Source organism: Zosterops lateralis, assembly GCF_965231275.1.
Source record: "Zosterops lateralis genome assembly, chromosome: 14".
NCBI lineage: Eukaryota > Metazoa > Chordata > Aves > Passeriformes > Zosteropidae > Zosterops > Zosterops lateralis.
The window spans coordinates 15,825,492-15,968,403 of record NC_139774.1 but is presented as its reverse complement, the minus strand read 5'-3'; the positions used below and the strand labels follow the sequence as shown (position 1 = coordinate 15,968,403).

The 142,912-nt window shown below is 45.2% G+C and overlaps 2 protein-coding genes across 2 annotated transcripts; both read left to right on the top strand.

The window, feature by feature from the left end:
- Positions 1-39,277: 39,277 nt before the first annotated feature.
- On the top strand, positions 39,278-77,786 carry CPEB4 (cytoplasmic polyadenylation element binding protein 4). Its single transcript, XM_083871649.1, has 8 exons — positions 39,278-42,032; positions 50,858-50,939; positions 67,455-67,628; positions 68,667-68,756; positions 69,227-69,345; positions 70,164-70,278; positions 70,457-70,638; positions 73,753-77,786. The coding sequence occupies exons 1-8, from the start codon at positions 40,911-40,913 to the stop codon at positions 73,978-73,980; spliced, it is 2,112 nt and encodes a 703-aa protein (XP_083727775.1). The 5' UTR covers positions 39,278-40,910; the 3' UTR covers positions 73,981-77,786.
- A 22,981-nt stretch (positions 77,787-100,767) lies between these two features.
- Positions 100,768-132,104, top strand: NSG2 (neuronal vesicle trafficking associated 2). Its single transcript, XM_083872107.1, has 5 exons — positions 100,768-100,863; positions 101,711-101,861; positions 113,723-113,842; positions 128,565-128,675; positions 130,309-132,104. Exons 2-5 carry the CDS (start codon positions 101,733-101,735, stop codon positions 130,498-130,500), a joined length of 552 nt encoding a protein of 183 aa, XP_083728233.1. The 5' UTR covers positions 100,768-100,863; positions 101,711-101,732; the 3' UTR covers positions 130,501-132,104.
- Positions 132,105-142,912: the final 10,808 nt, after the last annotated feature.

Below are 142,912 nucleotides of genomic sequence, written 5' to 3'. Positions count from 1 at the left end.
GTCGGATTTTGCAGGTTTTTTTTTTTTTTTAATTTTTTTATTTTAATTCTTGTTGGAGTTTTTTTTTGTGTGAGGCTGGATCTATTCCCTCAGTGAGACAGAAAGGAGGTTAGGGACCCTTCTTCTTCTTGGTAACCTTTATGACTTTCATATGCTTAAATCTACACTAACAGCCAGGAGTCTCCAGACCACAGACTGGAGAACCATCCTGTGTTTAAGAAAAATAAAAAGGATGCAAACAAAAAAAAAAAAATTAGTCAGGAGCAAATAATTGAAGAGATAAATTAGAATAAATTTATCTTAGAAGAAAAGTCTTCCTCCCAGTCTGAGTGGATTTCTATGGGTACAGTGTTGCTGGCTGAGAATAATTAAAAATATCTTTACGAAGCAACAGCCACTCTTCTGGTAATAAAGTATGTTCTGCTACTCCTAACCCAGATTTTGCTGTCAAATACACTCTAAGGCTTTGCTTGGTTTCATTTTTCCTCTCTAATTCATTGTTGCTTCCTTCAGACAGGTTAATCAATACTCTGAAGGCTATTTTTAGATTCAATGACATCCTGGCTACATCCTCAAGGCAGAAGGAAAAGTTTCCAGGTCCCTCTTAGTCCTTGGTGGGTTTTCAGAATATTTTTGTAGCAGAGGGAAAATGAGACTTTCCAACAGCAGAATTTTTTTAAGCAGAGTTTGCTCCTAACAGGCCCAGCTTTTCAGATATCTCACTAATAGATAAACACAATTGAAGCTGCCATTAAAGTGCAGGGAGCAGTTTTAAACCTTTTTTTGCTGATTTTCAGAGGTCCCGGGGCTGTAGGTGCTGTTCTCCTGCTGTACTTCTCTCTGGGCAGGGCTGAGCATCTCTGACCCCAGTCACATCCCTGCCCTGCATCCCATCCCAGTCTCCAAACCCCACAGGGGTCTGGACTTAGCAGAGTTGTCATCCTGATTTTTCAGCCTTCTGATTGTTCCTCATTTCTACTGCAGTTTTCTCACACATTGTAACAAAACCCAAGAGCGATGTTTTGTAAATACATTCCTTCCAGGGAGAAGGACAAATTGATGGGCTGCTGGTTTGACCAGTGGGGTCTGAGGGGTGTCAACCTCATCCCCCCAGTTGCTGGTCAAAATCCAAACTATATTTAAACCCTGAATCCAAAAATAAACTTCTTTTTCTCGCTCTCAACTCAAGGGGTGAGTGTCCTTCTTTTGGTGTCCTCTTGTGACACAGAGCCTGGGGATCCCTGTGCTGAGCAGCTCTTTGAGCCCACCCAGGCCTGTCCTGCAGCCCCAGCTGCCCATCCTGGTCCCTGTGGGATGTGTCCCATGGATCCAGCTCTGCCCTGCAGCTCCAAACCTCCTGTCTGTGTTTTCCCCCCCTGTGGTATCACATCACAGGACACAGGTCCAAAGTGTGCTGTCCTAAAGGCACTGCCTGTGGGCTCAGCCTCCTCAGCATCAGCAGTTCCTTTTGTCCTTAACTTCTACCTGTTTGCTTAGCTGGGGGTTTGAACAGATCACTGCATCCTCGTGCTAATTACAGTTTAATAATTAGTGCCTATCAAAACACTGCCTCTCAACCGCCATTCATTTTGCTCTCTGCCTGCCAAGTAACCTCACCTTCCCCTCGCTGCAGACACTGTGTGAAGGGTGACAGCACTTCTGAATTTCACATCCAGTTCCTCCTCTGTCCTGTACTTTACCCTCTCAGCGTTCTCAGTTTTACTTCCCAAGCCAGAAGAGACAAATCCCTCCCAAAAGGCGGAAAATGCATCGTGAATAACCCAAGATTTCCTGCACAGCTCCAGAGCTGATCCTGCAGCAGAACACAAGCAAAAGGCACAGCAGCCAGGCTTGTCAGGGCCATCTGAGGCTGGGGAGACTCATTCTTGTAGGAATTACACAAGGGATTAAAAGGAGCTGCCTCTCCATTCCCAGGATTTTAGATGCACTGAGATGGAAGAAAGTGGCTGAGGAATTCTAAAGTCAGAGGAAAATGACTCCCTGACCTTTTAGCCCAGTGATCAAACTGGCTGGCAAAACCAAGGAGTGTTTGGAGGCTGTGCTGGTGCCCTGGTGGCTTTGAAGCCTGGATATCTGTCCATTCCCATCCCTTAGGGTGTCAAGATCCAGGATTGGACGTCGCTGCCTCTGCAGCAAAATGCAGTTGCTGCTGAACGCCTGGGAGTGTGTTGTGGAGGCACTGAGTGGGCACCACCAGCAGCTGGAGAGAAAATGGATTTTGCTTGCAGTGGAAATCATGGATCAGAAAGGAGCTGAAAGTTGATTTGAGCAGTTTTCAAGGGTTTCAGTGCTACGTCTCATTAGTGTTAATTGCAAGCTTATGGCAGTGATTAATCAAACATTAGAAATGCTGCAGACCAGAATCTCCATTGTGTGGGCTTCGAGCCCTTTCATCACTTTTTGCTGGGGGATATTTGATCAGTTCCTCTTCGTTTTGCTTTGTTTTAATCAGCACAATCAGCCTGCCACTGGCTGCAATGCTGCAGAAGTCCCTTTATACTTCCAGTGGTGGATCAATAAATGTTCTCTCCCTGCTGTCTGCCCATTCACACTTTTGTCCTCCAGAACTGGAGGTGGCAGGACCTCACCCTGGGGCTGCTCAAGCTGCAGCAGCCCAGAGCTGTTTCAGTGATAAACACTCTGAGGTAGTTACTGCACTGTCACTTTCTGTACAGTTCTGAGGTCAAAAAAAAAAAAAGAAAAAAAAAAAAAAATCAGAAAGGTGTTCCAGCAGTGATTAAAAACAGAAACTCAAAGAAGTTAAAAAAACCCAACAAAAACTCGTTTCAAGGTGTTGTGGCAGTAAAGTGGCTGTTAGAAAGCCAAACACTGAGTGGGGACAGGTTGGCCATGCTGGGCTCTGCCCTCACTCCTCTGACCCTGTGGGGAATTGGGGTTTGATCCTTCAGCTCTGGCAGCAGCACTTGGAGTTACAGAGCTCACCCAGTGTGGTGTCACCCACAGCAGGCAGGGAGAGGCTGGAAACCAGCCCTGGATGGACCAGCCTGTCTTGGGTCTGTGAGGCAGCACTGGGATAGGTGTGGAAGGGGCTGGTGATGGAGCCAGGCTTTGACACATCTGCAGAAATTACTGCCAGACCCACCCCTGGGGTTTTGTTCCCACTTTCCTCCAGTAGTCAAATAAGATTTCCCACTGAAATGGGCCCAGTTTGGGTTAAAAATGCAGTGCCTCCTCAGAAGATTCATACCTCTGAAATCCACACACTTATCTGCCCCCTCTACTCTTTTCAACCACCGTTATGAACACAAGAAACTTAAAAAAAAAAAAACAACAAAATGAAGATATATTCAGATCTTGGTTGGGGATGGGACATGAACTGTTCATTGCTGCTCTTATCACCAAGGGACTGCCCAGCTCCTGCTGTCCTGAGCACAGAGCTGGACAGAGAGAGGGAAGACCTGACAAAATCCAGATGTGAATGATCACACCCGTTAATGCTGAGGTGCCAGAGTGAGAATTTCCCTGCTTCCTGGAGATACTGGGCTGCATTAACGGGGCAGGACAGATAAGAGCTGCCCAGGGCAGCAGGATGTGGCCTGCACCCCACACCAGCTCAGCAGCTGATCCCAAATCCTCCTCCTTCCCTCCAGCTCCAGAGCTGGGCTCTGTCTGTCCCAGGGACAGGAGGACAGAGGGACAGAGTCCTCAGCAATCCCAGGCTGCTCCTCAGGAGGGAAAAGTCTTGGGGGCAACCCAACATGTACTTTCATAATCCTAATTTCTTCTGCAGTGCTTGTTCTCACATTAGCATCAACAAACAGGCTCTGACCTTGCCTGTTGATGCTTTAAATGCCCTGTTACACAGCAAGCATGGGAATGAGTTAGTCACATGGAAAGTACTTAGTCTCACATGGGCTGTTCATGTGCAGAGAGGAAAAAAAACCAACTCCAGTCTCACAAATACAATAATCTCTGCAGGAATCTCTCTGTCCCCCCCTTTCTAGAATGATGAAATGCAGGCAGGATTTTTGCTTTAAGGCAGAACCATATCACGGTCTCAAGTCATTTTCAAAACACAAGACAAATCAATATTTTATTCTTCCTAACAGCCACGGCATTAACTTTGTCACAAAGGCCACAAACTGCCTTAACAGACACTCAAAAATCCACCTTTCAGCACACAATGCTTCTGCACCTCAGCAGGGCAGGGCAAGAGTCTGAAAACCAAAATCCCAAAAGCCTGAAAGGGCAGAAAACAAGCCCAATGTATTTCCCCTCCTGGCTGGATGTTGCCAGGCCAGAGGTGAGCTGCCAAAACAAGTGGAATTTGTGGAAATGCAAAGAAAAAGGTGGTTTTTCTGGCTGTTTTTTTCCAGAAACACACACTCAGCACAGAGCCAAGCCAAAGGCACTGCAGTGCTTGTTCCCAGACCTTTTCTTTACTCATTTTCACCAAACAGACCTGAATTTTAGCCGTAATTTAACAATAAATCCACTTTAACAACACAAATCTGCAGGAAGCAGCAGGTTTGGGGTAGGTGGCACAGACACTGTTGTTGTTGTGTAGATAAGTCTGTGAAAGTCAGTTGTTTCTCAAGGATTTAATTCCTGTGTGGTGCCTCTGCCAGGTACAGAACTCACTGGTGACACCCAAAAAATGTTTTGTGGAAATGGCAGCAGGTGCACGGACAACATATAACCTTTCCTCAGCTGTAAAACCTTCCTGAACAACTGCAGGGGGCTTTATTTGGGTGGCAAGAGGATACTCTCTTTTGTTCCAGCTCCCAGAATAGCCTCTGGCAGCGGGGCTTGGCAGCTGAGGCTCAGTGTGGTGCTGGCTCTGCAGGATTAGGGTCAGGATTGGGGTCAGGACTGGGATCAGGACTGGGATCAGGACTGGGATCAGGATTGGGATCAGGATTGGGATGTGCTGGGTGGGCAGAGCCAACCACACATCCCTGGGCCCACCTGGGCCTGGCTGCTGCTCTGCTGCTCCCCCTCTGTGTGTGAGAGCAAAGCCACCAAGCTGAATTAAGCCTGGTCTGGGGTGTGGGGTCCATCCCAGCCCATCTCAGTGCTCTGTGTCCAGGAACTTCTGAGTTTCAGGAATTGTTTATTCCTGCAGCTGAGTGGCTGCAGCCCTTGTGCTGGTGGCAGAACACTTGGTTGATCCTCCCTGGCTCCAGCAGCTCTGGGATCTGCGGATGCTCCTGTCTCACATTCAAGAACCAACACCAGTCACCATTTCATGGAAACCTTTGGCTCTTTCTCCAGGCCCCATTGCTCCTGTTTGGGATTCCTGCACACACTTGGGTGCTTTTCCCCCTGCCTTTCCCAAACCTGCACCAGCCCCTTCTGCTGCTCCAGCTGGGGCAGGATGGAGCAGTAAATCCACTCCCTTTGACTGGAGCTTTACCCCGTGGGTGTCCTTGCAATGCCTTTGTGTTTTATACCCCTCAGAGGGTCATTTCCTTGGAAAAAAGTAGTTAGAAAGTGTCTTTACCTGCAGTGCTTGGTGCTGCTTGTTCTTTCTGGAGCAGAAAGCCAGGCTGTGCTCCAGTGGCTGCCACGATTCAGTGCTGCAGTGCATCAGAGAACTGGCAATTGCTCCTGCTTTCCCATCCTGTCTAATGCCAGCTGGCCTGTAATATTGATTTTTTTTTTTCCCTTCTTCTGGTACTAGAATATGATTTTATGTGGGTTCAGAGCTTGCTCCTGCTCCGTGGTGCAGATCCTGATGGCAGGAGTGATGGGATGTGTGCAGGGCTGGGCTCACAGGGGAGGTAGGAGTCTGCAGAGAAGAGAGGTTGTACTTTTTTTGTTTTGGAGGCTGCTGGGCTAAAATGTCAGCTTTGCCCCCACAACTGTTTATTCAGAGATTGTCTCTTTCCACGCCAGCCCCTGGACTGATTATATCAAGCAGCAGAATTGAGGCCTGATCACTTTTGACAGTCCTCTAAAAGTGGCTCTGACTGTAATTTCCCTCAGCAGAGGGTTATCCCCTCCACAGGCTCCTTCAAAGAGGCAGATGGGTTTGAGAAATGAAAAGGGAAAAATGAAAAGGGAAATCTAATCCATTTTTAGTGACGATCCTCAAAAGTGATGTGCAACTCCCCTTCCCCAATGGGTATTTATATAACATAATAGAGCAAAGCTGAAAATACACCTGGGAACCCATGAGGGAAGCATGACAGTACTTGCTCATGGCATTCACTTATTCCCAGTATATTTGCCACTCAAGCAGACAGGATCCAAAGGGTTCTGTCTGCCATTATAAAATAAATAAAATCTGTCATTTTAGAGCAATTGCTGTAAAACCAGACTATGTATTTTGTGTACTGAACTTGGAGGGCACCACAAAATTAGTTCCTGAGCGAGTTCATATAAATGCAAAGCCTTTCCCAGGCACTCAGAGAAGGGAATGCCAACGCCACAGAAACAATATTCTACCAAATAGGAAGAAGCAAAAGGCTTTTCTTACTCTGGGAATGCCAAATACACTGAAAATTTTTAAGTTTTCATAGGAGATGAAGCTGTTTTCTGGTCATACTTTGCACCTGAACCCTTCTGCCAGCTGTAGGGAATGCATGGACAGCATGAAGTCACTCCTGGCCATTTCTCGTGGAGGGCAGGGTGTGCTGTGTGCCATCCCTGAGCAGGAGGTGAAGCTGTCCCTGCTCCCAGGCTGCAGAGGTGGCACAGCCCTGCTCACGTGTGCACTGCTGCAGTGCCTCGCCTGCTCTGAGCCAGGCTTGACATTTAGCGTCGCCTTGGTGATTCTCTGGGTTCTGCAAAGTTAGCCTGAGCTTGTAAAACATTCTCTTGGAAGTGGAAAAATGACTTTTGCGACTACAAGTATGCACCAAATCGACCTTTAGTCCTCCTCAGTGCTCCCTCCCCAGCCAAATCTGCCTTCCAGATTCAGCTGATAGGCAGAGGTTTGCTGAACAGCAGCAAGAACATTTTACCCTCTGAATTGTTTGCAAATTGGGTGCTCTGATGGTCTGTGGTGGTTGTTGGGCTGCCAGAATCTCAATGCTGCTCACAGGAAAAGCAGCTAAAAAAAAAAAAAAAAAAAAAAAAAAAAAAAAAAAAAAAAGGTTTAAACTGGAGAATGTTCTTGGACTTTAGCAGGGACTGGTGCAGAGGGCACTTGTGTCTCACACACTGCAGGAGTATTGGCTTCTGATAGTTATTGGAGTTTTGTTTTGTGCTGCACTGGGTCTCAACAAGCCCAGGGGCTGGACTTTGGCACTGAGTGATGAAGTGGCCAAAGTTAAACCCTGTGCTGCAGAGGGGGAAGTGGATGGAGAATGAAATGCTCCAGGTGGTGCCTCCAACTTGCCACAAAAACTGGCAATGAAGTGTTTGACAGCAAATTATAGAAGCTGTTTTGGAGAAGCAAAACCTTCTCTAAAGCTTTTTTTTAAAAAAAGTTTGACCCAAATCCAGGGAAGCTTTGTCTGGTCACAGGGACAGAAACAATCAGGAGGGAAAAGAGCTTTTGTGGGACCTTTTCCTTTTCTCCTCAGCTCTTTCAATCTGCTTTGCCTGACTCTAAAGACCCCTCCTTGAGTGGATCCTGCACTTGGGCTGGATGACAGAGCCCAGAGGGCCCTGGGCAGAGCCCATGAGCCCCATGAGCTGCAGGGTCAGGTCTTGGGCAAGTCGTGCACGCTGTGGTCACCCCTCAGCCCTGCAGAGCAAAGTCTGGTGACTTGTCACATGGAAAGGAAAATATAGAATATCTCTTTGTCTTTCCAATCATATTAATTAAGGAGCTTTTGCTAATGCAGTCGCCATCCCCATAAACCCAAAGTTCTCTGTGCTTGCAGCCACCAGGCAGAGCTCCCCAACTTGGAGCCCGCTGTCATTTCCCAGGGAACTTTTTGTGCACATCCTTACCACGTGCATCAGTGGAAGAATAAAAACTGCTGTTTTACTGGTATTTCTAAGGAATTCCAATGTATGGCAAACACCTCAATTCATTAAAAATGTGGCCAATTGTTTGAACTGCATAAGCAGGACCATTATCTGGTTTAATTTCTTGAGGTACTCCTAGTGAAGCAAATACTTGCAAAAAATTGCTGCCATGCATGAGGTGCTGTTTCTCCTGTGTGTTCCGATGCAAAAAGGGCACTTGAGGATGTATCCACTGGTAGATTAATATTTTTATATTTCTCAAAAGATGAGGATTTGGTAAGATGTGTTTGGTGAGATCTTTTAGGGGCTGCTGGTGCCCACTGCAGAATGAACAACAATGCAGAGTAACCCTGGTGTGGTTCTCTGGCTGCTTAAGGGAATTCTCTCCTCCACAGGACCCTTCATGTGCTGCCTCCCAGCCCTGTGTGCACTCAGGGACTGTCCCTGCAGCCCCCTCATCCCTCCTCAGAGAATCCTGTTCACTCATCAGGCTTTTCACTCAGAACCATTCAACCTTGCTGCTTTGATTTTGTAACAGGACAAACTCCAAGTCCTAGCAGGATAAACAAGATTGCATGGCTAATGATTTGTGAGCTCAGCCTGAATGCAATTTACTGCAGAAATTCCAGCCTATGAGACTTTGTGACCTGCTAATAAAGCACTTTTGGCAGAGGCTGTACAAATACAAAGGATTCCATAGCCTCTGATTCCGGGTTCATATCACTCTCCCAACTTGCTGAAACGCTGATTTAATGCAGAGTTTAAAAACCAAGTGACAACTGTTGAAATGAGGCAGTGTTTCACCCCAATTTGATTTCACTTAGGAGGTGTAAGGGATGCTCATTTTTAAATTATTTTTTTAAAAAATTTTATTTTACAAATTGTCTGCTTGTAGCAGAGTCCAAAAACGCCTCAGAAGCGCAACGGGATCCTGTCCTTATCAGGCATCAGGCAATAATAACCATCATTACATGGTAATGCCGGGCTAATCGATGTCAGGAACTGTGCCTGGGCTTTATCTCTGGTTCCCTGGGCAGGGACACGGGGCACTGGTGCAGTGTGTCACATGAAGCTGGATCAGGCCTTTCCCCAGGAGCGTGGCTCTGGAACTGTGGCTCTGTCCCTTAGGCTCTGACCTTGGGCACGTCAGTGTGACTGGAGAGAGGAGACATTTCATCCCTCTTTGTGAAGAGAGGAGCCTTGAGAGTCTCACAGTCATTATTTTAAGAGGTGGTCCCTGTCCTGACCTCCTCGTCTGGTGCCGTTCCCAGAGGCGCCAGGAGTGAAAAGCAGACCTAGAGCCAAGCACTGAAAATCATCGGCCTGTCTTCTCTTCTTTACACTGCCGAAAACCTGAGCACTGCCCTGGGATCCCAGCTTTGTTTATTTGCTGGGATTCAGAGGCCAGCTCCATTTTATTGACTGCCCAGAGCCTCTCCCCTCATCCACGGCCGCCGCTCTCCCCCAGATTTCCCGATGGCGCGATGAGGAAATGTCTGGTTATCCATTTCTTTGTCGGAGTCACAAACCTCTTCCAAACACAGCATTAGCTGACACAGGCAGACTGGGGGCTAGACAAACACTGGCCTGCGTGTTGGGTTCGAGTAAATACCTGCATTTGATTCCAAAGGGCTCCATTGATTAAACGGGCTCCCCCCGCCGAGCCGCGGGACAATCGTCACAAAGGCCTGGCTGAGCCACCCCACGCCGCTCCACAAAAATGCTGCTGCACCCTTTCATGTTTGCTGCTTGTCCTTATTATTGGGGAGATCTGGAAAAATTACCCATCAATCACTCCTTAAGCTGCTCGTGGAAAGTTTTGGGTTTTTTTTGCTGAGCGCGGGGTCTGGGGTTTGCCGCTGAATTCGTTAATCCTTTTGCTCCTGAAAAAAAAAAAAAAAAAGAGAAATAAAAGGCACGGGAAGCACATTGCACTTCCATTAGGTTGCCTCAATGGTTGTTATTTCCAGCCTGGCTTGCAAATGCACTGATACTGTCATGTGAGATAAGGCACACGATTTGGGATTATTTATTATAACATTTCCTACAGATGTCTGGGTTTGTTTTTTTTCAGCACTTTGGGTAGATATCCCTGATGTCCACACTGGTTAGTTTTCCAGCTTTTTGTTGCTACTCCAGAAAGCAAAATCCTGAGAACAGAGTGCAGCTTGGATCAGGCCAGGTGTCCATCCAGCCCAGTTTCATCTCCTCAGCAGAGCTTCAAAAGTAGATGTAACATGCAGAGAAAAGTACATGAGCAGGCTGGGCAGGCAGTGAGACCTCCCTGGTATCTTCTTTTAGCCTCCAGAAAATTGTGGCCAAAGTATAAATCCCCTGCAGTTGGTTTTGGTCTATAAAAGTGAAAAAAACAGAGTAAAGTGGAAAGATATCTAACCTTGGAGTAAGAGGCTATTAAATATTTTATTTATCCTGCAGCATGCATGGCTTATAACACATGGAACTCAGCAGGAAAGAAGTCAGGGACCCTATGTGGCAAACAAAATGCCTTTGGGATAAAGTGGATAACTTTGGGGCTGGATCTGAGGCACTGGAGTGATGATTTTTTAGGACTCAGTCTTGCAGTAGGTGGTAGGGAAGGTAATTATTGGGATTTACAAGTAATACCAGAGGAGGCTTCACCTGTTAATTGCAGGATGATGAACTGGGACTGCAGAGCAGAACTCAGGGAAGGTTATCTATTTATTATCTATCTATCTATCTATCTATCTATCTATCTATCTATCTATTTGTCCATCCATCCATCCCTCCGTCCATCCATCCATCCATCCATCCCTCCGTCCATCCATCCATCCATCCATCCATCCATCCATCCATCCATCCATCCCTCCATCCATCCCTCCATCCATCCCTCCATCCATCCATCCCTCCATCCATCCCTCCATCCATCCATCCCTCCATCCATCCCTCCATCCATCCATCCATCCATCCCTCCATCCATCCATCCATCCATCCATCCATCCATCCATCCATCCCTCCATCCATCCATCCATCCATCCCTCCATCCATCCATCCATCCATCCATCCATCCATCCATCCATCCATCCCTCCATCCATCCATCCCTCCACCCATCCCTCCATCCATCCATCCCTCCATCCATCTCCTGTCCCAAAGAGCCAGGGAAGGAGAGTTTGGCCACACAAGGACAGTCTTGCTCAGGAGTGGATAAGGGAAAGCACTCACAGAGATGTCAGAAGCTGGCCTGAAGAAACTGAGAGTGATAAGAGAACAAGGAGAACGGGGCAGGAGAGAGTTTTGTGCACAGGGCTCTTCCACCTGCAGCCCTCTCGGTGAGCTGTGAGTTGGAGAAGGGTGGAACTGGAGATGGAGAAAACCCTTCAGCTGTTGGAGTTGGGGTCAAAGGGAGACATTTCCTGCAGAGTCTTGAGATGTGATTTTCTCACTCCAATCCCAAAGCAGAAGCTGATTATTTCCTTGTCTGGATGTGGCCAAAACCTCACGACAACAGCCACTCCTGCAAATCTGACACACATTTTTGTGGGACTTACAAGAGTGACTGGTGAGATTTCCATCATTTTTTAGAAGGATCTCTCAGATCAACTCTTATGATAATAACAGCACCGAAGATGAACTTGAATTTGAGGCTGGATTTGGTTCCAGATCTTTCAGTCATTCTAAAATTAACTCCCCCCTTCAGCTCACACATACGCACAGGGAGGAAAGAGGGGGAACAAAAAAAACCCTCCTGAAATGTTTGTTAATCAGGGAACGAAGCACCTGTGATCTCCCATGTATTATTTCTATTTTCAAAGGCGAATGCAAAGTCCACTGGGTGGAATTTAAACCGCTGTCACTGAGCTAACTGCAGGAACACGGCGTTACTATGGAAAATTCCTGATTAAAGTCTGCAAAGAATTTCCTATGCAGAGGCTGTTTATTAATAGGTACCTCAGCCTCGCATCTGACATTGACAATTCTGCCCTTTAAACGCATCATTTTGCAAGCAGAGTGATAAAATGCTGCACTCCTTTTTCATTTTTTTTTTTTTTTTAAATAGGAAGAGGGAGCCTGTTCCAGCCCTCCCCCTCAGGCCTCTGACTGCTACAGTTTGCTTTGCTAAGCACAGGAACAAAAACTGCAACCATGAAATTATTTTAACAAGACCATAAAAAAAAAAGAGGAAAAGAAAAAAAAAAAAAAAAAGAAAGAAAAAAGAAAAAAGGACAGCGACGACAACAACAACAATTTGCCCAAGTGATGCTTGAAAAAAAAAAAATAAATTCCTCTCTCTAAACTAATTAAACTGTACTATGTGTCCTTGTGCAGTTCCTGGTGTTTTTCTGGTTCACTCAGTTTCAATAGATGCACAAGGACCGGAGCCAGAGCTCCTGAGTGACTAGTTCAGAACAAAAGCAGCTCTCCTGAGTATTCCTGAGCAGCCAGCAAATTGAGGGAAAGTTATTTTGGGTTAATCAATGTACTTCAGTTGCAATCACATTTAGCTTCTAACAGAGGAGCCTGCAAACAAGGAATTACTGTTCTGGGCTCAGCTATGGATGGCACTGGAAAGTGTTACTGGCTAGACTGTGCTCTTCTCAATGCCCCCCTTTTTTTTTTTTTTTTTCTCCTTTCCCTTCCTCCTTTTTTCTTTTGCGTCCTGAATTTGGTTTGGCAGTTTTACGTGTCCTCTCCATTTGCATTTCCCCCCCTCCCGCCCTGTTTATTTATTTATTTCCTTATTTCTGGCACCGGGAGCCTGGGAAATTATTGGCAGTTGTTTAAAAGTCCCTGCAGGGGAGAATTCTTGCCATGTTCTAGGCAGGCCTGCTGTGGGGAGCTAGAGCAGTTGTGCTCAGCTTCCCAGCAGTGAGTTCTGCAGATGGATGGATGGATGGATGGATGGATGGATGGCACTGGGAATCCCTGAGGGCTGCCGGGGAGGCAGTGGGAAGGTGCCTCCAGCATCCCCAGGGACAGGCAGGGTGGATGAGGCTCCCAGCTGAGTCTAACAGCCCGTGCTGAGGTGTGTGATTGTGAGATGGCTTAAAACTGACAGGGAGCAGGTTTAGATGGGATATTGGGCAGGAATTGTTCCCTGGGAGGGTGGGCAGGCCCTGGCACAGGGTGCCCAGAGGAGCTGTGGCTGCCCCTGGATCCCTGAAAGTGTCCAAGGTTGGAGCAAGCTGGGACAGTGGAAGGTGTCCCTGCCATGGCAGTGGGTGGAATGGGATGATCTTAAAGATCCCTTCCAACCCAAACCATGAAAATTATTTCTTTTGACAATCACTTCTCCTCTGGAGTATCCTGAATATTGGGAAATCCATTTCCCTTCCCTCACAGCCTTTTGCTGATCTGACTATTGAGTGCGAGGTGTAAAGAGCTCACGGGGGTGACCTGGGTGAGGGTCCCCACTGTGGCTCTGGGGTGCTCAGTCTCATGTGCCTCCTGCAGCCCTTTTGGGGCAGCAGAGCTGCTGCAGGGCCTGGCCCAGCCCAACTGAGGCTTTCTGGCCCCGTAACCAGCAGTTTTTACAGGTATTTACAGCCCTGAAAGCCATCGTCTGTTAATGGACTCCTGAATTACTGCTCCTGCTGCAGTGTTTCATTCATGCAGCCACTCCTTGTCACTCAGGGATGTGCTGTTCCACACAAAAACGCCAGCTGTCCGGGCACTCAGGCTGTGCTGGAAGAACCAGTTCAATAGATCTGTATCTGCCAGTTCCTGCTCTCCCTGCAATCCCCAAATCCAGCTCCTCCATCCTTCAGGAATCCAGAATTTCCTCCCCCCAGTGAGGGTCTTGCCTGTTCACACACTGGTGTTTCACCCACCTGTTCAGAACTTGGTTGGTTACAAGGTTGAGATGCTCAGAGCTGACTGAATTCATGCAGGATTTTGGGGGTTTCCAAACCACAGGTCTGCATGTTTCCTAATCTCTTACAATTAAATTTTATGGAAAGATAAAAATCCAGGCAGCTTCCCAGAGAAGTTTGGATGTTTCACATCCCATCTGTCCTCCTGGCGAGATACATAACATGGGTTTATTTCACCTGAAAGTTTTCATTTCATGAGATTGCTCTCCAGATCAACAGAACTTTGTTGATGGGGAGCCCTTTTGAATGAAAAAAAACATGTTTTCTTTCTGCTTTGCACAAGAGCCCCATTATTGTGCAATAGTGTCCAGAGCCTGCCTGTGCCTCTCTCCCAGCCTATGCCTCCCCAAACTGGGCTGCACAGCAATGGTCCAGCTCTCTCTGAATGGAAGATTTAAATGGTTTAAAGTGTGATTTAATGATTTAAAGTGCGATTTCAGCCCCAGATACCAATAAATATTGGATGTAAAGCCCTGCTTTGCAGCTTTGTGTGCCAGGATTGCTGAAGCTCAGCTGGCAGAGTCCTGGGCAGGGTTACTGGTCCTACAGAACACCTTGAGCCCGTCCCCTAGGCAGGTTGAAGTGACACTCTGTGCCACAGGCACAGGCCTGGCAGCACTCAGCCCAGGTGGTTAAAGCTCCACACTGGTGTGCTGAGGCTCTCAGCCTCACCCAGGTGAGAGAACACGAGCACATCCAGATCCACAAACGCCACTTTTGTTGTCGCTCGTACTCCAAGGAAGGGCGGAAACTTCAGTGGGTGAGACCTTCTGTTTCAGAGACTTACAGTCCATCTGCTCTGGAATTACATGTGAACATTTTCTAGTTCAGCTCCTTCTGTTAATTCTTGTTTCGAGGGGCTGTTTAAAAATGTCTTTATCTGGGTTTGCTAGTGCCATGCTTGTAGGATTCTTGGGTGGAAGCCACGTCTTGGAATCCCATAACTTTCTCAGGCATGTTTTTCACTGCTTCCCGTGCTCTGCTGCCATTATTTTCTTGGCTTTGAAATAAGCATTTTTATCCTTTTTCCCATCCTTTTCCTTTAGCATCAAAATGATGAAATGTACAGTTGAACATCCTCCTTTTCTGGAGTTGCAATTGAACCAAGGAGTGCAGACCTAAGTGCTGAGCATCAGGCTGAGACAAAACTCTTTGCTCTGCCTTTGGCACTCACATTTTCTGAGCCTGTTTTGTTGAGACCACATCAAAATGCGAAACAGAGATCTGGACCCGTAAGTGTGAAAACTTGCTTACTTAATTGCAGGTGGTTTTGAAGGGCTGTTTATAAACACTTGAAAACTGAGCGTTACAAGAGTCACTGTGCCAAGGAACAGCTAAAACTTTGAAAAGTCTCAGTGATTGAGAGAAACTAAAGGTTTTGGCATGGAGACCAAGCTTTAGAACCTCTGAGCAATTGTGTGAGACCAAATCAGTTTGGCCTCGAGTTCACCCTCTTGGGTTTGGGGTTTTAGGCACTGAAATACTTGGGCTGCCAGGGCCGTGTCAAGGCTTAAACACTCCAAGCCCTTCACAGGGTGTTAACCACACCTTTAAGGCAGCAGGAAATGTGCACAACCAACCCCAAATACTCCACACACAGAGGTGAAAGCAGGAAAACTTGAGTTTAATTTGCACTGGGAGAGGAGAGGATTTGACTGAGTGCTTGTGCTCCCACGCTGCCTCCAAAAGCCAGCACATCTCAGCTGGAGCAAAGAGGTGCCAGGTCAGGAGGGTTCTGCTCCAAGGGCTCCCTCAGTGACCAAATCACATTTTTGAGCTGCAGCTTTTCCATCCAAACTGTGCTGGCCTGAGCCTCAATCAATGCCTGCAAAGCTCTTGATGGAAAACGCTTCCCAAGCCTGGGGTGTTCCTGCTGCTGTGCATGGCCCCAAGGGCAGGAATGGCCAACAGAGGTGTCTGTCCTGTGACAGAGGTGTCTGTCCTGCCTCTGACCCTGCAGCTTCTCACTCCTGTCTCACATCCCTCTTTCCCTCTCCCTCACTTTACCCTCACACAGCTGCCTGTGAGTCTCACTGCAACCAGCATCCATTTGACTCCAGTGAGCAGCTCTAATTAAATTAAGCTGCTTCTATGACCAGCAGGTCAAATTTCTCAACTACAATTGACATTTCCATTCTTATTGTGTCTTCCTTATTGGATTAAGGCTTGATCAAGGAAGATCATTTACTGGGGCAGCATCCAAAGGGACAGAACCACGTCCTGGAGCCTGGTCCCTGCTCGTGTGGTGTGAGAGGCAAATCAGGCTGGGGGGTCAGACAGGGCTGGTTTCCACAGCCCTTTGCTGGCCAGTGGTCAACTACAATTCTTTTTTGACTGAAAGCTGTTAGCATTCAGGTAGATTTATTTATAGGCTTGTTTGTGCTGGCTGTGTTGTGGATGTTTATGATTTTAGCTCCTCTGCTCTCCCCAGGAATGTCCCATTCCGCTGGCAACATTCACAAAGGCCAAGGGGAGACCATGTCTTGACAATAAATTCTCTGTCAGAAACCCTTGCAAGGTCAGACCCGAAATATCTGTTATGTAGATTGCATTATGTTTATTTTTGTGTGTGACACAGATATTCCGAATGTTGAAACACCAACACTCAGCTCTGCAGCCCCCAGCTTCTCCTACAAAAATGAAAACCTTCTGGTTAAAAAATGTCATGAGCTTTAGCTTCTCTCTTTTATTTTTTTCTTTAATAGGGATGTTTGGGCTGAGTTTAAAAAGGAAATTATTTAACTTCTGATTTATGAGGCTTAAGGGTCATGTTTTTAAGCTTTTCTTTGCAGCCATGATATCTAGGGAAAAAAATGAAAGCTAAGGCTTTCAGTTAATGAGAAGACTCCAGCAGTTTAGACTTCATGAAAAGTACCAAATTCCACGAGGCTTGCAGGAAAATTGCTGGGGCTGTGAACCCCAGCCATCCCCTGGGGAGGGCTCTGAGGAAACACTGCCTGGGCTTCTGCTCCTGTGAAATGAGGATCTTTTAGGGGGACAAAGAGAAAGGCTTTGAACCTCCATGGGGCAGAGGTGCACCCCAAACCTTGGTGTAAAGGAGGCTGAATTATTGATGTAGCCCATCCTAGGGACAGCACAGGTTCCCAGCTGCATCACAGGCTGGAAAATCCTCCAGTAAATCTTCAAGGCCAGGTTGGACAGGGCTTGGAGCAACCTGGGACAGTGGGAGGTGTCCCTGGCCATGGCAGGGGGTGGCACTGGATGAACTTTAAGGTCCCTCTCAACACAAACCATTCTGTGATCCCAATTCATTGCACCACTTCCCCTCCTCCACCTGCAGCAGATGATTCTGTGATACCAAGGGAGGAATTTAAAGCTCCCAGCCCCACTCTGCTCAGGTGTTCAGCTGTTGCTTTCCAGCCTCTTCCATTCCCACCTTGCTGAGGGAAAGCAGCTCCAAACCCCTTTTCCTGCATGGCAGCTGAGCCAGCACTTCTGCTCCCTCCCCAAACTTCCCAGGCCTTTATCAGAGCTCAGTCTCAGCTCTCCCAGGTGCCCCAGGAAGCTGCAGGGAGCAGCTGAAGCCCTGCACACCCAAAGGCTGCCCAGAGCCCCCGTGGCAGGGATGCTGCTGTGACAAACGAGGTCTGTGCAGGCAGCTCCTCATTTCTATGGTAACGCTGTTCCTTCTCCTGCTCGTGTTCCTCCCTGTGCACACACCAGCCTGGGCTGTTTATATCCCCATCCACACTGACTGCACCATCCCAGTCCTTCACCAGCTGGGCCAGGGTTTAGAAAGGTCCCTTCTCCTAAATTCCTGTAACAAAGAGGAAACAGGAACGCTCAGGGTATGGGATTTCTCTGAATTATTAATGAACAAAGGTTTTCTGGCCAGGAGTAAGGCAAGCAGAGCACGGCTTCTCCTTGGGACTTTGCAGGAGGAAAGAAGGTGATGGCTCTGCTACAAATGGACTGGTTTAGCCAGCTTTTGATTGTTTTGGATACACTCAGGGATGCTGCAATGACTCAGACAAAATTGCTGCTTTGTCTGAGAGACACGTTTACTTCTCAGCGTAACGAGTTGATCTCCTCTCTGATTAGATTTCTCTGCAGTGCTCCTTTACCAGTGGGTGTTGGCAGCCACGGGAGTGGTGGAAGGTTTAACTCAGAGGAGAGAGCAGAGAGGAACCTGCTGTGCAAAGGGATATTAAAAAAAATTTAATAAATAAAGAAGTAAAAAAAGAGCATTAATTGCAGCCTAAGCTGATTGTACATAACAGCCACCTCTTCCCACCTTGGCTCAGCTTCTTCAGCTTGGAGCAGCCTGATCTGTGTCAGCTCTGGAGATCAGCAGGAAGCAGAGGTGATTTACAGCCCTACCAACACTTCCTTCAGCTGGCAGACTCGTGGATCCTTCCAGGGCACACAGAGGGTGCAGAGAGACTCACCCCTGTGAAGGTGAAGCAGGGAAGGAGCTCAGGAATGGGTCAAACTGAAGCACCTCCAGCCCTGTAAAGCTCATCCCAAGCTCCAGCTGCTGGGGAATGTCACTGCTGCATATTCACCTTAAATATTGTGATTCATTACAGAGCAGGGGAGAACTTTGTTTCAGGCAAACATGACATAAGAGCACAGGCGGCTGAATAATAGCGGTGACATTTTCTACAGCGATTAATTAAAACTGAAATTCCAGTCGGATCTGCCCCTCTTCAAAGGCCTTCTCCAGGCATTCCCACACAGCTACGTAGTCCTTGCACGGGTGGAAATACTGAGCTCACGTAGGCAAAGGGCTTGCAGAGGGAACAAACTTTATTTGGGGAGTTTTTCACCGAGGGAAAAAGTCCCCAGCAGTTTTATTTCTCACTTTACAGAGCAGGAATGACTTTCCAGCCAATACCTGAATATCAAATAATAATAATTAGAGGGTGAAAAGTAAATAACTTGTGAAATTATTTTGAATAATAGACAAAAGCAAGAGTTGTTTCAAATGGAGAAAGAAAAAGGCTTCTCTTGCCCAGGTCTCTCACAGCCCGTGTGTGACAGGCCAGCAGGGTGATGGTACTTTCAAAGCTTCCCTCTCCCTTTCCACATTCTTCCTCAAAATCCTCCTCAGCCCAGCAGTGCTCTGAGAACCTCAGCAGTGGTTTGGCAGCTGCCATGTCATCTAGATAGCAAGGCTTGTTTCCATGTGATCTTTGCAGGGAGTGGGATAAGATGCTTTGCCTCCAGCCCAGTTGTTCCTTCTTGCAAGAAAATAAAATTTGGAAGGACAAGATTTTCCAAAACACCATTTTGACTTAATTTTGAAAAAGGCACAGAAATGTCCAGACTGTTTCATTTGACATTTCAAACACATCTTTAGGGTTTGTTTTTTTTTGTGTTTGTTTTTTAATCCTTATTTTGATTCAGGCTGACTCTTCACTTAAAAATGTTCTGGAGTTTGGTTATTACCAAGTCCAGCGGGAAACATTTTTTTGCCCAGTGCCAAGCTGCCTCTTCATAACTTCTAAAATCTCAAACAAAAATTACTCACTGGTGTTTACAGAATTGTCAGCCATCTGAGAACTCCCATGCTGTCCTGCCTGATCTGTCTGTACCCACTTTCTCCTCCCATCCATCCCTGCCATATTTTGGTTGGGGAGTGCTGATGCTCAATGGAGCCTCCTTCATTCCCAAGGCTCCCTGGGCTCTGTTTGTAACAATAATAATATTCAGTGATTTGATCCACTTCCCTGGGAAGCCAGGAGTTGTCCAGTATTGTGTATCGTCCCATTTCAAGCCACGCCAATAAAAGTCAGGAATTCTCATTTTCCTGCAGCTTTTCCCCACCTGAGTTGCCCCAGAGCTGAGTCCTGGCTGGGCAGAGGCTGAGTGCCAGCCTGTCAGATGGAAATGGGTTCAAATAATTCTCCAGAGGGTTTTTCTGTGAGCAGGCAGTGGTGGTGTGCTCATTTCAGTCTCTCTAGTACATTACAATCCCAAATCCTATAACTGGCTCCTCTGCACCAGCAGAATTCACCTCTTCAGCATTTCAGAACACACCTGGTGAGTTCTAGCTCTGAAAAAGAAAACATGAGGTTTTATCAGGGTTTTGTTTTTATTTTATTTGTCAGAGGTGATCCCTTCCTCTCACAAAATGAATCCAAGTCAGGATGTTCCCCCATGGTCATCCTGTGTGAGCCCAGGATGGGAGAACTGTGCCTTCAGCTGAGGGAATGTTCCTGGTGGCAGGAAAAACATTTTCCTCCCTCTCCCCCTCTCTCTGCACGTCCTCCCTGTGCCCTGACAAACCCAACACCAGCGAGCTGTGTGTGAGCACAGGGGATGTGTTTGTTCTCCTGCAGGGGAACAAATCAGAGATTAATCAGCCTTCTGCTCCTTTCATTGCCCAAGGAAACCTGCAAACCTTAAATAGCATTTGTGGTCTTGTTCTTTACATTCTGGAGGGGATTTTTACAAATTGCTGAGCGCTGTGCTTTGGTGGGCAGGTTAGTTCATGTTGCAGCATTACTGGCTAGTGCTGGGAGGGCAAAGGATCAATAGCATTTTCCACTGGGAATGTGCCTCCCCTCCTTCTTCTCCAGCCCCCTCCAGCTTTTCTGACTTTGTGGATTCTGGCTCCAAGGCAAGCAGTTCCCTTTGCTTTGGGAAGCAACATCTCCTCCTACATTAAAAAATCAGTTTAGCTTGGGATTTCAGTGCAGCCTAAGATGTGTAGGTGCCCAAACCCCTGAATTAGATTAATCTAAATCCCAAAGCAGCTCTGGAACATCTCTGTCAAGGTTCCTTTTATCACTTAGGGACTTACTTAAAAGCAGAATAAGTTGATGATGACTTCAAGTGCCTGATTTAATGCTAGTTCCTTGGTTTTTTATGGATTTTGGTGGAATGGATGGATGCCTCAGTAGCAAGTGGGTTCACCCCTTAGTCTGCCAAGACAGCAGGGCTCAGACCTACTCTGGTGTTCAGGCAAGAGTGGGAGAATTTGGGGGCACTGAAGTTGACGTGAAAAAACAACAAAGATGGTGCAGAGCAGGCCTAGTGGAACTGCTTCTCCTTAACATTGCCACATCCATAGATCACACAGAGGTGTCAGATGTGGACACAGAAGTGTCAGATGTGGACACAGAGGTGTCAGAACTGCACACAGGCCCGAGTGGGTCAGACCTTGCCAGGCTGGGGCAGAGCAGGGCAGGATGCAGAGGTGTCAAGCAGCAGGAGAGGTTTCAGACAAGGACTAAGGCATGGAGGCTGTGTGGGCAGGGCCAGAGGCAACTGGGGGAGAGTGCTGCTTTCCCTGGCAGAAGTGTTTTGACAGCTGTGGGAGCTGGGAACTGGCAGAGCAGGTAGAGCTCAGGGCTGTGCAGGAGCTCGGGGCAGGAGCAGTGCTGCCTTGGCAGGGCTGAGCCAGCCCCTGCTGCCAGCAGGTCTGTGTTTCACTGCCCAAAGCTTCCTCTGCAACCCCCTCTCCTCACTGCTCATCTTCCACCTGCTTTTCCATCAGCACTGCATGCAAAATGCATGGATGTGAGGGCGGCAGCTGTGGGAGGCTATGGAGCAACAGCAGCAGCGCTGGGGGTGGCTTTGAACAGGTAATTCTGGTGGTGTTGGGGCAGCAAGGAGGGGATTGCTACAGGCAAGGCACGAGGCAGTTTGTGTTTGGGTGACTCCTGGCAGTGTGGGAATGGAGGAAAGGCTGAAATTGAACATATGGCAGGAGGAATGATGTGGATTCAGTGTAATGGTGAGTCAAAGGCTGAGATGAGGAGGAAGGTGAGGCTTGGGATGGTGGAGAAGGGACATTGGTGCCTTCTGCAAAATAAAAACACACAGGGAGAGAATGTTCGGGGGAAAGGACTGAGCACACCCTTGGATTCTTGGCCTCTGAGGACAGCTGTGACTGTTATTACCCAGTAAAGTGAGCCCTGGCCTGTCTGAGGGTGGGAGTTACCTGTATTGAGGTGGGTAAAACCCAGCGCTGTCCTAATAAAAGACAGAGACAAACCCAGAACCTCCCCCCTGAGCACCTCCTAACGCAGTCACTCACAAAACACTGTGTGAAGAGCTCAGAAAGTTATCCCCAGAGGCAATATTCCTCAGGGGACTGTCACAACACACTCACTCATGAATTCACTACACGTAATACCAGGTGAGGAATGCACAGAATAAAGCCTTTTCTAAAGACAGCTGAGAAAAAGCTGAGTTGTTTCAACGTGGATCTGCAGCTTTTTTCACTCAAATCAGCAAAGCCAACGACAGGGCCTGAATCAGGACCATCCTGTTTGGAAATCTGGGCCCTGGGAATGGGAACAGGAGCAGGTACATAACCAAAGTGGAAATCATTACACTACAGCCTTGCATGTGCATGGTTTAAAGAAGGCATTCAGGTCAGTCTCCACCCAGCAGGGATCCAAGCACACTCTGTACTGGGAAGGGAAAAGTCTGAGCCAACTATGTAATCATTCTCCACCTTATCATTGCCCCAACATGACTAATGAGCCAGGGACAGACTGCAGGGAATGAGGAACATGGAAGCAGCAGGGAAAACAAAGTAGGTGTTTGCAACACCTCTTGTTCTGAACAAGTGCATTGAAATCGTTGCCATGCAGCAAATCCTTCTTGCAAAGCAGGGGAAACGACCTTAAATCAGGTGTTTGGGTGATTTTTTTAACTTGTCCCCCCAGATTAGCAGTTGGGTTTTTTCCCCATTGTGAGGGGTGTGAGGTGAGAATGGAGGAGTCATAATTTTAAACTTCCACTTTTATTTTATACTTCCACTTTTATCTGATCCTCCTGTCTCGAGCCTTCATTTCAAACCCTTGCAGAAGTGGAAATGAGATCAGTTTGACAACAGGAGCTGCTGGTTCTGTGCATCAGGTGCTCCCCACATCCCTGGTGCTCAGTGCTTTGAAGGCAGGTCTGAGGCAGGCAGGGCTGGGAGACCCTGCAGGGCAGGGCTGTGCTGTGCCTGCCAGGGCTGCTCATCCTTCTTTTCAAGTGCTGGATCCCACAGGTCAGGGGGGAAGATCCTCATCTCCAGTTATTTATAAATGTCTTTTGACAAGAGCTGTGAGTGAGGGAGGACTTGGCTGTACTGTCAGTGACCAGAGGTATAAAAAAAGCCCTGGCTTTCAGGAACACTAAATTAACTGCGAAATAAATAAATAAAATGAAGAGCTCGCTCTCGTTATTGTGCTGCAGGCATCATTTATTAGATGCTGCTGTGCTGTGGAGTCCTTATCTCTCCCTCCAGATTGTGTAAATCAGAACTCCTGTTGCTGACACCCCGAGAGCATTCTCATCTGTCAGAGATTTAGCTGCCCTTTCCTCGTGTGTTTTCCCGGAGAGTGATTTTTTATTTTTACTTTAACCCTCGGTGCTCTCATCATTCATGGCTTACACTCTCAGCAAATAAAGGGCTGGGGAGGGATGCTCCAAGGTCTTTTGTTGCTGTTGATGAACGTTTCTCTCTGTCCTCAGTGAGAGCATCTCTGTCACAGGCAGATGCTTCAGCCACACTAAAAATGTGCTGCTTTATGCAGAGTAACCCACAAGGTTTCTCCCTCTCTTCCCAGCCCAGCTGCAGCCATCGAGTTTCCCTCCTCCCTGCACTGTGCCTTTCAATATCATTCCTTTAATGGGCTTAATGATTTTTCCACTCCTGAAACATGAATCAAATATACAAATGACTCTTGAAGGTACTCGGAAAAAGCTGTGGTTTCATTGAGCTCTCAGTGAGAATCAGCAGCATCTCAGCCAGAGGCAGGAGGAGCAGATCCCATGTGAGGAGTGATCCATCTCACCCAGGCAGCAGGTTTGGTGATTCATCACTGTTTACCACGTTTAAACACATTTTCCATTCATCTTGATGATTTACCGTGCCAATGGAGCTAAAAAAAATCTGCTTTAAATGAGTGGCCCTCAGACTAGCTGGACTCTAGGAAAGATGTCAACTTCTCTTCACAGTGCTGAGGGACTTTGTGCAAAGTTATAGACCATGGGCTTTATGTGATAACTCTGCTTTTTGGTGATATTATTTAAATACTTCTGTGTGTACATATTTTTATGGCCTTTCTCATGTCTCTTGCCAGTGGGTATCTTGGCTTTATTAAAATTTCTTTCTCCAAAATCAATCCAATCTTCCCTCCTTTTGCCATCATGCTCATACCATTCATAACTCAGCTGAAAAAGCTGTCAATAAGGAAACAATTGAGTTTAAACAGAAAAAAAGGGCAGGGCCTTCTTTCCCATAAGACTGTATAGAAACTAGTTGGGTAAAAGCTCCCAGATTTGGACTGCAGCAAAGAAATTTGGGGTTTCCTTTCAGCAAAAGTCCTGAGCAAACCAGTTTGCTGGATTTATTTCCACCCATTTTTAACTTGTGTGTGAAACAGAGATGTCCTCAGGTTTTCCTGTCCAAGAAGAAGGACAGAAAGGGGCTTTCTGAGGAACTCAAATGAGAAATTAGGGTAATGTGTTGACAAATAATCTGAGTTGTGATTGAGACATTCAAAAGTGTACACTGATGGAATGTTTTTGGTGAGCAGGAACTATGGTGGATTAGGTTGTGCCTGGCTCTCTCAGGAGTGTTCTGACAGCTAAACCACACACCTGAATGTAAAAACAGATTTGTTTGTCTACTCTGTAAACACATTTATATACACCCGTGGCTTTAATGATGATAGAAATGTACTTTGTGTGTGTGTGCTCCATACGTTCTGGACTGAGATACTCAGCTCCAAAATCAGTACAAATAAATAGTGTCAAACCCCCTGGTTTTCATGCTTGAATCTTTCAGAGACAGATTCAAATAGTTGTTTTGTGCCCAGAAAATACCACTCTCAGGAAATGGAGGGTCACTAAATCCAATTCCCTTTTATGGTGATTTTGATCCAGCTCTATTTAGCTCCCAAAATCGCTCAAAAATCCAAACAAAGCAACCCATAATCGGAGGAGAACTTCAGAAAGCAGCTCTGAAGCCTCCCAGCAATGACTCCGCAGGTTGGTGTTCTTGTTTTCAGCATGGGGAACACAACCCATCACCAATCCCAACACCCAGAGCTGCAATTCCCAGCCCAGTTGCTGGGGCTCGGCAGGGTTTGGCTGTTGCGACACATTTTGCACAAAGAGCAAGAGTTTGGCTCGAAGATCTGCAGAGCCTTGGATGAATTTCAGCCCACAGCCTACAGCAGTAGGACAAGCCTCAGGAAAGCTGCCAGAATTCAGTCAAGGTTGCACAAGAAGTGGGGTTTTTGCTGGCCCAGCAGGTCAAGTGCAACACCTCTACTGTCCTGGAGAACCATTTATTGGGATCCCAAACCCTCAGTTTGTTACTTTGGGTGCCAGCAGATGACCTGGGGATACCTGAATTACTTTGCTACACATTTATTGGGTGAACTGTGTCCAAGTCAATTGGGTCAAGGTAGTAAAAGATGTTTAGAGGCTTGAATACAGTTGATACCAAGACAGATTAAATTCCCAGTTCCTGTTTAAGGTGCTCACCTAATCTCCCCCCACTCCAGCTTGTCAGATGTGTCCTGCTTCATTTCCTCGCTCGTTTTTCATTGGGTGCCAGGGATAAAAGCCTGAGAGGCACCTGCTGCAGGGGTAAACAGCCATTTAGAAGATGTGTGTACAAAAGCAGGTCTGATAGGTTGAAATTGATACAGCAGGAGATGATAAAACCACAGGGCAAATTGGGCTGGCCTGTAACAGATTGGGATGTGGCTACTTTTCCTTACTAGTGTTGTAATGTAGAATATGTTTAGGTTTTTTCTTTTTTTCTTTTTTTCTTTTTTCTTTTTTTTTTTTTTAATTTCTTTTAAGCTGATGCTTTTAATGCTGTGATTAAAAGATTATTGTCAGAATGAGAATTAATTACACGCAGCACACTTGGCCCAGGTATGGTGAGAACTTGGAAAACAGCTGAGAGACATGCCTGTGGAATAGAGAGAGCTCAAAAAGCACCAGGACACCAACCCCAAGGATGATGCAAGTGCCCTTCAAGAAAGGACCTGCCTCTAAAATATAAAATTGTGTTGACACTGAAGCTTAGCAAAGATATTTGCAAACCTGTCAGCATGGTCTGGCTCATAGCATTAACTGCCAGTCAGGGCCTCCTGCTGCCACCTCGTTAAATTTACTGATAATTATTGATTTCCATATGTTTTAATATTAGCTGTATTCTGAAAAAGTGGATAAAAGTGAGGAATGAATCAGATGCAAGAAGTCAGCAGAGTCAGCTGTTGGTATCATAACCTGGAAACACAATAGAGCTCAGAAATGGCCCCAAGGATAAAGATAGCAGCTTTTATCTCCCTCAGATATAGGCCAGAGCAGCAAAGTTCAGATCTAGTTTTGGATCAGTGAACTAGTTCAATGACATCCAGCAGGAACTTGGCCCCAGCAAATTCTGTGTCTGTCCTGGGAGCTTTTTGGATCTGCTTCCCTTGCACCTCTGTCAGACCATGTTTCACCCACAGCAAGTGCAAAAACTGGGTCCAGACCTCCCATCCACAGAACAGGAAAACCACAGAGAACATCTTCTGCCTTTTTAGGAGGTGGAGTTTAGTCTGCAGCAACGGGAAACTCAGTTCTGCTGCTGAGACATTTAATTATTGCATTTCTGCTTATTGCTGGAGGCTTTGGGGACATCAATATGCTGTGGGTTATGTACAAACACAGGGGAAGGAACGGTCTGGAGAAAGCAGAGAGGAGAGAATGAGGGGTTAGAATGAGCTGAAAGGTCCTCCAAGGTAGAGAAGCCACCATGGTGTGTAGGATGATTTGTGTAAGGCAGCAATGCATGAAGCTGTGGCAGGGGACACTTGAAATTCCAAACTAGGACTGCAAATATTGGACATTTCATATTCCTGATGATTGGGGTTTTTTCATCCTCTCCCTTTGCATGGCACACCTTCCATTAATTTTTCAGAATTTCAATAGTAAGCTTCTCATTTTCCCCCTCGCCCTGCCTTTCTCTTATTTACATCCCAGAGATTCTGTGCCTCTCTGAGGGCTGACATGCCCTGGCTTAAACTGGAGCTGCCCTGAGGATGATTTTATATTTAGTAGCTCCTTATGAGCTGCTCTCATTTGAAGCAGCCCAGACTGCCTGATACAATATTTTCTACAGAAATCTCACTTGCCTCTCCTGATTGCAGGAGAGACAATGATAATGATAAGGCTGAGCTTGAGAAGGGACCAGGGCCTTACCCAAAGTGTGGCAGGGTAGCAAACCTTGCAGGGCACAGTTCCTACCCCCTTTGTGCCTTCCGATTAACCCACAATATTCATGATAAGAGATTAAATTCTGTCCCACAAAAACTGCTGCCAGGAGAGCACAGCTCTCCCCTTCTATCATTCAGATTGTACACATAGGAGAGGCCTAACCAAGTGCAACCTCTGATATTTTCCTCTCAGATGCTGATATTTTTCTGCATTTATCACAGGTTGGCCTTTTTTAGAGTGGTGTATTGATTTAAAGGGTTTAAAAGAAAGATGTCTTGTGCAGCAGTGGTACAAACACAAAGTCACCTGGCTTCTCCCATTCTTGGGGAGCCAGTTTTAAACAGGGAGCTTGCAGGAATCTGTGTCTCAGTTTTATACGAAGCTCCTGGTTGAAGTATCCAGGTGCTCTGATCTGACTCTTGCCAAATCCTGGTGATAATGATGGGGTGAAGCTCCGACCTGCAGCTTTCCCCTTTCCAATGGAAAAGTCAGCACAGGGGGTTCACAGGACTGTGCAAAACCCTCAGCTCTCCCTCCAAAGATCCCCCTGGGCTCCAGGCTGCTGCAGACAGCCCAGTCCCTTCTAAAACAGTCCCAATTTTGAGCCTGAGATGCTTTTGAGCCTGTGAGTGTGTGAGGGGGAGGCGATGCATCACACAGAGCACTGCCTCAGCTCTGACATGCCCAGCCTCTGGAATAAAGGAACAGCACAGCATTGCCTCTGTGGAGAGCTCCCTTCCTGGAAGAGCTGACTGGAGCAGCGAGGTGCTAGCACAGCCTGCTCCCTCCTGATTGTGTTCCTGGAAAAGCTGCTCCATTATCCATAAAGTTTGCACCGACAGCACCAAAAGCCAACGAGGCTTTTGCTGGCCTTTAATAATTTCTCACTCGGCAGATCTTTCACTTCCAGCTCAGCAGAGTGGGCACTGCAGGCACAGCAGCTGAAATACAATCTCCATGCTGGAAGGACAGACTGCCAGGCTGTTTCATTTGCAGACGAGGAAGGAATAGAGAGCTGGCAGCCCGGGCACTCTGCTCTGCCATCGTGCTCTTGGCACTGCCAGCTCCTCTTTCCTGCTGAGAACGTTTGGTCCTTGTTCATTGTTCACAGCTGCTCTTGGCCTCCTCCTCCCCCACTTTCCACATCTGCTGGAAAGGAGGATTTCCCCATAAAGGTGAAGAGAAGGGACTGGTACTCATGTTCCAGACCTAAATCAGTTTAACCAGCACTGCTCCAGCTAGGAAATCTGCTGCTGTTTTATCCATGGAATAGTGCTGGCAGACAATGCAGGGAGGAGCATTAACCCCCTCTGTCCCTTGCAGGAGGTTTAGTATTCCAAAAGACCTTTTTTCATTAAAGAGAAAGCTTTAAGCCGAAAAGTCTCTTGAGATCCCAACCTGTCTTGGGTTTGTCCCTGTGAATGTGCTCTACAGAATCAGCACCGAGTGGGAAGCAGAGTGAAGTTCTGGAGGACACTCGAGTTTGGGCCAGAAGTTGAACTGTCCCCTGAAATAAATACATATGAAGAGTTCCCTTTTTAACCTGCATTGTTCATAGACATTTCTGAGTGTCCTGGTGGCTGCCATTCACCTAATTAATGGGATCACAGCCTGCCTGTGACTTGAGGAGGCTAATGACTGAGACTCAGAGGATGGGAGAGACTCTTGTATCAGCAGATCTGAATGTCAGGCAAGGCTTCCCATCACTTTCAAAACGTGAGACCTGAAACTTCCCAGAAGTTCCAGGTGGTGCTGCAAAACCCTAACAGCATGGCAGGGTCACGCCTGGGGAAAGATACGTGGGCTTTCACTTCAGCATTTCCATTTTGTCTGAGGTCTCTGCAGCCTCAGGAGCTGCAGGCACTCAAACCCCTGTGTGGTGGTGGCTGGTTTCCCACTTCCCCTGGGGTCTGACAGCCAGGGGTCCCTGGGTGTTTCAGGACCCTGTTTGGGGTGCACAGGTGAAGGGGCAGGTCCCAGTTCCGCAGTTGCTGCTCTGTTGGAGGTCGATGCAAACATTGGGTTGCCAGCGCTGCTGCGTCACTGATACAAACAATTTTCATCAGGGCAAAAGCCCGGATGAAACCACCATGGCAACCAATTTTAAATAGAAACAATAGCCCAGCTCCTGAGCTGAAATAAAGGCACAGGACCTGGGGATCTGGTTCCATATTCCTACAGCACACAACGCCATTTTTTGAGCACTCGTATTTTCTGGGTTTTTATTGCATCTTTTCAGAGCATCTCAACGAGCTGTTTGCAAATGATATGCAATAAATGCTGATGGAATGAAGCCATCTCTGTGGGGCCAGCAGCAGTCAGAGAGCAGCATGGTGGATAAAGCAAGTTCTTGCCAACTCCTTTATCTTTCCCATTCCAGGATCTCTAAGTCCCACGCAGAGAAGTCAGTCCAGTTTTTCCCTTGAAGATCTGCAACAAATAAACAACAAATCATTAATACTGAAAAGATGAAATGCTGAATCATGCCTTCCACTCCTTAGAACCTGTGTTCTGCTGAGTCTAATTATTTCACACTCGCTACCTAAAACTTTGAGCAGTCTCTCCCAAGAATATTCATGATGAGGGTTGGAAAAGAAAAAGTTCCGATGAACAGTCTAACATGGAGACAACAGTTCTGGTCAAACTCCCTGGAAATTAATGTTGTCTTATCTAATAAGAATGGGATTTTATTTGGCCCAAACAACCTCAAGCAAACTTGAGATTGCAGTGAGGGCAGTACAGTCAATGTGCAGCTCAATGAGCAAAGAGAAACTGCCAGGAAATGTTGAACATATTTTTAAGCATTTAAACCAATGTCTTTTGAGTATCTGAAATGAGGTGAAAATACATTAAAATCCAACCAGATCCCTCTCTCTCTCTCGTTGCAGCCAAAACACCCTGAAGAAAGTCAGTGGGTGTAGAAATAGGAAACTACATTTTACTTTTGCTTAAGTAGTGAGGGGTAGTAAATTTTTACTATTTAAAAAAATCAAAATAAAAAATGCCTGACCTACAGCACATTCTGGAAGGGCACATATCGAGTATCCTCAGCTCTTAATCTAAGGAGGAACTTCAGTGCTCTGGCATTGTTCTCCCCTGTGCCATTCTTATCTGACATGTAGTATCAGTTGCCAGAAACGCTGTGGGTTTATTCTGTACTTTGTATTCCAATATAAATGGAGCTGAATAGTTGTCATAGTCCTCTGGGCAGGGCTCCTTGCTGCTGCAGAGTTTAATATTGAGGTTGGCAGCACGAGGGTGGCTGATGTAATCCGTTCCATTACCGATATTTACGGCACACCACGTTACAATACAAAGGTTTGGAGACTGGGAAGATGTGACAAGCCAAAAGAGCCAAGCCATTCAAAACTGAGGTTGGCTCTGCAGGGGTTGATTCCCCTCACTGGACGTTCACTGAAATGTCTTTCAATGCCTTCAGGAGCATTTGTGATGCAAAATTCAGTCATAAAGCTCTGGTAGCAAAGTCCCCATTGCACACCCCACATCTGACTGCAGGTCTGACTTTGGCATGAGCCAGTGACTCAGGATCACCAGCAAGTGGTGTCCAAAGTCACTCCTGGGTTTCACCACTCCTTGGCCAAACATCACAAGCCTTGGTGTATTGTAACACAGGAGGAAGGGGCAGCACAGAGGAGGGTTTGTTCCTCTTTCCAGCAAACTCCTTCTACTCCTGCAGCAGCTCAGGAGTTGATACAGTGATCTGTGAGTTATTGTGAGTCAGAAAACGACATGCTGCTTATTTGTGCTTTCAAAGTCCAGGATATTTCCTTCAATTTCTTATCTACCTCCAAGTTTCATCAAACCTCCAACTTCTTCCTTAGGGGTCAGAGCAGGGGCAGCTCCAATCTCTGCTCCCTGTGACAGGGACAGAACCCAGGGCAGGGCTGGAGCTGTGTCAGGGGAGGTTTGGATTGGATTTTGGGAAAAGTTCTTCCCCCAAATGGTGCTGGCACTGCCCAGGCTCCCCAGGGAATGGGCACAGCCCCGAGGCTGCCAGAGCTCCAGGAGAGCTTGGACAGAGCTCCAGGGATGCCCAGGGTGGGATTTTGGGGGTCTGAGCAGGGCCAGGAGATGGACTGGATGATCCCTGTGAATCCCTTCCAGCTCAGGATATTCTGTGCTTCCACAAAACCTCCTCAAGCAGCTTTTTCAGGTTTGAGGGTGGGAGCTGAGTGACTCTCTGCATGTTTAAGAGCCCATTTCTGTCCTACAGCTCTCCTGGAGGATCTGCAGCATCTCTTTTGCAGAATCAGCACTTTTGTTGGCCTTAATGGAGCTGCTTCTTGTGGAAGACACTGGAAAGGCTTCACATGGAACTGAGTAATTTCTATTCCAGGCCATGAAGGAGAGAATACAGCCCACCCTGCCTGGTGCTTGTGATCTGATGTGAAAATAACTCTGCTGCTGTGCTGTGAATGCAGTGTGGTGTTTCCCACACAGATGGGCCCAACCCAAGGCCTTTTTTTCCCCAAATTTCTTCAAGTTCAAAGGAGGTTGGAACCAAAATGCTTCCCTGAACAGTCTAATGTCATGTTTTAGTTGCCATGGAAGTGGCAAAATTGACTTTATCAAACAAATGCTCTTTGCCACACCATTCAATCAGTTTCTTGCCTTTTGCAATGGCTTCCTTGTGCTGTTGGTAAAAATAATGTTGCTTTTCCAGTATGAAAGTGATTTCAGCTGTGTTTTTTCCACTCCTGACCTCTGCAATGCTTGCATTTCAGACAGTTTTATACATTTATTGATTACATGAGGTACTGTTCTAATTTCTAGGAAGTAAGAACATAGCCCTTAAATCATCCAGACTCTGAAATGTTTTAATTTCCTCAAGTAAATAGAGCATATTTTGCCAGGAATCTTAAATGTATGATACATGGATTTGATTCCACTTTCACACAGGTCTTGTATAACTCCCTTCACTTCAGTGAAATTACTCCTGATTAGCATTGAGAAACAGGTCCAGAATATGGGGAGGGGAGTGGGTTAATGCCATTTTTTCTGACACTGAGTGCTCTAAAAGCACTCTGAGACTGTAAACCATTACCATTTCTCAGTAAGTGTCCTCTGAGAGGACTGGGGAGGATTGAGGAGTTTTTAACCAGTAAGTCACCTCAGTTCTTTCACAAAAGAGTCGAGATTTAGCCTTTTCCACCTCATGGCTGTCTGGTGATTACATGAAGTCGGAAAACTGATGGTCTCAGTGTCATCTGCTGAGACCACAACTGCTGCCATTAGGTTAATTCCCTTCCTGGCAGCCTGGAAGGACAGGTCTGGTCCTCTTCCCAGGCTTTGCAAGTTTTCCTGTCAACCGGGAAGGGAAGAGTTTTAGCAAAGTGCTCTACAGAGATGTATGATTTGCCTCCCGCAGGTTTGTCGTGCCTCGGCGCCTCAACACGAAGGTTGTTATTCTCCAACAACGCCGTCAAACTCCCACACCTCGACGACTGCTCAAAGTTATGAGCGCTCCCAAAATAGGGCTGGATTTTCACAGTGATAATTGAGAGCCATAACTTTCCATCAGAGAGGCTCTGTAGGTGGGAGCAGCAGCAGCACAGACAGCAGTATCAACAGAGTCGAGGCTTTTCATCAGGATGGTATCTAATTTTATTGCAGTATTTATCCCATAATCCTGTCAAGGTTTAGGGTGCCTTTCTTTGCGGGATGTCTCCTGTGCACAGTTCTGGACCCTTCTTTGGCCTATGTGAGAAAAACTCTATAGGGAGCTAAAAAAATGACTTTATGATGGCCCTAAGCCTTGGTTCAGGAAAATGTTCATATTCAGGGAGGGGTTTAAGCTTTATGAACGTTGTTGAATAGTGCTGGCTTCAGTGAACTGATGACTAGAAAAAAATGTTCATGCAGGGTTTTGTTTTCCTTCAAAAGAACTTCCACTGCTCAGGAAATCCACTCATTAGCTCACTTCTGATGCAAATATCAGAATATTTAAATGCAAGTTAATAGCAGAGAGATATTCTGAGTCACTGGAAAAAAATAATTGTTCTTCTTTTGGGGCTTGGTGGCCAGAAAGGCTGAATCAAAGAACATTTATGGGTCACACTCTTAGCTGGTGCTCTGCCACCTCCATCAAATAACACCAGAGTAGCTCTGCAGCAGTTGCTGCTGAGATCAGAATCTGCATATAGATATTGTGTCTCTCAAGTTCTAAAAGTACTGTTGCATTTGAAGTCAAAGAGGAAAGAGAGAACAAATAACACAATTTACTGCTGCAGATTATTTTTATGCCTGTGTGCTCCACTTAAGAGAATACTCTGTAAATGACTTATTATCAAGAAAAGTTATTTGTTTGCACTAATCAAGCCTTAAACTTGGAGGCATAATACGGAACTAATTATTTTTAACTAACTAATCAACATGTTTCATTCATAAGTTGGGATTTATCAATATAGCACATGAAAGGAGAGAACATATTATTATTTCAATTTAGATAATATGCAAAAAGCAGTGTGTTTGTAATGACCTGCTTTCACTGAATATAATCAAGCTCCAAAGCTCTATTACAGGCTGGAAATAGCAGCAGCTTACTTTAATGAGATTTCTGGCTCTGGGCCCCAGCTGTTCTACGCAAGGCTCTCCCTTTGCTCTATGACCTACCAATATGTGCTGTCACCAGTAATGAGACAGGACCTATTTCCTAACATGGGGAAAAATTGGAAAGCACGAGTTCATTCTATTCTGAGGAAACACACCCTGTTCCCCCTGCAAGGCATGAGGAGGGGAACACCGAATATACAACATCCCCTCCGTTCCCTCACCAGCAGAAATGTGACATGGAACCCACCAGGTAAGGAACTCCTAGGGAAAACTGCAAGTCTCTCCTGAACTGGTTCCCTCAGCACACAGAAACCCAGTATTCATTAAACTCATCCAGAATATCTTTGTCCCCTTCAAGGACCCCAGCAAAGGACTTCCCATTACCTGCCAGGCACGGGAAGGGGGAACAGTGGCAGTCGTGGGCTCTGAATCTTATGGATTTTGTGGAATTATGCTCATCTCAGGGCCGCGTTGGGAATGTGCCAGGAGCCAAAGAGCTGCACTTAATTTGCCTAAAATGGAGCAGATTACCGCTGCTCTCCTGTTTAATAATGGAGATGCAGCCTAGAGACTACAGATTCCAGCAAGCAATGCTCCAAAAGGAGCCAGGAGATCCAGGGGCTGCAGGTACTGTGGCTCCCAGGTGGAAAACAAGGCCACCCTCATTTCGATATCTCTGAATTGGACTCCTAATATTGTTCTTTTTGCTTTATTTTTATTATGATATCCCAGACTAGTCAGAAATTCTGTTCTAGAAAATGTTTGATTAGCTACTGTTTGGGGGGGAAGGGAGGGTTATGCTATTTTTATTCTTAAGCTGTCACTTGGGTTCATTAACACTTTGCACGTGAATCTGGGGTTTTTAGGACAAGAAGCCTGTGGTTTTTTTCCCTGAATAACATTGTTAAGTATTTCAGGAATTTAAAATCCACAAACTATTTCTGTGCCCTGAATATAAACCTCTTTGGAAAAAGCCAACGAACATTTTAGTCAGAAAATTGGAAGGCGTGCGCTTAATGCACTTTGAAATTAAATGATTTGATGCTTTTCAATTTGTCTTTTTGCCCTTCCCAAATACCCAAAGGCACTAGCCCACTTTGTAAATGAGCAGGCTATGAAATCTTACTTTGAGAAATGAAGGTGTCACCGAGTTGCAGTAAAAATTATACTCAGCACCAGCGTGCTTTGCAAGCCCTGACTAATCGGCCCCCGACACAGCCCCGCATTCCTCCTTTATTAACAGGAATTAAATAAGCAGTTATTTATTTGAGAAGTGAGGGGAAAAAAAACTTCCAAACCCCAAGAGATTGAGCAGCTTAGTCTCCACGGGATAAATAGCTTCTTTCCCATGGAATTCACTGGATGGCCATCACTTTCCAGGTGCCTCTGGTGGTGTCCATGGACACGCTGTCCTGGCTCATCCCCTGGCTGCTTCTTTCCTTCTACAATTTCAGAAATAAGATTACAAAGTGAGTTTTCACATTTAAAACTCTGTGCCTGTGTGGATTTTTTTTTTTGTCCAGCTCAAGGAAGCGTTACTCTTAAATGAAAGAAGAAAAGTGCATTTGCAAAGGTCACATCGACAGATTTTGAAGTGCAGTGGTAAGAACACCACAGCCTTTGCAACACTACCTATTTCCTCTTCTCAATTATTTATGTATTTATTGTATTTTACATGAGCCATGGAAGCTAGAGGCATTTTTGCAGTGTCAGGTCATTCTAAAGTACGTGCCATACAAAGAATAGGGCTAGAAAATAGTTGTATGTAATAATGTTCATTAATATTACATAATTACTGCACACAAAATAGTTCTCTGGGCAGTGATAAGGATTTTTTTCATAAAGACTAAAGACTCCAAGGCAATGTGTTCCATTAAAGGGTTGCTTAACATATGAGGATATATCAATATATAGTACCTTCACCCAGCTGCAGCAAAATGACGAAGCCAGCTTAGTCAAATGAAGCCATTAGCATGTATAATGTGCTTTACACAAGAGTTAAAAGGTTTATAAAATCATACGTTGATATTGCAATGACCAAGCTGAGATAGGATCTAGCAAACAGCAGTTGCAGCTGCATCAGCATAAAAAAAAAATGAACTGTTGGGTTTCTCTGCAGTCTAGAGAACATTTTCTGCAGTCTTTGGAAATTGCTCTGGAATGAAAAAAATTTTTGTATGTGTAGGCTAATATTAGCTACTGACAGCTTGCCTGGGGTTTTTAGCTCAGCCTTCCTGGAGCAATTGTTTAGGATAAAATGTTGATGCAGCTTTTCAGGTCTGTTGGCTGTTTTTATTACCATTGAATGTGAGCAAGTCCTGTGTCTTCTATGATACACCAGACCTAAAGGAATGTGGAGGAACATCTGAGTGACTAACAACCCCATAAACGATCCCTTTGAATTTTAATATATCCCACTGCACCCTTCCTAAAATCCCTGTGCTGTAAGTATAGCGTTCATTTTGACTTTAAATTTGATTTACTAAACTGTCTTAATATGCTGTTGTGTGGACAAGACACAGCAACAATGTTTAGTATAAAACTGGAGATCTGAACATCCTAATAGATCTTTCGACATTCAAAAAAACATCAGTTACAGTTTTTGAGACATAAGAAACAGCTGAGAATTTTGCCCTTTAAAAAGAGACTCTCATCCTCTTTCTGCTCCTTTTCTTCCAAGGCAGGAGATGACTTAAATGAGACTTGAATTCTCTGTTTCCCCACCAACAGTGTGAAATAGATGCAGCAATCTGATGTTTCTGCAGCGTGAGCAGTGTCAGTGTCTGACGTTCGGGTGTTGAGTCACCGAGGGCTCACCTTTCCCTCCGGATGACACCGTGACAGCTGCAACCAGCAGATGCCTGAGAGCTGGCAGTGCTTTGATTTAAAAAACAGAGGGTTGCTGGCAAGGCATTTTCACAAGGAGTTCCTTCTCAGCTCTGCAAGTCCTTTCACTTCTTTGCTCAATGGGACCTTGATTTGATAAGGCTGGGAGCGTATCACAAATGGCACATCTGCTCTGCCAGGATGAGCCGTGTGACTGAGCTGGAGAGCTGCTTCCCGGGGATCCCACTTGCTTTCAGGTTCAGTTTATCTGTCAGCTTATCCTACTAAATTATCATTAGAAATTCCACCTCTTGCGAGGCACCACAGCCTTTTGAGCACACCTGACAAAACTGAAGATGTTCCCCTTTGCTGTGTTAAACTGGATTGTGGGGCACTGAAAGGCTGAGCAAACCACAGACCTCAGGGCTGTTTCTAACTGAGCAAAAGCAAGCACATGGATTTCTCTACACCAGTTCAGCCACGCTCAGCTTTTCCTGTGACCTGAGTCACGGTCAAGCACTTATTATGTGACATTCACAGTGAGACTGGCAGAATAAAAGCGGGCTAAGAAATCTAATCCTCAGAGGAGAGCAATGTGTTCCCACTTGTGGTTTAGTCTCGCAGTGAAGAGGTTGTTAAGGGGTTTGTGATCCTGGGGATTGATGCTGGAGGGAGCCTGGGTAGAGCACAGAGCCACTGGCAGTTGTCAGCTAAAGCTGCCTAATGATGGCAGCTGGAGTGGCCCGAGGAATCCTCTCCTCCAAGGAACCCAGAAGAGTTAAAGTGCTTCCAGAAATGAATCCATTAGATGCTGATGGTGATTAGCAAAAGGTACCGTGATGACTTAAAGTACTTCAAGTGTCATTCAGACCAAAAACCTCTTTCAGGTGAAAAGTGTTGGATACATCAGGACTGAGCTGCAGGGACGAACTTGGTGGATGTGGCAGCAAATCTGGGCATAAATCTCACCAGTGTGTGTGAGCAAATGCTGCTGAGAGAACTCTCCCCTTTCCTTCCCATTTCAAAAGTCTTGAGTATTTACTGTTATGGTGAAGGTTTTCTAATTATTTGAATCTTCTGTTTCAAATTTTGTCCAAAAGTTAGGTCATGGCATAAACTACAGCAAAATCAGTGTGCTAAAGGGGTTAATTGGACTCTACAGGGATTTGAGCTTGTGGCTTGAGTGATTTAAAGAACTGGAGCAACCTGGAGCAGTGGAAAGTGTCCCTGCCATGGCAGGGGTTGGAACTGGATGATCTTTAAGGTCTCTTCCAACACAAACCACCTGTGATTCTGTGACACTGTCGTCCTTTGTATTCTTTGAGACTCTCTTTACATCATCCAGCCACTGGAGCGAGAATTTCCTCACAGGTGGTTCAATCCACTTATTTATAGACAATCCTGACTTTCTTCAGTAATTTATTCTTCTTGGTAACTAAACCCTGCATATTGGTCAGGCATTTTTTCTCAAAGAGGTTGAGTAAATAGCCACGAATCCTGCTGGGCAGCTGAACCACCCCAGCACCGGCCATTGAGGATCCTCCCATGGTTTCAGCAAACAACGTTTGTCAGGAAAAGTCAGATTTTAGAAATTCTGCTCCTATCACTCCAATCCATCTGCATCTACCCTAATGCAAGGGTGTGCCTGAAATTAAATTGAGGCCATCTACTCAGTCTTTCCCAAACTATTCATGCAACAGCAATCTGCTGCTGGAGCCAGGTCCGTGGCGTCCGGACAGAAATGTCTGTTAACCCTGAACCATATAATGATAATAACATTATGACTAGAAAAATACAGAGGAAAATAATGCTCAGTATCAGACGGGCTCATAGAAGTTGCAAACAGTAAAAAAAAAGGGGGAATTATAACCCAGGAATTACATTTTCACCATGTTGTTTTCACCGTATGTAAACTAGGCTGTTTTCACACATAGAAACAAGGTGTCTGTGATTGCGAAGAGAAAAAAATTTGTTTATTTTACAAAACTGTTGGGAAATACCTAGTTTGGTAAAAGTGTCATCCAAACTACATTCATGTGTCCAAGAAGGAGTCTTGGGCCAAGTAGAGGACAGCCCTCTAGTAAGAGAAAACCTTTGAGGAAATGTCTCTACATGTTTCCTTTTAAACTTGATTTTTCTAATGGTGTACCTACATATAGTTATTTTACTGTCACTATATCTTGATATTAATTTTTTAAACTGTATTTTCAATTGCGTGTTGTAATGTCAGTGTGCAAAAAACAGCATCCATCCCCAAAATAACGTAGTGTATAAACCAGATCTGTAATAGACGGACTTTTCGACGCTTGCCCTTGGACTGCTTAGGTTGAATGTACGGAAGGAATTCTTTGCTGTGAGGGCGCTGAGGCCCTGGCACAGTCTGCCCAGAGCAGCTGCGGCTGCCCCATCCCTGGAGGCGTCCAAGGCCAGGTTGGACAGGGCTTGGAGCAAGCTGAGATAGTGAAAGGTGTCCCTGCCCATGTCAGAGGCGGAATGAGAAGCTCTTTAACGCCGCTGCGGAGCGCGGCCGCCGCCTGTGACACCGGGCACTGACACTGACAGGTGACGCCCTGCCCTGCACAAACATGGCGGCCGCCGCTCTCCTCACTCCAAGATGGCGGCGCCGGCGGCATCCGCCTGACCTCCCGCCCACACCTAAGATGGCGGCGGCGCCGCGGGCGGTGCGCGCCCAGCCCCGGGGTGGCGGCCCCGGCCGGGGAGTCCCTGCCCGCACCAAAGATGGCGGAGCGGCGCCGGGCGGAGCCGCAGCCGGTGCCGGGGGCGGGCCGGGGGCGCGGCCGCCACCGCCCCGGAAGCGCCGCGCGGCCCCCGCCAGCTGGTTGTCATTTGGTGCGGCCGCTCGGTCCGGGCGGCACGGGCTGGGCAGCGGCCGCGCGGGGACCAGCGAGGCACCGGCTGCGGCGGCCGCCGGGGGGGTGGGGGGCGGGGAAGGCGGCGGAAAAAAACACACGGAAAAAAGACGCAAAACGAGGCGGCAGCAGCAGCATCAGCGGCGGGGGCTGCGCGCCGGGAGACACGTCGCCGGCTACTACCGAAAGCTGTCGATCGCCTCGTCCTTCCAGCTCCCCGCAGCATCGAGCCGGCGGAGAAATCCCCCCCACACAAGGTGCGGCCGGTACATGAGGGGCACGGCCCGGCCGCAGCCCCGCCGAGCCGCCGCAGGGCAGGGAGCGCCCCGAGCCGCCGCCGCCGGAGCCCCGAGCGCTGCGCCCCGACACAGAGCCTGCCCCGAGCCCGCCGGGAGAGCCGCTTAAACACCTTCCATGGGGGAGAGAGGAGCCCGGCCGGCCGCGCCTTCCCCTCCCTGCCGGAGGCTGCTGCGCTGCTGAGGTAAAACCCCTCCTGCCTTGCCCGGCTCGAGCGAGGGCGGGGGACGCGCGGGGCACCCACGGCCCGGCCCCGCTGGACGCCCGGTGCCTGAGGAGGGAGCGCCTTCCCGGGGCTCGCTGGGCTGCGGGAGCCGCGATTCCCGGGGAAAGGAGGCGAGCCCCGCACCACAAAACACCCTCTCGGCAGCGGAGAGAGCGAGGAAAAAAAAAAAAAACAACCTCCTTCTTCCCCTTCCTCCTGCACAACTCGCTGTCCCCTCCCTTCCCTTTTTCCCGAACGGTGAACGCTGATTTTTCTGAGATGAAAACCTTCCTCCTCGGACAGCCAGGACTCGTATGAAGGACACGCAAATATTGGATCATAAATAAGCGAGTCTGGCGAGCTCAGAAAACCCAGCCCAGAAGGAGCAGCATCAAGAATCCACCCTTCTCCTGCACAACTCACTCCCCACCCAACACACAGAGAATACTGATTTCCTGAGATAAGATCTTACCCCTTTAAACAACCACACACGCGCACACACACACACGGTGTATATTATTGCTAAATATAATAGGTTAAACCCAGCAGCACGGGATAAAGCCTCTTCTGCAACTCACTCCCCCACTTCACCCTTCTGAATGCTGAGATCCTGAGGTAAATTTTTTCCCTTGTCCACAGCAAAGACTCTTTTTGAACAGGACACAAATATATATTAGATTATAGAGATGTATTAAATTATTCCAGATTTAAATCTATTTTTTGCTGCCAAGGGGTTGAGGGACCAGACGTCATTGTATTATTTTTTTTTTCCTTCCCTCTTAACTCATTTATGGGCGAGTCAAGGCTGCTGAGGAGGAAAAAAACAGGATAGTTAGAATCTCTTTATCCTTATTTCCCAGAAGCTTATTCTCTCATTGCTGTGCATTTCCTTTAAAAAAAGGAAACCTCTTATTTTGTGAACCAAAGATTTATTTTTCCCTTCCTCCTGGCCAAAGGAAGGAAACGGACACAAATTGACACAGTGAAATAGTTGAAGAGATCTATCTTTTGCAAAAACAAACAAAAAAAGAGCAAACATCTTTATCCAAATCTGAAGTAAATAGCGTGGAGGGAGACACTGGAAAATCTAGCGAAAATCAGGATACTTGCTAATCTTGCCTCACCAGAGGACAAGCTAAACACTAAACATCAACTTGTTCTTACAGGGAGGATTCAAACCCTAAATATAATAAATGGGGGATTACGGGTTTGGAGTGTTAGTGCAAAACAACACTGGAAATAAGTCAGCTTTTCCAGTCAGATTTCATCCACATCTGCAGCCTCCACACCATCATCAAAATGCAACCCCCAGCCCTGCTGCTTTTATAAATAATAACACAGCTGCCAATGGCAGTAGTGCTGGGTCAGCTTGGCTCTTTCCTGCTCCAGCTGCCCATAATATTCAGGATGAGATTCTGGGGTCAGAAAAATCTAAAGCTCAGCAACAGGAAAAGCAAGAGTCCCTAGAAAAACAGCAGCTTTCCCCTGGTCAAAGTCAGGAAGCAGGCATGCTCTCTGAACCCGAGAAAGCTAAAACTGAAGAAAACCAGGGCGATAATTCTTCAGAGAACGGCAATGGAAAGGAGAAAATAAGAATAGAATCGCCGGTTTTAACAGGATTTGATTACCAAGAGGCTTCGGGGCTCGGTACTTCGACACAGCCCTTGACATCCACCGCATCTTCTCTGACTGGTTTTAGTAACTGGTCCGCAGCCATCGCTCCTTCTTCTTCTACAATAATCAACGAAGATGCAAGTTTTTTCCACCAGGGAGGGGTCCCTACTGCCTCAGCTAATAATGGTGCTCTGCTGTTCCAGAATTTCCCACACCACGTCAGCCCCGGCTTTGGCGGTAGCTTTTCCCCCCAGATCGGACCCCTCTCTCAGCACCACCCTCATCACCCCCATTTCCAGCATCATCACAATCAGCATCAGCAACAGAGGAGGTCTCCTGCGAGCCCTCACCCTCCTCCCTTCACACACAGAAACGCTGCTTTCAATCAGTTGCCTCATTTGGCCAACAACCTGAACAAGCCACCCTCTCCATGGAGCAGCTACCAAAGCCCGTCGCCCACCCCGTCCTCCTGGAGCCCCGGCGGCGGCGGCTACGGAGGCTGGGGGGGCTCCCAGGGCCGAGACCACCGCCGGGGGCTCAACGGAGGCATCACCCCCTTGAACTCCATCTCGCCCTTAAAGAAGAATTTTGCAAGTAATCATATCCAGCTGCAGAAGTATGCACGACCCAGCTCGGCCTTCGCTCCCAAGTCCTGGATGGACGACAGCTTGAACAGAGCTGACAACATTTTTCCTTTCCAGGTGAGCGCGCTCTGTTGTATCCCATAAGAAAAAAACAAAACACACACACAAAACCTCCCCAAAAAGCATTAAAATGTCCTGGTTTCGGGATTTCTGTGCTTGCAACTGAAAAAAAACCATATGGCTGGCTCGAAATGTCATAGTGGGAATGATACTCCAAGCTGTGATTCATGGGTTGGTTTTTTTTTAACAGTGATGGTCATAAATATCTATTGCCCACCAGCCCTCTGTATTGGCCACTTTGCTTCAGCTTAGTACTTACACACAGACAGAAATAGCCTATGAAGAAATTCACTGACGAGTATTTCAACAAAGAGGAAAAAGGAAAGAAAAAAAAAAAAGGTGCCTGGTGGATTATGAGAGATCTGAGGCCTTTTAAAGTATTCAGCAATGTACCACATCAGAGAAAAAGTATGGAGTGATTGTATTTGGTTTTACAGTATCACGTGGGCTTGCAGTGCAACCTAATTTTTTGTAGCATTTTTGGGGGAAAGTTTGCTTTTGACAAATAATGGTAATCAGTGCAGTTTGCTCTCCTCAGGAATGGCAGCAACTTTTGGTTACAGGCCATTAAATCAGCACTAAAAATAGATGTGGATGAGATCAGTTGGTGGTCTCCTATATTTTGCTGTGGCCTTCTCCTGGCAGGAGGCAGGTTGTCTGGCAGCTCAGCTTCTCCTTCTGGGCTGACTTGTTATGAATTTGAAAAGAGCTGTATAATGTTGAACCTAATTTGCAGTAGGAACTAAACCAGAAGTCCCCTTCTTTTCATCTGACCACCAGTTCAACCCAGCTTTTATGTGTGTGTGTTTGTGTGTGCCTTTTGTAAACTCCTTTAGGGTGAATTAAAAGACCCAAGAGTTCTTTTACATTTCCAGGGTTGTTTTTCAAGCTCTTCAAATGAGGGCAAAAGTAAAATTCTCAACGTGATTGCAGTATTTCTTGCCATGCTGCAAGAACCGGGGTGACCTACTTAAACACAATTTCAAAGGTACAAACTGTGCCGTGTGTCTCATGATGTAAAGAACCAGAAATACATTTAACAGGGGCTTTGTGGGTTTGGGGATAGTCGGGTTCTTTGCAAACTGCAGGTATTTTGGTGGTGTGCAGGCCCTGCTGACAGCACAGCAGCTGCTGGCAATAACTTTCCTTCAGAGCCCTTTTCCTCCACTGCAGTGCTACCAACTGGTTCAGTATCAGGTAGAGCCCTTCCAGATTTAGACTGCAGGGTAATAATTGATTTTAATGTCAGGATTTGCGATGAATATAATGAAGCTGTGTCCAGCATACCCAATTTATCCAGTGAAACCATTAGGAAAAGGGACCCAGCTGGAGCTGGTCTTTTTTCAGCCTCACTGCAGCGAGCCTTGGCTCACGGTTTGATTCACTCTGTACCCTGACACGTAGCTGATGTTGAGAGTGACAGAATGAGATCAAGTGTGTCCTTGCTGCTGTGTGTAAGCCCCAAATATACACACAGGCAGAGCAATGTGCTTTGGATTGGCATCAAGGAAATTTCAGGAAACTGGCAAAGTCAACCTTGACTTCTGGATGGTGTTCCAGACAGGGAATAGCAGACACACGTAGTTTGATCATGGTAAAGAAATCATTTTGGTGTAGCATGTTGGTGTCTGTTTACATAAACACTGTGATGAAGCTGTACATGTCAAGACCAAGTCTGACACTCTTTCATGCCAAGAAAAGGAAAGTGTGGAGTGAAGTGCTTTCCAGCCTGCTGCTATCACTTCTGTGAGGAAAAGGGCAGGGCAGCAAAGCAGGACTTCAGCACTGCAGCCCTAGAAAGATGCTGATTAATTTTGAAGCCATCTTGGACAACCACTTATTACAACTTTTTTTTTTTTTTTTTTTCTTTTGTATAAAACCTTTAGCTCCTTTGGTCACTTTAGCTGAGTGTTGAAAGCACTGTGAATTTTTGAATCACTGGAAACAAATGATGTAAAATTTTACCTTTGATGTCTTTTTATTTTTTTTTCTTGACTCTGCTGATTCTATTCCTGACTCAAAGCAGAATTTTGCTTATTACATATTTGTGTTCATGCATCTCTCTCTCTTTCTCTCTCTGTTTGCCCCTGAAGTATCCTTGCTGATGCAATCATGTACTGGACAAAGCTATTTTGTTACTGGAATCTTCTTAAATTCCTGTTTAGGAAATAATTGAAAGCTGTCTTTGCTGGAGCAACATAATGGAGTAATTTGATACAACAATCCCTTTCATTTAATATTTATGTTTTGCTGCTTGAATCATTAACAAGTGGTGCTGCAATCTAGTGAAAATGAGTTTCTTTAGAAGGCAAAATGTAAACCAGCAATCGCAAATATTTGGGGATCACTTTTTTTCTTTTCCTCAAAGGTTGTGTCTATTCCAGAGCTTGGTGACACACAGGATTCTGCCTGTGTTTTGATGGAAATCTTGGGGTGACCAGGAGTAAGAGCTCTTTTCCTCTTTGGAGAGGATGGCGTTGCATAATTTCCCTATTCACTGACATGAACTCCTGCTCCCTTCAAACCTCCCTGCCCTTGGGATGAAATGGGTGCTCCAAATGGTGCAGATGAAAGGAAAATACTGTGGTGATCAGTTTGATAACCTTGCAATTTGATGATGCCTTGCCTTGGCACTGAGAGCTGCCTGCAAAGCCCGTGCTCTCTGCTCTGAGTGTTTTCCATTTGGAATCCTGTCTCCTGCAATTCCCAAGTGACAGTGTCTGGAGGAACCTCTTGCAGGGATGGAACTGGCAGCAAGGTCAGAGAAGACTTAACCAGATCTGTTAATGAAATTAAGTTTTGATGTTGTGCTTTAGTCACTGGGCAGGCTCCCCCCTTCAAAGATCTTTTGAAAAGAGAAAAGCCATTGTTCTTTGTGTGTTCGTTTGAAAAGGAAATGGTCTCCAAATGAAAAAATGGTTCCTGAATTAAAATTAAAAAGCAAAAAGAACGGAGTCTTTTGGCTCTCAGAGCCTTCCCTGAGAATTAATAGATAAAAATGCTTTGACTGTGACTGTGGCACCTTACCAAGTTAGTGATTTTTAAGAATAATTCCTTGTCCTTCTCTCCCAGCAGCCCTGACAAACTCGGTGCTCAGTAATTGCGTTTCACGGCAGCGCTGCCTTCAAGATTGTTTTGGCTTTCCTTTGGCTGTGTACTTGCACTTCCTCATGAGTGGAACATCCTGCCTGTTATGCAATGCATAAATCTTGCTTTGATAGGCATTTCCAGCTTTCCAGATCTCATCTTCAGTGCCTGGTGATGTTGTTGTTTTTTTTTTAAATGGCTCTCTGAAGGCACAAGCAAGTGAAGCAATAGCGCTCAGCTTTCTGTAAAAATGCTTAAAAAGAATTTGTGTTTCTTCCTGGAATCGGGCTCAAAAATAACTGCCCATTTCAAAGAATTTCGTACATGAGAGCGGCTCATTGTATCCACTTGTTCAAAATGTTTTTTCCTTTCTTCCCCAGTGGCTGGTTTCCAGGTATATAACCCCTTCCAAATCCAGCCAGGGCCTGTGCCAGGGAGACTTGCTCTTCCCCCAGGCAGATATGGAATGTTTGAGAAAACACATTCGTGATTACAAAACGTGTTTGAATTCCGACCTCGACGTCAGCATTTGTTTGCCCATAGGAATGGCCTGATCTAATAAGTGCATTAAACAAATTCACAGGGAACTGGAATTAAAAAAAAAAATAACCTCTTGAATGTGTTTGCCAAACTTTCCTCTTGAAGGGATCTTGCAAATAAATTTTCTTTCCCGTTCCTCTTTATTTTAATACTTGGGTTTGAGGAACCTTTTCATAACTCACGATGGCTGGCTGCACAAAAAGAGCTGATTTGTTTTGCAGAATTTAATTTTTTATTTTTTTTTTTATTCTAGCACCAGCAATTATTCCCAATCATTTCAAGGTATCATGTGAAAACAGAGCAAATCCTTGAAGTTGGATTTTTAAAGCCGTTTCCCCCATTTTTCTGTAACTCCATCAGCTGTGCAGTAATTAGTGTTTTGTGTGCTGTTCCCCACAGCTACTGATCTGTGGGATTAGCAGCACTCTAATGTGGTATGACATGCACAAGTTAAGTGCTGTGGAAGTTAACACTGTTCTTGTTTTATAAACTTACTACTGACGTTAATACTTGGGCTCTGGCCCTCCTGTGTGTTTTTGACCTCAGGGTTTCTGTTTAAAGAGAGAGCTTTTGTTAAGAAGCTATTTGAATTATGTTTGTCTTTTTTTTCCCTAAGATTAAAAGGAGTACTCTTTATTAAGCATTTTCCTTTGAAAGTCGTATACTTAGCAGCCCAGCAAAGAGTGAGAACTCAAGATATTGTGGAAAATCGTTTCTGGAAGATACATGATAAACTTAATGTGCAGTTAAAATAAAATCACACGTGTTACAAACCTTTCCAGTAAAGGTTTGTCATTTCTAACACTAAAAAAAGTTCAAGTTGGACTAAACTTTGTGTTTTGTGGCACTTCACTTTTCCAGCTCTTTCTTGTTGTTCCCTGGTGAAGCTGTAAAAGATGATCTGGGCAGAATACAGCAACATCCTTTCAGGAAAAACCTGTTTATTCAAAGCCTTTAATTCACTGGGAGCTGGAATACAGCATTTTCAGGGTGCTGGGAAGGAGGAGAAGCTTCCCCAGAAGCATAATCCAGTCCAAAATTGTGTTGCAATTAAAAGAGGAGTGTGGAACTTTTATTTATGATTATAAATATGGTGATATTGCCTCTCCTGTGCCTGTGACAGGCAACTCTGGAATTGTGGGGAATGGGAACAAGGTTTCAGAAAGTTTCAGGCTTCTCCTGCTCTAATTAAGGCACAAGTGTAACTGTGAGATTTTTGATTTGCACAAATGTTCTGCTTTGACAAAGATTTAAATGTCTAAAACAAGCCCCACTTTTATAACTGCACCTACTCCATAAATACTGAGCAATAAATTACTTAATGCAATGACATCTTTTGCATTATTATTGATGCCTTGGACTTCAAATCAATCTAATTTTAAGAGGTCAGGCCCAGCCTTAGCTACCAGCAAGTGTTCATACTTTGATTTTTATTTTGTTTTTGGTGCAATTTGGGACTTATCACTGGGAGGCCCATCCTGGGAAGTGCTCTCAGGTTCTGGCATCTTCATTATTCAGGTGATGGGAATGCTGGGGGTACAGATTAAATAGAATGAATTAACAGTTGAATTAAATGTGCATTTTTCTGATGTACAGGAGAATTTATATGGGGGATTTTTAAATTCAAAGTATGATCTTCCTGTGCAGGAAAAATTAATGTAGAATTTCTTTTGCATGGGAGGATGGCCCAGTGTCCATCATACATCTTATGCAGCAAGTGACTTTCTTTTTGGCATGAAATGTCTTTGGACTTTGAAAAATAAAGTTGGAATAGGGATTAGAATCTAATTTTTCTTAGGTAGAGGTGGCCAGGATAGAGTCCAGAAGTGGTTTGTTGATTCTTGTAGGACATTTACAGACTCAATAACTCATTTTTCAGCAGATCTGCACATTGTTCAAACAGCACTGCTTATTCCAAATTATGTTTAATGAATGTTTTCTGAAATGTTGGCTGAAATTTTAAACATAGTCATAGATTGACTGCAGGTTGATTTCTTTCTTGTTGGTTATTTTGTGGCTTTAGTTTGTTTAATTTGGTTTATGTTTCATTTGTTTGGGTTTTCTTTTTTTTTTTTTTTTTTTTTTTTCATTTTTTTATTGTGGCCTGGTGTTTACCTGATGTCTTTCTGTTTCTCAAGGATAAAATTGTGTAGCCTTTGAGCCAAATGATAAAACAACATTTTAGGTGGTCCCTAAACAAACTTGTGTAAAGCCAAGTTCTTTTGGAACCCAGGTAAATAATATCAGGCTGTGGTTGCCACATTTTGTTACTGGATTGTCCATACTCTGCTTTAGTCCAGGGTAGTCATTACCCCTGTATATTTTCTTTTTAAATAAATAAGTGTACAGTAGCAATGCAGCTCCAACAGCACTGTAACTTTGTGATTTGCTTCATTAAAACCATCACCATATAGTTATTAATTCTCTCTACATAAAATCTTTTAAAGAAAACTTTTTTTTTTCCTAAGTTCAGCATGGTTTATATGCTTTATAAGTAATGTGAGAAAAGCTCACAATGAGTGACTGGTTTGTGATCAATATCTTGATTATTAGAGCTATTTTTGATGTGCTGGGATGAAATGAAGTTATGCATTTCTTGAGAGGTTTAGCCACTCCCAGTAACCTTCACCAGCCTTTATTTTTTCTTTAGGTGCACAAAAAATGGATATATTTCAGATGTGGTTAAATGTCTTGGAAGATAAGACTGATGAAATCTCTGCTCAAAGGAGTTTCACTATAAAAAGGACTTTAATTTGTATAAAAATTCTGAAATTTCAAATTCTCAACTGGTGACTTTCTTTAGTAGTTTTCTACTGTCAGGGCTTATGATCAACTAAACTAATGGAATTTTTTTATAATAATCAGTGTGCAAAGCTGTGATTCAGCTGAGCTTGGCACCTTGGCTGGTGTTTATTTAGGACTGACATCTTTTCAGTGGGTGGGTGTACAGAGTCTTCCTTATATATCCCAAATTTTAGCCATTCCTCCTTTTTCTGCGATTGCTGATAGCTGCAGGTGGGAATATCACCAGTTATTATTTTGGATTATTTTGGAATATCACCAGTTATTCTTTTGGATCACTCTGCAGGGTTGTGTTTTAAAGTATTTTCAGTGTGATTTGCAGGGTTGTGTTTTAAAGTATTTTCAGTGGGATTTGCAGCTTATGGACCTCACCCTAAAAAAGGGAACAGCCTGTGGTTCACTTGAAAAGCAAAATAAATTCCTCAGCACCAAAAGCTTCCATTGGAGAATGCACTTCCCTGTGAGCCAACCAATTCAATTCCATTTTTTCCCCTTCAAATGTTTAAATTCTCTGTTCTGAATATTAAAAATTAGCACTGCAGCAAACCCTTTGTCTCTACAGCTCAAGCCAACAGAACACAGATATTTTAGAGAGAAAAGACTTGCTTCAGGCTCAGGTGCTCAGCACAATAAACTGAGAATTGCTTGGCCTGGGTCACTTCCTTTGTGTCTCTCAGACAACTGAAATGTGAAGTGCCACAATCCCACAAAGATTTGGAATGACTGAGGTTCTGCACTTTGTGAAATTAGAGTTTTGTAGCTGTTCATGGGGTGGGCTCAAGGTTAACACAAGAATTCAGGAAGGAGAAGCTGCTGAGGGACATCAGGTTTCCAGTAAATGCTCCCACCTGTGTTTTAGGCTATTTTTGTCATTTTGTGAGCACTGGTTGTTTTTTAATGTCCATTCCTGAGTTACTCAGCTGTTGGATCCTGATGGATCCAAAACCTGAGGGCTTGTACTCTCTCCTGCTAAGGGATTCTAATGTATCCACAGTTTGAAATAGGTAACAAGTAGCAATGTTTAAACCAAACCAATAAATTAAATCTGCTAGGAAAAGCAGAAAACTCCGGGAAATATGTCAAACAAAAGCACAAAATTGAAGAATTTAAGTAGCTCTTGCTATTTTCTCTAAGGTGCCTCAATTATCTTGTAATAGAAATGACCACGGAAATCAATCCTGTGGGGAGATAGGGCAGTGCTGTGCTTTTTATAGCAAATTTGATATTTGCTAGACTTAATAAAGGAACTGGTTCCAAACTCTGGCCTTTTTAATGCTATTTGAGACACGGCACATCCGGGTTGGAATATGTGGCCTGTTCTGTCTCAGTAATAAACTGTTCTGAGGAGAGGAAAAAAATACCAGGAAATTCGATTGAAAAAATGGTATTTTTTAGTGATCAGAATGTAATTTACAACTTGGAAATGGATCAGGGGCTGGTGAGTTCCTGCTCTTGGAATAGTCTGAGGTATTTCAAATCCAGAGTGAGGGATCAGAGAAATCAGGAACGGCCCTTGCAACACACAATCACTGCTGCTTCAGCACTGAAATAAAGCACTTTATAACTCACCACTGCCTTTAAAAAATATTCCAAGCTGGATCTCTGTGTGCTTTGGAGAAATTTCAGCTTCACAGCCAGTGTTAGGGACAAAAAACACACTCAGTGCTGCAATAACAAGAGTTGTGGAGAAGGAGTCAAGAGCAAAAATGTCCTGAATTGCTCACGTTTCTCTTTCTTGTTTGCACAGAGACTTCTCAGTGCTTGGGCTCAGTTCAGAGGGGATTCCTTAGAACAGGAGTGAAATAAAATCTTTGTGTTATGGAGCTTCTTGGACAGAAATCAGTCAAAATCAGGGTGGATTAATGTAATTGTATAAAATTCAATCCAAGTCCAAATGTATAAATATACAGAAAACATGGATATGTGATTAACATTGAGAATTACAGTGATTTTTTTACCTCCCTTTGGGACCTTTCATGATACTTTAAAGATTTTAGAGATGACAAGAAATTTCAGTTATTCTGAATTTGCCAATTAAATTAAAGCAGTGCCAGGGTATTTTACATTGTGTTTTGCTTCTATAAGATCAGATTTATATAATGTGGACTTTATTGTTTGGTTGAGAAAGTCTGACCTGTGCATGTGTTAAATGATGACTTTGGTTGATAGGAAGGAGAAATAGTTGGTATTACACTTCATTAGATTATTATAGATCAGATTCATATTTAATAATATTGTAATTTTTAATATTTCCTCTGTCAGAGGAAATTTTTAATATTCCTTTGTCCTTTGGTATATTATTTTTGCTTAATTCTGCTGTGGTTATGTAGAAGAAAATGGGAGTTTTTGCGTTTCAGGTGTTTAACCCTGGCTCTGTTTGTGTTTCCTTGCAGGATCGCACGAGGACTTTTGACATGCACTCACTGGAGAACTCCCTAATTGACATAATGAGGGCTGAAAATGACTCACTGAAAGGTAAATTTAGACAGAGACTATTTCCTGAAGTAAATAATTGGGGAGAGGGGCTCACTGAAAAGAAGTTTTGGATAGGAAAAGTGAATTTACCTCGTGCACCTGATGGCTTTTTTCAGTTGTGTGAATGGAGCTGTTCCAGCACAGGAGCACTTGAGGGTGTCTGTCCCTGTCCACAAACACAGGCTGACCTGTTGTGTTATTTCCCTGGGGTTTTGATCAACTTCAGGAATCTTGTGCAGCTCAGCAAGAAGTAACTTTTTGCTTAACATGGTTTTCTTGATGAAGTCATAGGTTTTTTTCTATCATGGGAAAGAATAAGATTTATCCATGTCCTTTCGGGAAAAACAGAGTATTTTGTCTTTTTTTTTACCTTTTGGTAAAGGTAAAATACCTTTTTTTACCTTTGGGAAAGGAAAAGAGAAGTTGAAGTGACTTGCATTTGGGATTTATCTTTTTTTTTTTTTTTTTTTCTTTTGTTTTTCTGGCAAAGGTAATCTTGCTTTGGAAATACCTCAGCTTACAAAGCATTCAAAGTATTGTCTGCACATAATTTTGCCTGAATAGAAACTGCTTATGGTCAACAATTCAGAGCTGTAGTTTCATGTCCTGTAGGATGAGTAATCCATTTCAGTTCAGTGGTTACACGTATGAGTGGAGTAGTCAAATTTTCACACACACTCCTTATCTAACCACTCACTTTTGTTACCAGTCATGAGACCACTAAAAAAAAAACAAACCTGCACTTGTGGTTTCTGCAAGTAAATTCCTTTTGATATCAAGGCTTGTGGTGGTAATGAAATCTGACTTGTTTTAATAGTGATTCTTGCTCAGAAGACCAACCCTTGATAAACTGGCAAGAACTCGTGTTTGTTGCCTCCTCTGTGGTCTGGAAATGCAGCTCAAGTTTCCTGTTCCCCAGTGCTGTGCAGAAATTCAGTGTGGTGAGAAACACCATGAAATACTTCCCTATTGAAATGGCAGGGAGAGCCTGATGTGGATGGAAGTGATGCCAAATGAATTCAAACCCCAAAATACCTTCCCTACTTATGCAGTGGGGACCAGGCTTTTATTAAGGACAGTATTAACAGTTTTTATTTGGTTTATGTTCTGTCTGGCATCATCCCACACCCCCAGAATTGCATATAAAACTAAGAATGAGGTGCTCTTCTTGACTGAGCACCTGGGATTTGCCCCAAAACCTATCCCAACTGCCAGACACTCCCAAACCAGGTTACAGCTCTGAAATCTGGCCCAAGGTGACATGGACAAGGGACAAATAAAATTTCCTTTTAAATCTGAATTTAAAAAAGTCAGCTTCATACGTATTTATGGTCAGCTGCTAGGCAAGGGTACTTCTGAAAGTAGCTTGATGTTTAGTTTAAATGCTTTGAAAAGGTTCTTTGCAGTTGAAATATTTCTTTTTGAGTGCTTAGCATGTTTTAAGAGTGATGGAATAAGTATGTCAGCAAAGAATACAAATAGTTCTGACACGCGTTAATTCCTGCTTTTAGCCTGAGTGTTAATCCCCTCTGCAGAGTCATCTGTGGCTTCTCTAAAGTTCTGTGTGCCTTGTCTCACACTGATTGAAACACAGGGATATATCAGTCAGGTCCTGGCCTGGGAATTATTGCTTAGATTCTTTGTGAATTATTCTGTTTCACAATTAACAGTTATATAACTGTACAAGAAAAAAAAAAAAAAACCAAAACCCTCAAAGCCCAGACGAGACATTTAAGCGACTCTACGTGAAATACTTTGTTGTGAAGCCTCATTTTTCAAGGATCCCCTCAGCAGGAACATGAACTTTGCTCCCAGTGAAGTGTGCAGTGCCTGAATTTGGCTGTGCCTCAGTTCCTGTGGTGTATTTAAGGAGTGGATCTTTATTCAGCCCAGTATCCGCCGTGCCGTGCTAACCCTGCCGAGATCATCCCTGGGCAGGGTGGGGTCTGCAAGGAGAGGAAATACCTTCGGTTAAACCAACTGATACAGCTGGAAAAAAACTGTAAACTGCTGGGACAAAACATTCCCCATCAGGCCTGGAGTGGGGCTGCTGATCACGAGCCCTTTTGTGTTTATTTTCCATCTGCTAACACAGATCCTGTCTCGTGTTTTCTCTTTTCTTGCCCCGTCTTTATTTAAACCTCGGATATAGAAATCTTTAAATAGGACAAATTATGGCTGTCAGCTCAAATCTTGTTTGCTGTTTCAAACACCTGCATTTAAATCAGCAGCTCCATAAGAAGTTTTTTTTTTTCGGTTTGCATTTTAAATGGGTTAATCAGTGCATGCAGTGCTTTGAACTAAAGTTGGATACTCTCAGAAAGGAAAAGCTTCTGGGTTTGAGACTTTAAAAATAGCCTGGGCAAGACAGTAATAAAACATACTGTGGAGAGCAAGCTCAGAATGGCATGGAAATAATTCAGATGATCTAATAGGTCTCATTGCTATCTTGTGAGAGGTTTAATCCTGCCTCAGCATGAGTTTAGTGTGTAACATTAACAGCACCCCCTTCATATTGTCATGGACTGCCAGAGAAAGAGGTACAGTGTAAAATACCCCTTCAAACAGCTGAGAGGATAGGCATGAGAATAGACATCAGTCCCAGTTTGGAACCTGCTGTCTCTGGGACATCATTTCCCATTTTTAAATTATATTTTCAGAGCAGCAGGCTGGGAATTCTGTAATAAAATCAGAAGGAATGTAACAAAGTCCATTCACAGTGTGTTCTTCGTGTCTGAGGTGATTAAGCTGTGCCAGCCTTGGATTTGTTTAGGTCAGTAATAATTATGTTCTTAGGTTGTCCTGCTATATGAAATAAATAATATTTTCTGCCTGAGGTTAAAAGGTGAACCTTACAGTGATTCAGTACACTCAGTATTACCTTTTAATGCTTTGAGTAGGCATTTTACCATTTTCTCCTCTTCTTTTAAGGTATATTTTTATCCCTGCTCAAATCCTCTTCCTTTGCTGAGCAGCTGCCATTTCAATATGTTATTTTTATCCAGCCCAGTGAGTGTGCTGCGTGCTGCACAGCCCCTGTCAGCCTGCAGAAGCCTTTCCCTGGAGACTTAATTGCATCTTCTTTACAATGTACTCGGCCTCCCTGAGCTGAGCCTGGGATCCAGAGCCTGATTTTTAAATCTGGGTCTTCCAGATGGCAATTGGAGCATTACTGTAATAGTAGTAGATTGACTAAATATTTCCTTGTTAAGTGACACTGAAATGTCTTTTAAATGCTTTATGACCGGTTTGCTACTGAAACATCCAGTATTTCAGTTCAGAATATCAGGTTATTGCCTGGAAATGATGCAAGGTGGGATGGATGAAAGCAGCTTGGGAGGAAATCTGCTTCCAGCACTGCAAAGCACTGCTGGAAAATCTGAGTGTGAACAGCTCAGTGTCTGCAGGAATCCTGTGACTGTGGCACAGTCTGAAAAACTAAACACATTTCTGCACAAAAGGGGAGACTTTAGGAGTGGAGTAAGGTCACACACACTGGGAGGGTTGAACAGCAGCCCCTGAATTTGAATTTTGAAAAGCCAGAATGCTGAAATGTTGCACCAGTCAGGATTTCTCTGAGCAAGCAGAGACCAAGCTGTGTTTTTAAAGCAATCATCCATCAGCCCCTTAATATTAACCTGAAAAACCATGGCAAAATTGAAGAAAATATTTAAACCTTATAAAATATTCTTTGATGAAAGGGATCCAAAGAGTTCTGAGAGCTTTTTTGAATATTGGATATGAATCTGGACTGGTGGTTTATTTTTGAGCCATGTGGATTATGCAGAATTTTCATATTAATGGAGTAGAATGGGACATTTGGGGTTCTGTGTGATCCAGAATATTAATGGGAACCTGCTGAAAATCAGTCCCAATTCTCTTTAGAGAAGTTTAGGGTCCTTTATATATGCACAGGACAAAACCTGACCTCTTTTAAAATGTAAAATAATAATTTTTCAGGTTTTTCACAGCTACTGTGGTGGTCGAACCTCAGACTTTGGGGTCGATCTCCTTGGCCAGAATTTAAGGGTTAATCATTTGCAGTTTTTTTAATGTATCCAGCTTCAAATAAAATGAACAAACCTTTCCTTTCAGGCTGCAGACAGCTCAGGTTTGCCTTCATTTTCTTTGGAAACTGTTGATGAGTTACTGTGTGAATGTTTCATTCTCAGCATCTTCCTGAATTTCACCTCCTATGCCAGGAAAGTCTAATGGGATTTGCAGACCTGAGTGCTTATTAATTAAGGGGAAAATCAATTGTTTTACTGTGTCAAAATATTGCAGAACTGGGTCTAATAGCACTAAACTACAGCCAATGCTGAGGGAGCTGGGATGGGGGAAATTCTCTGGGAATTTTATTTGAAATCAGATGTTCCCATTCCTGTTGCAATCCACTGATTTCTGGTGGGTTAAAGTAGAAATATTACAACTTTTGCTATTCAATATTCTAAAATATTAACAAGCAAGGGCCCACTTTCTTTCCAAATGCAGCTAATCTTCAAAATTTGGGGGCAGTACTCAATATTTTAATTTTTTAATTGAAATGTGTGTTGAGTTATCTTTGCCTTTCCAATATTTGGGATTTATTTTAAGCTTTTGTTTAGAAACAGCCAACAATCTTGTAAGAGAATGAAATCACCTGGGCAACAGGAAGGGACTAAAATCTTCTATTAATAAACACTGAGATCAGATTCACAGATTGCATTTGAACCTGCCACAGAAGTAATGGACACAAACCATACATAATGTATGATTTTACACTCATTAGTTATTACCTCATAAACTTCCAGTCATTTAAATGGACATTTGGGTTTGTGGCTTCAAGGAAATTGTTCAGAAGAGATGCTGGATTTGGTGAGGATTAGAAAGGTGAAAGTGGATCGGGAAGAAATAAATCATGTCTGAAACTTGCAAAAAAACCCCAAACAAAACAACAAAACCAAAAATAATAATAAAAAAAAAAGGCAGAAAGGAGAATTGGCCTTAGGTAATACACAGGGAGGAAAGATCTCCAGTGAGGAGAGACTCCAGGAGAAGGGAAGACAGAGAGGGGATCTCATCAAACCCTATAAAAATCTCCAGGGAATGTCAGAGGATGGGGCCAGACAAGAATTACTGAGCAGTTGAACCTTTCTGATAACTCCTGTGTGTTATAGAAATGCTGGTTTTGGCAAGGCGCATCTCAAACCATCATCAAACAACTCTGGTTTTCCTTCACCCCTGCAGGATTTTGAGGTGGGGAACCTTGATTTGTGCTCTGTCCAAAACAGAGCCAATTCATCACTGAGCCACAGAGTATTGATATAACCACCCTTTGAGACCAGGAAATTCCTTTTTCTGCCACCTCTGAGCAGTACAAAAATCCCAGGGTTTCCTGATCTTAATCCAATTTGGGAATCAGTGTCAGGATTCCTGTGAAATTCACTGGAGCAGCAGACCCGTGTTTTTCTGTCCAGTCATTTCTCCCAGGCCCCTTGCCATGCAGTCCCATCTCCAGAGCCTGCGTGGAAAATTAAATGCCTCTCATACTTCTCAGACAAGATATTTCCTCGGAATGTCCGTGCTGGAAATGATGTGGCAGGCAGAGAGCTCTTTAAAACACAGCAAAACATTGAAATAGTGCTGAATATTTTCACATCTAACTCGGTGATTTGATCTTCAGAAATGGTACAGCCAACAAAATCGTTCTGAACGCCGTGACAGCAGCCTTGCTAATCTGATTAAAACCTTTCTAAGGTTTCCTTGCTTGCTTTTTTTTTTATATTTGTGGCTTCGTGAAATTAATTCCATCCCTTTTTTTTTTTTTTTTGAGACGTGTTTAATCTTCTGCTTTGTTTAATGTCACTGTCCACCACGTGGATTTGGGTTTAGTTTTTTTTTTTTTCTTTTTTTCTTTTTTTTTTTTTTTTCTTTTTTTTTTTTTCTTTTTTTTTTTTTTTTTCTTTTCTGAATTCTTGCTTTGATAATCTCTGACCATTCTGGATCATCTTCAAAGCTGCCTTTAATTTGGAGCTGTATTTCATGAGTGGTGTCTGTTCCTTGTTTCAGAAGACACTGAACTCTCCTGTCTCCCTCCCCAAACTGCTCAAACTACCTGTCTTTTTGCTTTTTTTTGCTCACTTTGTTCACTTTTTGCCTTGATGTTGAATCGTTTGAGTCTTTTGTTAACCACGTTTTGCATGATCTCTGCCTTCGTGTTTGTGAGGCTTGAAATGGCATGAAAGAAAAGCAGAAAGAAAAGCCTGAAGTGCTTTTCTTAAAACTGGAGTTAAAGAAGAAATGGGTGTAATGAGAAAAGGGGATGAGTTTTGAGAAAAGATAAGGAGGTGTGAGTGTAAAAGGGAAAAATTTGGTCCTAAGGAAATCATAACTTCTTTAGTCGTGGGCAGTCATTGCTTATTCCCAAGAATGTCTAAAATCTGAATTTTGCATTAATTATTTAAAATAGTCCAAGAAATAATCACGATGCATACAGAATTTGTGTATTGATTATCCACTGATTTTAATCCTGCATTAGCTAGAATGAGAACAACTATCGCTGAGGCGGATTTGAAAACACATTTTAGAGTAGATTTATCCATCCTTGCCTTAAACGCTTTGTGTGTTGGAATGCAGCTTGGTGAGGGCAGGTTTTTTTCCACTCCAGTGTTGATGGTTGGGCTGCCAGGTGAGTGGAGCAGTGACGTGCTGCCTCCAGAGACAGCCACATGTCAGATGAGGTGCAGGGAGTGGGATTTCAGCTTTGCTCAGAAATCCCATTAGCAGGAATCCCAGCTCAGCACTCAGGTTGGGTGTGAGAAAAGGATAAATGTTGTACATGGAATGTGGGGATACTTATATAAATATGTACTTATATAAATACTGCTGGTGCCTGGTTCTGTGCAGCGATTTTGAATCCAGGCAGGGGAAGTGGTGATTATTTTACAATAATGATTTCATTTTCTCTTCCCATTTGGATTGGGTGTGGGGAAGTGTGTGGTGCAGTTTGATCACATTGCTGGGAAAATGAGTGACTTACCTGTGCTCTTCACTGGACAAATGGGGAAATGTTTCACTGCAGAGCCTTGAGTGTTCTTCACCACAGAACCACGGAATGGTTTGGGTTGGGAGGGACCTTAAGCCCCATCCAGTGCCACCCCTGCCATGGTGACACCTCCCACTGTCCCAGGCTGCTCCAAGCCCTTTCCAGCCTGGCCTTGGACACTTCCAGGGGCAGCCACAGCTTCTCTGGGCACGCTGTGCCAGGGCCTGCCCACCCTCACAGGGAGGAATTTCTTCCCAAAATCCCATCTGACCCTGCCCTCTGGCAGTGGGAAGCCATTCCCCCTTGTCCTGGCACTCCATCCCTTGGAAATTGTCCCTCTCCCTGTTTCTTGTTGGCTCCTTCAGGCACAGTTGGGTCACCCCAAATCCTTCCCTTCTCCAGGCTGAACAATCCCACTCTCCTCAGCCTTTCCTCATGGGTTGCTGTTGACTTTCTTGTGTTGCTGTTCCCTTCTTGTTTGGGAGTGAACTAAGAGGATGGTTAAAAAAGGAACCAAGGCCTCGTGTTGCATTCCAGGCTGTCTTGTGATCATTCCTTCCACAGACAAAAATAAGTTGCTTTGAACCTATTATTGTACTTAAGGAACTGCAGGTTTAGATCTTGCAGTGCAAATCCAGCTCATGCAGGTGCAAGATCACAGGCAGGTGATCCAGGAAAAAGCCTGGAAAGAATTCCTGGTGCAGGGAGTGGTGATGGGGTGGACAGATACCAGAGCTGCAGATAAAGAGCCAGTGATACAAACCATGACAGCAAGTATTTGGGAAGGTTTTACATCTTTTCATAAGTTGTTCAATAAATTCTCTACCAGGTTCAATAAATTGTTCTTGTCACTTACAAAATAAATTTTATCTTGTAGTTTTTAGTGACATCCCATTCCTCCCTTTCCTCCTGTCAGAAAGTCTGTCATTAATGAAGTTACCACGTTTGAAGCAGTTTTGTGGCTGAGAAGCTGATTCCTGTAATGCTTTTCCTTCTCCCAGCTGCAAACTCTGCCTTTCATTCCTTACTTTTCAAGTGAATACAGTAATACTTGAAGTGTTCAAAAGATAAATGCTGCCAATTATTCCATATCATAAACTGGAAGATGTATTGAGGCAAAAGATGAGATGTTTTTATAACTTGGTGTCTATTCTCCAGCAGTCATACATGAATATAAAATAAAGCTCAGTGCCATGAGCAGCAGGGTGCCTGCTTTCCTGAAATACAGGATAATTCCAGCTAACATCCAGTCTCCAGCTGATGGTTGTGCTCCATGATTTGCTCTTCTGCTTTTGGTTTCTTATCTCACACCCTGTGGGGGATCCTGGAGAAGAGTTGTAATCAAATATATACAATATATAAAGCTCCCACTTAAATTGATTTGCAGTATCCCACTGGAATATAATTGGAATTAAGGAACAAATATTGATCCCTGGTAGACAAAGCTGTAGCTGTGTCTAGCATTTGTAGCAGGTTGGTTTAGGAGAAGATTTCTCTGTGTTCTGCTGTTTGATAGCAAAGAAACTTCAAAGTTACCTTTGAAGCTTCTGTATTTTTGAGATGAAGGAGACTGAATTGGGTTTGTCACATTTCAGGAGTAGTTAAGTGGTTGTGGAAATGCAGGAAAATCCTGTCTGGAGGTTCCTTCAGTCCAGTTCGTCTGACAGAACATCAGCAGCAAAGCAGTGACACTTCTGCTGGGTTTTAAAACCCTCCCACAAAGTGAACTCAGGGTTTCCAGAATTAACATTTCTTATCCCATTTCCCCTTCACACTTAGGCTGAACTGTGGAGTGTGGAGTGCCCATCCCTGGAGGTGTCCAAGGAAGGCCTGGCCGTGGCACTCAGTGCTCTGGGCTGGGTGACAAAACTGGCATCAGTGACAGCTTGGACTCAATTGGAGGGTTTTTCCAACCTAAATGATTGTGGGATTCAGTAATTTCTGGAGGCATGTCCAGGGCTTTTTGGCTCAGTTGCCCAGTCCAGGAGTTACCTGGAGCTCCTGACAGAAGTGGATTTGAAGCTGGGCTGGAGAGGCAGAGTTGGAAGCAGGAGGTTCCTTCCTGTCCCTGCCTGCCTGGGAATCAGGGAATCCCAGAGGAGCTGGGCTTGAAAGGGATCTCTGGACATCATCCAGTCCCAGCAGTGCCAAGGCAGGGTCCAGGTGACACAAGGACACATCCAGGTGGGTTTGGAAAGTCTCCAGAGAGTGTGAGGGGCTTCTTCCCAAGGATAATTCATTGCTGGCTGTGACTTCCCCATCTCTGCAGTGAAGCAGATTTTCTTTAGTCAGATTAAAGCCCTAAAAACCTGCAGCTCATTGCACAAACCTTGGAAACAGTTCCTTTCCCTCTCAGTGTTCTCAGCCTCTCCTCCAGCCCTGGTTATTTGATGTCTAAAGTTGTCAACACTCCCTGTTTGCAGTTATTGTGCTGAGATTCTGCTTTCTGCCACTCACTCAGGTTCTACCTTTCTACCGTGTGAACCCAATTAATCCAAGATAATCACAGGTAAAACAGTGTCACTTACCAAAGGATTTTGCAGGATGATTCTCCACAGGGTTCTTGAAGGAAAGAAACCTGTTTACTTTCTGTCTGTCAGTTGTTTTGTGACAGTGACCTGGAATTGAAAATTAAAGATTCTAGTCAGACCTGGACTTGAGTGCTGTGGAATAACAGAAACTTCATTTTGTTCCTGTTCTTGACAGAAGGAATGGTAAATACTTGTCTTCAGGCATCTGGCTTTACTTGAAATAAAGCATAATATTTGCATCTACAATAATACTCCTGTTTTTCAGCATTTGTTTGGACATTTTGGACATAAGGTAGAGCTGTATTTCTTAACAACATGGGAGTTTTTTTAAAAATTACTTTTTACATTGTGTTTCTTTAAAAGTAAATTGAGAGGAAAAATACAAGTTTTGGCAACTCTGCTGCTTAATTTTGCAGAATCAGTAATTCCGAAGGTGCTAATCCTTGGTTTTACTGTGCAGCGAAATTTAGGCTGCTTTGCTGGTTTCATGCTGACTTTGACACTGCTGAAAGTGTGTCAAATATACATTCTTCAGATGTACATTTAGAGCTGCTTAATTTTTGTAAGGCTGTTTTACGATTAATAAAATATTATTGGAACAGTTTTTACTCTTTGAAGTTTGAAATCCACAAAATAGGGAATCTCTCACATTCCCTTTTAGTGGCTTGGTTTGGAAAACAATTTTTAGGACAGGAATCTCATCTGACAGTATCAGAGATGGCTGGGACTGTAAAATTCAAAGTTCTGATGTGGAATACATTCACTGTCAGTGCAGATTTGTTATCACTTTGTTCAGTTTATTCTGCCTTGACAGAATTTCTCCAGGCTCAGGTGTCCTGGGCTGGTGCCACCCTGCCATGTATGGGCTGTTGTTCCACACTCAGTGTGGAGGAATAATTCCACATCATGTGCTTGGAATAATTTGCCTGGAATGAGATTTAAGTGCCTGAACCGGGCAACGTTTCTGCACACACACAAATGTCTCATGCCACCACTCATGGAACTGCTGACTGGTCCTTTTGTGTTTTTAGAGCTGAAATCCAGGAATGCTTTAAAAAAGCACTTTTTTTTTTTGCCTGCTTTAGAACCACAGAGTCACAGAGTGGTTTGGGTTGGAAGAAATTTTAAAGATAATTTAGTTTAATCCCTCTGGTCTATGCAGGGACACCTTCCACTATCTCAGGTGGCTCCAAGCCCTGTCCAAGCCTGGCCTTGGACACTTCCAGGGATCCAGGAGCAGCCACAGCTTCTCTGTGCCAGGGTCTCCCCACCCTCACAGGGAAGAATTTCGTCCCAAAATCAAATCTAAACCTTCTCTCTGTCAGTTTAAAGCCATTTCCCCTTGTCCCATCACTCCAGTTAAGGACACACACAAATGTCATCTAAGAGTTAAATTGTAAGGCTCTGTTAAATAGAAAGAAATACTTATGTGTGTAATACATGCAGGTAAATAAGATTTTCTCTGTTCTAATTTAACAAAGTATATATAGCTCTCTGCACAATCCCTGCTTGGGTCTCTAAATTTAATAATTTAACCAAATATGCATTAAATAGAGATGTTCTTTAGAATTTTCACTTTTCTTCCCTTGGTTTGGTTAAGGAGATGTTGAATTTGTTCCCTGGTGAAACAAGGCTCGAGGTGACCTTACAGAACCTCTTGTGAAATGTCCTTTTACCTGTGGCAGAACCGTGTGATCCATACCTGACATGTGAGAAGCCTTGTGAAATACCAAGCGATGATAAAATCTCACTCTGGGGTTAGAACCAGCCCTGCCTGCCCTCAGGGATTAATGGGGGGGAAAGGTAGTAAAATATCAGAGTTCAAGTTTTTAATGGCCTCGTGCACAGCGTTGTCAGCCTTGATACAATTGCAAAGTACAGTTGAGTGTAAAAAAATGTAGGAATAAAGCTCTGCTGGTATAATGGCTAAAGCAGATTGTGCTTCAGTTATTTTTCTATCATTTAAAAATAAAATTCAGGCAAGTAGAAATGTTTTCTCTGGTAGATTCAAGGATATCCAGCTCACTTTTAGAAATAATCCTGTGGAACTTTGGTGCTTCTGTTTCTGTACAAGTCCTAAGGGAAACAAAAGACAAGCTGGCCCCAAATCACCTTCCCAGTTTCAGTGAAAGCCTGAAACTCTCTGATGTTGGTCATATTTACTTTCCAACATAAACAACTGCTCACCAGTGTTAGTAACAATGGAGAAATCCTTATAATACCCCTTAAAAAAAAAAAAAAAAAAAAAAAAAAAAAAAAAAAAAATCTGCCCTCTCACACTTTTCTCCATTTATATAATATTTAACAAACAGCTGCTGATGGTATAAATACCAAATACACCTGGAACCAGCAAGAACCAGGTGCTCAACCTGGGCACACTTTGTGCACCATAAACTTGGAGCAGGTTTTGGGTTGAAGTGATTTAGGATCCCTAAATTTTTCAGGGTTTTTCAGCAGATTGTATTTGTGGGGTTATATTCAACATGCTGAGAGCCTTGGTGGTGCCTGCTATAGAAGGAAGAGAGTTCAGCACATTTTATTGGAGATGAAGACACAAAATATGTGAATTTTGAAATGGAAAGGAGAAATGGAAGGGGCTAGGAGCCCATTAAGTGTCTCAAATGAGGAGAAGACAAAAAAAATTACACCTGATGTTCTTTAAAATGAAAGTAAAAGCAGCAGATTTTTGCAAAAGATCATTGATTTTCTCTATGGCTTTATTTCAGACACAGAAATAACAGGAGGGCTGAGGGGACAGAATAATTGAAGCAGCTGCTAATAGCATTTTAAATTTCAGGCTGATTTTATTGGAAGAACATCTCTGCATTGGCTATTGATGAGCAGTTGAACCAGTTGCATGAACACTTGGTGGTTTTTAGATTTTGTAGGAAAATTCTTGCTCAGATATGAGCATGAGATAAATGAGATAAATAATTCTTAGGCCCTTCATGCAATTATCTGAACCACTGAAGGAATGGGGAAGGGAAAAAACAGCTTTGAGGAATCCAGACCAAGGCTGCAGTTGTCTCATTTCTCAGCAAAGGACGGGCAAGTGCTGTGATCTCCAAATTAAACCTTTTCCTGTGGCTGGTGGCAGTTTAAGGCTTCATTTGTGCAGCAGCTTAGCTGGGTGCTCCTGTAGCAAAGCCTTTCTCTTAATCTGAAATTCTGAAAACCAAAGGGAGGACTCAGCTGCCTTCCTGGCCTGCCAAGAGAGCATTCCTTGCCTCAATGCTGTTTGTATTTCACAGAGTTTCACATTGTGTGAAATTAATGGCGTGTGATGAACTCTGCATTCAGGGAGCAGAGAAAGTTTTGTATCTGTGCCGTGCTGGGTCAGTTTATAAACTGTGGCTCCCCAGAAATGTTTTGAAATGTCAGATGTTGGTATTTTGCGGCTTAGATGTGAAGCAAAGGCTGAAAACAAGAGGCAAATTAAGAAGAGGAAGAGGGAAGAATCATAGTCTTTGGTTCTCCAAACCTATATTTGGCACTGGAAATAATTCCTAGCTGGTGGGTGATCCTTTTTGGGGTGTTTTTTACGTGCTGGTAAAGGAGAAAAGTCCTCTTGTGTTGAGTGCCTCAGGTGGGGAAGCTGTGAGGAGTCCCCTGGCCTGAGCTGTGGTCTCACATCCACGGTGGAATCGTGTCTGTGTGTTGTTGCCAGCAGTGAGTGTACAGAGAGAAGGAGGCTGTGTGGTTTTGTCAGTAATTCAGAAACCACAAGCAGGATTTTTATGGCTTTAGAGGCAGGGCTGGCTTTGAGAGTGCTTGATGTGCTCCAGAAAACGTGCAAAGGCTGCTGGGCTCAGTCAGGGACACTACAAGATTGCTGATGCTTTGTGATTTCCTTCATTCCTCCTTTGAGGACTGTATCAGCCTCCTGCATTTCTAAATTCAAAATGACCATGGAAAAACTATAATTGGAAAAGCTCTCAGCCCTTAAGATTCTCCCATAAAACCTCAAGAATAAGCTCCAGTCTGAAGTCCAGGGTTTTGTTATTTTGTGTTCTTGGTCTTAATTGTGAGTCTCTACCAGAGGAGTGAAATGATCTTATGGATGTTAAATAATCATGAAGTAAATTGGATTGATACAGTTTTTATTTGGAAAGAGGAAATGACTCCTGTATTGTTGTGGTTTACAAATATTTAAATGCTCAAACTAATTGCCGGCCTCAATTTTGAATGGGGAAGCAAAATCAAACACATGATGTGCTCAGAGTTTCTCACAGCACTTGCCAGGAAGAATCCAAGTTTTGAAAGCAGTTGGCCTGCTTTCAGAAAGAGATTTTAATGAGATTAAAAGAGAAAGAATGTGCAAGTTTGATTAGAAAGTTTGGCCGTGCTCTGACAATGGGTTCTTGCAAGCCAGCCCAGAAAATGCTGTTGTTTTTAGGGGTAGGAACTGATTTGTTCTGAAACATGAAAATCAGGAATGAGTGAGTAACTTGAATTATTCCAGCACAGTTTCCTGGGTGAGTGTGAGAGAATCCATCCTGTTGGACACCAGGGCTGAGTCTAGAAGGCAACTTTTAGTGGCCCAATTTTCTCTCCTGGACTTTTCAGTTTTTCAGCCAGTCAGAACTGAACCAAGGATTTTGTGGGTTGTGCAGAGCAACTTGATTTCAAAACAGAAAGTGTCACACCAATCTTGCACTTTCCTTGTGTCAGGGCTTCTCCTCCAGCTGGGGTGGAGAGCAGTGTTGGAATATTCTGGAGCTTGGTGAGGCAAGGAGATCCTGGTGCATGAGGAAAGATCCATTTGCTTATAGGCACACCCCCAGGAAGAGCTCAAATAAATAAATAAATGTGCAAATTCGGGGCTAAAATTGCTTCCAAAAGTCTCTTGGATTATCCATATCCACTTGGTCACTGTGGTTTATCAGTAAGTAACAGAGCTGGGCTGAGCAGGCCACTGGAGGGTGGGGAGGGGCAGCTGGTGAACACTTCTTTTAAATGACCTGGATCTGCAAAGGCTTGAGAATCACTGAGTCAGTTATAAAGGCAATAAAACGAGGTCTTTTTGGTCCTTATAACAATCATTGAAAGGCTGTTTTCTTTCTCATTTAACATGCAGCAAGGACATATGGGAGAAGGCGAGGTAACAATATTCCTCTTTAATTTTCTAATGTTGACAATGTCTCATGGGAGAAATAACATGAAGTTTTTTTACTAGAGGGCAAAGTCCAAACTTTTAAGCTTATTAAGGGAGCAGTTTCACATACGTTTACATAGTCTGCATGCCATAAATCAGCATTTTAACTGGATCAGGGAGTACCTGAGGCTGAAATGATCACAGCAGACATCACCTGGATGGTTTGTGGGGAGCTGTGTTTGTGTGTGTGTGTGTGTTATGAATGCCAGTGCTGGAGGAGTTTATTTGGGGAATTTTGGGTGCTGGTGGACATAAATACAGTGAGTGTCTGACCTGCTGAGTTCCATGTGTGTGTGTGGAGTTCTCCAAGAGCAGCTGAGGACCTGGAAAAGGGGGGTTTGCTTTGCGAATTGCTCCCTCCCGACAATACCTGCAGGATTGGGATCTTAACAAATGAAACAAATCAGATTGTGCACCAGTTCCTTAGGGAAAAACAAGGTTGAAGTCAATATTACAATATTTTTATCATAGTAGGAATGAGGTTTGCCCAGCTACAGAAAGAGGCCTGATTAGACTTGACTGTTATTTTTATTAAAGGTGTGTAGAAGATTCTTGAAATTTCAAGTAAGGCAACCTGACTGAGCCTTCCATTTTTTATTCATATAAATTCTATGGACTGTGGATTTTTATTACTTTTTTTTTCTTTTCAACTTCTTAGCTGTTTGATTTTTTTTTTCACAGAAAATGTCTGTATCTTGGTCAGATTTTCTGTTTTCAAGACGTTTTATGTTTTGAAATCAATTTCTTTTAAGGGGAGGAAGCAAAACCAGGATAAATTAACCTCACCAGGACATTTCTGTGGTAGATTGGGATGAATCCTGAAAAAGCAGACAAAGTGTATCATATCATAGACAAAAGGAAATGTATCCTAAAGCTTCTAGCATGCCTCATTACTTACTCTCCCTATATATATATATTTATTCCTTAAATGAGTAGAAGTCTCAGTTTGTTGTGTAGCTGTTGAATACTGGAATTAGAGAGGGAATTCATGGCAGAGAACAGCTCCTGTGCTCTATTTATGATATTATACAGTGGCATTTAGAACAAAGAACCTTATTTAAAAGAAATATTATTAAGGAACTCCATGATCAAGGATTATCACAGAAAGTTGCTGGACTTTGAGGGGAATATTTCTCATTTTACAACATTTTCTCTTAGAGTGAGGCCATTAACTGAAGTAAAGTTGTAGGGGGGACAAAATTTTCAGTCTTTGCAGTAAAGGACAGTGGGTTTTCCTGTTTTCCTCAGGTTATTTTTTGTTATATACTAGTGGGTGGTTTATGATATGCTTTGGTATCAGGTAATTTAAATGTGTGATATATTTAACTGGTAGAATTCCTGTTTTCCCATTTTCACCTTGAAATTGTATCTATTCCCTGGAAGAAGCTGTTCACTGGAAAATTGAATATATGGCTTGATACTGTGGAAGCCCCAGAAACCAAATTGGCTGTTCCCTTCCCTTTTTGATACTTTTTAAAAGAACCCTCATTGGAAACACCAAATATTATGGAAAGCAGTCAGCTCGAGCATCCCTTAGAAACCCTGGTTTGTTACCAGGAGGGACCTTCCCTCTGAAATGAGGCATTTGAGCTGCTGCACGATACAGCAAACTAAAAGTGTGCAATGAAATCGAGAACATAACTCCTCATTCAGAGGGCAAATCACTCCCCGTTCTGCTGATGCAGCAACTGGTGCATTTCCCCCCCAATTATTCCAACAGTGCGCGCTTTGTTCTGTTAGTATGTTTTTTTTTCCCCTGTTTTTTCTTTTTTTTTTTTTTTTTTATCCCCCAACTCCCTCTTCAGGTCAGTCCTCGCTGTTCCCGATGGAGGACGGGTTCCTGGATGATGGACGTGGGGATCAGAGCCTGCACAGCGGCCTGGGGTCTCCCCACTGCTTCTCCCACCAGAACGGGGAGCGCGTGGAGCGCTATTCCCGCAAGGTCTTCGTGGGGGGGCTTCCTCCCGACATCGATGAAGGTACAAAAAATCCTCACCCAGGGCAGCTGCAAGGGCTGGGGGAAATTGTCTTGCCAGCTCAGGGATGGGTGTTTTCCAAGCTTTGATATGGAAATGGGAGTTTTTTCCACTGCGTCAGATAATTCGCTGTGATGTAAGAACAAAATGACGCATTAAACTGACTTCAGCAGGATAAAAAGTACAAAAGTGCAAAATTAAACAAGCCAACATCGCCTGTGGAAACTCATAAATCCATTGCAATCGTTTTGCAGGCCCCAGAAGTCAGTAGCTGGAAAAGCTCCTTGTAGTTTTATAAGGTCTGTGTGGGGTACCAAGTCCTAACTCTTATGTTTTGTTGCTCCTGTGTAGTTGAGGTTGTTTCCAGCAATGATTTTTGTCCTGTGGTAGCTTCTGACCTGTGCTTGGTGAGAACCCAGAGAGGAATGAATCTGTACAGGGCATCATGAGGCACCAGGGGTTTGTGGTGGTCCATCACACAAACACAGGTGGCAGAATACTGCAGTTGTTATTAAAATAAAATTAATAAGTCAGGTACAGGTGTTGTGAAGCTTCATTTCACCAGAGCTCCATGTCTATGACCCTGCTGGGATAGTGGTTAGAAGAAATGGAACAATACAGCTGAAAAGTTTTTTTTCTTAATCACAGAATTGTTTTAATCCCCACTTTTTTTCTGTGTCAGAGCTTGTAATGCTGTGATATGGCAACCTGAACCTCATGTCACCCATGAGAATAGTTGAAGCTGGATTATTAGGACTGCATAGATGCAGTGGCTCAGTTCCTGAGAAATAGTGGGTTATGAGCTTTTATTTATAATTATCAGTAGAAAGAAAGTTTGAGTTTTGATTTGTCTTGTTTTATAAAAGTGTTCTGCCTCACAAAAGTTCCTCATCAGCTGCTGAGCACTGCTGTGAGCTGCTGAACCTGGAGGGTCACAGAATGTTTGTTTATAGGATGAAACTACCTGAAATCAGTGTCTTTCAAATGCCTGAAGCTCAGTTTATTTTAAGTTCATGCCTTTTGCCTTCTCTCCTGTTCCAGATGAGATCACTGCAAGTTTTCGGCGCTTTGGACCTTTGATTGTAGACTGGCCACACAAGGCAGAGAGCAAATCTTATTTTCCTCCTAAAGGTAAATACCTGCAAACCAATAAGATGAGCATTTTAGAATAATTTTTTGTGTTAAAACACAAGATTGGTCTGAGAGTGACACAATGTTTTAGAGGGAAAAAAAGGATTTAATCCTTGGGATTGTTCTAAACTGGTGAAGTTAGGAATGTGGCTTTGCAGTTATTATTCACTAAAAGAATTCTTCCTTTATTTCCTGTTTTTTACTTTATTCCATTTTCCCTCTTTCCCCCTGTTGTTGTACATATAATAACAACTTTTTAAAGGCACTAAATGCCTTCCACAGCAGCTGGGAAGGATTTATCCCTTAAATGAACAACCAGAGCACTTGTGGGTTGGAAATGTGTGCTGAGAGCACCTTAAATCTTCTCCTTTCCTGTGTGGCAGCATGATGTCAAACCTAATTCTGAGTTAAATTGTGATCCTAGAGACAAACAGACAGCAGCAGTGATGTTTGTGTTTTCCCTTGGCCAGGATATGCATTTTTGCTGTTCCAAGATGAAAGCTCTGTGCAGGCACTGATTGATGCATGCATTGAAGAAGATGGAAAGCTCTATCTCTGTGTTTCCAGCCCCACTATCAAAGACAAACCGGTAGGTGGAATTGTCAGGGCCTGCACAATTCCTGGGTGATAATCACAAACTGGGCTCTTCACTTGCATTTCTTCTGTCTTCGGAACATTAATGTTAAAATTCCTTTACGGTGTCAAATTAAGAAGAGAAAAGAACAACTTACTACTTTTGAACTAGACATAAGAAAGTATTTTAGTCTAGTTACCATGCTTATTTTTATTAGAAAAAGATGTATTTCAAGACAGGTATTTTATGCTTGCTAATGATGAACATGTAGAATTCATATTGTCTGAATGTTGTCTGTAACAGATAAACCCTAAAAAACATATCATGGCATTGAACTGTAAATTATTAATATACAGATGGTTGGGGGGCTGATTCAAGTCTGTCCATAGTTGGGAAGAATTCTGCTCTAGTCCTGTGCTTCAAATTTTGGCCAGCTGTAACTAAATACAAAGCAGCACAGTAACTAAAGAGGCAACTCTGGAGCCTGCTGCACTGAGATAAGGCTGGGACAAGAGGAGCAGTGCAGATCTCTGTGACCAGGGGCGTTGTACAGCGCGGCTCAGGCATGATTAACTAAATGTGTCAGCACAGGGGGAGGGTTTTTTCCCCAGAAATTTGGGTAACAAGGAAGTGGTGAAATTTAGCATCCTTGATAGGTCTATCTTCAGAGAGCTCGTTACCATTTCATTTGGAGAAATGATTGCTGAACAAGCAGAGTTTAGCAAGCACAGCTGTTAAGAAGTTTTCTTCTCTGTAGGACACTGTTGTAATTTATATTATTGAGACACCTTGAATTGTGAATGGTTAAAAAAACCCAGGCTTTTTGTCCGTAGGTTCAGATCCGGCCTTGGAACCTTAGTGATAGTGATTTTGTTATGGATGGTTCCCAGCCTCTTGACCCAAGAAAAACCATTTTTGTTGGTGGTGTTCCTCGGCCTTTACGAGCAGGTACACACTGCAGCACCGGGCGCGTCGGCTGCGCAGCCTGGTTTGGGGAGCACTGGGGGAAAAGCCAGCCTGGCAGCGAGGGAATCTCGAGTGTGGGGGACACGAGCTGTCCCCAGGTGGTGCTCAGAGAGAAAAGGAGCCAGCCCAGGGCTCAGTTTGGTTTTGCTTTGTGCCGCAGTGGAGCTGGCGATGATCATGGACCGGCTCTACGGAGGGGTTTGCTACGCCGGCATCGACACCGACCCCGAGCTCAAGTACCCCAAGGGGGCCGGGCGGGTGGCCTTCTCCAACCAACAGAGCTACATTGCTGCTATCAGCGCCCGCTTCGTGCAGCTGCAGCACGGGGAGATTGATAAACGGGTAAGGCCGGGCCCCTCTGCTCCTCTGCACACGCCCTCCGTGCCTCAAAGGTCTCCTTATTAGTGGTACATTGGGTTAATCTCAGTTTTAGTGTCTCTGAAATGCAGCACGGGGAGATTGATAAATGGGTAAGGCCCCTCTGCTCCTCTGCAAACACCCTCTCTGCCTCACAGGTCTCCTTGGCAATGGGTAGTCCCATTTTTAGTGTCTTTGAGATGCAGCACAAAGTAAAGGTACACTGGGTTAATCCCGTTTTTAGTGCCTCTTAGATGCAGCATGGAGAGACTGATAAACCGGTAAAGGCCTCTCTGCTCCTCTGCAAACCCCCTCTCTGCCTCACAGGTGTCTCTGGCAATGGTACATCAGGTTAATCTCATTTTTAGTGTCTCTGAAATGCAGCATGGAGTAAAGGTACACTGATTAATCCCTGTTTTTAGTGTCTCTGAGATGCAGCCCAGAGAGATGGATAAATGGTAAGGAAGGGCCCCTCTGCTCCTCTGCAAACTCCCCTCTCTGCCTCACAGGTGTCCTTGGCAGTGGTACACAGGGTTAATCCCAGTTTTAGTGTCTCTGAGATGCAGCACGGAGTAAATGTGGAGTGGTGGGGAGGAGCTGGTGGTGCTGGCACGTGGGAGGTGGCTGTGAAAAAGGCTTTCTCGAGTTGCTGGGTGTAGTGGGAAGTGTGGCAGCTGCCTTGGCCTTTTCCAAGAATACTGAGCTCCTCAGATGCTCCCACTGCAAGGATTTGTAGGGTTTGTGAGATGCAGGGAGGGAGGTGCCTGCAGCTCTTACTCCTGCTCTGCATCCTTTGGGAGAACAGGCAGAACCACCCCAAAGTGTGCTGGATGTGCAAGAGCATCCTGGTAATGCCTTGTTAAACTTGTTACTGTGCCCTGCAGCCTCACAGTCACCCTGCACAGCCTGTGCTTGGTTATTTCATTCCTTTATTATTGTATTCCTTATTATTTTAAATTAGAGGAATATGCCAAATGGATCAGCACTTTGCTTTCTGCCCTCTTCATCTCTCTAAAATGTAACTGCCAGTTACAGTGATCTTCAGACCACAGTTTTGGGAAACTCAGATGCTCACATCTCCTCTCGTAATTCATCCTTTGTCTCTGGATTTTTCCTACATGACTGTCACTGCTGATCTTAATTTTATAGTTAATACAGTGGAAAACCTCCAAACTTGCCTGATTAGCCCATTATCATTTCACTTCTGCTTTGGCTATAAAGCAGAAGAATTGTAACAACAATCTGACTGTGGGCCTGTGAATTGGAATGTCTTTGTTCTAATCTTGGCTCTGAAATAAGTTCTGTACAGCTTTGAACAAATAATTTGGGCTGCCCTTGTGCAACTTGTGCTTGCATAAGCAGACACTTGGGTGAATAGGTCCATTGAAGCTGGTGGGACTACAAATTTAAGTAAGTACTTGTAAACGCTGAAAAAAAATATTTTGTAATCTATTTCCCCTTCCTTCTTCCCTCCCACTCCTTATTTCCTCATTTTTTTGTGTAGTTTTTGTGTGGGGAGATAATGCTCAGAGAGGATTTGTTACAGGAGAGGTTGAGTGCATGAGGGAGGTAAAAATACACCATCTCCAGTTTTTTATTGAGATTCTATTTATTTACAGTCTTCCAATACTGTTTTTCTGTAAAAAGAAAAATAAAATTAGTTTTTTAAAAGTTACCAGAAAGGATTTCCTGTAAAATTAGGCAAGGAGGTGCTGCTGAAGGGTGTGCCCTGAGATAATGCACAGGAAGGGTTCAGTGGCTGAGGCTCCCACTCTGAGTGAGCCTGATGGAGCTGCTGTAACTGAGGCTTCCTCTGGAGCTGGGAAATCCTCTGTGCCCAGCTCAGGGAGCAGTTACAGCCGTGCCACACTCAGAATAAATGTGACAAGGACACCTGAGCTGCAGTTTGGCTTCTGAAGGTGGCTGAGCAGAGGGAACAGAGCAGAATCACCACTTGAAGGAGGACTGTGTGGTATCTTCGTCCTTTTAGCACTTGGAGAAGGCTGCAGTCCTCAAAAAACCCCCAACCTCCCACTGCACAGCAGATGAAGGGATGGGGAATGTGGTGTTAGGAATATTTGCCTGCCTCTGCTCTTCTGCAAATCGACTGAGTTGGCAGGGCGGGGTTTTGGGAAATGCAACTTGAGCACTGAAAGAGGAGAAAAAACAGGTCATTAAAAAAGGCTGCTGTGCTGTGTCTGAGCAGTTCATGTGTCCTGTAAGCAAAAATGACATCAAACTACTGCAGTGCCATCTGGGCTGTGATAAAATTGGGTGGGTTTAAAAACCCAGGAACTTGTCAATGTCCTCTTTTGTCTGAGGTGTGTCCCAGGCCTGTGAGGTGCAGAGAGGAGCAGTCCCAGGCCAGATGCAGAGGGAACAGCAGAGATACCAGTCACAGCCTGGATGTTTGAAAATGCTGGTGAAAACATCACATTAAATGAGCTCCAGAGAAGGTTCACCAACCCTTCTAGAGCAGGAACTTGTACCTATATTTATTTCTGCTGGTCTGAATTCCTGCCCATCACCTGGCCCTAATGCCAGCAGCGTAGGAGGGCATCAGTCCCGTGTTAAGCCTCTCATTTGATCCCAACAAGATCAGGTGGATTTCCTTTTGCTGAGAGGACTAAGCCATGGAAAAAGTACAGAAATGAAGTGTTTATTTAGAGAATAAGTGAATTGTCTTAACGCTGGGAATTCAGACAGTGAAATTTGCAGGCCATGTGCATATTTAATCAGCAGTTACAGTGTTGTATAAACAGCTTCCATTCCTGCCTGAAAGGGACGGAGCTTAATTGGGCATCAAAAATAACTCCCATAATTATCCAAGGTTTTGGTGTCAGTCAATCGGTTGGTTGAGCCTTTCTGTAAATCAGTGACAGCAGGTGTGAGACTGATGGTCAGCACTGTTTTCTGAGGGTTTTTCTTAAGGATCAAGGAAGGGATGAAAGTGTTGAAGTGCCTGGAATTTTGGGTGTTCAAGGGGGAAATCAGGGGGAATCCTGTGTGCATAACTGCTGGCTGCCCTGCTAAAACACAGGTGTGGAATTCAGACTTTGCCCTGGAGAATGACCAGTTTATGTTGTTTTGTGGCCGCAGGTGGAAGTTAAGCCATATGTCCTGGACGATCAGCTGTGTGACGAGTGTCAGGGCGCCCGCTGCGGCGGCAAGTTCGCCCCGTTCTTCTGTGCTAACGTGACGTGTCTGCAGTATTACTGTGAATATTGCTGGGCTGCTATCCATTCCCGGGCCGGCAGGGAATTCCACAAGCCCCTGGTGAAGGAGGGAGGGGACCGCCCCAGACATATTTCATTCCGCTGGAACTAAAAGGATCGCTGGTTTGCAAGGCCTCCAATTGAAGTGCACTCTTCTGTTCTCCCGACTGCCCTCCCCGCCCTGCCCCTCACTCACAGCATGTCCTTTTGTAGTAGTATGTAATTTAACAATAGTCTAAAGGAAAGAATGACCTATAAATGGGTATTTTATAGAATCTTGTCATTGAAAACTGTATTGGGAACTCCTTTTCGTATCGATAACATGTTGCGAGCGAGTTGCATTCTCTTTGTCTTTACTACCGAGAGAACACTTAATTTCCTGCAACGTTTTCTTAGAGGAGAGAAAAAAAAATTATTAAGAGAAGAGAATTGAAACAATAGAGTATTTTGGTTTTTTAATTAAATTATTGTTAATAAAGAACATAATAATACTTTTATTAAATAACCGTGTAACAATAACACTATCAGTCTGTTCTGACACTTTTCCCCCAGGGAAGCCTGTTTTTGCCTCTCTTTTTTTTTTTTAATTATTTTTTTTTTGTTTGGATTTTTCCAGCAACAGATGAAGTTAGCATTTACCTACCAACAGGAAAGAGCATGTTTAAAGCAACAGAAATGCATGAGCAAAGTTGAAGCAGCACTATAATAATGATTTTTTTTGTTTGTTGGTTTTTGTTTTTTTTAAAAACTCTTTTAAGGGTTTTGAGGCTGAAATTTTAGCTCGGTGTGTATCTGACCATGCCTCTGGCTACCACCCACATCCAAATTACTAACGAGATAGGCAGAGCTTACTATATTTTCATCAAAATGATTACATTTAAAGAATTCCTGAATGTAAAAGTTGAGTAAAGTTACTACTGAGGGGGGAGTGCACTTTTTTTTTTTCTTTAAGAGAACTCAATTGTCTGGTTACAGCCCTAGATATCCTACCAAAGCTAGAGTAATGACAACTAGTGAACTGGCATTTCCTCTCCTGAAGGATAAATATATAGATTTTATTTTTGATGGCTATATATAACTCTATATCCTAATATACTAACATTCATCAGGGGCCAGCCTTTGCTCTCCATTTTGACGTGAAAAAAAAGTTAGAAAACCTAAAGATACCTCAAGGATATCACTGATTTTTACTGGAGTTTTGATACTCCATTGTGGCACACAAACTCAAATTGGCTGCTTATTGGTTTCCCCATTTTGGCTGTAAAAATCAGTTTCCAGTGCCCTCAAATTTAGCTGTAACAGAGCCCGAGGAGTTTCCAAATCCTGCTTTGCACCAGATTTTGTGCAGGTGTGCCGATGCCTTCCTCACTCTTCCTGTAGAAAAGAATCCCAGCTCAGAGCCCAGCTCTTCAGAACTAATTGTGGGGAGATAAAGACAAGCAGGTGGAAGTGCCAACAGCGCTAATTAACGCCGGCTTGATTGGAACTCAGTCCTACCTTGAGAAGCATCAGCCCGGGACGCGCGAACCGAACGCTGACGAGTGGGTGCAGAGGGTTTAGTTTGAAACCGATGAAGGAAGGAGTAGTTCTGAAAATTTATTTTTTAGTACTTTTGAACTAAATGCCCTGGCCAACTTCTCCACCAAGGATGTAGCAGTGTGCAAAACAAAGTGATTCTGTGGCAATCTCTGCCCAGCCCCAGGGGCCTGGGACCACCCGAGAGTCTCCCAAACCAAAGATTTGCCCTGGCACTGCTTGGAAAAACATCTGCTCCCTTCAAAGCCCCCCTCATCCCTTTCCCCCAGCCCCCATTTATCTTTATGAGAAGCAGTTTTTCTGTTCAATACAGGCTTTAATGAACTGATACCTTACCAAGTTCCAAAGGTCAAAATGGAGACATTTGCTGTCTATTAGTCAAGTATAGCAAGGGAGCTGCTTTTACTGAAATCCCTGAAAATATTGACAACAGTAATGCAAATGCAGAGTGCTCTTGTGTAGATTGTCAGGGACTTTTTTTTCTCTGAAGTACATAATTCTAGTTGGAATGTTCCTTTCATTTTTTTAATGCTTGTAGGTGGCTTTTGGGGTGTGCTATTGTGCCGATCCTACCCAGCAAACAGGTGAGGTGGGTTTCCATTACAAGAAAATAACACTGTTTGAGAACTAGCTTTGAATAATAATTTTTTCCCTTTGTACATGACCTGCTGAATTTCGGTACAGTGTTTTTGTAGCTAACTTATTTTGTCATGCACATAATGTATATTTGTTATGCACTACTTTTGTATATCTTGTTTTTCCAACAGTGAGCATTTTTAGGCACACTTTTCACTGACGGGATATCTCTTTATGCAATACCTCAATTTTTCATATTGCAAAGAGTAGCTTTTTGTACTTTTATTACTGAGAGATCTTCATATACTTCATTTTTTAATATAAATAATTTTAATAAATTTTATTTTCTTATATTCTGCTTTTTATACATTTCAGTGCTCTGCATACATTTTGAATTATGGATGTTGTGCACTGGCAATGCTATTTTAGAATCTGCAGAGAAAAGAAAGCATGTTGCTTAAACATCTTAGCCCAGCACCAGGTATTTGGTGTACATATAATTTAAGAAAATAGTATATGTAAAGTTGAGAATTAAAGAAGAAAAAAAAGCATGAAAGTGACAAATGACACTTGTCTTTAGACCCATGAAATTTAAATGCATAAATATAGTGTAGAAATTTAAAAAGTCAAGAACCATCAAAATTGTCTACCGCTTCTTACTGAGTTTTTAAAAATTATACACAAAATGCAGACGTTTTTGGTGAATGTTTAGCCATTTTTATTATTAATAAAGAATCGATGTTAGGTGTTTGATGCAGAACCGTGTCTGCTCTTTTAAATTATATTTAAAGAATAAAAGAGAGCCTGCTAGGTGGGCAGGCATGTAATGTTAGTATGCATGACTAATGTAAGAAATCGTTATTCTACTAATATTCACTTGTGATTGTGTGACAAGCGTGTTTACAGATCCTTTGGTTACACTTGGATTTACAGGGCATAAAACAATTCTCTCCATTACTCTGTGCTGGCCCAGGCTCCTGATTGCACCGCGGGCTCGCCGGGGTTACCGTGTAGCCCCAGGCTCATTAACGTGCAATTAGCAACCGCTGGGGGGGTGTCATTAATGAGGGGAGGGGGGAGTGACAGAGTAATTCCATGGTTATTTTTGCAATGTAAAATAAAGTGTTTCTGATTATTTTATATGTAAAGGAACCCCACTGCCCCGTGCTTTTTTGGTATAGTCTCTACTTCTCCATACACAGACCTCTGCAGAATGCAAATTTTCAACCTTGCAGTGACTGAATTTAGCGTTTTATAAAGGATGCTGTTGGAAAGACTTGATAATTCACCCCCTTGTGTTTTTTTTTGAAGAGTTCAAACCTTCTGTTCAAAGGTGATTTAAAACTTGAATGTGATGAATTGTGGCAAGTTAACTTCAAGTTATGTGCAATACCTATTTCAGACTTCTGGAAGATCTTTGCAGTGTAATTCTTTGTTTTTAATTGCAGACATTTAAAAATGTCATTTTCTACTGTTCTAGTAAATCCTCTTTCTTGCTGGTGTTTCTAAAGAAAAGAATCAGAAATCAATCTTTCTACTAATGTAAATTTGAGATTATTTTTAAAAAAAAATGGAATAAAACGTTTTGGTCATTTGCTTTATTTTATTATCTTATTTTAAAGCTACTGTGATAGCATTGTAAGAATTGGGACAATATTGTATTCAGCTGTTTTATTTTTTATATTTTTAAATTTTAAAGTATAATTAGTTTTTATAATTTTCATCAGATTTTTTTGTTATATTTTTTGGAAGTGAAACTTTTAGCAAGTGGGTGTCTAGTTTTTACTAATCCCTAATATGTTTTTCCCCCAATGTATTGCTCATATTATCAGAAGGAAAAGTTATTTAAGTATGTCAGTTAATTGTACTACTTGGCTGAATTTCCATATAGTTTTTACTGTGTATGGGGAGGTTGTAGTATTTATTATAGCATTTTAAATAAGGGTAATTCATTTTTTATTAAAGTCATTTTCACGTTTAAGTTCATATTTTTGTATGTTCTACTCTAAGTTATATAACACAAGTTACTTTTTTTAAAGAGTTCATTTGTTGAAGTGCTAGTGAAAATTAATGTTATTAAATAGTTTGCAAATGACTATTTATACCAGTATGCATATAATTTTTAAATATTTGTAATGTGAGATGTTGAATGAATAAAACTTTTAACTCAATGTTGCTCCTTAACCTTTTTATTTTGAGCTTCCTGCAGGAAACTCCTTCCTCTGTGGCCGCAGCTCGTGGGACTTGGGGAGGGGATTTTGTTGGGCTTTGTGGGGTGAAAAGGTTTTTAGGGGAAGTTCTGCTGCCCTGGGAATTAGCCACAGTTCTTGACATTGTTTTCAAGTGCAAATGGTCTTTTAGACAACATGTGTTTACTTACATGTTCATGTTTTTTCAAAGTGTGACACACTTCAAATCTGGTCCTGGAGTGTGGGAAGTTTAAGGCTTTGGATGGTGGAATCAGCAACGTCCTTCACAAACGGGGCACTCCCTGCCTGACTCCAAAGCCCTGCAGACTTAGAGAGTTTCTCAGGATCCAACATCTGATTTACAGTGTCTAATCATTCTAGAATTCTCCTATTCTGAAGATTGCAGAGTCTTAAAAAACATAGAAATCAATAAGGGGAAAGGTCTGGATCATTCAAAACTCCAAATAATCACTGTTGAGAGTGATGGGCTGATTCTGAATTGCTGAGAAGTTTCTTGGGCGGGTGACACAACAAATCCATTTTGGGTTTCACTTGCACTGAAGCTGTAAGGAAATGCTACAGGCAGATACAGAAGATGGAGGTAAGCCCTGCTGGGTGGAATTCCATCATTCCCACCCTGTGTGAATCCCAACTTTTCCCTTCCAGCAGGAGCTGCCCCATCACAGTCCCCAGGAGCTCTCTCGGGTGGCACTTGCCCTGGACGAGCTGCCACATTCCAGGCCGGGGCAGGAGGTGGATGGGACCAATCTCCCCCTGATTTAAAGGCTGAGCTGATCTCCAGGACGGGCTCTGAGCTGTCAGGTTGTTGTGGGACATTTTCTGCTCAGCCCTGACTTTCCCAAAACGCTCAGTGCTGCTCCAGGGAATGTGGGACGAGTCACAGCCTCGGAAAGGGGAGATGAGGAGAAACGCTGCCATCCCTTCCTGTGTGTGAAATAAGCTGATTCAGTTTGTCAGAGTGAAAAACAGCCTGTGGGATAAGAATATCCTCACAGCTGTCTGTGCACTCAGGGGAACTGAAGGGGGTGAATCAGTGCTCTGAATACATCACTGAAAGTCTTCCTGCATCCCCGTGCTCTGATTGATGCCATCAGATATCACCTGTTTTCATGGCACAGGAACTATAATTTCCTGGCTTCTTGTAGGGCTTGTCAGAGAGACAATTTGATACTAAATGCTGATTTATTTGAATGCTTCTCTCCCTAAGGGAAGCTGCCTCAGTCACTTTGTTCATGAAGCGTGGGAGACCGTGTTCTGTTAAGGTTCCTCCACGAAATTGCTGGTCCAAAGTTCTGAGTCCTCCTGGTGTACATAAAATAAAAAGATGAATTAAGTCAGTGTTTGATTGCATTTTTCTTCCTGAAATTTAGTTTTGGTGAGTCATGAAAGCTGAGACTAAATCCTCTGAGCACAGCACAGGTCAAGGATGACAGTGAGGACACAGTTTGGGGTTTGTATTATTCTTCATGTTTAAAATGGACAGTTTTATTGCTCTCAGCTGTGGGGTATTTTTTAATCCCAAAACTATGAGTTGCTTTGCTTTTCATGGTAGTGAAGAACACTGGTTTTAAATGGCAGAGTGATGAGGTAGATGCAGTGGACACACTCTGTGTCCTCAGTAACTCAGACCAGATCTGAAATCCGTAAAAGGAGAGCAATGTATTAAAAAATAATATATATATATCTCTGCCAGCCTTCTCCAGCCCAAGGCTTGAAAAATATGTTTGCTCAGTGTAAATCACCATCTGACATCGCTGCTGACTCACAGAGCAGGATCAGTTTGCTCAGGGATTGTTCAGGCCTTGCTGTGCATTAAGTTGTCACTTTGGCCAAGTGTCACTTTGCAAGGCAGCGCTTGTGGCTTTAAACTGATGCCCAGTGCTGGGCTGGGTTGGGAGCACGTCCATGCCAAGTGTTTCTGAGTTTAAATGGGATTCCTTAGATTTCTGAGGCTTCTCCTGGAAGCAGCAGCAGCCCCAGCTCTGCTGCAGTGTGCCAGCTGTGCACGGACAGATGTTGCTCTGTACCCACTGGCAAAATCAGCCCAGCTCTTCACTGGGTGGAAAGGGAATTTGCTCAAGCGTTGCTTTTACAGGGGGTGTCTGTGGAGGAATGAGAGGGCAGAACAAAGCAGAGACTGCTTCCATTTTCTCTGCAGAGGGAACAATCCATGGAGACAGAGCCCTGCTCTGCTCCTCTCCTGATGTCTCTGGGGGAAGGAGGGAGGGAGGAGGGGATGCTCAGTGCCATTATAGGATGGCCTTGCTGCTGAGAATCCCACAGCCTTTGGGGTTGGAAAAGACTTCAGAATCCATTGAGTCCATTCTGTGCCCCATCCCCACCTTGTCCCCAGCCCAGAGCTCTGAGTGCCACCTCCAGGGATGGGCACTGCTGCAGCCAGGTGTGTTGGTGGTCACACTTTTGGCCTGGGATCCTGTTGCATCTCAGACAAGAAAGAAATTGTGAGTTTTCTGTGCCAGGTCTTGGGATATCTACATGAATGCTGAATCTGGGGATGATTTAGTGGTTTTTGCATTTTACATCCTGCATGAGCCAGGATTCTTTCAGCACCTGGAGGGTTATGGCAGGCAGGGCTGAACTTCCTCAGCTGTGAGTTCTCTCAGGATCTAATTGCACATCCCCCTGAACAGAAGACTTAATCTTTAATATCATAGTCTCTGCAGCCTAAAACCTGGGGAAGTTTCCCTGCCTCTGATTTGGAAACAAATACCAATAACTTGCACTTTTAGTTAATTTTTCATTTGGAAAATGAAATCAGAGCAAGTGAAGTCCTCACTTGCCTTCTGCTTCATCCACTTGACTACCAGCCTTTCCTGGAAATCAGGCTGTGTCATTCTGCTGTAATCTCAGGGCTCATTTTGTCTCCTTGAATTTTCCCCATAGTTTTATTTCCAATTGGCAATCTGTTGAAAAGCTGTAACACAAAGTTCTGCTAAGCCAGGGGGTTTGATCTCCTTGACGTGGGTTTTGTTGTAAAGCCCATGGATCTTCCAGGTGATTTGGAATCTCTCCAGGGGAGGGCTCAGGCTTTTATGTAACACAGTTTATAGTCTGCTAAATATTTTTATGCACAGCATGAAGAGATGGGAGAACTGGCTTCTCCTTCTGAGTGGTGTGGAGGGCAGGATTCCCTTGTATGTGGGAGCTGTGCAGGTTCACTGCTGTGAAATGCAGGTGCTGTTCCATTTTCCCTCTCTGCTGCCCCATTACTGCTCACACAATTAGAGCCAGGCTAAATGAGGAAATTTTACAAGTAAGAAGAAGCTGAAGGCAAATTCATTGCTTTGACTTAGCAGAAGTCGTGACTTTTGTTTTTATAATGATTCCTGGTTACATTAATAAATGGTCCCCAGCGTCTTTTGTGCTGTAACCACATACTAATGAACTCCCTCATTCCAGTGACTTATTAAATATTCTGTGAAAATGAAGGTGATAGAATAATTGTTTGTGCTACTGCTGAGGGTATAATTAACAAGGTTTGAGTGTAGCTGTTGTCACAATGAGCACGTTTTTCCTGTTCAGTGTCAGAGCTCTACTTCAGATGTATTCACCCTTTGCAGTTGATCAAGACAATGTTACAGTTAATGAGCAACAGCCTTGCCTGAGTTATGCTGAATTTAGGGTAACTTTAGGTGAGATGTATGGAAGAAATTTCTCCCTGTGAGGGTGGGCAGGCCCTGCACAGGGTGCCCAGAAAAGCTGTGGCTGCCCCTGGATCCCTGGAATTGTCCAAGGCCAGACTGGACAGGGCTTGGAGCCACTTGGGACAGTGGAAGATGTCCCTGCACATGGTAGGAGGTGGCACTGGATGATCTTTAAAGGTCCCGCCCAACCCATTCTGTAATTCTGATTAATTCTGTGGAACCACATGAGTACTTTCCACTGCAAAGAATGCTCAGAGAACCCCAAATCTCCACCAGCAGCAGAAGGGTGGGATTTTCAGGGAACCACTGACCATGTGTACAGCCCAATGGCTCCTTTCCTTCCTTCTCCTTGGCACCAGCTGTAGGCACCAAAAACTGCCTGATTTTAAAAGGGCTGCCAGGGCTCATGGATGATGGCACATCCTTGGCCAAAGCAAAACTGAAACAATGGAATTCAGGAACCGACACAAATGGTGAGATGGAGGAGCTGCCCCTGGAGCACAAAGCAAAGGAACGATGAGGTGCAGGCTGAAAACTGGAATCTGGGCTATTTTTAACCAGACAGTTGCAGCTCTGGTGAAAAGCTGAGATGTTTGCTCGGGGTGATTAATACAGAGATAGTGGCCAGCTGGTAGTCAGCTCACACATGTGGAAAGGTGGGTGAAGAGCAGCGTGCAGCTAAAACAGCTGAACTTGACAGATCTGCAGAGAGATTTTAGGTGGCATTGATTTTTCTCTGAGCAGCAGCAGATCCTAAAAAGGATCTGAGCTGAATTTGCATTTGAGATCAAAGCGCTGGCAATGCGCTGTTGGGGAAAGTGGACAAAATGTGCCCCACGAGGTCTGTGTGTTTGCATTAGCAGGGTGGAAGCATTTCTGTGAGTACAGGTGCTGAGAAACCACTGCCTTGGCAGCCGTGGTGCCCTGAGGAGGCCGGAGGAAGGAAGCAGCTGCCAGCTGGCACAGGCAGCTCCTGCCCTGGCAGATACAGCAGCAAGTGTTCCTGCACAATGCAGAGACAGTCATGGAATGAACACGGGGCTCTTTAGGGTTGTGTGTGAGGAGGATTCACTGGGGGGTTGTGGTGTGGGAGACACTGCAGCTAAAGAAGGGATTTCTTTACCAGGGCTTTGGGATGGATGGACCTGGGGAAGTTTGTAGGCCAGGACCAGTTTTTAATGAAGCTTTTGGGTTTAATATCCCAAACTCAACTCAGTGGCCGCTGCCTCACTGGTGCAGTTGGTTAGTGCAGGTTTTGACAGAGGAAGAGGGAGTTTGGGTTTGGGGAAGAGTGGAATTGAGAATTGTAGAATCACAGAATATCCTGAGTGGAAGGGACCCACCAGGGTCATTGATCCAGCCCCTGGTCCTGCACAGATCCCCAAAATCCCGCCCTGGGCATCCCTGGAGCGCTGTCCAAGCTCTCCTGGAGCTCTGGCAGCCTTGGGGCCGTGCCCGTTCCCTGGGGAGCCTGGGCAGTGCCTGAACCCTCTGGGGGAAGAACCTTTCCCTGATACAGGAGGTCACATTTGGTATTTGAGGTCGCAGTTGATCTCAAGGCTTCTGACTCAGTAGTTGTCACACCTACAACCTCCTTTTCAGTCCGCACCCTTTGGAGCCTGCAGGAGATGCCCTTTTATAACTGGCAAACAACAAACTCCTCTGGCGAACCGTCAGGCTGTGCCTCTGCGAGTTGTTTTTCCTCGTTTGCAGCTGCACACGGGACGTGCCTTTAGCCGGCAGCGGGTACAGTCCCGGGGATCCAGGGATGATGCTCGGCGGGCCCCGAGCGGCGGCGCCGGTTGTTGGGAGCGGCCGCCACCTGGCGGGGCCCGCCCGCACTGCACCGGCCCGGGAACCGCTGGCGGGGAAAGAGCTCCGGGATCGCCGAGAGCAGCCGGTGCTCCATCGCCGCCTTGTCCCCACCCCAGAGCCACCTCCAGCCCTTCCTGGGACACTCCAGGGATGGGGATCCAAACCTCCCTGGGCACTCCCAAGGCCTGAGCTCCCTTTCCATGGAGAAATTCCTGCTGCTGTCCACCCTGAGCCTCCCCTGGCCCAGCCTGAGGCCGTTCCCTCTCCTCCTGTCCCTGTTCCCTGGGAGCAGAGCCCGACCCCCCCGGCTGTCCCCTCCTGGCAGGGACTTGTGCAGAGCCACAAGGTCCCCCCTGAGCCTCCTTTTCTCCAGGCTCAGCCCCTTCCCAGCTCCCTCAGCTGCTCCAGACCCTTCCCAGCTCCATTCCCTTCCCTGGACACAAACAGGGACCCTCAGTCACTTCAAAGCCTGGGGAATGACCACGGTTTGCTTTGTGGTCTCTTTGGATCCATTCCTGAGGGCAACACAATTCATGCTGCTAGTGCTGCTGAAACAATTAGGGAAAATAGGTATCTTCGTAGAATTTATTATTTCTAATTTGCAACCCTGTGCAAAGTGAACTGTGGGAAGTAATTTGGAGCAGTATTTTAGTGACAAAGAAAACTTCAGTGGGACCTGACAAAAATTCTTCCCTGTGAGGGTGGGCAGAGCAGCTGTGGCTGCCCCTGGATCCCTGGAATTGTCCAAGGCCAGACTGGACAGGGCTCGGAGCCACCTGGGATAGTGGGAGGTGTCCCTGCCCATGGCAGGGGGTGGCACTGGATGATCTTTAAAGGTCCCACCCAACCCATTCTGTGATTCCATGAATTCTGTGGAATCATATGAGTAGCTTCCACTGCAAAGAATGCTCAGAGAACCCCAAATCTCCACCAGATGTATTCAGATGTATTCACCCTTTGCAGTTGATCAAGATATTACAGTTAATGAGCAACGACCTTGCCTGAGTTATGCTGAATTTAGGATAACTTTAGGTGAGATGTATGGAGGAAATTTTTCCCTGTGAGGGTTCTGAGGCCCTGGCACAGGGTGCCCAGAGCAGCTGTGGCTGCCCCTGGATCCCTGGCAGTGCCCAAGGCCAGGCTGCACAGGGTTTGGAGCCACCTGGGGTAGTGGAAGGTGTCACTGCCCATGGCAGGGAATGGAACTGGATGGTGTTTAAGGTCCCTTCCAACCCAAACTATTCCATGACTCCATGACTTGAGCTCTTCAGTGGTTTGAGAACGCCAGTTGTCCCTGTCCGTATCCAACAAAGCCATGGCTGCAATGGGACACGTCTCTGCCGAGCATGAGCTGGACTAAACCCCCCAGGCATCCTGTCAGTGTCACACATCTGTTGCTGCTTGAAGGACAAAACAATTATTTGGTGTTTCATTATTGTTCAGCACGAGTCTGGAGTGGGTGCACTTTTTGGAGAGGAAATCCTTGTGCAGCAGCACCCGCACCAAAGGGATGCCAGCGGTTCCCCTGCTGTAGAGACAAACAAGACATCAACCAACCTTCAGCCTGGAGTCTCTTAATTACTGGTACAAATAGATCATTAACGTGCATGAAATGTATCGATACGTGGTTTCAGGCAGCAGCAATATGGACTAAACTCTAGCGCTGGCCCAGGGACAGGGCGACATCCAGCCCCTCAGTCCTCTCACAAACCCGGGCTCCCCTCAGTCCCCGGCTCCTCTCACCAAACCCTCGCTGCCCTTTCAGTCCCTCACAACCCTGGGTTCCTTTCACTGAGCTATCGCCCGGTTCCCGTCACAGACACCCAGCCCGGCTCCTCTCAGTCCCCGGTTCCCTTCACCGACCCCCGATTCCCCTCACCGACCCCCGATTCCCCTCATCGCCCCTCAGCCCCGATTCCCCTCACCGACCCCCGATTCCCCTCATCGCCCCTTAGCCCCGATTCCCCTCACCGACCCCCGATTCCCCTCACGGCCCCTCAGCCCCGGCTCCCCTCACCGACCCCTGGTTCCCTTCACCGACCCCCGATTCCCCTCATCGCCCCTCAGCCCCGATTCCCCTCACCGACCCCCGATTCCCCTCATCGCCCCTTAGCCCCGATTCCCCTCACCGACCCCCGATTCCCCTCACGGCCCCTCAGCCCCGGCTCCCCTCACCGACCCCTGGTTCCCTTCACCGACCCCCGATTCCCCTCATCGCCCCTCAGCCCCGATTCCCCTCACCGACCCCCGATTCCCCTCATCGCCCCTTAGCCCCGATTCCCCTCACCGACCCCCGATTCCCCTCACGGCCCCTCAGCCCCGGCTCCCCTCGCCGCCTCCTCAGCTGCGGCTCCCCTCAGCCCCCTGTTTCCCTCTCTTAGCCTCATCCCCCGATTCCCCTCAGCCCTCGTTCCCCTCCCCTCCCCTGTTTTCTCCTCCCTAAGCCTCAATCCCCGGCAGGCTCTCAGCCCCCAGCCCCGGTTCCCCCCATGCCCCCGGCCCCGCCGCACACGGAGCGCGGCCGCCGCGCCCGCCCGCCGGTGCCGCTGGTCTACGTGAACAGCTTCGGCTCGCACCGCTGCGGCACCGTGATCCGCCTGGGCCGGGGCTGCCGGCAGAGCCCCCCGGGCCGGGCTGGGGCCCCGAGGGCCTCCCCGGAGCTGCGGGCCGGGCCCAGCCCCAGCCCCAACCCCGGGCCGGGCGGCAGCGGGAGGCGGGCGGGGAGCGGCGGCCCGGGGAGAACCAGCAGCCGCGGTGTGTAAAACCCCGGGACAGACCCTTTCTATCGGGTTCTCTGAGGGCTGCAGGTGGCTCAAGTGTTGTCTTGTCTCTACCAGGAATAGCGGGGCCGGCAAAACCCGCCGGGGGGTGATTGTTCCCCTGTTCTGGGCGCTGGTGAGGTCACACCTCGATTGCTGTGTCCAGTTGTGGGAAAGAGAGGGAATTAAAGCTCCCAGAAGCTTGTTGTCTAACGTGTGGATGCTGTGTAGTTTTGAAATCTGTTTCCTGGCATTTGGGAGACACTCACTTGCTCCCTGGTTGTAATGGAGTAAAGAAGAAGGGGACAAGCTGCAGGATATGAGGATTGATAACCCTGTAAGGTGGCCAGAAATAAGGATCCCTCTGGAATCATGGAGTGGTTTGGGTTGGGAGGGACCTTAAAGATCATCCAGTTCCAGGTCCTTCCCAGGGACGCCTTCTACTGGACCAGGCTGCAGCTCCATCCAAGCTGTCTTGGACATTTCCAGGGATGGGGAGCCACAGCTTCTCTGGACAACCTGTGCCAGTGATCAACCTCTTCCTTAGGAATGTATTGTAAATACTCAAAAAATGCTTTCTAAACTCTTTCTAGGTGACCCTCGAGAGGCTAAGGCTGACACCTTTGACTTTCCCATCCCTTCAAGAAACGTTGATAAAGTCATTAAACGAAAGAAGAAAAAGGTATCAAGTGTGGCAGCTCAATTAGCTGCCTTGGCATTTGAGAAAGCGGCTTGTTCTCTGTGTGTGAGAGCATGAGGGAGATTAAAAGATGGAATTGGTAGCCTGTTACTGAAAACCTTACTTACAGAAAAGAAAAAATGGTATTATCTTCCCTCTCTGGAGGCTTTAAAATTCTGGCTCTCATTCAATAAAGCACTTAAGTGTGTGCCTACCTTGAAAAATGAGAATATGCTGTTGACTTAAAGCCTGTACTGAAATGCTTTGCTGGATTGGGGCCAGGGTGCAGCACACCTTGGGGGTGAAACCCAGCAGGAAAAAGCTCTGCAGCTCCTCTTCCTCTCATATTTTAAACAAAGAAATCCCACGGGTTACAAATAAGCGAAGGCAGGAACCCGAGCTATTAACGCCATCCTTGGAGCAATGCAGAATTACTTTCTGCTCCACAAATGTTTTTCTGTTCCTGTTCAGCAGTTTGACAAATGCTTGAAATTTTAAGAGGGACATTTGTTAAGCAGTAACTCGTTATGAGATTCTGTAATGTGTGAAGTACAAGTAATCAGCTGGACTAGAAAAGAGTCGTGTTATAGAGACTTGATTTAAAAACAGCAAAATGCTACCAACTGCAGAGGAGCAGCTAATAACATCCGGGAGTATGGCTCTCCTGGTGCATTGAACAGTCTTCAGAAACAATGAGGAATATATAGAATGTTTTAGCAATAAATGTCCTCCAGAAAGGAATTATCTTCAGATTTAAACAAGTCTCTCAGACAAGGTCCAGCAAAATTCCAACCATCAGCATGTCAACAGCCATTTCTATTTGTTGCCTGAATGCTTTTGTCCACAATTCCAATTTAATCTTTTGAATGCACAAATTTGAAACGTTCCCACTACTGGCAGAGCTTTATACCTCTAAAGTAAAGGTTTTCAACATCTATAAAACAAATTAATATGGATTTGATATGAAATAGGCAAGAGTGTTGCTGTTCAAGAATCTGAGTTTGAGGTCTCAGTTCTGCTGCTGCTGAAGGACCCCATGGCAAACTTTTTGGTCCTGGAAAACTGCACAATATTTTTTTTTTTTTTTTTTTTGTCCCCCATTTTGGATGACTTTGAAAAGAACTTAACAGCTCTACACACATTTTCATGAGCTTTGCTTATCTAGAAGGGCACTTCTCGAGTCTTGGATAAACAGGAGAGTTCTAGGCAAGAAAGGAGGTGGAGATCTCATGTGAAAAAACATGGAGGAATTTATGTTTCTGACTTTTAAACAGAAGTGGTTCTTCCATATATCCCACATTTATATCCCTTCTTCCCTTCTTTCCCAGTCCTGAACAAAAAAAAAAAAAAAAAAACAGCTGGACTTCATAGTCATTGTGGGAAATTCAAAGTTCTGCCCTATAGATGTTTTAATGCAAATTTTTTTGTATGCTTCACATTTTATCTTTCAGTCCAAAGTCTGGCACAAGGTCTGGAAAGTGATTTCAAAAATGCTTGAGGAAAATGAAAGGCTCAGAAGTCGACTGTTGACCTGCAGCCAGTTTGATGGAGAAGGTGGGAAATGAACTGATAATGTTTTATTTTACTAGAGAAAACAAATTATTAATACAAGTGAAGATCCCAAAGTTTAAGGTTCATTCAGCTGTTTGTTTTTGGGTAGTAGGTTTTACAGCTCCCAAATGGAATTCATTCCATGCTTTAGGCACTCCCAGCTTTTTTGGAAAAATCCCTTTTGTTTCATGGAGGGTTTTGTACGTGCTAATTTAGAGGAAGGATGGTGGAAGTGTTTGCTGCAGCCTGACATTAAAGACACGCACATAAAACATCTGCAGGTTTTTCTGAACATGTGAAATACATAATTAAACTTATTCACAGATGGGTCCAAGGCAGTGGTTGTATGAATAATAATTTATTTTTCCACGTAGGAAAATAGTGGTTGATTTCATACATACAATAAATAAATTAGATGCTCCCCAAAGGTTGCTGTAACACAATTTAACAAAACCATCGAACATGTTCTCACTCTGTGCCCTGAATGCAGCTCTTTCATTACTGGAAAATGACTTGGGAATTAAAACTGGTGCTCTGCATTCAGCCAATTTCAATTAGAGGCATTGTAGCTGCTGCACAATTTAAGATAATACAGTGTATGCTTACAAATGGAATTGGAATTTCTGGCCTCACAGTTGGAGGAATTATTAGGAAAAAGAATATACTAATCCATGAAGAGCTACCAGGCAAGTCAAAAAATGCCACTTGTCACCCACAGCACTTTTTCTTCCCTTGCATTGGTGCTGATGGAAGTTTTCCACATGGGGGCATGTTGGGGTGTATCCCAAAATGTGGGACCATTCCTGCCAGTGTCTTATTTTGTAAAGTATTGGAATAGATTTCCACACAAGAAAATACTCCCTTAAAAATCTTATTCATGAGAACAAAAGAAGTGCAATTCTGGTTCAGAACAGAAATCTCTACCCCAGTGGATGCTATTGAATAGGAGAAGAAATTCCACTGAAATATGCTTCAAACAACTTCTTCTGCAATTATTGTGCAAATATTCTGCATTGTGTGCAAAAACACTTCTTCTGTTGGCTTTAAACCCAATTCCTGATTAATTCTGGAGTTATGACATTAATTATTCATTATGTGCTATTCATATTCAAGGTTCCACTGGCCTCTTGTCATATTTCTGTGCTAAGAAGTTCCAATCTAATAAATCTCTCCTCCCATGGAAACTGTTCCATGTGAGCTGAGATCATTGCAGAAGTGCTTGTGCAAAGCTATTAATGTATATGTGGGACATATATCCATGTTTAAGATCCATGGATGTGTAGAACAGTGAATTTAAAAAAAAAAATCTTCCTGGATTTATGTTTGCTTGATTTCAAGAAAAAGAAGTACAAGGTCAAGAAAAAAGGAGAAGAAATCTTTAACAGATTATTAGATTTCAAGTTATTGTAAGAAATAAAGCCTAAAATCTTGCTTATATATGATTTCCTGGGTGGATTTGCCATCTTTCCATAATGGCTGCTTTTCTGTTTGTTATGGATCACCATGAGCTGTTTCACCTTGGATTTATGGACAAGGCCTGTCCCCTTTTCAGCCACTCATTTCTTTTAGAGAAAGAGCATTTTCTTTATATATCATTTCCAGTGACTTGAAAAAACCTCACCAACCAACCAATCCCTTCTCCTCCCCTCTTACTTATCCTTAATTGTAATTTCCACCCCTTTCTCAGGAGCTTTAACTGAGGATCTCCTATTAAGTCCTATTTCAGTGAAAACCATCAATTCCAATACCTTCTTTTCTAATTAGCAGATTTTGCACAACATCAAATCTAGGAGATGAGTCTCCTATTGATCTGAAATTTTCATTAATCAAGAAGCAAATGGAATAATTGTAGAAGATATTTAGATAGGGATCAACAAGTCTGAATAAACTGGGTTCATTTTGATCTTTTCTTTTTCCCAAGATTAATAAATCTAGAAAATTAATGCTGCATTTTCTTGCCTCTATAAATAGGGGTTTTTTGAGAGAACAAAAGTCTACTTGAATTTTAATGTTACCCATTTACTCCTTGGAATGCTGCAATTAAGATTAAATTCCATTCTGTGACTGCAAATGATGATTTTCCTCCACCTGATGTTCTCCTGCAGGCTCTGACAGGACCCAGAGGTCACAGAATGGGGCATACCTGGACAGGGTATGTACACAGTCCATTACAGGCCAAAAAATCCCTAAAATAAGCAAATTAATAATGTTAAAAACATGCAGTGATCTTGCTTAGTGTTATTATAATAAATACCAGTTACATTCTGAAGTATTACTGACACTGAGCTCAATTTTTTTTCAATATTTCAGTGATTTGGGGACCAGTGCAGCTCCATCCTCACAGGGAGGGCTTTGTGCTTTGCCAAGGCAGAGGGAGGTGGATTTTGCCTTCTTCTTAAGTTAAATCCTTCCCTGATGGTCTAAAGTACAATCTGAAGAATCTGAACAGTCTTTATTTGTCCCACTTGATATAGAGACTTCTTTTTTTAATATTAATGGGAGTGTACCAATTCACTTCTATCACTTTTTTTTTTCTCTAGGATGAGTCCATCTTTGGCTGGGTGTAGCAAGAAAAAAAAGGAAGATTCAGCCCCAAAGGAAATATAAACAAAGTGAAAGCTTTTATTTTGATCTAATTCTTCCTGGAGTCAGTGCAAGTCTGCAAAGTGACTTCAGGGAACACAGGTTCTCTGTTGTTTGCTTGGTGTTTGTGCTTCTGCTGTTTAAGAGGTTTGTTTTTACAGTGGCTTAAACAGCTCTGTTGCAAGATATTTATCTCAAGCCATTAAGTCTGGTGTTTCACTGAGCTATTAGTTTCAGAAAGCTTTTTAATGAGCATAATATTGTGACAGTTTGCTTGCAAAAGAAGAGATACACATTTACTGTTGTCTCTGTATTTATATATTTTATTTTTGTAGCTTGTCAGAATAATAAACACAAATTCGGTAAGGCAGAACTCAACACAAGACATAAACCCCACTTTCCTTTTTTCCTGGTTTGAATAAATCTGACTTTATGATATTAAAATATTACACAATAACCCTCTCTGTTCTTTCATCCATTTATACATAAATCTCAGCCAATATTTGGAATATGAAACCAGGTGAATGTTTTCTCTCTCCTCTTCATCCTGAGGCACATAATGGCACCATCACAATCAGGAGGTGTTGTTTATCTACCTGACTTCAATAACACAATATAATTTTCTCCTGTTCTGCAGCTTAATACTTGAACCCTTGATTGACTGTTAAAGCCTTTTAAGCCAGCAAATTGTGTAAATGGAACATGAAAACTGCATAAAAATAGTTATGTATATGGGGTTCATCTCGGGAGTAAAACATTCACCTGTCACAGTGAGACGTCCTTGCTTTCAATAAAAGGATTGTTTCCTCCTGCCATAATGTCTTGGTGTTTGCAGATATAATGACTGCAGTGTCAGGGTGTTGAGCTTTGATAACATGCTGGTGATTGTGTCATTAGGCAGCAAAGCACTTGGAAAGGCTTCATCTCTGTTTTCTTCCTGGTAAAACTGCAAGTGTGGAACTGGAATGTGCCTTTTCAGGGACAGCTGCACAGCATACAAGGTTCTCTTCTGGTTTGTGGTGGGGTAATATTCGGATTTTACCTAAAATAGTTGACATTTCAGCTTGGAAAAAGAAATGAGAAGGCAAAGTATTCAGTCAAGATGTGATCATTTTTCTGGCAGAGCAAAAATGTCACAGTTCTTTGGTATTTTCAAAACACATGTTTAGAGTCACACGTGGGATTTTGGGGGGGTTGTGAGGTTTTTTTGACTAAATGAGATGGTCTCTCTGTCCCCACAGCTCTATCAATGAAATGTTTGCATTGGGAATATTTAGTTTACAATCCTGGTTTGCCAATTGTAGAGTTGTTGCTCTAACTTAACTTTTCTTGTAAACTGAAGCTGCAGTTGGCACTTTACTGGCACAGACTTCAGGGGCCCTGGAAACACTTTTCTTCCAGATGCATAATTGCTACTTTAACAGGATAGATGAGGTGCATTAACCTAAATCTCTGCATGAAGTTTAGCCAAGACATTAAGATTCTTTGGGTAAATACAGACCTCTGTCTGTGAGACTGTTTTAAAAGAAATTATAGAAGGTAAGTATGGCCCTAAATCATCCCTATGTACCTCCTTCAATCTAAAAGGTCTGTGTGGTGGTGATGAGATAATTAATTGGTTGGGATCTACTAATCAAGAACTTTCATTTGGCAGTACTTTGAAAGGCTCTTACATTTTTCAAATCACTTTGGGCCAGAACAGCTGTTGCAGTGGGGAAAAAATTGCTGATTTGGGTTCAATTTTGAACCTGCTGTAGTGACCAGATTTCAAAGGTACAGTTGGGAACAAGGGACATCAGAGCAGTTAAACTGCTGAAAAAAGGGCCTGGAGAAGAACCCAGCTCAAGCTCTGCAAACCATCTCCATCCACTCAGACCTCTGTGCATTCTTATTTAAATTTGTGTGATCATTTAAGTGTAAAACGCAAAAGAAATGTAATTGCAGTGTTGCATTAAAATATCTCACAGGTTCCAAGTAAGTAACGTGCTCAGCAAGGGGAAAAAGGGTTGGATAAACATGAAAAACTTCACTGAAAGGAGAGAGAAGTAAATAAGGGACCCTCAGGGCACTGGATCACAGAGTGGAGATACAGAAAAGAGCTGGTTCTTCTCTGAAGACCTTAATCTTCACTGCAGAACCAAGAGCAGGTGTCACACTGTCCTGCTGTGGCACCTGGGCAGTGCTGCTTTTCCTTCACATTCTTCAAAATGCAGATCAGTTACCTGAAGTTTTTAATAACAAATCTCCCTTGGAGTGTGAACTGAAGCAGATGTGCAAATACAGAGGTCACACTTTGCCTTTGCTTTGCCTTGCTCTCAGTGCATAATTTACCTTTCTATACAGAACACAAACTCCAGCTTATTCACAAAGTTTGACATTTCTTTATCTCTGTGAACTCTTTAACTCTGTGAACAGTTGCCAGGAGATCTGAGGAGGCTCCTTGTGCTACAGAGGTGGAATGGAGCAGCCAGGGCACACAGAGTAGCCAAAGGCATTGCTGCTGAATTTCTGTTATCTGTAAATAATGGTGTCAGACACTTATCTCGTGATCCAAAAGCTGGTCTGGATAAGCTCTTTTCCCTGTGTGTCATAAATACAAATGACTTTGGCTGAAGGTAAGCAATGGAGAGTAAAGCCTTTGGGGTTTGTATCACTGTTCCATGCTAGCTGGAGATTAACTGGTCAAAGTTTAGCTGGAAAAAGCACATCCTGACATGTTCTGGTTGAAGTTTTCCCATTTGAGGAGCTCTTGCCCGGTTCCTGGAGCAGCTCAACTGAGACAATTCTGCCTTGGAGTTCTCTGTCCAGGGTCTGGGGGCTCAAAACTCCAGCTGGTGGCCTTGGGCTACCACTTCCAAAGGCTGTAAAGCTGAAAGCAGGGAAGTGCTGGGAGCCCGAACTCCACAGTGATTTCCATGTCTGGAAGCACTGGGAGCTTGGCTGAGGCAGGGCTGCTGGAGCTCCTGCCCTCCCTGCCATGGAGCTGTGGCTCTGGGCTGCCTTCCCAGGGTGTCCTCAGCATCCCCTGCACAGCAGCCAGGGAGTTTCAGGAGCTCCCCTGTGTGGAGCTGCTGCTGCTGCTGCTGCCAGGGACAATGTTACCCCTCAGCTGCAGCCTTGGGAACTTGGGGATGGTGTTTTGGTGTTTCTGAAGTGACCTTTCTGGGAATTTCCAGTTTGTGGGCATTTTCAAAAGGGTTTGTTTCCTGCCTGATTTGGGCCAAAGCCACCAATTGAGATAAAACCTCATTTCCAGCAGGCTGGAGGCTTGGCTTGCCCAGTAGTTCCTCTGCTCATGCCCCATCTGCTCTGGAGCTGGGACGAATCAGATTCCTGTGTCCCACCAACTGAGGCTCTGCAGCCCCATGGCCTCTGAAGTTATCACAACGTGGCCATTACAGCATAATCAATCACCAAGGTTAATAATATTTCACTGCTGATTCCTTCTATGAAAAGATTTCAGCTCTGAAGCAAAACTTGAGAGCAAGATGTGGAGTTTCCAATATGGTTTGATTTGGGGAAAGTAGAAGGTGACCTTTGTCTTCACTGAACATTTACATCCAGAAAATGTCTTTGTCTTTAGGGCCCTCCCTGGTAGTCAATGTTCATGTTTTAACTTCAAAGCTTCTAATACAATTTTGCATGGACTCTGACTAAGGAATAGCCTTCAGCTGAACTGCAGTTTCCTTTTTCTTTGGGAAGGGGAAGTGACTGAAAGCAAATTTTGGGCATATATGACATTTTGCCTGTGCAGTAGGCCCTTAAATATAAAGCAAAACAGAACTTTGATTTATAGCTCTTGTAAATAACTCTCAGTGACATGGGCAGGTTTGTGTATTATGTCTCTTTTCATTGCATAAGCACTTATATAACTCTGATGGTTGGAATTTGCATAAAAACCAAAGCAGCCATGGATGGGTTTAACATCATGGGCTTTCCAGCAAACTGGAGTAGCAGGAGAACCTGTGGTTTAAGAGGAATTTTACTTTAGGATGAAAAGAGCAAGTTTTATTGAAGTATATTAAGCCACAGTGGATTTTTAATAAATATTCACAGGATGTTTCTCACTCATTAGTGATGGCATCAGGACCCTCTGATCTGAGGCAGAAAAATTCACATGTGAAAGCTTCAGCCCAGGGAAAATGAATGTGGGTAGCTGCACTTTCATTTTGTTGGGAGAAAAGTTGTAGAGTCTCCTAAGGAAAAAAGGAATATGCCTTGATCCAGGGAGGGTGATCACCCTCTGGAAGATGCTGAGTGCTTTGACCTCCCAGTGGTGTGGCACCTCTTTTATTGTGTCTCTTGTGCTGAATATGTGGAGCAGATTAAGAGAGGATCTCTTAGTTTTTCTCTAAATTTGGGCTCCATATTTGTGTCTCACCCGAGGGACTCAGCTGAGCTGTGGATGTTGCTGGGCTGGGCTGTGAACAAATCTGATTTGTGTCATCTCCCAGAGGTCATGACAGGATCCCTCTATACTGGGAATGTGTGAGATTTATTGCACTGTTTGAGGAGGAACAGAGGCAGATTGAGAGAGCTGTGCAGGAAGGCTCAGGATGGCACTGACAAATGTCCCCTCTCTTCCATAATCTTTGTAATCTCCTGCATTTTGAAATTAATTATAAACTAACATGGCTTTTAGTTTTTTTCCCCTGTTCTGCTGTATGATTGTTTTCTGGTTCCTGCTGTGTGTGACAGGGAGTCAGTGGTGCTGGTGGAACTCTGTGGAATGGAGGAACTCCTCACAGCAGTGACTGTGAGTAGTTAAACCCAGCTTCAAACATCATGGTCACTTTTTACACCTCCTTGTATTTAAATTCCTTCAGCTACAGAAAGGGTAAAAAATTTTGAGTATGGTGCTAAGTTGTCTGCGATCTCCCAAGGGAAAGAACATTGTACTGGTTTTCAGTGCTGTATTGGACTAATTTTCACATGAACTCAGGTGAATGTTTGAGAAACAAACACAATCCTTTGGTAGAACAGTCTGAGGTGGATGATGTTACTCCTAGCATTGCCCTATCATGAATTCCTCAAACTTTGTCCTCACTCAGTGCCTTTAAGTTCTGTAGTTTCTCTTCTTAGTAACCCCTACTTCCCGTTCACACATTTTTCAGTGCTTTCATTGAAAGCCTGATCCCAGATTTTCAATATACAAAACCAGATAAAATATTGTTCCTCGTACTAATGAGCAGGAACGTTATAGAGAAAAGTGCTTAGTGTGCAGGAAATGTATTTTATGAAGTGAGACAATAAGTGTTTCATACATCAAGGAGCAAGTGAGTAGAATAATATTCATTAACATTGAAGAGAAGTTGATTTATGTGTTCAGGCTTGAAGTGGGGAGAGGGTGAACTGTGCTGTGACTGAAGTTTTGTTTACAAGCTGCAGAATTTGCAATACAGTGAAGTGTTTATACCCAAGCCATGTTACTCTCCTTTCTTCCTGGGCTCAGCTTCACTTGGGCTTCACCTTGAGCTTTAGGAGAATCTCATCTCTGGCACCTGGAGCATCTCCTTCCCCTCCTTCTCCCCCATCCTGGGTGTCTGCAGAGCTGTTCCTCTCACATATTCTCACTCCTCTCTCCTGCCTGCAGCTGGGCAGTTTTACCCTACCCCGCTTAAATCTGTTTTCCAGAGGTGTTACCCCCTTGGAGCTGCTCTGTGGGACATGGGGGAAGCTTCCAGCAGCTTCTCACAGAAGCCACCCCTGCAGCCCCTTTGCCACACAAACCCAGGGCATTAACAATTGTGGGAGACTTATGAAAGGAATAAAGTGGGGCATATATTTTTTGTTGACAGAAGAAATATATTGTTTATTCCTCTGGAGTCTCATGTTGCTCATATTGCTGCCGTGTCTTATTGCCTGTCACCGAGCTGTGCTGTGTGGGCGGAAATGTCAGGCTCTGAATTGGCTCTGTAAGAAAATCTGTGTGTTACTCTGATTTCTCATACTCACTTGGGCTTGCTTTAATGTTGTCCCTACAGAATGTTCACTTTTTGGAATCTTGCTGGCAACTTCAGACATCTATTTTTGCCCTGAAGCATCCTGCTAAGGAAATTTACTCCTGGTAGTCTGTTTGTTTGTTTGTTTGTTTGTTTGTTTGTTTGTTTGTTTGTTTGTGAGAGGGATTTTGCAAAGAAATATTTTCAAACTGAAATGGGCCACACTGATCTTAAGTAGTCACAGGGCTGGTTCAGCCTCGTGGAGGAAATGGAAGTTACTGGATGTAATTCCAAGGGAAGCTTTGGATATCTCTCTGCTCATCTCCCTCCACCAACACTGCCAAAATTCTCAGATGGTGCCACTGCAAAACATTGCTTAAAATGTGCTTCCACCCTGAAAAGTCAAAAGGTAAAAGCAGCATCTGCTCATTTTTCACAGGTTCTTGCAGAGCTAGAAGGCTTTTGGGGGAAAAGTGGTTCCTGGTGCTAGTGCTGACCCGGGTTCTCTGGGTCCCATGGAATATCTCCAGCAAAGTCAGCTCTGGTTGGTTATCAGGAGATTTGCAGCCACAGGAAAGGTGTTTTACAGTGGGAGCAATGCACAAGAAGGAAAGGGATTCCCCTCATTGCCCCTTAGGTTTGTCACCATGAAAAATATCCAGGCCTAACCAAAAAAAAGTTAATATATCAAGCTCTGTGAGTTCAGAGGCGTGGAACAAGCAGGTAACTTTATTTGCAACCTTATTTTTTCATGATGCAACCCCAGTTTCCATGGGTTTGCACAGGTGACTCTGGAGATTTCACATCACTGTGTTTGTGAAGTGTTGCTCAAGAGCTCTCTGAAGTCAGAGCATCAGCTTAGGTGTCATTAATGTAATATTTTGGCTAAGCAGGATATTCATTGCCAGTGTTGACGTGGATGAAAATTATTTGGTTTTTAAATCACAGGATGCATTTGAAAGCCATGAAAGACATCACTTTGCTTTTCAACAGAGCCCTCAAGTTGGTAATTACTAGATAAAGGTGGAAAACCCCAATGCCATTTTCATGGAGTTGCAGTGTAACACTCCTCAGATGGATCAGATCTAAGGGGATCCCTGCTTAAGAAATCTTTCTTGAATTTCCTGAATGTGAACTCCCCAAACCTTCTGATGTGATTGATTTTTCCCCCCCAGATATTCTGAGAACATAAAAAAAACAAACAAACAACAAAAAAAAAAACAACCTGCCAAAAATTTGTAACACTTCAGGCAAAAGTTGTTCAAGGTTAAGTTGTATCTGTGGCACAACTTTATTCTTAAACCCAGAAAAAAACAAACAAACAAACAAACAAACACACACCTCTTGGGTGAAATTTACTGTAGAAGTTTGGCCTGATCCAGAAATGTGATAGAGAAAATTCCAACCCAAGCATGAAAAACTGGTGAAACTGTTGGAAAGAGGATCTTTAATGGGCCGTGTAAGGTGATGTTTAGTAGCAGGTAGTTTTAGCTGCCCTTCTCTACCCCCTTCCTCTCAGCTCTTCCCACTGTACTGTGAACAAGCTCTACCACTGCAGTCAGCACTTCCCCTCACTCTGCCAAAACACAGCTTTAAATGAGTTTTCACAAGTCAATTCTCAAAGGCTTTATTATGGAAACAGTTCACGCCTTCAAGGAGTATATTTAGGTCTCCTGAAAAATGCCAAGTTGCCAGCTCTGGAGGCAAATTCTAAATTTATAAACAAATCAGGATGAAGTCATCCCAAAGTATCCTGTGTCTCCAAGAGGAGTGCTCAGCCTCCTGCTGCAGGAGGTGGTGACTGTGGTCCCGTCCTGCCATCCAGAACTTGGGAATCACAGAATCCCTAAGGCTGGAAAAGACCTCCAAGATCACTGAGTCCAACCATTATCTCAGCACTGCCAGGTCCACTATTAAACTGTCAATGCCACATCTACATGATTTTCGAACACTTCCAGGGATGGTGATTCCACTGCTGCCTTGAGCAGCCTCTGCCTCATCCTTTCAGTGAAGAAATTCTTCCTAAAATCCATTCTAAACCTGTCTGGGTGCAACCTGGGGCTGTTTCCTCTTGTCCTGTTGTTAACTGAGATCAGTGACTGACCCTCAGCTGGCTCCAACCTCCTGCCAGGAATTTGGGTGGGCACAGGGGGGAGTGCCTGAGGGCCAGGAAGCTGAAAAAAGGGATTGGGAAACCTTCTCTGTGAGGACAGGCTGAGAAAATTAGGGATGTTCAGCCTGGAGAAGGTTGTGTGGAAACCCCACAGCACCTTCCAGTGTCTGAAGGGGCTGCAAGGAAGCAGAGAAGGAAAGATGGAGAGAAAAGATTTACAAGGGATGGAGTGACAGGACAAGGGGGATGGATTCATACTGAAAGAGGGGAGATTTAGGTTCAGACATTGGGAAGAAATCCTTCCCTGTGAGGGTGGGCAGGCCCTGGCACAGGGTGCCCAGAGGAGCTGTGGCTGCCCCTGGATCCCTGGAGTGTTGAAGGCCAGGTTGGACAGGGCTTGGAGCCACCTGGGTTAGTGGAAGGTGTCCCTGCTTGTGGCACAGGGAGAACCAGATGATCTTTAAGGTACCTTCCATCCTAAACCATTCCACAATCCCACCTCACTGTGTGCCACCCCTGTGAGGGACACAGCGCTCAGCCCTCACCGAGGGCCGGAGGGTGATGACAGCACTCCTGTCCCCACGCAGCCGCACAGAAAGGATTACCTTGGCCGGGGTGCTGTGTGTGTGTGTGCCCTGGCGGTGCCGTGGCAATGTCGTGTGTCCCCTGCTTCCCTCTCTCCCTCCCCAGCCTTGGAGACACAGCCTTGGGGACACAGCCATGGGGACACAGCCTTGGGGACACAGCCATGGGGACATGGCCTTGAGGACACAGCCTTGGGGACACGGCCTTGGGGACACAGCCATGGGGACACAGCCTTGGGGACACAGCCATGGGGACATGGCCTTGAGGACACAGCCTTGGGGACACGGCCTTGGGGACACGGCCTTGGGGACACGGCCATGAGGGCACGGCCATGAGGACACAACCATGGGGATACCACCACGGGGACATGGCCACGGGGACACGACCACGGGGACACGGCTATGGGGACACAGCCATGGGGACACAACCATGAGGACACAGCTTGAGGACACGGCCATGAGGACATGGCTATGGCAACAAGGCCATGGGGACAAGGCCATGAGGATACCACCATGGGGACACCGCCATGAGGACACAACCACGGGGACACCGCCGTGAGGACACGGCCATGTGGACACGGCCATGAGGACACGGCCTTGGGGACACTGCCACAGGGACACAGCCTTGGGGACACGGCCTTGGGGACACGGGGACACTGCCATGGGGACACTGCCATGAGGACACAACCATGAGGACACAGCCATGAGCACACGCCATGAGCACACGGCCGCTCCCTCAGCCGTGCGGCCTGCAGGGGGCGCGGTGCCCGCGGCGCGGGGCGGGGCGCTGCCGGCAGGGGGCGCGCGGGGCCTTGGCGCGCTGAGGGCGGGAGGGGAGCGCTGGAAGGAGCCGCCGCCCCGCCCGCCTCAGTCGCCGGCGGAGCCGCAGCGAGCGCAGCGCTGTCCCTTCAGCACCGCTCCCCCCGCGGACACCGCGGGCTCCACACCGGCCCCGCCGCCGCCTCTCGCCGCCTGCTTGGCAGTAAGTGCCCGCTGAACCCCCCGCCCTGAGCGCCGGCGCTCACGGGGAGATGGGAAAAGGGGGACGCGCCGAGCGCTCCGGGATGCGCAGGGGTGGGGGGTCCAAACCCTCAAAGGGGCTGCAAAAATGGGTGAGGGGTATCAAAAACCCTCCTGGGGTCGGTGGGAGACGCGCCGTGTCCCTGTGTCCTGCTGCGTGTCCGGGGTGGTGGCAACGCTGGTGCCATTCCCGGTGGTGCTGGTGACACTCCCGGTGGTGCTGGGGACATTCCCGGTGGTCCTGGTGACATTCTTGATGGTCCTGGTGACATTCCCGGTGGTGCTGGTGACATTCCCGGTGGTGCTGGTGGCTTTCCTGCCACCATTGGTGACATTCCCGGTGGTGCTGGTGGCATTCCCGGTGGTGCTGGTGACATTCCTACCAGGGCTGGTGGCTCTCCCGGCGCTTTGGGATCCGCCGTGTTTGGGCTGACAGCGAGGGGTTTAAATGCTGTTTGTGAGGTTTAAAGGCTGCTTGTGGGGTTTGAAGGCTGTTCGTGGGGTTTAAGGGCTGTTTGTGGGGTTTAAAGGCTGTTTGTGGGGTTTAAAGGCTGTTCGTGGGGTTTAAGGGCTGTTTGTGGGGTTTAAAGGCTGCTTGTGGGGTTTAAAGGCTGTTTGTGGGATTTGAAGGCTGTTTGTGGGGTTCAGAGGGGGTTTGGGTGGGTGTCTGTGTAAGGCAAACGCTTTGGTGAAATGAAGCGACATTCCCCGAAACCCAGGGACCGACAGCTGAAGCCAAAGCCAGCGGGGCAAGGCAGGATTGTCCCCTCCCCGGCCCCGGTGACATTGCTCGTCTCCCCCGCTCTCAGGTCTGGAAAGCCGGGTGCAAGGATGGTGAAGCTGGGGAGTAATTTGAACGACAAGAACAACAAGCAGCCATCCAACGAAGATGGTTTTCAGACAGTTCCTTTGATCACGCCTTTGGAAGTAAATCACCTGCAGTTCCCGGCTCCGGAAAAGGTAAAAAAAAGAAATTAGAATGTGCTCCTGCATGGTTGCGCACTCGTACGTGCCCCTCGGTTGTCTCTGGTGATGGGAATTTTGTTTATTCAATAAATAAAAAGGGGTTATCTTTCACTGTGTGCTTATCTGTTTTAACACGGCAAATAAGCACACAGAGGACCCCCAGCGCCCTCCTTCCTCAAAAAAAAAAAAAAAACAACACCCAAATATTCATAAATGCAACTGAAAAAAAAAAAAAAAAAAAAAAAAAAAAAAAAAAAAAAAGGCTTGGTGTGTTTCTCTTGCAAGCGCTGGAGAAACTGAGGAGCAGAGTGCAATATGTTATTATCAGTGAGATTAATGGCCTGCTTTGAGAGGAGGTAATGTGATAACTGTAGCGAAATAAGCAGCTGTTTTAATTATCTCAGTTAAGCTCCAGTTTTTCCTCTCTCTGTGGCTTTGCAGAGCCGATTTGGGCACTGAGGATGCTGATTTCTCTGGGGAGAGTGGCTGAGTCCCTGGGGGACAGCCCCGGGCAGGGGACATTGTTCTGCCCTGCCCTCTCAACTCTTCACACACCTGAATGCAGCACTAAAACGCCCCGGGAATGTGCCATTGGCCGCGGGCTGTGTTGGGATTTTTTTGGCTGCAGTTTGAACTAGGAAATCTTTTGTCTACATCCCTGTGGGGATGATGCATATCAGTGTAACCTGGTGAGGACATGATGAGACTGTAAAAATCCGTATTCCCCCAGCAGCCCTCGCCAAAACAAAGCCTGTCTGCAATGTAGTTCCCAGATACCACAGAGGTGGAGCCAGCCCACCCCAAAGTACAGACGGAATGATTAGATCTCGCAGGATAATGGAATAACAGCAAAATTAACACTGATGGTTGTTGAACGTATATCCTGCTTTTACCGTGGTACAAAATGAATTTTCCCAAAATACATCGTGGAGAACGTGGTGATGGATGTGCTAAACCTGTCTAGGTAGACAAACCGTGTTTATTTTAGGATAGAGCTGAGTCAACTGCCTTGACATCCTGGGAACCAGAGCCGTGCCAGACAAAGGAACTGGTTCCTTTCTCCGCCTGCCTCATGGCAACCAGGAGCTGCATTCAGGACAGTTGGAATTCTGTGCATTGTTGTGAATCAGACGCTAAGCCAGCCCTTACCTGCGACTCTGATAAATAAGATTAAGCCAAATAATTCGGGCAAAGCCGTATGATTTGTCATAAATGTCTGAAAAGCTCAGAGGAAGCTGTAGGTGTGTCAGAGTGGCTCCTTTGATGCCGGTACAAAGGGCTCGCTGAGATCACCCAGTGTCTCACCACAATGTGGCATTTCAATGACTCGTGGAGCAGGTGAGGCACGGATTACCCAACAAAGATCTTTTTCAAGCTGATCAAGTGCTAACGAGTGTTCTCAGCGCTGCCACAGCTCCAGCTGCCTGTTGGTGGAACAAACACTGGCGTGGAATCGGTGTGGTGTGATTCCTTGCTGATTTTTCTCTTTAAACATGCCCACATCAATAATTCAGGTGTTGTTAGGTTACATTACCTTCATTAGCATATATTACTGCCAGTGTAGCTACCAACATCCATAATTTGCTTCGCTGGAAGTGTGGGATGTATCTCCGGGCGTGCTGAGCGTGATTCAGAACTCATTAGAGTCAGAGCTATTGATTTCTGCAGGCTGTGGTTCATCTCCTCCGTGCAGCAGGCCCGGAGTTAACGGGCTGGAAATCCCTTCACCGGGAGGAGAGGTTATTTATGATAAAAGCAAAATAATTCACGACCTGTTTCCGTTGCTCTCTATAAGAAGGGGCTCTGGTGGGGTGAGTTCACCCTGGGGCTGCTGAAAGAGCTGCTGGTAAAGAGCTGAGCCTCAGGTGGAAAGCTTTGGGCAGAGGTTGGGTGAGAGGGGCAAATTGCAGCTTTGTTCTTGAGAAAGCAAAGCTGCTGCTGAATTCAGGCCAGGCTGTCCCCCCTGAGGAGGAGTGGGCATGGATTTCAAGTCTTTCAGGGTATATTTCTTGTTTGGACTCTCCTTGCTCTCAGGAGACTGGGTTAAGAAAACCCCTAAAATCGACTTATTTTCCCGTCTCTTCCTAAAACCTGCGAGCAGTTGATTTTTAGCCTGGGAGGATGAGATGATGAGGTGAGGTGCTTCCTGTGGCTGATGGGCTGCTGCAGGAGTGGGGTGTGAGGGACAGCTCCAGCTCTGCAGCCTCGGGGCTTTCCTGCCATCCTTTTTCCAGCACTCACAGGGAGGGAGCAGTGCTGCCAGCCAGCTCCTCCACAGACAGCCTGCATTGTCCTGGCAGCCCACTGTAAGTGAGACCTTAAAAAAAAACCCCGACCCTGCTAAGTGTTCTCCTTTCTGGGCTTCTCCTCGCTGTCACAAAAGGATCTTCATTGAGGAAATGCTGAGCTTTTGACCTGGATTTAACCTTGAGGTCAGAGTGCATCAAAACCAGGGCAGGGATGTTTGGGTGCAGCTCAGGGCTCTGTCCTAGAGGAGGAGTAGTAACAGCTTTGGATGGTGATCCAAGAGTGTACAAGGCTTGTGCTGGGCTGCCCACCTGCTGTCCCTACAATAATGCCTTCATCTGGTGTGTATTTGTGAATTCTGTTCCTTTATAGGCTTTTTTTGTTTCAGTTGAGTCTTAGATACCTGCATGCATGCAGAACATCAAACCTGTTGTTTGTTTTGTCCTTAAAAACACCCCACAAAGCCTGTGGAATCTACAGACTGAAAGGACCTTGAATTCCTGTTTTTTTTCTTCATTTTAAGGACATTTTTGTAGCTGACTCACTTTGAGAGTCACTCAAAGTGACTCTCAGCATTCACCTGTTTCACCTGTTTCACCAGAGCTTCCGTCATCTCTTGCCAAGTGTTTTTTGTGTCTGGCTCCTTTGTCAGAGAAAGGACACAGAGAGAATATAAAAACGAGGCTTTTGCTGATGTGATGTAACCCCTGAAGTCCAGCTCTTTTCAGACAGTTCCTTGAAAAAAATCATATAGGAGGTGAGAAGGGAAAACTCTTAAAGGTGTGCTTAAAATTTCCTGTCTGTCCTTTTGGGGGTGCCTTCCCAACAGGCTTGTTCTCCACAGCAGCTCCCTCTGACTTCCACCTCGCTGCTGTTGGTAAAATGCAGGCAGGATTTCAGGAGGCTTTAACGTGGCAACATTTCTTTTTTAAAATTGCAGGCCACTGGAATGTCTTAATTCCTTCTCCCACCAAAGGAGGATGTCCCTTCCCCGTGCTGCTCCTGCAGCATCAGCATTCTCATCCTGCTGTCAGCACTTGTGTAGCTGCAGGGAGACAAATAGACCCAGGACAGGGATTGTACCCCTAAGGTGCTAAGCCTGCTGTGCATTTAAATTTATTGACAATCTTCAAGCATTTCCCTTGTCCCCTGTTCTCTTGCTGGAGCAAAAGGCAGAGTCAGGTGCTCCTAAATCATTTTTGCATGGCCTTTTTGGTGACATCCATCCATGTAACAGCAGTAATAGCCCCATCAACAATGACAGGCCCTTGACCTGGCTTTTTATGTCTCTGAATTTCATTTCTTCTGATTCAAAAAGAAAAAAGAAAAAAAAAAAAAAGAAAAAAAAAAAAAAAAACAAAAAAAAAAAAAACCACAACCCAACGGAAGTCTTTTATCTTTTAGGACCAAAGGGAAAAAGAGAGGCTGTTGCCTTGTTTTCCAAGGCATAAACAAACAGCTTCAGCTGTGACTGTGTCCCTGCAAATGATAATGCTGAAAGATGTGCAGCTTTTCAGGGACCATTCTGTTCACTGAAATGTTAAATGAGACCAACAACTGGGGACCTCTTGGTCTCTTGGCTCGCTTCAGTATAATTTAGCAGGAAATACCTCTGTTCTGGCAGTAAAATCCTAATTTTACATAGCACAAAAGTGCATGAAAGCTCTTGTCAGGCTGTAAAAAACATCCGGCACCTCTTTTGTGGTGAGGGCTGCAGAAGGCTTATCGTGTGGTCCATTGTTCTTTATTTTGAATGCATCAGGAGGCTCGAGAATTAATTTCTCTAGTGGCAAATTCCTGCCACCAGCGCCGGCAAGCAAAAAAAAAAAAAAAAAAAAAAAAAAAAAAAAAAAAAAAAACCATTAGATGTAACAGCTCTTTTCAAATGCTCTTCCCACCCTGCGCTCTGCCCCCGGCCACATCCCTCTCTGGGTGGCTGAGGCCATGGATTTACACAGAGTTCCTGGAGATCAGGAGGGTCCCTGGTGTTCCCAGCCTGTCCCTGTTGGTTTAACAGAAAATAACGTTTGGTCCTGGCCAGCTGAGCAGGAATAATTAAGAGTAGCTGGCTGAGTGCTCCTGTACCGCGGGGACTGCTTGGAGCCGTGTGCTGGATCTGAGCTCTCAGGGCAGTCTGGGGCTGCTTTTGGGGAGCTGCTGCTCCTGCTGGGGCTGGAGGCAGCTCAGCATTCCCGGCCGAGCATTCCTGGGAAGCCTCGGGCTCTGCAGGAGCCGGGGACAGGCGGCTCCTGCTCCTCTGCTGGGGAGGCTGGGATGGAGCAAATGGCAAAAGGAGGGATGGGACAGGGATAGGGATGAGGCGGGAGGAAGAGGGAGGAGGAGGATGCAAAGGGAAAGAAAACATGGATAAAACAAAGGAAAGGAATAATAAATAAAAATAAACAGGCTGTTCTTGCTTTCCCCCATCCTTTCCTTTCTTCACTTGGGATACTCTGCCTCATCCCCCCCTCAAATAGCAAAGTCTGAGCCTTCTCCTCATCCCCCTCCTACACTGTGCAAATTCCTTTGTCCTCTGGGTGTGCATTAGAGCTGAACACCACCCCTCCTCATTAGGCTCATTAGGCTGTAATAAATCCTTGCAGCATCGGGCAGAGCAGCATTTAGGGTGTTGTTTGCACCTTTTGGACAGCCCTGCTCGTGTCCTTGGCAGCTCCTGCTCCTGTTTGGATGTCCCTCTGTGCTGGCCTTCCCCTCACACACCAACCCCTCCACTAGAGCTGCTCACAGGGACCTGGAGCAGCTTCCAGCAGCCTCCCATCATCCAGAGAATGAGCTGCTGCAGCAAAGCTTCACTCTGAACATCCCAGGATTTGTGTAGCCTGGGCACAAATCTCCCTCCTTAACTGCTCTGCCGTCAGTGCCTGAATTAGGGGCTTTAAAGCTGCCTGGGTTTGTGAGCTCCATTACCTCTCTTAAGCCCAGCTCTGTCTGCACTGCAATTCCTGGAGCTGCATCCTGCAGAAACAGCAGGAATGGGCACAGGGAATGGGTGTTGGGCTGTTGGGCTGAGCCTGTTCTTTTTTCTGCCATGAAATCCCACTGCTGAGGGTGGCGGTGATTTCAGCAAGTGAACCCCACATCCCAGTTCCTCACTGGTCTGGAAAGGAGAACTGGGCAGGAATCTTGGCTGCTGTAAATCAGGGCAGCTGAAGGGAAATCAGTTCATTCACCCCGGCCAATTTGTGATTGATTCTTTTGTCTGCTTTGCTAGACCTGCTCCTGGATGAACGTACTGAAATCAATTTTTCTCACCCCACCTCCTGTGGGTTCCTGGTGGTTATGGGCACCCAGGGGTTTGTAGGGAGACTTTGCTGAATAAATTCCAAGCCCCTTTTGTTCCTGGAGCTGTGCCTTGCCCTTCTCAGCTGCTTTCAGCTCCCAGTGCAGCTTTTGCATTCTGTGCTGCCTTTCACTGGTGATGCCAGGGCTGATTACATTTGCTGTCTTTGTCCTTTTGCCACGTTCCTTATGCCTGGAATATCCTCCTGGCACCGAGTCAAGAGACCACTTTTTTCCTACCACCCTCTGTGAAACTCATTGCCAGCACAACACCCATTAGATGAGCTGATACAGGGTAAAAAAACAGCACAGTACTGACCCTGGCTTTCTCTGGGGACTATGGATTTGATCCTAGGCATCTTTTTCTTTTAAAATTTTCATATTTTTATTTGCTGCTTGATATTTCAGGCACTTTATGCATTCAAATAATGACTGGGATGCCACTACCTCCATCCCAAATGCCAATTTTCGTCTCAGCCTTTGGCAAGTCTGCCTGCTGAGATGTGTCCATCCTGTAGATTTGGAAGCATAGCTACCATTCCTGTAGGATGGGACAGAGCTGTAACTATTTGGGGAAGCTTTAAAGACCTAATTCTCTAAAAATCTGGGAATTTGCAGCATGGGGATGGCCAGGTAATCTGAGATTTGTCCACTTTCTCCAGTTTCTGGCAGTAGCCAGGGCAACAGTCAGGAGGAGGTACAGGAGACACTGCATGGAGCTGCTCATGCCTATAAATGTTTCATCCTAAGCCTGCAAGGCCAGAGATTGTTTTAAACCCTCCAACATGATTTTCCCATCTCTTTTCCTCTATTCTTTTAATGCTGGAGCATTTTAACTTCAGCTGCTGTTGGCAATGTGCACATCTCATTTGCTCCTTGGAGCTGGCTCAGTGTGAGGATTTAACTGGAGAATTGTGTGTGCAGGTGGAGGATCCTGGGCATTGCTTGGCTTGGAGCACACGAGGGGAGAACCTGCCCCAGCCCCAGCAGGTTCAGGGCCAGCTTTAGGCTGGGGACACCTTTTGCTGTCACCTGGTCCCTGCTGCACCCTGAGCTCCTGCTTTGTTGGGTAACAAAGGAAACCACAACATTGGTGCCAGTGAGAAGTTGATATTTTCCCTTCTGTTTCTGCAAGGGATGGAGAAAGATGTGGGTAAAGGAAGGAAGCTGAGTCTCATTTTCATTTAAAAGTGAGCCTGACTAATCCACCTGGAAACAGGTCAGGGTGTTCCAACCATTTTGTGGGACTACAAAGTCCAGCTTTGAACTTGGAGGGAACCTTTCTCCTTGGTAGCAGCAACACATTTTGTTTATCACTTCTGTCAATCTGACAGCCACTCCGACTGAGAGACTCTTCATTATTAATAATCCCAGGAAGTAGTATTTTAAATTTTTATGGTCTGTGCTTTGCAGCACCTGAACCACAATATATTACATGCACCGTGGCAGTGGAGTGGGAATTACAGCAGGGCTGCATGTCCTTTTCCCAATGAATAATTTAAAGTTTTCACAATGCCAGTTATGTTAAATATTATTACTCATTTCTTCAGGGAAAACCATAGAGCTCAAACGCAAATATAAAGTGGCAATAAATGATGTTACATTTAGCCAGTTGGAGACAAGGCTCAGAATTCATATCAGTTCATTTTCTGAAACACTTACTTCATCCCTTTGCTGGAAAATCCTTTTCAAGGTTCCATGCTTAATGGGATATTTTTCAATTTGTCATATTTCACATCTACTCTGCTCCTTCCTCCTCACAGCAAATGCTTTTAATATAGCCCACTTGGTTAGAAGCTTGCTTTCTTTTCCCTTTCAGCAGCCCAAATCCCTGGATTTCCCAGCACTCTCCCACTGTTTACCTTCTCAAGGTTGTCGATGATGGATTTCCTGCTGCTGTAGGCAGACTCTCATCTGTTGTTTCTCACCTCAGCACACCTATAATTTTTCCAAAGCATTACTACAGAGAGGGTGCATGGTCCTGCATCCATTAAAGCTGAGGAAAGATTTCCTATTGATCCCAGCCGTGGCACTGGCATTAAGCCTGGAATAATAAGAGCCTTTCTGTTTGGGGCTCAATAAATGTATTAGCAAACAGCATCATTAGAAACATCTCGTGTGGGGCAGGGTGATGGATGTGGCTCGTTGTGCTGGGGTTTCACCATTTCCTCAGGCCGTTCCCTGCAGGCTGCTCTGAGCTCTTCAGAAGAGTTTGGGGGACTGGAATGGGCAACCAGAAGATCCAAGGAAGAGAACAGAAAGTCAAAACCTTTCCAGACATGGAATGTTACTGCATCTGCTGGCCTGGGATGGCTGAGGGGGACAGTTCTGCAGAGAGCTGCCATTTTCCATAGGTGGTCTGGCTGCCTTCCCACCCTGATATCCTTTGGTAGCCCCTAATCCCAAAAATGTGATATTTATATGGAGAATCTGCTGGAGCTGCCACTCTCTCTCATTAATGAAAGTCTGAGAAAACATTGCATTGTGAGCAGCGAACCAACCAGTGGTGTGAACTCCTGACTCAGCCACCAAGTGGGACTCAGCACATTACTGAGATTCCTTTTTTGTCTTTTTTTCCCTACTCCTCCATGAGTACTATGGGGTCATGCAGTGTGAAAACCCCCGAGCAGCTGATGAAGAATTCCCCAGGATCCCCAAACATCCCTGCTGGAAGTGGCTGTGGGAAGGAGCCTGAAGCCAGCTCCCCATAAATGCACACTTAACTTGAAATATCCGGCTCATCCCCTGATCTTAACAGGACTACTTGCATTAAGGAAAAGCTTAAGTGCTTTGCTGAATCGGTGGTTAATTAGCTTAAATTCTAAACAAACCTGGTTAAGGAGGAAGCTGCAAGGACTTCAGTGTGGGTTCTTGTAATTAGATGTGACTTTTTTGCTGGTCCATGGAAGCCCTTTTCCTTCCTCTCATATTCTCTGGCAAACCCCTTCTAGGAAGCAACTTTTAAAAGAACAGCTTTATTTTGGATGTAAAATGAAAAAAGTCCCTGGGTAATTTAATGGTGTCCCCTTCGCTGCACATGCAATGAACAACTTTAAGGTGCTGTATCTCTGGGAAATGGTGTGAAAAGTTTAAGAACAGATCAGAGGAGCAAGATAATCTGCAGGGAGATTCCCTGAGCTAAATCCATCTGGAAGTTCCCCCTTAGAGCAGCTCTTTTCCAACGTGCCAACATCCCAGAGGAGAGAAGGAGGAGATTGTCACTATAGGACACCAAATGAACAACACACATGCACTCAGTCGTCAGGGCAAAAAGAGGGAAGTTTATTTTTTGACCTCGATTTTTATAGATTTTGTACAATGACCACGGGTTGAACAGTGAGGTTGACACCTCTCCAACCACACTGGTCAAACTAGAAGTCCATTAATTGTCCCTCCTCAAGAGAGGAAGAATAAACAAGAGGAATAGTTTACAATAACATTACTTTTGTTTGCATGAAAATCTGTGAGAAACTCCACTACAAAAATGCAAACATCAGAAGGCTGAAAAAGATCAGGGCGACGGGAGATGGCATTTCTTTCCCTTCATTTTCCTTGGACTTTCAGCCTCCCCAGGACTCCAGTTCCCCCTCCCTTTCCCTGTTTTCAATCCAAAACAATTCCCAAGGCAGCCCCGCTGCAGAACAACCAAGGAGAGGGGACTGGGATCATTCTGTGGCTGTGGGTTGTAATAAACGGCAGCAGCTCTCCCAGGAAAGCTGTCGTGGTGTGTGAGATGGATGTTCCTTGTTTGCATGGGAACACTGGGATCTGGGCTGCCTGTAACTGCTCGGGGGCAGCCGCTGATAAACGAGCTCTGATCATCGCCGAGTCAGGAGGCTTTTATTACTCCGTGTTCAACAGCAATTTGGGTGGAATTTCTGAAAGACTTCACCGCCAGGAATTTTTTTTTAATTTTTTTTTTTTCCTCCCCTTCCTCGCTGACAAAATGGAAAAAAAAGGTGAAAAAGGAGTGATGGCAGAGAACGGGGGAAGGCAAATCTTTCCCACCCAACTCAAATCAGAAGGCTGGAAAATAAAAAAACAGAAAAAGCAAAAGAAAAAGGCTAAAAATGCAGAAAGGTTTCTTTAGAAGATTGATTGTTCCTTTTCTAAATTTGCACTTTTAACTCTGCAAGAGTGGGATCCATGCTTAGGCTGATTTATTTTGCCTGTGGGGGACTGAGCAAAGAAGGAGCTCTGTTCTTCTCAATGTACACCCCATGCCCTCAGCAAAATTGCATTTTTATCCTTGCTGCCACGATATTGAATGGTCCCCCCGACTGCAGCTTTTCAGTTTTCTGTGTGACCTTTGTCATTTGATTTCTGTGCTCCCCTTTAAAAAAGGAGACTTCACTGCCTGCCCTTTCTTCTGCTGAGTAATTCCAGCAGGTACCTGACAAAGACACTTCTGGGGAGAGCAGGTTTTTAACTTTTGCCATGCTAAAAGCCCTTTAGCAAAGGTGCTTCTTCCCTTTTCTACCAAAGCTTTTTGATACCTGTGCAAAACCCTGCCCAGGGTGACTCTGTGCACACTTTCACTGCTGGCACAGTCAGCAAACTGTGTTTCAGGTACCTTCTGATGGGCCTGAGCTTGTTTGTTTATTCCCAGATGAGACAGAATTGCTGCTGCACTTGAATTTGATGATTGGTGAAGGGAAGGGTTCATTTTCAGAGCCTGCAGACAGCATGATTTAAACTTTCCTGCTTATTGCTGCAATGGAACAGTTAAAAAATAACCATAACAAAATTTGTGTTGATGATGAAGAAAATTAAATTATAGCTAGAAACAAGGAAAGTTTTTAATTTGATTTTTTTTTTCTCTTATATTCTGCCTTCATGGTGTTTTATTAAAACCCAGCGTTACTGTTTGTGGAAAAGCTCTCATATAAATTTTAAAAAAATTGTCTGCAGCTAAGATTTATATCAAGCAGGAAGCATGAATTTGGGAGAATTGGATATTGTCTGAAAACAGAAAGAGCAATTTCTAAGCCCTGGCTGGCAGGTGTTGCTGGCTGATGCTCTATAATTTACTGTACTGGCTGTACAAAAGACCAGGGAGAAGACTGAAGGCTGGCCAGCTGCACGAGGCTGGGTGCATTTACCTCCTTCTGAGGGGGAAAAATGAATTTATTGCTTGTTTGGAGCTCAGAGCTGACCTGGGCCACTTTGTCTTGGCTGCAGAGGGAGCTTTGCTTTATTTTGCCCACAGTGTTTTGGACAGGGTGGGCAAAATGGGGTTTGATTGAACAGTGGGTTCAGGATTCACCCCAAACCTGCCCAGTCAAGTTTCCCCTCATGGATGATTTCCCATCTTCTGTGTTGTGTCATCACAAATCCTGAGCTCCCAACTGCCCATAGGAATGTACTTGAGTGGCTTTTTGTCCCTTCTTCTCGCCAAGTATTAATATTGCAAATGCTCCTGTAATAAATACTGTTGAGGGGGATTCGCTGGAGGATGTAAATATTCATCAGCCTTTAATGATTTGCATTTGAATCCAGAAAATTGGCTTATGACTCCTCACTGCTTTTCTCTGGGCTCTGATTTCCACATGCATTAAATGCAGGAGGATTAAATACCTGGGGTTCTCTTTGGTCCAAAGCAGACTTTGCTGTCTTCATTTGGAAATAAGTCCTTGATTAGCTGAGAACTCAACCCTGTGCATCACTTAATCTGTTCCAATCCTTCACCACGGTTTTGTTTCTAACGAAGAGCTTTAGGATCACTCTTGTCACTCTCATCTGGAGCAGCCTCCACTCCTGGAGTTTTTCATTTCCACCAGGGTGCAGCTCAGAATGGGGAGCCAGAAAGTGGAAGGGTCTTCTGCACCTCATTTTATAAGATTAGTAGGACCTGGATTAATCAGACACAGATGTTAGGGGAAAAGCCAAGGTGACAAGACAAATATTGATAATTTGGGGGCTGAATGAATGAGACACCAAATGGCCTAAATTTAAACTGGCTTCAGCAGAACTTGTTTGGACAGAGCTTTTAATTAGTGAGGCTCTTCTTTAGTTTGGGCTGTTCTCCTGCCTGTTGAGCATGATATGAAAATCAAATACTCCTAAACAAAATTGGGTGTCAAACATTTTACTGTCAGCTATTTTAAGGCTCAGTGTGATAAGCTCACTGTCCTAGTTCTGTGTATCTGCTGATTTATCTGCCTCTCTTATTCCTGAGGGAGTGATGAGTTTGTGTTCATTTATGGTGCTTTTGTAGGTCCAGGGGATGGTTTCTATAGAAAAGCTTTGATAACAACCCAAAAATCTCTGCTCTGGGCAGAAGCATTGAAAATGTCATTATTTTCCAGGTAATTGTGAAAACAAGAACAGAATATCAGCCTGACCAGAAGAACAAAGGAAAACTCAGAGTGCCCAAAATTGCTGAATTCACAGTCAGTTTCACTGATGGGGTAACAGAAAGACTAAAGGTAAGAAATGGTTGTTCTGCTGCCTTCTGATTCATTTTAAAATAACTGAATCAAAGTGACAAGAAAGACATAACAAATTTAACACTCCACTCATCACCAGGGTCAAAGAGAGGTTTATCTGCATGAGTGTAAAGGGGTTTTTTTTAGGACAGGCATGAAAATAACTTCTTAGCTACATCTCAAGTAGAAAATGCTTTTCTTTCCCAAGAAAAGGATGAAAATATATTCCACCCCAAATTGAAAATAAACCAAGTTTGAATCCTTTTTCTTCTCAGACACTGGTGTTTAAAAAGAAATTTTAAAAATCGCAGTGAAGATTGATTGAAACATTTTGTTTAGCCTTTTAAAATTCCTTTTGTCTCATAGCCAGACAAGCCTTTTAATATTTAAAATACTTTGTTATAATTATTATATTATTACAGATTAAAAGCTACTTGAAAATGCAGAGGAAAAAAAATATTAGAGAAGTATCCAAGCATATCCTGTCCTGTAAGCAATTTTTCTTCACAGGAATTGGACTTTTCTGATGGAAAATGTTTCCTTGGGAAATTTTCAACAGGCTCTACTCAAACATGGAAAGAAACTCATGAATTATTGAGTGCAGTCGGTTCCTGTTGACTGCAGCACATTAGAATGGCTCAGTTCCTCCTAAAATTAGACTCCAAATGTGGAGCTGCCAGTTTTTCCTCCCTTTTCACTGGGAAGACCTGGTGCTTTTTCTACACCACAGGGCATGGCAGTGACAGGAATGTGAGATCTGATTGCTCATTTTCAAAGTCAGAGGAAATAGCAATAATTTTGAGGAGAAAACAGAGAAAATGGGCAGTGCCTGGTGATATTCCTGCTCCTTCCAAAGCATAATTTATTCTTTAAAATTGTGAGAATAAATGTTTATGGTTCTTGAGTTTGGGGTTTTTTTTTTAGTATGATCTAAAATTTCTTACCTGCTGTTGATACTTACTGAATTCTCATCTGAACTTATTGTTTGTGGTAACTATTTACCACCAATGTTAACTCTCTATTGCACCAGAATAAAGTGAATTAATCACGGTTAAATCCCCGTGTTGGGAACCACAGGGGACATTTCTGGTGTCACACACAAATCAGAGCCCGACACGATGTGCCTGAAAACCAACAATAAATTTAGAATCTCCTGGACTGATGGCTCTAACCCGCAGTAAATGGCCTTGTTGGTGTTGGAAATGCTGCTGCCTCAGTGAGTATTTAACACTCAGTCCTGCAGCCCTGGAGGGTGTGAAAGGCAGAGTAAAACCACAAAAAAAATCTGTGTTATTTAAAGAAATAACATCTCCTCCTTACACAGCCAGTTAATATATAGCTCATGGATAAATCCTATTTCATCTACTCCTTCTACTGAGTATCTTGTTTTTCCTATTCAAATTCCCAGCTTCTGTTGCATTCAAACCTTTCCTTTCATGCATTTTTTCTTCCTCCCATCCTGTTGTTGGTGCAGTTTTCCCATCACTCTCACAGCTCCAGCAGAGGTGGGAGCTGGGCCTCCTCTTATAGAGCCTGGCAGCATCACAGTTTCATTTCTGAGCTATTTCCTTTCCCTAAAACCCATATAATTTTCATTCTCTGCTCTTCAATGTCAACTTATTCACCAGGAAGCCTCTGTTCTAATACTGGATAAAGCTCTAAGCCTCTCCCTGCCTGCTTTTCATAAGGCTTCCATGTATCCCATTAAATTTGTAAGATTATTCCCTGACAAAATGAGCTGAGATAATAGCTAATATTTATTACCTTTTGTACTTTTTATTGCACCACTTTTTTTGTCCCAGTGCGTATTTTTAGTGAAGTTATTAAAAACCCTGCCCTCTGGTTCTAACTCCTATTATCTGGTACTGATGAAATCATCTTACATTTGGGTTTTTTGTAAGAAGAAATCACAGTAAATACTTAACTTCTATGATCTCAGTTTAGCTGCATCTTTTAAAGCTTGAAAAAAGATGATATAACTGTGATCATCATATTCTCTTTTGCCTTTTTGAGGGTGGAAAAGCCCTCCAAGATCATTGAATCCAAGCTGTGCCCAGTCCCCACCTTGTCCCCAGCCCAGAGCACTCAGTGCCACCTCCAGCCCTTCCTGGGACACTCCAGGGATGGGGATCCAAACCTCCCTGGGCACTTCCAAGGCCTGAGCGCCCTTTCCATGGAGAAATTCCTGCTGCTGTCCACCCTGAGCCTCCCCTGGCCCAGCCTGAGGCCATTTCCTCCTGTCCTGGGGCTGCTGCCTGGGAGAAGAGGCTGAGATTCTGTTATTTTGTGCTACAAAAGACCAAGATGTCTGGAAAAAAATCTGAGACCACGTGAACCTGCCAGCCAAACCCACAGATGCCCTTTTTCTTCCCTTTTGGGTATCTTTTATTAAAGAAACTAATGAATTATTAGACAACTTTCTCACATGAACAAGCCCAAACCAGAATTTAAGCTTATGCTTGCATATTTCTCATCCATCCAGAATAGGCCAGATCTGAGCTCTTTTAATTATCATGAAGAAGAGACTGTCCCTAGGCAACGGTTCTTATTTCCCACCAGCTCTTCCAGGAACCTGAGATAGCTCCTGCCTCTTGTCACATCCCCTAATAGATGAGATTGTGATTCTCTCCAGCTCAGCACACGGTGTCCTGCAAGTTTGACCAATTAGGCTGATTCTTCAGCTGCATGAGTCAGCCCATAGATCCTTTATAAAACTGTTTAAATGCTTGTGTGTAGATGGGTTACAAGAAAATGATGTTAAAATAACCTTATGGTTGAGCCATCCATACAGAAAGGAAATTTCTTTGCTCGTTTTACTCCTCCACAGAGAAGCAAAGAGAGCATTTTTCTGAGCTGACAGGCAGTGATTTATAGACCTTGCCTTCTCCAGACTGCTCCTACCTTTGGAGTGTGCTCCTCTAGGAAGTTCCTGAGCTGCAGAGATCTCGTTTTGCAGTAGCTCTGTGAGCTGAGGGTTCCCAGGCTCAGGGGAAGCTCTTTGCCTTTCATTTGCAGCGCTTTGAAGGGAGCTCCTGTTCCTGGGCTTGGCCATCCTGTGGCAACACTGAGGGACCTTAGAGAGGGTTTGTAGATGTGTCTGTGATTCCTCTGTGGGGTGACAGCTCTAACCCTCTGCATCTGAGGCTCCCTGCTCCTCCTCACCAGTGATAGCCCATCTTAGAGCTCTTAAGAACAATCTCATATGTGAGCAATCACTCTGCCCTTATTTCTATCAGTCCTGAAAAGAGATTGAATGCCTTTTGCTTTTTAAGCAGATTCCCCATCAAATGAAGCCTTGTTATTTCTGGAGAACAGGATTTCCAGTGACTCCCTTTCTCTTCCAACCAGCCCAGACAGCACAGAAATCATCCAGCAGCATAAATAAATCCAGAAAATTTATTTATATTATATAGCACCAGAAGAGGTGCTGGAGTGACCTCTCTGTGTAGGCTTACAGAGCATTGGATGGACACCTGGAACTGCTTTTCCCTTCCTGATTTTACACAAACTGGTCTCTTTCTTACACCACTCTGAGCCCTTTCTCACCACTGCCATGGGATTATTAATTATTTTTAGGAAGGTAATGATTTATTGACTATTAGCTGGGTCATAGTTACCTCCCATAAGTACCTGACTTCTCAAGTCTTCTACAGTTCTTTCCTTCTCATGGAGCTTTAAAAAGTTTGTATTTTCAGAGTTGGAATAATTAAACTCAGCACTTGTCATTAACAGAACAAGTTGGGAGTGGGTGTACGGGGGAGAAGCCGAGATATTAAAGATGTTTTTTTGCAAGCAATTTATCTACCTGGAGAAATCATCTGCAAGTATTGATGAAGACTGGGAACTTCATTCTTCTTGCTGCAGTTTGGCAAGATGCATTTTCAGAGTCGCTGGCTGTGTCATCTGTCCCTGTTGAGTGTGCAGTGACAATTATTTCTTATCATTAGATCATCCCCTCTCCTCCCTCCACGCTGAAACTGCTCTGACACACAAAAATCAGTGGATGTAATTATCCCCCACACTTTTCATCAGGTCCTTAAAATGTAGTGGAACCCATTCAAATGCTCCTGTTGTTGAAATACTCATGCTGGAACAATTATTTTCCTCTGACTTAATGTGAAAGATTTAGAACAAAATTGCTTTGTCCTCAGCCACACCCTACAAAACAAGAATTGTTCTGATCAAACCCAAGCCAATATTTGAAATGCTTGGCTCCTAATTAAGAAAGATTGTTTTGGGCCAGGGAATAATTTCCTGTTTGTAACAGCTTTGCTAAATGGAAGATGCTGCCCTGGTTCCCAAACCTCCCATCCCTCCAAACTCCTCCTGAGATGTTCTGCTTTCACCTTGAGGCTGTTACTTCATGCTGATAGTTCTTCCTGCAAAGAAATCCCAGAAAAAAAAAACGTCTAGGGCTTCCCATTCATAGGTAAATACATCAGAAAATCTCCTTGAATTGTTGAGTTTCCCACGGGGCACCAGTAACTCCTGGTGAAAGGACTGCTCTGCTTTTTTAATCCTATCAGCCCCAGCGTCGCCATGGCAACTGCCACATCCCATCTCTTATCGGAGCTCGGAGCGGCCGCTGGAGGATCCCATTACCCGACTAATGGCAGCGGTGCTCCGGGGCTGAACGCCGGGATTTCTCCCTCTGCTGGGAATTGCTGCTGGGGCTCTGTTTTCAGGAACGAGGGACAAAGCAGAGGAAAAGCGGAATTGTGCCTGGCAGGCACAGGGGAGGAGGGAGTGGCACAAGCAGTGAGGTTTTCTCTCGAACCTTGCACTCAGAGAGGGCTTGGAGAGCTGGCTGGCAGGAGGAAGGGGTTGATTTCAGTCCCCAGGGACTGATTTGGAGGAATATTCCCTCTCTTTGGGAGTTCCCAGCTGTCACCAGGCCATCTCTTTCCCTATGGATGCACAGGGCAAGTTCCTGCCAGGGGTATCAGGCAGCTCTCACTGAGACACATCTGAGTGTTCTCCAGACTGGATGATTTGAGTGTGGAGCCAAAGCTCAGCCTCTTTGGAGCCTGAATATTTTCCAGTGCAATGCAGAAAGTCACAGGTTCACTTTTCCCAAAAAAATCCCTGCCCAGCCCTGCTCTGGCCTTGATGCAAACACACCTGGGGTGGCTTCAGGCTCTCACTGGTGGTGTTCCTGCAGGCAGGTGAGAAATGGGGCTGCTCATCCTTCTGCCCGAGCTCAGAAATCCTTCTTTCTGAGCATTTCTGAGGAGAGGACAGGTCACATCTGTCCCAGTGGCTCTCCCAGGCTGCAGGAGGCAGATTGATGGAGCCGTTTGTGATCATCAGTGACAATCAGGAGCTGTGAGGGTGAACTGAGTGGGGATTTGTGGCTCAGCTGCCAGGGAACAGATCTGTCTGATCACAGCCCCGGGTATTGCTATCAACTCTGCAAGGTTTCCCCTGGCTGGGTGGAGCTCTGAGGGTTTTGTAAGAACTCCCAGCTAATTCTTTAATTTTTGTGTACAGGCAAGGGCCCAAAAATGTCATGTCCATGTCTAAAACACACAAGAAAAATCTATTTTGATTTAACCAGAATGCTCTTTACTGGCTTAGGGACCACCTAACAAAGCAAAGCAAAAAAACCCACAAATATATTGGTTTATTTATTTTTTAATAGTAAATGGTCAATTCCTTACAGTGCATTCTTGTTTCATGTTAGTTTTACACACATAGATACTCTTAAAAAGCCAGGAAAAGCCTCTCCACTCTATTTTATTTTTGCCCTCTGTGAGCACTAACAGAGTAATCAACTGAAGAGATTTGTTCAGTTTTGGTTTGGGTTTTTTTTTCCATTTAACTGATTTTTGGAGAGAAGAAGAAAGTGAATTGTTATGCAGAAAATCTCTAAAAGTGGAAGTCACAGAGAATATTCACGTGTCTAAATTTTCATGGGGTACACCTGCTGAAAGTTCATTCTTCAAACCAAGATACATTGAAGGAAAAAAGATTTACAGAGCAGAAACCTCAACTGATCCTTGGCTTTGGAGCAAAATGCTTGAAAATATTTCCATGAGCCACCACATCGACCCCTGGTGCTAATTACAGGATGTAACTGCAGTTCCCATTGGGCCTGGAGGATTTCTTACACTACATCTCTGTCCCTAACCCTACTGTGCACTTATAGCTCTGCCACCCCACAGGAAATCTGTGTGTTGGGCAATTTCCCTGTCAGCATTTGAGGTGAAATGAAAAATATTTAATGTTGGTGTGGCCACTGTAGCCAGAGACTGAGCAGGATGGAAGAGCAGGAAAGAATTTTCAGCTGAATGAAACCAAAGCAAAGTTTCTTGCTTGATGGGAAGTGCATTTAGAGTCTTATAGCCAGACCACTGAATGCTAAAAAAAAAATAATAATAATCAAGGAAGTGCAAAGCTTCACTCACACAATTTTCTCCATGCAATGTTTCACTCTCTCTAAAGCAGCACAGGCTGTGATTGAATGTTAAGCAGAGCTGAGCTGCCTCTTGTTGGTACTTGCAGATGTATTAAATCCTGTTGGGTCGGATCCGCAGCTAATGGAACTGGCCTCGTGCCTTTGGAGGCACCATAATCACCTCGATTATTCCTTTCTGTTGTTTGCTTTTAAAAGAGCAGCTCTTGTAAGTCATTTGCAGCAATAAAGCTTCATCTTTCTAATTCAAAATGGAAAGGCTTTTAATTCATAAGTTACCCAGGGGACACTTTGCTCACCAAGCCCTCACTTTGTTCTCCTATAAAGCACCCATATAATAAGTTTTTTAAGGAGAAACGGGTGTACTGGACCATGAATGTAGAAATATTATTTCCTGCTCATGATGTGAGACATAAATGCTGAAATACAGGTGAATTTGTTGCCCTTCTTGAAGGAACAGACTTGCAGGTGATTTTTCCTTCAGGCACAGGAGTGCACTGAACAGAGGTGTTTTAATTCATGCAAGCCTGACCTTTGGGAGAAGGTAATTTCTCATCTCAGCTTTTCCCTAGGGCTAACCTTGGCTGTGGCCTGGTGCTGGTCTTTGGGTGGTTTTGCCTCAGAAAAAGCCACGGTTTGGAGAATTTGGGTATTTGCAGCTTTGGGTGGCTCTCTGGGGTTGTCTGGAGCTGGGATTGGAGGGATATCAGGTGTCAGGAAAAGGCAGCAGCAGCAGAGCAGGAACACAACCTGCAGTTCCAGGTGTGTTGCCATGAGCTAATCCCTGAATCCATTCCTGCTCAGGGCTCCCAAAGCTTTCCCTGCACCAAACCCAACATCAGGGAAGAGAGGGGACAATTTTGCATTCATGAGACTGTGCAGAGGTTGAGTCTTGGCAGGCAAGGAGACAGTTTATTGATGACTTGATTTATCTTGTGTTCCTGTTAATGCATTTAAAAAGGGCCTGTGATGAGCTGAGGCATCCATTGCCATGTCCCACGTGGAGTGACCAGAGGAAATGTCACAGCCAAGGCTCTGCCAGGGCAGCAGGGAAGGGCTGCACGTCAGGAAGGCTTGGAGAGGATGTTTCTGTCTGCTGCAGTCCCACTAATTGAAAAAACACCTCAAATTAGGGATCTGGAAGGAAGCCTCTTCCAGCACTGCTCAGCTCCTGAAATGGGCTGCCAGGTGTTCTCAGGATGTGGCTTTGGGAAGAAAAGCTCCTTTCTGAGCAGTTCTTGACTCACTCCATTTGTTTAATTTGGGGGGTCTGCTTCATTTCTTTTGGAGGTAACAGGCACAGAATCATTGAATGGCCTGGGCTGGGAGAGACCTGAAAGATCACCTAGTTCCAGTGGGAAGGGACAGTTGAAAAGAAAAAAAATACTCTTATAGGAGGAGGGGAAAAACACCTTTATAAACCTGTCTGGTTTCTAATGGCCATGTACTTTTTTTCCTGTACCTAGAAACCACATCACCCCATCTCACTATACCTGCCTGCTTGATGAAGGAATTTTTTAATGGCGTTAAATGGCAGAAAAGAGAAAGCAAAATCCAACAGAGCTTTTCATTTACCTAAATGGAAATTCACTGATACTCATTGGTGAAGCAGCCTCATTTAAAATGGCATTTAGAACTTCCATAAGGAACGGGGGCTTGGAAACGGAGCCATGAATTTTCCATCCAAGGGGTTTGACTTGGCACAGGGAGATGTCACGCAGCCCACAGCTGGCACCAGACACTGTTAAAAAGATCTGAGGCTATTAGAGCCTAAACAGCCACTAGAAATTATATTACATGATGGAGACTGGCTAATATAATTGAGCCAGCTAGTTATTGTGTGCATAATTTAATTATTTGACAAATTGCTTAGAAACACGGTGTGCTCCTTCCACACTCGTGCTGCTCTCACAGCTTTAGGAGGCTGTGAGAGCAGAGGAATTGCTGGTGGCCATCCTGGAAAAGAGATGCTTCTTTTTAAGATTTGCAAACTTGGAGAGGTTCTCTGGTGTCACAGTGGGTTGGGGTGTGCAGAGATGGGAGAGCCCAGGGGGACATGGCTGGGAGGGGAAATTGGCTCAGAGACAGCCAGTGCTGTCAGAAGTGGATTCTTTTGAGGCTTTGGGGTACTTGGATAAATGAGTCTCTCTGTACTCTGGGAGTGTTCTGAGCTTTGATTGCTGGGCTGAAAGGAACCCATGGAATTGTGGAGCAGAGAATCCCAGAATGGTTTGGGTTGGAAGGGATCTTAAACCCCATCCAGTGCCACCCCCTGACATGGGCAGGGACATCTTCCACTGTCCCAGGCTGCTCCAAGCCCTGTCCAGCCTGGCCTTGGGCACTGCCAGGGATCCAGGGGCAGCCACAGCTTCTCTGGGCACCCTGTGCCAGGGCCTCCCCACCCTCACACTAATTTTTTTTTCCTAATAGCCCATCTAACCCCACTCTGTCAGTGTGAACCCATTCCCCCCTGTCCTGTCACTCCAGGCCCTTGTAAAGTCTCTCTCCATCTTCCTTGCAGCTTCTTCAGGCCCTGTGAGGCCACAGCTGTGTCACCCCAAAGCTCCTCCTGTCCAGGCTGAACAATCCCAGCTCTCCCAGCAGAGCTGCTCCATCCTCTGCTCCTCCTGGAGCCTCCTCTGGGCTCTCTGCAGCAGCTCCAGCTCCTGCCTGTGCTGGGCCCAGGGCTGGGGCAGCTCTGCAGGTGGGGTCTTACCTGGGCAGAATCCCAACCCCTTTCCTGCTGCCCACTGGGGATCAGCCCAGGAGCAGATGGGAGAAGTTTCTGGCCCCCAGGATAATCCCATCCTCATCTATTCTTATGAGAACTGGGGCCAAATTGGTTTACGGTTATGAATTGTAAGTTTAAGGACCAAAAAATCCCATTCACCCTAAAACTTCATTAAGAAACCTCACAGCACTAAGGAGTATTTTCCCATAGCCCTGAAAATGTAGAGACATGACTGAGGACATTTTCCGCTTACAAAGCATCTCCTAAACAATGCTTCTAAAGAGTCTGGACACCATCTGGAATAAAGCTGTGCTGTAATAATAAAGAACAAATCCTACATCTTCTTGAGCAGTACTAAGCAAATCTGAAGACCCAATTGTGTCACTTTTTTTTTTTTGCAGTTAGCCTTTCAAAATTTCGGAGGCGAAGCTGTTGCCAGAAGATCAGCAAAATCAGCAACTTATTACAAAAATATTTCTAACAGTGGGGAGTGAAATGACATTTTTGAAGAAGTGCAGTCAGATCATTTTCACTGCCAGGGTAGATCAGGTGTCTGGGTGCTGAGCAAGGCACCACAAGAGTTCTTTGATGGGGTTTGAAGAGTGGGGCAGCTCCTCCTGGGGTGTGTTTGGGGGGTTCCTCATCCCCTGTTTGATCCATCTCAGTGTCCTGGCAGCCTGTGGCTCCCTCCCTGCCAACACACCGGAGTTTTCTCTCTATAACAACCTGGATTTGGGCACTTTGCACTTGGATTCCATCCTGGAATACACAAAAACCACCAGGAGAGCTGAATCCAGGAGCTCCTGATCCTTTAACTGTATCTCCCGTGGTGTCAATCTTCCATCTCATTATCAGCTGGAAGAAGTTATGGGGTGAAGGTGGAAAAAAAATTGCCCTCCTGAATTTTTCATTGTCAAGCAGAAATCCTTATAATGGATTCAGGAGTGCATGGATGTATTTGGATGCCCTTAGATGATTTTGTAATTTTTTTTTCTGCAAGTTAACTGGATTGTCAGGGATTGATGGGTTTTCAGGTGTAATGGAATTGCCATAAACTATAGGAAAAGCTTTGCTGCCTCTCCAAGCACAGCTCTTAAGCTCCTCTCTGAAATAACCTTGACAGAATATCTGCCAGTTTTGTTCATAACAAATTCTGCCTTGTTCTTTGCCTTTCTTCTTCTACAAAGAGAAAAATTAAAACCAAGAGAACTTCTTCAGCTTTGAATTGCCTATTAAATGTCACAAAATTTCCCAATACCCAGCAACACTGAAGGTATCTTGTAGAACCAGACATGGCAGCAGCACTGGAATCCTTTCCTGATAAACTGGAATTTTGTGAAAAGGCTGAGAAGAGTGCAGGTACAAAAACAGGTACCAGAGGCTTCTGAGGTCTCTAATTCACGTTACAGCTGCAGAGAGTAGGAAAATGCTGCAGAATTTTGTAGGGATTTTTCTGTGATGAATGATCTTTACCTTTTCTCTGAGGCTGGCTGCTTTTCCTGCAGGCAGCAAGGCTTTTCTTGGTTGGCATCTTCTTGGCTCTGCTCCTGGTTTAAGTGTATATGAGCAGAGAGAAAAGTGTCCAGAGTCAAACACTGATTTACCAGGCCTAGAAATAAAACCATGCCTGATGTCTAAGAAGTGCCACCCACGCTGGAAGAGAGGAAATTCAGGTTGGATGTTGGCAATAAATTCTTCCTTGTGGGGGTGGTGAGACCCTGGAAAAGGTGCCCAGAGAAGCTGTGGCTGCCCCTGGATCCCTGGAAATGTCCACGGCCAGGCTGGACAGGGCTTGGATCAGCCTGGGACAGTGGAAAGTGTCCCTGCCCATGGAATGAGATGATCTTTGAGGTCCCTTCCAAGCCAAGCCATTCCATGATTATCTCTAATAGGAATAAGGAATAAAACTAAAAACCTTGCAGTGGAAAAAGCTGTTAAATGAATGCTGTGCTGTTTGGATGTGCCATTGTTCTCTAGTTGCCTTTTAAATATGGCTTTGTACTGGAGTGAGAGAGGGGAAAAAAGGAATTTTTGATGAAAAAGGAGATCCTGGGCAGCTGATAAAATGCAAGAGAGCGGGGAGGATGCTTCCACAGGCTGCATGAAAGCCAGGTTAGCTGGAACACCACTGCAATTAGACATCCTCTGCCTGGCACAAAACCTGCTGGCACCTGATGTCCTGCTGCCTGATGAGGATGGATCCTTTTATTCATCTGTGCTGTGTGAAAATGCAAAAAAAAAAAAAAAAATGTTCTTTATCTTTGGGAAAAAGGGGGAACCACCCCAAGTGTGCTGCTGTTGATGATGTTGTGCTCCTTCATGGATGTTAAAGGCCTCTTCCCACATTTTTTGGAGGATGGGGGGAGAGTTTTTGCTGTGGTAATGATGTTCTCTTCAGGGAACCTTTGGGAATTGTGTGAAATTTTGAGGGGAGGGCAGGCAAATCCCTCCCCTTCCTTCACCCACTCGAGCAGTCACACGTGGCAGATTCATGCCTGCAGCACTTCTAGGTTTTATCTGCTCACTAAATTTTATTTCCCCTCTGTGAGTGTTTATATTGCTTAGAGATTGCCAAGGTTCATGTTAATCATAAAAAAAAAATGAAAAAAAAAGTGGAGGTTTATTAGGTATTGCAGCTCTGTGATTCTTTGGTGTTTGAATGTTAATGAAGCTTTCTATGCTCTGGAATATTTGGAGAGGTGGATCTGAGCTCTGGCATGGCAGAATATCCGGGGGTGGATTTTTCTTCCTTTCCTTTCCCTTTGGGTTTTAACATCTTACATGACATTTCATCCGGAGCAATTTTCCACCATTTACCAGCAGGTGTAATATTGTCACAGGAAAGGCAGGAGGCTGAAAATGGGCTCAGTTACCCCCTGGAGGGAGGGGACAGCTCAGCACAGGGACCTGCTCCTGGGCCATCATCAATTGAGGGGCAGCACTTGGCCAGAGCAGAGGGGAATTTGTTATTTTTAGGGACTCAGTGTGCAGATAGGAGGGAAAAAAAACCCTCAAATTGCAGTTCTGATGGTTCTTTCCATAGGCTGTGCATGCACGTGGGATTTAGCAGAGGAGCCATGAGAAGACATTTATTCTCACTCCAGGCAGCTCAGTTCTTTCTTCTTCAGAAGGCTGAGTTTCAAGCAACGTTTCTTTTTTCATTGTACATTTAATTTGGGGCAGAGTAGCCAAACTGGACAGCTGAGCATTTCTTATTTCTGAATTTCTAGCCAGGGCTGCCCCTCAGCACTGGCTTTGGTAGAACAAGATGTACACCTTGCTCTGGCCCCTTCAAATTAACCTCAAAGGACACTTGTGTCATTGTCACCGTGGGTTTAGTACCTGCACTGGGATTAGAGGAGGTACCAGGCTCCCCTTTTAAATGAGGAGGAGTTGATAGACCTGTGTTCTGCTGACCTGTCATCAGGATTGTGGTGGTTCTTTATGGGGAGTGATCTGTTTTTCCCAGGTCTCCTGTAGAAAATAGTAGAGCATATTTAATCCAAGAAGTCTCTCTTTTTTACTATTTCATTTTCCACTATTACTTTTTTACTAATAATTTTTTTTTCATGCATAATACAACTTCTTTTGGTGACACAAATCATGTCAAATTCCATTTGCATCTGCCTTGAATCCAGCTGAGCCTTTATCACCATGAAAAGGAACAGACTCTCCCAGGTTGGGAACCCAAGGGCTGCCATAAAGCTGCTCTGAAATATTTCCAATCACCCCTCTGGGCACTAAGAGGGGGGTGGATCCCAAATTTTCTTGATCAGACTGATGGAGTTCATAACACTGCACTCCTTTTGTGCCACAGATCCCTCTGCAGCACTCCAGGACTCCCTGACAGTGTTCCCCTGGATCCAGCAGTAAATGCTGCTCCCTCTCTTGCTGCCTTTGGCTTAATTGACCCATTTGGCAGCAGATGAGGCCCCAAGGAGAGGTTAATCCAAGCAGGAACATTAAATACAGGTCGGGGCTTCAGTGAGCTCTTTGTCCTTGGCAAAGCCTCTTAGCCCCAGTCTCACCTTTTTACTCTTCATTCTGAAATATTCTGATTTAACAAGGAATTCAGGAATCTCTCCTGCTAGATAAGAGTCTCCACTGCTCTCTCTTCCCTGATTTTGGATGTGATGGGTAAGATTGGACACCAAGGGTACAAATTTGCTTTCACCCTTTTGTCTTAACCACCAGAATTGTAGCTCTGGATCTTCCAGGAGAAATCCCAGGGTGCTGTGTAGGAACACTCTCAGCAGGCAGTTCATCTTCCTGGGGGATTGCTGGAAAATTCCTGCCTTGCCACCAATTCCAGTGGCCCCTGGAGTCCCTGCAGGATTGCAAACCCCACTGGTCCCAGGATTGAAAGGGAGAATCAGAGCAGATTTCATTGGGAACCAATTTTAAGCAATTAATAATATTTACTGATATGATATTAATAATATTACATAATATTACTGTTGCAAAAATAAGATTATATCAATTAATTCTGAGCTAAAACCAGCCCGCTGTTTGTTCCTGACAAGCCTGTCCTCTCTGCTCTAGGAATTCTCAGTGTTTTCCCACTTCCTACCATCACCTCTCCTTCAAGTTAAATATCCTATAGATAGATAGGATGCATAGATCAGATCCTGTAAAATCCTGGTGCAGCCAGCTCTAATTTAGGCATTTAGGAATCCAGAGCCATTTATGCTGCATTTGTGGAATTATGGGACCAAGAAAGCTTTGGGAAAGGGGAGGATGGGAGTGTTTTACAGCTCCTTGCTCAGTCCTTGAGGACTAAACAGCTCAGCAAAAATCAGTGATCAGGCCTCAGTCCAGGCATGGAGCAGGGGCAGAAAACTTGCTGTTGGATGAACTATTTAGGAGGGACCTGGAAAAGCTGGAGAGAAGGGAGCTCCAGCAAAGAGACAGACATGTGCAGCATTGCCCTCACTGCTGGGCAATGAGGACAGGGGGAATATTTGCTCCCCCAAGAGGGAATTGTGTCTGGTACCTCCAGCACCAGCATCTGCTCTTGGCCATGCTGTGGGATTTTGTCAGTAGTCAGTTTATTGTCCTTTCACAGCCTGGAGAAATAGAGAGGGATCCCCTTTGTCCTGCAGGGCACAGCTGATCCTGGTAGAATTTCCCAGGAGGCACAAAGGGCTGTGAGCTGCAAAGACCTCACTGCTCCTCCCTGCTCAGCTGCCTCTGCTCCCAGAAAAGTGGGATCTTCTCTGGTCACAGGGCACTTTATCCACACACCTCACACACCTGAGATGTGGGTTCTGCCTCCTGGGCCAGAGCTGAGAGCATTGCAACACAAAGGCTCCAAGAACACCAAATGTACAGCAGAATCTATACATTTGCAAGGGGTTAAACACAGGAATGTTGCAAGCCCGTGGCGGGATGGGGATGATGTGGGAATCCAGGATATTGGATCCAGCATTCAGTCAATTACCATGCTTAGTTAAGTACTGCACGGTGGAGTGAAGGCTGCAGTCTGTTAGAATGTCTGTTCCTATAAGTCATTTAATTATGAGGTTGCTCATATGCCATTTTAACATATGTACAGTAACATTATCCCTCTTTTCTAGGTCACCATCCTCATAAGCCTGGCTCTTGCATTCCTTGCCTGCATAGTGTTCCTTGTGGTGTACAAAGCCTTCACTTACGACCACAGTTGCCCAGATGGATTTGTTTATAAGGTAAGGAACTTCAGAAGGATGAATTGCCTGAGCTAATGACAGGCTCTAATTGCCTGCATGGTTATAGCCCAGGCTGCTTTTTTTTTTATTTTATTTTTTTTCTGACCAGGCCAAACAGAACATTTGGCAGGAATGTGTTGAAATGAAAAAAAAAAAAAAAAAGTGTTCTGGGAAATGTGGACGTGCATCTGACTCCATCAGCTACTGTTACAGTGTAATTGTTGGGATTAGCATTTGGTGAACACTACAGACAGATGTTCAGCAACAATCCCTCATATTTGTGAATGGATTTATTGCAGCTGGGATCCTGCATTTGCTTCCCACACTCCCGAGTAACTGATGTTTACTGGCACACATTGTAATGCAAAGCAAACTGCTGCAGTGCTGACACTCTGTCCTTTGTGAAAGAAATCCAGATTTGCCCAAGCAGTTCACTTCTGGGTGCCTTTATCAAGAACAAAATAATGTAACAATTGGTAAAACCCAGTGATTTTATATTGAATATTCACAGAACTGTTTGCCTGGTCTGCTGAGATTAAAAAAATATATTATATATTTTGTAAAATAATTAACTGACTTCTCACTGTGAATCAATTCATGAATTCACAGGAGTCTTGACCACAGAAGGTACTGTGTATCTTCTATACCCCCAGAACACTTGGGATTATATATGTGTTAATCATTGTGAATTATTCTCTTAAGTTATATAAAAAGGGAGAATTGGGATTGTTCAGACTGGAAAAGAAAAAGCTTTGGAGTGACCTAATTGTGGCCTCCAGTTCCTGAAGGAGCTACAAGAAAGATGGAGACTCTTCCCAAGGGCCTGGAGTGCCAGGACAAGTGGGAATGGCTTCAAAGGGACAGAGAGAAGGTTTAGTTGGGTATTGGGAAGAAATCCTTCCCTGTGAGGGTGGGGAGGCCCTGGCACAGAGAGGCTGTGGCTGCTCCTGGAGGTGTCCAAGGCCAGGTTGGACAGGGCTTGGAGCACCCTTGGACAGTGGAAGGTGATGCCCATGGCAGGGGTTAGAATGAGACAAGCTTTGAGGTCTCTTCATAGAGTCACCAATTTCAGAATCAAATCCAAACCTGAACTTGTGAAAAGAGCTGACTGTGAGCTGTGCCATCCCCAGCCAGGTGCTGCTCATCCCACAGCTCAGGCTAACAGGGCAGCACAAAGCAGCTTTGGTTGCCTCTCTGCCTGTCCCCTGCCTGTCTGGGGATTGAGTGTGGCCTTGGAGCTGCAGAGCTTTTGGCCCAGGAGATGAGCAGAGCTTTTGGCCCAGGAGGTGAGCAGAGCTTCTGGCCCAGGTGGTGAGCAGAGCTTCTGGCCCAGGAGGTGAGCAGAGCTTTTGGCCCAGGAGGTGAGCAGAGCTTTTGGCCCAGGAGGTGAGCAGAGCTTTTGGCCCAGGTGAGCAGAGCTGCTTGGGGAGCCCAGCCTGGACCCTCCCTCATTGACAGCCCCGCTGCCATCCCTGAGATCCACTGCCATCGGGGTTGCCAATAGCAACAGGTTTGGAAAGGCTGGGCTTGGTGCATTCCCAGGACACCGAGAGGCAGCTGCAGCACTGTGAGTGCAAACAGCAGCCCCTGAAAAATCCTCACTCTGCTTCTCTCTGTCCCTCTCTCCTCCCAGCACAAGCGCTGCATCCCCGCCTCGCTGGACGCCTATTACTCGGCACAGGATTCCAACTCCCGGGGCAGGTTCTACACCGTCATCAGCCACTACAGCATGGCCAAGCAGACCAGCTCCCGGGCCGTGTCCCCCTGGCTGCCCTCGGGCTCGGCCAGCCACGACAACAAGGCTGCCAAGACTGAAGGTCATTAAAGGGAACGGGAAAACACCCCGGCGTTGCTGAGCCTCCCCTCGGGGCAGGAGTGACTCCAACCCAACCAGGATCAGCTTCATGGGTATTTCTTTTCGTGCGTTGTTCTCGTTGATTTGTAACCCGAGTCGAGCTCTTTGTACAAAGGCATGTTTGATGTTTGACTGTACCTTAACGATGTAAAAATATTTTTAAATCATTGCTTAACTATTTGTTAGAAAAATAAATTAAAAAACAAAAAAAGCGAGTTAGGTAAAGAGCCAGAGAGGATAAAAGCAGCAAAGGAGAATCCCACCAAGATGGAAAGTTGTGACAGAGGCTCCACATGCAGTGAAGGAAGAGTTGGAATCCTTTCAAGTGGGGTAGAGAGAACCTGGTACAAAGACATGGTGGTGCTGCTTGGTTTGCCAAAGGGGAGAGATTTTGCTGTCAGATTGAATCCAGTGTCAGTGTTCATTCACTGACAGAGAAACACAAGCATCCCCTCCTTCCCCAGACAGGCTCACGTGCAAACACAAACCCTGCACAGTGCCCCAAGGAAATCCAGAAAGTTCCTGGTGTTCCTGATGAGCCAGCAGAGTGCTGCTGGTCCTGGCCAGGCTCTGAGGCTGAAATCCAGGCTGCTGCTTGGAGATGGAGCAGGATGGGAGCAGGCAGAGGCTGCTGCAGTGAAATCTTGAATAAACTTTTGAGCACAGGAGTCAGAGCCAGGAGTTCAGGACGCTGCTTTGCTTCTGGCATAGATCCCCTGCATGAGCTTTGGCCACTTCCATGAGGCTTCATCCTTTGGGACCTCTCTTCTGAGGGTCACCAAAACTCAAAGAAATGCCATTATGATCAGAAGAGCATCTCAAAAATGCTGCTGGTATTGAGCCTCTGACTTTTCAGCCCCTAATTTTTGCAATGGGATGCTCCTGCTTCCTTCCTTCAGCTTCAGCTCCTCCAGCATTTCCTGTCACTCCAGGTCACTAGAGAGAGGTACAAATCAAATCTCTGCTTGCAAACCCAGAGCAGACCCCAAGCTTAACCCCTGCCCAGAGTAACACATCCTCTCCCCAAAAATGGCACTTTGAGATCAGTGCAGGCTGGTGGGATTTAAAAACCCCCAAGGATTCTCTTTTTTTCAGAGCTGCAAGAGCAGGGAGAGCCGAGCAGCAGGAGCAAAATGCACAGGCAGGGCAAGGCTCACCTTGGCCTGAGCTGCTTTTTCAGATTTTTGGCTAGACTGGGATGGAAATTAGGAACTGGCCCCTTCTTCCCTCGCATTGGGCGGTTTTGTCCTCCACGTCAGAGACAGTGGGCAGCGTGTGAGGGCAGAACTGCTCAGTCCTGCAGGCATCATGAGAAATAACTGTATAGTGTAGCTAAAACTGTAGTGCCAAACGCCATTGTCTGACTCCCTCTCCTCCCTCCCCTTTCCACCTGTAAATTCATTTCTCACTCAAAATGTACAAACCACCCTCCTCCTCCTCCACCAACAGCCCCGACTCCAGCAAAACCACTGAACAGTTTATAATTTTGTGGTGTATTTTTTGTCAGTAGGTAGCAGAGACTGAAGTATTTTTTGGTGTAATTCTTGAACTTTTCTGACGGGATTAAAATAAAGTTCGATGTGACCGAGTGTGGCTCCCGTGGGTTTTCTGGGCTGGGAGATGGGGAGTGGGATTTCTGTGGTGCTGCCAGGCAGAGGTTGCACCTTGCACCAGCCCCAAGGTGACTCTGGATTTCAGGAGGCATTTCCAGAGCTTCCCAGTTTCTCCTTTTAATGCCTGGATTTTATTCCCTGTGTTCTCACCCATTCCCAATAGGAAAATTGTAATTAAAGTGCAGCTCATCTTCTACTGCTTTACAGAGCACCTCCATTACTGTTTTAATGGGAATTCCTTCCAATGGACTTCCTTCCATTTTAAAACCAATGGATTACAGGGACTTTTCCTGGCAGCAATGCCTCCCTTACCATCTTTTCCTGATGCGAGGAATGGGGGGGTTAAAGGAAATCCAGCTGACAAACCAAGGGCCACAGGTGAACTTTGGGAGAGTTGAGCTCTGTACCCAAACTCCACAGTTTGATTTGTAACAAACCCACAGCTGTATTCATCTCACATGCTTCAGAAAGCAGATTGTGTTGCCTCAAATCCTTCTTTGAAATGGAATGATAGCCTGGCATTAAATTGACTCATTCCCAAAGGCTAAAGAACATTTTGTAAAACCTTTGGATAGCTTTCCTTCAAAAAAAAAAAAAAAAGTGTATTCAGAGTTGTGAAATTGAACTACCACAGGAGAGAAACCACTCTGGTGTTGGAGGTCAGCACCGAGTACTTGGGAAATATATAAAAGGATCCAGTGCTGTGCAGGATTGAGTCACAGGATAATTTAACCATGGAATTCTATTGCCAGTTGCCCAGTAATACTCTGTATGTTTACTTGACTCAGAAAAACCCAGGAATCGAATCACTTGAATTAAAAGGGTTCTGGCTATTACTAGATAAGTGAGTCAGTGGGGATAACCATTCCTGTTTAATAAGGGAAAGATCAAAATCTTTCCCTTATAGAGCAGAATAAGAAAAGAATATAGAGCAGAATAAGAGAAAACAACCAAGAAAGACTCGAGGAAAGTAAAAGAAACCAAATAACTCAACTCCTGCTGCAAGTTCCACCACTGTGAATGTTGTTATTACAGCTTCTCTATAAGCTGCAGTTGAGCTTCCAAGATTCAGCCACGTATTTTAATCAGGGCGACAGAGAGAAAATTGGAATTTTAGTGCATCATCTTATTTTTTCAGTCTTTAAAAGCCTCCTTCGAGGTTGATCATGAGTTTTCAGCTCTGATTAAAGAGTGTGTTGGTGGCAGCCCGGGCTCATCAGGGCTCTGGGCTCTCTGTGCAGCCTGAAGCTCTTGAGGGGCTCTGGAGAGCAATGTTTTCCTGAGCTGTGCCTGGTGGGGGTGATCTGAGGAACAAGAGCCCTCCCTGTGCCTCCCAATATTTCTGTGATGGCCAAGCCCAGCAGCTCCAGCTTCCCACTCTGACCCTCCTGCAGCAGGAATCTCTCTAGAGGATTTTCTGCCTTATGGTAGAGTTTTAACTCCCCACCAAAACTCCCCTGTGGCTCCCTGGGCCTGGAAAAGTCAGTCCTGCAGGGGTGGGTGCCTGGGCTGTTTGTCTGCCCTGCTGGAGTGGCAGGAAGCGTGGAAGGAGAGCTGGGAGCACAGGGATGAGCTCAGCTGGCATCCAGGGCATCCTGGACAGGCAGGAATCCTACTGGCAGAAATGGGGGGAAAAAAAAACAACTCCAGCAAAGGTGTGGTGATGGTATGGTGAGAACTCAGCTGAGCCCAGCCCTGGAAGGAGAAGGGAAGGAACTGTGGCTGTTGGAGCTTGTGAGAAAGGTGCAGAGCAAGAGAAAAGGAGATTTGGCACCAGCCAAGGTGTGTTAGCAGGAGCTGCTTTTGTGCTGTAACTCCATGACCCTGAACCACTGCACCCTCCTCGCCTGATGGAGCCTGCCTGGGTTTGGGAAAGCCTCTCTGAACATCTGCAGTGCCCTGAGGGGAATCACTCCAGCGCTGACTCCAATCCTCTGGGACTGTCTGCAAAACCAGGGCAGGAGAGGAGGTGCCCACAGGGCACAGTGGCACAAACAGCTGAGCTCTGTCTGTCCCGGGTCTTGGAGGTGACTGTGCTTTGGATCCCAGAGACAGCTCAAGGCATTGCCCTGAGATCAGAAAAGGAACAGTCCTTGTCCCTTTGCATGTGATTTTTCATTCCCTTTATCCTCCCCCGTGCTTGCCAGCTGTTCCTGGTCTGTAAGAATACCTCCAGTGATAAGTGTAAGGGTCGTGCACTGAGCTGTCTACAATCACATTTTATACGATTAGTCAGGGGTTTTTAAAGCACCCTAATTATTACAGTCAAACCGGATTAAGCCATTCCTCTAATAGATTTTTCAGTTCCTGGAAAATAGGCCAGGGAAAATGACTTACGGGACGAGCTGGGGGAAGGAAAAGCTCCTTCCTTCCATCTCTTTGGCGTTTGATTTTTTTTAAAATGCCAACAGGGGCACTACAGGGATCCCACTGGGAGCAGGATTGGGGTGTCTGGCACTCAGTTCCCCTTCTCACCAGCGCTGATGCCCCTTTTGATTTAAATCCTTTTGATTTAAAGTGTTACTTCAACAGGAAGGGTGGATGACAAGTCAGTTGAGAGGTTGTGGGTTGCTCCTTCATGGAAAATAATCCACGGGAAGCACGGGAGGGTGGGCAGTGCAGCTCCCCTGTGGCTGGAGGGCTGTTGCTGGGGAAGGCTGGGCAGGATTAGTGCAGGATTTGTCCTGCAGCAGGCAGATGGTGATGGGGAAAAGCTGAGAGAGAGGACATGGAAAAGCCTCTTAGCAGAGGGTACACAGTTCATCCTGGCACAGGCAGTGCCCTGCCCTGCCCCAGTGGGGATCCCCATCCCGATCCCACTGCTGGATCTGCAGGATCCACTGTGTGCTGGATGTGCTGCCTCCATCCAGGGCTCCCCACGGGGCAGAAACTGCAGCCCTGGGGCTTCCCCTGCTCTGACACAGTGTGAGCCCCACTGGGGTGAGCAGGAGTGGGAACCTGCAAACTGAACAGCCCCTAAGAAAATACTGACCCCACACAGGGTCAATGTTGGACAAATCACCTGTGGAGGCTTCCCGTGGTGTCAGGGAGGGATGGTGACATTGTCCCTCAGTGCTCCCTGTCCCTCCATCCTCACAGGCTGGGCAGGGACAGCACAAGTGGCCAGAATCAGCCACCAAGAGCCACCCTGCTGGGGCTCTCTGTGCCAGAGGCTGCTCCAGTGGCAGCTCAGTGCAGGGAGGATTTCCTGGGATGAATGGTGCAATTCCAGCCGCAATTCCAGCAGCAATTCCAGCAGATCCCAGTCCCTGCTGACACCCAGGGGCTGGAGCTGGGGCTCCTCCAGTGCCACGGCCCTGCTGGGTCAGTCTGTGCCTCCCCATGGCCTTGGAGCCCCAAAATCTGAGCTCCCAAGCCTTGCAGTCACCAAATTCCTTCTCCAAACTCTGCCCCAGTGGGGCAGAGCCATGAGCTGTCCCTGTCATTTGGGTGACAGCAGCAGCAGCAGCAGCTCAGGGCTCTCCCAAACCCTCCCTGCCAGCCCCTCCAGCCGTGGCCACATTTCCCTGCTGGGTGAATTGATTTCTCTGTATGTTTTCTATGCCAGGTTATTACAATTACTCTTCAGGGTCCTTTGGGATGAAAGGCTATTATAGAGATGAAAGCTCATTAAGAATAAATATAAAGGGTCAAAACTTCCCCATAAAAATGTATTAGAAACAGATTTTGGGTTGGAAATGTAAATATAGCATTTGGCAGCAGTTTGGACTGGCTGGTCTGGTGTGTAAGAGAGTTTAATCCACTGGGAAGATGGGGCTACTTTTATTGCAGAATTACTGGATGAATTATGGAGTTTTGGCTTGCTGGAAAAATAACTTCTGCCCACCATCCATAATAAAAAAGGAATAATTGTGGCAGCGGGGAGGAAGAAGATTTCTCCTGCTAAAAATAGGATTTTGGTGGTAGAGCTGAAGAATCTTTGGGAATTTACAAGTATAAATGCTGAGGAAAAGAAAATAAAGGTGAAAAGGGAAAACTTGAAATGACAGTGGTAGGAATGAAAGTACCTAAAAAGTGAGAATAAAAAAAACACTTTTTTTTTTCCAGATATGTTTTCATGAATTCATATATGAAAGGGAATCTGAACTTGGCTTTTCCCAAAACTATTTGAAGCACCAACATTCCAAACCCTTTTCCCTTCTGCCTTGAGCACATTCCAGGGGTGTAAAAGAGCCACATCCCCCCAGCTGCTGCTGGTGACCCCATCCTGGGGGTGCCAGGGCTGTTCCTGCATTCCTGCCAGGGGGGTGGATCCAGGGGGAATCTGAGCAGGGCTTTGGGGACATCCTTGGGGACAAGGATTCGAGCAGAGCTCACACACAGCCTAGACTGGCAGGTGCCAAAGGCTCCCAGCAGGTTTCAGGCAGCAAAAACTCATTTTTAGTGCCTTGAGTAAAGGTTATTCCACAGGACCTATTTTTCCCCCATCTCCTCCTCAGGCTGAAGGTCTGGATGAGCCCCACAGAGGGAGAGAAGCAGATTTTGGGGATTTTTTGCTGAGGAAAAGGCTCTGTCAGCAGCAGAGGGTCCCGAGGGGCTCGGGCTCAGCTGAGCTGACTCAGGCTCAGTTCACTGAGGTGCTTCATGTTTAAAGATGCAGCATTCCCTCCTTGCCCCGTGTCATCCCTTGAGAAAGGCATTTTTTTTCTGGTGGTTTTTGATCAATTGGCATCATCACTGAGACCTTCAGATGAGTAATTAAGACGTTCAAGTCTTTGGCTGGTACAAATTGCATTAATGTGTGCAAGGCTGTCACCCCTCCCATGATCTGCTCCCTTCTGTGCCTTGGCCACGCTTAAAAAAAAATACCAGTGAAGCTTTTTCTTAAAATAAAAACCCAGCTAAGACATGCCACTTTAACCTCCCCGAGCTAAATAAACAAAGAAAGGGAGAAAAATCTATTCTGTGCCTTGCTGAGCTCTGGGTTTATTGTTTTTCCCTGCTGCATCCAATCTGCACAGCACGGCCAGGACTGCCTGGGAAAAAGGGATGCCTGCCTCCTCAGCACTTGTATTTCCAGGGAAATTTGGGCATTATGTGATGGAGAGGCTGTTGATTTTTGTGTGAGCATATATTAATAACAGAATCATAGAATTCAAGAATGGTTTGGGATGGGAGGGGACCCCAAAGATCATTTTATTCCATTTTTCCACTGTCCCAGGCTGCTCCAAGCCCTGCCCAGCCTGGCCTTGGACCCTTCCAGGGATGGGGCAGGGGATTGTGATGGGAAAATTCACATATTTTATATAAATACATTCCTATATCTCTATCTATCCCATTAGTAAACCAATTAAATAGAACTTCCCTTTCTCCCTTCCCTTTAAAGCGTGCACATCTTCAAAAAAATCCTGAGCTTTGGTGCCTATTTAAAATCAAACGGGGCCAATACACCCTCCAAAGGCAGCCAGGCTTTGCCCAGGGTGCTTTCATGGATGTGCCAAGGGAGATTCCACCTCTCACAGGAGGGACAATCTCACTGTCATCAGCAGGGGCTACACACCACAACCCAATTACTTTTCACAGCTTGTAACTGGGCACAAGGATGGAGTTGGTGCGGGGAGGAGGCTGGTCCAGCATCCCTGGGATGAGGCTTTTCCTGGGGAAATAACAGGAATCCCAGTGATTTTCCTGCTGAGAGAAATAAACCCGGGTTTAGGGGAGCAGCCCTGATGCTACAGTGGTTCCTGGTGAAGAAAAGCACCTGGAGGTTAAAGGGGAAGGTCGAGGCTTGTGGTGCCCCAGGGTTTGCTGCTCCCAGGGGCTGAGAGAGACTTGGGAAGGGCTGGAGCAGGAACAGGAGCTGGAGAAGGAGAAGAAGGAGAAGGAGAAGAAGGAGAAGGAGCAGGAGAAGGGGAAGGGGAAGGGGAAGGGGAAGGGGAAGGGGAAGGGGAAGGGGAAGGGGAAGGAGGAGCTGAAGCAGGAGAAGGATCAGGAGAAGGAGCAAGAAGAGCAGGAGAAGGAGCTGGAGCTGGAGCAGGAACAGGATCAGGGGCAGGAACAGGGGCAGGGGCAGGAGCAGGAGCAGGAGCTGGAGTTGGAACAGGAGAAGGAGCAGGAGCAGGAGCAGGAGAGGGGGGCTGGCACAGCCCCTCCAGCCACAGCCGCTGCCAGCAGGGAATAGAAAATTTCATTTTGGATTCAATTTCTTCGGGCTCTGTTTGAAGACCACTCACTTCAGCTTCCACTGCAAAGAAGAATGCTGGAATTGAGATTAAATGCTCCGTCTGTTTCGGTTTATTTTCTCCTCCTTCCTTTTCTTTCCAGTTTATTTTCCTCCCTGTGCTGCTGCACGGCCCCACTTGCTCTGACAGAAATCACCTCTGCCTTCCCCTTGTTTTGTGAGTCTGCTCTTCCTCTTCCCTCTCCCTGCATCAGGATTTTAAAACAGCCCAAGGAATAGAAGGCAAAGAGCCCCTTTCAGTCCCAATCCCTTCTGGCCATTGATTCCTTTAGAGGGGAATGAGGAAACACAAACTCAGTGTCGTGTCTGATCCAAACCCTCCTTCCCTCAGGGTGACCTGCCCTGGATGCCCTGATCAGGAGTTCTCCTGCTGTCCTTTCCCTGGAGAAGACCAGGGGTATCCTGCTGAAAGCTTCACCTGAGATTTCCTTAGTTTTGACTTAATTTTTTAATATTTGTGAGATGCTGAATGACCATTTCCATCCCCAGGCTGCCAGGTGTGTCCCTTTAGTTCCAAGGGCTGCTCACAGGGATCCCCTCCTTTATCTTCCAACCCAGGATCTCACCCACTTGGACTGGGAATGCCATAAGAACAAAGTTTGGCTCCAGTATTGGAAAAAAAATATTAAAAATCCAATTTACTCCCCATAATTTCCCACTGGCTGCAAATTCTGGCTGACAGGAGGAGAGGGAAGTTTAGGGGAAGGTTTTTTTGTCCTGCTGTAAGACAGGGAGGTGTAAATGGCCCCCTGCTCAGGCTGTGTGCTCCTCCAGAGCAGACACAGAGGCAGATTAATTAGTGGATTAATTACCATAATGAGCCTGTCCCATACAGAGGACACTCCACAGCCTGGCCTGGCTTGGGGGAACTGCAGAGGAATAGGAGGGTGTGCCTGTCTGACCCCCCCTGCATGCAGAGGGTGCCAAAGCATCCCAAAGTAACCCAATTTCATTCCAAAGTAACCCCATCTCATCCCAAAATAACCCCAGCTCATCCCAAAGTAACCCCAGCTCATCCCAAAGTAACCCCAGCTCATCCCAAAATAACCCCACTAAAGTAACCCCATTTCATCCCAAAGTAACCAAAGCTCATCCCAAACCTATCCCATCTCATCCCAAACCTATCCCACCTCATCCCAAACTAATCCCACCTTATCCCAAACCGATCCCACCTCATCCCAAACTAATCCAAGCCCTGTCCAGCCTGACCTTGGCTATTTCCAGGGATCCAGGGACAGCCACAGCTTCTCTGGGCCTCCCCACCCTGACAGGGAAGGATTTTATCCCAATATCCATCTAAACCTGCTCCCTGTCAGTTTGAACCCATTCCCCTTGTCCTGTCCCTCCATCCCTTGTAAATATTTTCTCTCCATCTTTCCTCTGGGCTCCCTTCAGGTCCTGGAAGGGAATAATTTCCAGGTCCTGGACAGCCAGGATCAGTCCTGTGCCCAGGGGGAGCTGAACCCTTTGGAAGGAGCATCCCTGAATCTCCACCCCAGTGGGAAGGGGAATTCCCTGGGGGCAGCTCTTGGATGTGTTGAGATCAGCAGAAAATCCTCCATTGACTGAACCCTTCCTGCCTGATTTTCAGGTACAGAACTATTATTTTTTAAAGTAATTTCAGCTGTTTCAAACGTTTCTCTTTGGCTCCTGCCTGGTGCTGAGGGGCCTTGCTGCAGCCTTTGGTGGCAAATGGCACAAAGGATTTATTTTCACTTTTACAAAACATTTTTCAGATTTGTTTTTGGTGCCACACAGGATGTGTGTGATGCAGCAGAGTGGCTGAAGGAAGTTTTCAGCTCGTTGGAAGAGTCAGGATGATTTATCCCAGCTCCCCTGCTAACGAATTCTGTGCTCACCCCAAATTACAGTGACTCAGTTTTTTGTCTCATTCTTGTATTCCCCTTCAAAACTTGCTAAAGCCCCTCGTAGTTCTCTGTGTATCCCAGCAATGCTGAGGACCAAGTGAATTCATATTAATGGAGGAACAGGCCCTTTGTTTTTTAATAATTCACACCATTGATTTTTTTTTTTCCCCTGTCAGTATTCCTGCAGTCACCTGCAGCTTTTGCAAATTATAATGCAAACCCAAATTGGGCTGCACGCGGATCTATTTTCCTAATACAGCCCCATCATTTCTGCCCTCCCAGGTCCCTTTATGCCACCCATAACTCTCTTTAATAGTTTTGTCCATTTTCTGCAATCTTCCTGCTCCAGAGCTAAGAAAACCGAAAGGAAATTATTTAACTCAGAGAGGTTTGGAAGAAGGAGCAATTATTCCTCCTGCTCACTGAAGTCTTTTTATTCTCTGCTCTCAGCACCCTGAGTTTGGTGAAAACACCAACACCAGGCAGCAGAGCAAACACTTTGATCCCCTATTAATGTAATTAGTGTTCAAGGTTAAAGCTCTGCCATTGCAGAGGGAAAATTCACTGAAGGGTCACTGATGAGGGGCTGGAATGACACATTTCCCCTGACCTTGCTCTGCCCGCTGCAGCCACGGGAATCTTGAGCTGAGTTGTGAAAATTCCAAGTTTATGGAGCCTTCGCTTCCTCCTCTTTGCCAGAGGAGGCAAACCAGGATGTGCAGTCCCAGCACTCGAGGGATATTCTGCAGGAAAACCTCCCACTACCTTTTTTTTTTTTTTTTTTTAATCCTTCTTTTTTAGCAGAACAGCTCTTTTTTCTTTTTTTTTTTTTTTTTTTTTTTTTTCATTTATTTTTAAAGCTTGAAAGTTCTCAGCGATTCCACGACAGGAGGAGGCGGTCGAAGGGGGTACAAAGCCGGGGGAGGAGCTGGGGATGGAGGATATTTCTTTGACACTCTCCTTTTTCACATCACTGTTCTCCCTTTTTTTAATTTTTTTTTTTTTCTCCAAGTGCTGGAAAGTTTAGCGCTTCCACCCACTCCCAGCAGGGGGGTAGGAAAAAGAGAATTAATTTTTTTAAAAAATTTTTGTATTTTGTGGTTGCCTTTTGTTCCAGCCTGTTCTGCCTTGTGGAGGCCTGATAAGTATCAGGATGAGATCCAGGGTATTTTAAAGGAATTTGTGGTTCTCTTAAATGGGGGATGCCCCAAATTGTCTCTCCCATTTAACCCCTGGGATGGAAAAGGATGGACAGGACACAGCCTGGGGCTGGGACCAGTGTCACCTCCAGCCCTTCCTGAGACACTCCAGGGATGGGCACTCCAAACCTCCCTGGGCACTTCCAAGGCCTGAGCGCCCTTTCCATGGAGAAATTCCTGCTGCTGTCCACCCTGAGCCTCCCCTGGCCCAGCCTGAGGCCGTTCCCTCTCCTCCTGTCCCTGTTCCCTGGGAGCAGAGCCCGACCCCCCCGGCTGTCCCCTCCTGGCAGGGACTTGTGCAGAGCCACAAGGTCCCCCCTGAGCCTCCTTTTCTCCAGGCTCAGCCCCTTTCCCAGCTCTCTCAGCCCCTCCAGACCCTTCCCCATCTCCATTCCCTCTCCTGGACACGCTCCCACCCCTCACATTTTCCCTATCTCTGAGCAGGTCTGTCCATTATGGAAAAAACCTTCATCCCAAAGCTCCCTTTGCTCAGGACAATCCCTCTGGGTTAAGAAGGACCAGGCTGATGTTCCACTGTTCAGCCCTGCAGAGCCAAGCACCAGAACTGTCCTAAAAAAGAGGGGAAAAGAGAAAGGGAGGGAATGTCCAAATGGGACCCAAAATGTGACCCATCCTCCTGCACCTTTCAGGGTGGTTGTCGTGGTTTGAAAGCAAAACGAGTGAGAGGGTCCAAGTCAGAAATATAATTTAATAAGAAGAAAGGTAAAAAGGTAAAATAAAACAAATGCAATAATACAAAAGAGCACTGACAGAGTCAGAACACACCCTGAGCAGGGTGGGGGGAGCAGTCCAGGTGAGGGGCTCTTCCTGAAGCAGTGATCCCACAGAAAGGTCTGGGAGCTCTGCTCCTCTGGGAATCCAGTGGCTCAGGGCTGCTTGTCCTGTCCCAAATGCCAGATTCTCTCCAGGTGGGAATGCTTGGCTCCTCCCCCTGGGCATTGGGAGCATCTCCCAATGGGATGAGGAGTCGTGCAGTGGCTCCTTGATGGCCCATTAAACAGAGAGAGCTCCTGGAGGGAGTTCCCTGTGAGTCCTGGGCAAGGCATTGATGGGCCATGAGCAGAAGAGCCCAAAGGAGGGGCCTGGGAAAACACTGCCCCACCTGGTTCCAACAGCTCATGGGGATGGGGATGGAATAAATACTTTGTGTACATCCTACACTGCAACCCAGGACAGTGGTGAAGGATGGGAGCTTGGATTTCTCTAATGGTAAATTTGGGTATTTTCTTCCCCCAGTGCCTGCAAAGGGCTGGGTGAACCCTGGCAGGGACAGAGGATTTTACTCAACACCACCCAGAAAACAGGACCCCAGGCCCCATCTGATCCAAGGAAATTCTTGCAGGAGGCAGCCCTGGAGAGCTTTGAGGTGGTTCACAAATCACGGCACCACTTGGGCCATTAAAGACTCAGCAAACCCAAAGGGCTGTGAGTCCTGCCAAGGCTAATTCACCTCGGATGCATTAAAATAAGAAAGGAGAG

Bases quoted from the DNA above. Each gene is read 5' to 3' on its own strand.
- CPEB4 (XM_083871649.1), top strand. From the start codon at position 40,911: ATGGGGGATTACGGGTTTGGAGTGTTAGTGCAAAACAACACTGGAAAT. The intron at 67,629-68,666 runs GTACAAAAAATC...CTCCTGTTCCAG, and splicing joins TCCTCCCGACATCGATGAAG to ATGAGATCACTGCAAGTTTT. The intron at 69,346-70,163 runs GTAGGTGGAATT...TTTTGTCCGTAG, and splicing joins CCACTATCAAAGACAAACCG to GTTCAGATCCGGCCTTGGAA.
- NSG2 (XM_083872107.1), top strand. From the start codon at position 101,733: ATGGTGAAGCTGGGGAGTAATTTGAACGACAAGAACAACAAGCAGCCA. The intron at 101,862-113,722 runs GTAAAAAAAAGA...ATTATTTTCCAG, and splicing joins AGTTCCCGGCTCCGGAAAAG to GTAATTGTGAAAACAAGAAC. The intron at 113,843-128,564 runs GTAAGAAATGGT...CCTCTTTTCTAG, and splicing joins GGGTAACAGAAAGACTAAAG to GTCACCATCCTCATAAGCCT.